This window comes from Papaver somniferum, chromosome 9 (genome assembly GCF_003573695.1).
Source record: "Papaver somniferum cultivar HN1 chromosome 9, ASM357369v1, whole genome shotgun sequence".
Taxonomy (NCBI): domain Eukaryota; kingdom Viridiplantae; phylum Streptophyta; class Magnoliopsida; order Ranunculales; family Papaveraceae; genus Papaver; species Papaver somniferum.
Window position 1 is genome coordinate 26136548 of NC_039366.1, and position 143102 is coordinate 26279649.

Consider the following 143102-nt stretch of genomic DNA (forward strand, 5'->3'; position numbering starts at 1 on the left):
TCTCACGCCTTCGTTTTGGTAGCTGCATAGGGAAGGCCGACATGGTATGGCGCGGCAAGGTGGTTGGCATGTCATTGTCACATGTGTCATGGCATGCCTTGGCGCGGTTTGGCGTGGCCAAAACTAGGATTTTGGGCCAAAGGTTACCATGCGTTGTTTGGCGACCTTGGACGGCTAACATTTGCATCTAGGATTGAAGGGTGGTCGTTGATCGTCGCACGCCTTCGTTTTGGTAGCCGCATAGGGAAGGTCGGCATGGTGGGGCCAAGGAAAATGGCGCAAACGGATTGACATAGTGGGGACAAGGGTTTGGCACAGGCGGCTTGGCATGGTGGGGCCAAGGCAAGGTGCGGTTGGCTTGGCATGGTGGGGCCAAGGCAAAATGCCGCGGAAGGCTTGGCATAGTGGGGCCAAGGGTTTGGCACGGACGGATTGGCATGGTGGGGCCAAGGCAAGGTGCGGTTGGCTTGGCATGGTGAGGCCAAGGGTTTGGCATGCCATTGGCGCATGGTGCGGCTATCATGGTTGGGGCCAAGGCAAAGTGCGGTTGGCTTGGCATGGTGGACGTGGCTGGCATGGTTTGGCATTGGCACAGTGGTGCGACTGGAATGTTTGTCATGCCTTGGCGCGGAGACGTGGATGGCATGGCATGCCATTGGCACGGTGGTGCGGATGGCATGGTTGGCATGCCTTGGCGCCGAGACGTGGCTGGCATGGCATGCCATTGGCACGGTGGTGCGGATGGCATGGTTGGCATGCCTTGGCGCGGAGACGTGGCTGGCATGGCATGCCATTGGCACCGTGGTGCGGCTGGCATGGTTGGCATTCCTTGGCACGGAGACGTGGCTGGCATGGTTTTCCATTGGCACGGTGGTGCGGCTGGCATAGTTAGCATGCCTTGGCGCGAAGACGTGGCTGGCATGGTTTTCCATTGGCACGGTGGCGTGAGAATTAGGGTTTGGTATGTACGAAGATGATGTCGGTCAATACTAAGGGTTCTTCCTGGAACATGACACATGTATAAAAAAAGGTACCCTGGTAATTCTTACGTAGGCATGCTGATTGATTCAATAAATGCGCTAGTGGTCATAGTGACGTCATGTGAAATGTATGGTTTTACGATTTTAACCCTAAGCTAAAAACCACCATCAACAGAAACATATCAATTGTACCAAAATTTTGGTAAGAAAAAGAAAATTATATGCAATAAAATCAAGCCTTTCTTAAAAAGGAAAAACGATTAACTAACAATAAAAATCGTTACCTCGATTTTCGCAGCCACTTCTTCCCGGAAAGATATATCATTTAAGGGAAAGTTCAATAAAAACTCTTCCCCTGTTTGTTGTCATCCTCTCGCAAGAACAAAAGAAAAACAACAAGATCAACCTTTACCAGAGAAAGGTTGAATCGATTTTAACTAATGCGTGCCAATAACAAAAGTTTAAACCCAAAACCCGTATGTTATGCTAAACACAACTTATGTAAACATAAAATGATATTAACATATTGTGACTTTTCACACATGAGTTTTAAGCGTATCACCTTATGATCCTTTGATAAAGCCTAGTTACAAGGGATGTAACTTAATCTCGCTAAATCAAAAAACCACAAAAATCGTAAGGGCTACCACAATATGATATCGAATAATTAGGTTAATAAAAACCAAAACTAACATCTAATAAACCGAAAGCAATATCATAAAATATAATCATTCAAAGCAGGCTATCCAATCAGAAATATCAAATAATGAAACAATGATTATAAAATAAATTTTTATTCATTCATAAATAATTAATAGTATTATTCGAATAGACCTTATAAAAAATATCGAAATAAATCAACAATTTTGGTTAAACTATTCCCTGATTAGAGCTTTGATCATTCTTTCTCAAGGATCATCTTCAATATCCTCAAGTTTCCCGGGATCCTCATCTACAACATCACGACTGATTTCCCGAATACGACAAACAATATCTTGATTATGTTCAAAGGCTAAAGCATTTACCTTTCGATTAGTATTCCGAGCATACTCCTTATTACCAATTCCAAGTTTAATCAGCTTTGTTTGGTTACAGATAACATTTCTTAGTAATGCTACTTGTTCATGATAAGTTTCAACAGTACTGAGGAGGACTTGACGAAGATTCAGAATATAAATCTCAGCATCCACACTGTTTTGGACAAGAAGATTAGCAACTCATGCATGAGATAACACATCTTCATTCTCTTTTCCCTTATCCTCACAACCATATTTCTTGAAGGAATCAACAAGGTTAATAGTTTCATTAGAAACCATTTCACTCAAGGTTTTTAGAATCTTAGCTTGAGATCTGGTTCGAGAATACATCTTTTTAGTTTAAAATTACCAGATAAGATAAGTACATATAGTAATGGATTTCAACATATACCAAACATAGGTATCATCCTTAAATAAATAATTATGATTAGATTCGAAAATAAATTCGCATCTTATGTGTATTCAGATCCAAAATACCTTTTCGGAAAAGAATCATTCTTCAAAATCATGTAGTTAAAAGTGCTTTAGACAAGAAAACTCATCTTGTTTACACAAGTTGTTGTAAGACAACTTTTCTACATATCAAGAGTATACTAATATTCTCAATAGATTGTGCATTTTCTTTATATTGAATAAGAGATATAAACAGGATTCCATATGCCCAGATACTTGTGCTTCCTTACATCAAAATATTGGTCAAGGGTAATGATGCAATTTCCAACATTTTTAAGTGTTGGGGTGAAAAGAATCTTTTTCACCAAGTACCTTTAGAGCAAAAACTTCCTTCTCATCTTTAAAGACATGATCTTGTATCTCTGTATGAGTTCCGAAAGAGGATGATACATCTTCCTTATCATGATTATTGTGAGATTCTATATTTATGATCAACTTTTGACCTCAGGAAGGTAATTCCTTTTTATTTGAACCCTCGTAATCTTGATCAGAAATCTTACAGATAGCATAAATATTTGATTCAAGACTTTCGATATATTTATTCAGGACATTAAAATCTTGTTGAAAATGTCTTTCTAACGATTTACCAAAACATACATCTTGACAAGATTCTGTAAGAATTTCTATTTCAAGAATTTTATTCCTTACTTGTGAATGATCCAGCGATGATGTAAGACTTTCAAACTCTAAAGTATTTTGATTCACTTCTTTACACAAAGGTAATTTTTGTTCCGAATAATCTGTAAGATTATTTTGGAGGCTGAGTGTTTGACGCATTATTTCACAAATTCTTACATTCAGTTTGAAAAGTGGGGGTACAACAACCACACCCAATATTTCGCTTAGCAATCTGTATGGAAAAAATCCAATATACTTTCTAGAGAATCAACTAGACAGTCAGACTCAATCTAGATAAAAAAGTATATCAAAGAGTTTATATCTCAATCTCTTGATTTGATATATACTCAGCAAATAGAAATCTGCGAGTCTTTATCAAATACTAGAGAGATAACTTGGATGGTATCAAAGACCAATATCCAAGTGTCAATCGATTTAAATCAACAACCAAAAGGTCGGATATTCTAATTGATTGAACAACGCACAACCTGTGATATTTCAATTATATAACAAAATATAATGCGGAAAAGAAATAACAAAAACACCAGAATTTTGTTAACCAGGAAACGGCAAATGTAGAAAAAAACCTGGGACCTAGTCCAAATTGAACACACACTGTATTAATCCGCTACAGACACTAGCCTACTCCAAATTAACTTCGGTCTGGACTGTAGTTGAACCCCAATCAGTCTCACACTAATCCAAGGTACAGTTATGCTCCTACGCCTCTGATTCCAGCAGGATGATACGTACTTGATTCCCTTATCTGATCTCCCCCACAACTAAGAGTTGCTACGACCCAAAGTCGAATATTTTAATAAACAAATCTGTATCACACAGAAAAGTCTACGGTAATAGATAAATCCGTCTCCCACGAATATACCTATGAGTTATGTTCCGTCTTTTGATAAATCAAGGTGAACAGGAACCAATTAATAAATCGGTCTTATATTCCCGAAGAAGAGCCTAGTATTAGTGATCACCTCATAATAATCTTAATCGACGCAGCGAAAAAAGATATTATGGAATCACAAACGATGAGACGAACTGTTTGTGATTACTTTTATATCTTGCCTATCGGAGATATAAAATCTCGAGCCAATTATTACAATCGTACTCATAACGATAGAAGATACAAGATCAGATCACACAACTACAAGAAAAGTAGTATCGGTCTGGCTTCACAATCCCAATGAAGTCTTTAAGTCGTTAACCTGGTTTAGAAAAAGAAACCAAAGGTTAAAGGAGAATCGACTCTAGCTATGCAACTAGTATCACACTTAAGGTGTGGGGATTGGGTTTCCCAGTTGATAGAGTTCTCCCTTATATAGTTTTCAAATCAGGGTTTGCAATCAATGTTAGCTTGGTAACAAAGCATTCAATATTCACCGTTAGATGAAAACCTGATTAGATTCAAGCTAATATTTCTCAATCGTTGAATCGAAAACTTAGCTTGTTACACACAAATGAAATGTCCAATTTTGGGTTTACGAACCGTTCCCAAACATTAACATTTGTTGGTTCAACAATAGTTAACCAAATGGTTAGCCATATGATTACTTTCATATTAACCATATTCTTCTTCACCATAACTAGTTCAAACGACTCAAATGAACTAGTTAGAGAGTTGTTCAATTGCTTAGATCTTATGTAACTATACAAGACACAATCGAAGCAAAACCAGTTTGATTCATTCAAATCGGTTCATGAACATTATAGCCACGGTCTGCAAAAACATCCCTCAGTTTAAATAAACATGAGTTCAAGAAAAACCGGTTTTAGATATAACCTTCTCAAGTTCACGGACTGGGTTCGCGGACTTAAGCTCATGGAAGGAGTTCACAAACTCCAACATAAATTCTCGGGTCAAGAACTTCCGCCAGTTCGCGGACTTGGCTCACGCCACTTCCATTTCTCTTGATCAACAAAGTTTGCAAACTTTGGTTCAAGGAATAAGGACTTATACATATATGTGTTTCCACAAAAATGCTTATATTCTACCAATGGTTATGTAATCTAAACTCTCGTGTCAATCATTGAAACAGTCTCAGAGGACGGATATAGACGTTATTCACGGAACATTTTTCGTCAGAGGAATTTTCAAAGTGATTGAAACATAACATGACTTTCGTCACTAGGTAAAGATGAATTCGGCTAAAGCGAAAGATTACCAACACATATTTGGAGAAATAGATAGGCGAGATAAACTCGGATCGAAATAACAAATGTGCATAATGAAAGTCTATATATCAAAACGACTTTTGTCTCACGAGTAGGAGAAAGAATAGATAGACTTTTGAGTGACAGATAAGTTCAAGTCTCCATATACCTTTTAGTCGATGAAGATCCACCAGTTCCTTGAGTAGTCCTTCGTCTTGTATGATGATTCCCATGGAGTTCTTGATCTCAACTACACTTTCTATCCTAGTTCGAGACCTTTAGCTATGTAGGCTAGAAATCAAGACTTATAGTTTTGATCACTAACATTGACAAACATGCTTGAGATAGCAACGCATGCGAGTTCGACCGAGCAATTCTCTAACAATCTCCCCCTTTGTGAATTTTAGTGGCAAAACTATTAATACATATCGAATACAAAAAAAAAAAATTAACTTTTGTAACTCCTATTCCACATGCCTAATCTTTAACATTACTCGAAATCTTCGTCACTTCCAAGTACTCCAATGATCCCAAAGGTTGTAAGTTTAGCATCATCTTTGTTGAAAATTCGTAGCTATAACAATAAGAAAACAATAGTTCTCAATCATTGTTATACAATGTCATAGTATCATTACACGGCGTCAAAGTCCAATTGTATCACAACTTCAACAATAATACTATGGTCATATGTATCACTCCCCCTTAGTCAATACTTCATCTCACATGGAAACCACTCCCCCTTACATAATGATCCGAAAACCATATGTATTTGTAGTGTGAACTACATATTAATTCTCCCCCTTTACGAAAGAACGGGATCCTAATGAAATTTCCGAAAGAGACATTTCTTGACCAAAAGAAATCAAAAATATCAATTTGTTATTTAGATGCAATCATAACGCCGAAGCTAAATGCATTCATCAAGGAGTTTATAAAGATACAAGATAACCCCTATAATATTCCACAACCGCACTCCCCACAAAGATATGACAATTAAGCGCAAGTTCAAAAGAATTCTTCCCCATTAAATGTCATTCCCGAAAGAACAACAAGAGCGACCTTAATTTCGAAAGAAAAGAAGGATTTCTTCGGACATAACAAATCACATACAAGTATGAATTTGAATCCAAAAAGTTCAATTAAATTAACCACAAGAGACCCCATGATTAATTTAATCGACAAATACTCAAACATAAGTGAACTTATGGAGATTTTAAAAAATACAATTAGATTAATCACAAGAGAACCCATAATTAATCTAATTGAAATACACAACCAAACTAATCACAAAAGTAATCAATTTAATTGGTCATGCTCGACATAAGAAAACTTACGGAGCAACAACTAAATAACCAAACAAGATGATTAACTTAGTTGAAAATGCTCGACATAAAGTACCTCACGGATCAACAACATAGCTAATCAAAAATAATCAACTTGGTTGTTTAATGCTCAACATAAGACACTTTACGGAGCCTCACAGTAATACATAAAATATGGATCCGGGAAGATCAATTACTGCAGAATACACAAGGATTCATTCTATTTTCCATCACTATTTGCATAACGACATTCAATAGACATAATCCTCTAAAACAAAAGATTTTAACCTATATTCCATCAATAATTGACAATATGGTATTAACTTTTGTATTTGTCAAAAGTCCATTCATTCTTTTATCAACATATCAATATCGATATACGAAGGACTTTACCTTTGACAAGATATGGGACGATCAAGTTCACAGACGTAAACACACACATCCCATAACAATATTGCAATATATAAAACCATAAAGATTAATACTGTAAAAATCATCTTCCAAACAAATTTAGAATTTAAGCCAATAAATCTAAAAACATGAAGATGAAAACGTTGGACATAGCTATGTGCAATCACAATAGTGGCTATTCCAAACTCTAGTTATTCTTCTAATAAAAACAAGAAAAATAGAAGATTTACTAGACAATAAGTACACAAATTACTCATCTTCTTCCTCATCGGAGACACTCCAAAATGCTTGAATTGTGTTCAATTCTTCCTTGAGCTCAGGAAACTTTGTTGCAACCAAAGACAATTGTTCTTGGACACACTTCACCCTTGAATCGACCTTACACACACCCTTATGAATTTTTTGAAGCAGACTCAAAGTGGTAGGGTCACAATCGTTAAGTGAAGAATCTCTTTGTCTTTTGCACACATTCTCCCTTATGCGTCTGAAGGTACATGGACGAACCGGTTTGGGAACTCCGAGAGAGTTGCCAATCGAATCAAGACCACGACCACGACAAATTTTTCCAATCAAGCAAGGGTAACCTAACATCTTTATGGGTGAAGTCATCGAAGCCATTTGATAAATGATAAAACCACAAATATCGAGACTTTGAAGACCCGTATCAAGGAAATAGACTAACTCCGCAAACTCATGACTCTACCAAGAGTTCTCAATTATGGAGGGACAAATATTGGGGATACCAAGTTTCCCAAATGCCAACAACGGGATACTAAGATCATTAGTAGGAAATCTTCCTTCATTCCAATCTACCTTCTTGCCACAATGCCCAAGAGAGATTTCATCACATGATAGACGTTCTTCACTTGGTCTAGGAAGACGCACGTTTCCCAACGGAATGTTGGTAATCCTTGAAATTAATTCTCTATCAACAAGAAATCTTTCTCTATTTACCATGGATTTGAATTCCATCTTATCAAGATCAACATCATGAATGTTGGTATAGAAAATTCTTTTGAGAGAATCAAAACCTTGACCATGACCATCAAAGATATTTCCAAGCTTGAATTTTTGAAGCAAGCTAAATCCTCTTCATGCCCACTAGATAGATCCAGCTTCTTTTATAGAATAAAACCTTTAGATGAAATCCTTTAAAAAAATCTTGCACAAAAATCATCCACAAACCTAATCCTAAGAGAATTTTGGTCACAAGGAAAATCCATGCTAGAGGTATTTGAGCCTTTGGAGCTTCTTTTTGAGCTCTTGGAATTCATGATGAGATCTAAGAAATTGAAAGGAACAAGAGGAATTTACTTACTTGGAGTGAAACTTGAACACCCTTTCTTTCAATTTCTCCAAGAGGCTTCAATGAAGGAAAACACAAACCCTAGAGGTTCACGTACGCGGACAGGTGATGAAGAAGGAGAGGGTGCGAGAACTTCTTCTTTATAAGACCAAAAATGGGCTTGGACCCGCTTGTGAACCGCAACCCACACAAGGAAAGTGGGGTTTTCCTCTTTCTTTTTTTTTTGACAACAAAGGTTATGCATCCTTTGACAACACACTTTGTGAGAGATGATGGACACAGTAGAAAGCTTTATTTGGTATTCTAACAAAGAATAACAAAACTGTATACTATTCAAACCATTTCTTTCCCCATTCCAAGATATATACAAATGGGGTAGTGCCAAGCTTGTTACCAAGAGACATAATGTGCAGAGGAATTCTCATGCAACATTTCTGGTTGATGTGTATGAACAGTCCCCGTTGTGTAATCAAAATAATGATGATAATCAGGGAAGTCATAGTTTTCTCTCCTTTGTTTAATCTGGTTAGAAGGAAGATTCTTCCGATTCCTAGGTTGTACGGTATTGTTAGGTTTAACATGTACAGAACCCTTTCGGAATGATTCTTAGACTTAACATAATTAAGTTTTTCTTAGAGATTAAAAACACCTTCGAATGCTCTGAATAGATCTTTTTCAATTGATCCATTATGATAATATTCCTCAAAGAGATCAAGAGTTAATCTAGTGAGGGTCCATATCCTTGAGCGTGACGAACGTTTTATCAATCTTTCCTTCTTTTTATTTTTTCCTTTAGATTGATACTTATCATCTAAATCTTCCTTTTTAATGAAGAGAGACTATCATGAGAAACCTTAGGTTTTGACCATAATAATCTTGAAGCAATCTTTAAGGATTTCTGGCGTGTGTTACAGATGCCAAGATAAAGTTTTCCAAAGAAATTTCCCATGGGATAATTTTTAAGGACCGAACAAACACAAACTTGTTAGGTTTAAAGTGTTTGGTTGCTCTGATACCAATTGAAAAAATGGGGGTACAACAACCACACCCAATATTTCGCTTAGAAATCTGTATGGACAAACTCCAATATACTTTCTAGAGAATCAACTAGACAGTCAGACTCAATCTAGATAAAAATTATATCAAAGAGTTTATATCTCAATCTCTCGATTTGATATATACTCAAGCAAATAAAAAATTTCCAATTCTTTATCAAATACTAGAGATATAACTTGGATGGTACCAAAGACCAATATCCAAGTGTCAATCAATTTAAATCAACAACCAAAAGGTCGGATATTTTAATTGATTGAACAATGCGCAACCTGTGATATTTCAATTATATAAGAAAATATAATGCGGAAAAGAAATAACACAGACACCAGAATTTTGTTAACGAGGAAATTGCAAATGCAGAAAAACCCCAGGACCTAGTCCAGATTGAACACACTGTATTAAGCCGCTACAGACACTAGCCTACTCCAAATTAACTTAGGTCTTGACTGTAGTTGAACCCCAATCAATCTCACACTGATCCAAGGTACAATTATGCTCCTATGCCTCTGATCCCAGCAAGATGTTGCGTACTTCATTCCCTTAGCTAATCTCACCCACAACTAAGAGTTGCTACGACCCAAAGTCGAAGACTTTAATAAACAAATGTTTATCACACAGAAAATTTTACGGTAATAGATAAATCCGTCTCCCACGAATATACCTATGAGTTTTGTTCCGTATTTTGATAAATCAAGGTGAACAGGAACCAATCAATAAACCGGTATTGTATTCCTGAAGAACAACCTAGTATTATTGATCACCTCACAATAATCTTAATCGACGCAGCGAAAAAAGATATTGTGGGATCACAAACGATGATACGAAGTGTTTGTGATTACTTTTTTATCTTGCCTATCGGAGATATAAACTCTCGATCCAATTATTACAATCGTACTCGTAACGATAGAAGATGCAAGATCAGATCACACAACTACAAGAAAAGTAGTATCGGTCTGGCTTCACAATCCCAATGAAGTCTTTAAGTCGTTAACCTGGTTTAGAAGAAGAAACCAAAGGTTAAAGGAGAATCGACTCTAGCTATGCAACTAGTATCAAATGTAAGGTGTGGGGATTGGGTTTCCCAGTTGCTAGAGTTCTCCCTTATATAGTTTGCAAATCAGGGTTTGCAATCAATGTTAGCTTGGTAACAAAGCATTCAATATTCACCGTTAGATGAAAACCTGATTAGATTCAAGCTAATATTTCTCAACCGTTTGATCGAAAACTTATCTTGTTACACACAAATGAAATGTCCAATTTTTGGTTTACGAACTGTTCCCAAACATTAACATTTGTTGGTTCAACAATAGTTAACCAAATGGTTAGACATATGATTACTTTCATATCAACCATATTCTTCTTCACCATAACTAGTTCAAACGACTCAAATGAACTAGTTAGAGAGTTGTTCAATTGCCTAGATCTTATGTAACTACACAAGACACAATCGAAGCAAAAACAGTTTGATTCACTCGAATCAGTTCATGAACTTTATAGGAACGGTTTGCAAAAGCATCCCTTAGTTTAAATAAACATGAGTTCAAGAATAACCGGTTTTAGGTATAACCTGCTCAAGTTCGCGGACTGGGTTCGCGGACTTAAGCTCATGGAAGGAGTTCACAAATTCCAGCAGAAATTCTCGGGTCGAGAACTTCCGCCAGTTCACGGACTTGGCTCACGCCACTTCCATTTCTCTTGATCAACAAAGTTCGCAAACTTTCGTTCAAGGAATAAGGACTTATACATATATGTGTTTCCACAACAATGCTTATATCCTACCAATGGTTATGTAATCTAAACTCTCATTTCAATCATTGAAACATTCTCAGAGGACGGATATAGCCGTTATTCACAGACCATTTTTCGTCAGAGGAATTTTCAAAGTGATTGAAACATAACATGACTTTCGTCACTCGGTAAAGATGAATTCGGCTAAAGAGAAAGCTTACCAACACATATTTCGAGAAATAGATAGGCGAGATAAAATCGGCTCGAAATAGCAAATGTGCATAATGAAAGTCTATATATCAAAACGACTTTTGTCTCAAGAGTAGGAGATAGAATAGATAGACTTTTGAGTGACAGATAAGTTCAAGTCTCCACATACCTTCTAGTCGATGAAGATCCACCAGTTCCTTGAATAGTCCTTCGTCTTGTATGATGATTGCCATGGAGTTCTTGAGATCAACTACACTTTTTATCCTAGTACGAGACCTTTAGCTATGTACGCTAGAAATCAAGACTTATAGTTTTGATCACTAACATTGACAAACATGCTTGAGATAGCAACGCATGCGAGTTCGACCGAGCAATGCTCTAACAATCTCCCCCTTTGTCAATTTTAGTGGAAAAACTATTAATACATAAGGAATACAAAAAGTAAATAAATTAACTTTTGTAGCTCCTATTCCACATGCCTAATCTTCAACATTACTCGAAATCTTCGTCATTTCCAAGCACTCCAATGATCCCAAAGGTTGTAAGTTTAGCATCATCGTTGTTGAAAATCCGCAGCTATAACTATAAGAAAACAATAGTTCTCAATCATTGTTATACGGTGTCATAGTATCATTACACAGCGTCAAAGTCCAATTGTATCACAACTTCAACAACAATATTATGGTGATATATATCACTCCCCCTTAGTCAATACTCCATCTCACATGGAAACCACTCCCTCTTACATAATGATCCGAAAACCATATGTATTTGTAGTGTGAACTACATATTAATTCTCCCCCTTTTTGTCAATAAAATTGGCAAAGGTACAAGAATGGGATTCTAATGAAATTTCCGAAAGAGACATTTCTTGACCAAAAGAAAAAAAAATATCAACTTTTTCTTTAGATGAAATCATAAAGCCGAAGACAAATGCATTCACAAAGGAGTTTATAGAGATACAAGATAACCCCTATAATATTCCACAACCGCACTCCCCACAAATATATGACAATTAAGCGCAAGTTCAAAAGAATTCTTCCCCATTAAATGTCATTCCCGAAAGAACAACAAGAGCGACCTTAATTTCGAAAGAAAAGAAGGATTTCTTCGGACATAACAAATCACATACAAGTATGAATTTGAATCCAAAAAGTTCAATTAAATTAACCACAAGAGACCCCATGATTAATTTAATCGACAAATGCTCAAACATATGTGAATTTATGGAGACTTTAAAAAATACAATTAGATTAATCAAAAGAGAACCCTTAATTAATCTAGTTGAAATACACAACCAAACTAATCACAAAAGTAATCAATTTAATTGGTCATGCTCGACATAAGAAAACTTACGGAGCAACAACTAAATAACCAAACAAGATGATTAACTTAGTTGAAAATGCTCGACATAAAGTACCTCACAGAACAACAACATAGCTAATAAAAAATAATCAACTTGGTTGTTTAATGCTCAACATAAGACACTTTACGGAGCCTCACAGTAATACATAAAATATGGATCAGGGAAGATCAATTACTGCAGAATACACAAGGATTCATTCTATTTTCCATCACTATTCGCATAACGACATTCAATAGACATAATCCTTGAAAACAATAGATTTTAACCTATATTCCATCAATAATTGAAAATATAGGCTTAACTTTTGTATTTGTTAAAAGTCCATTCATTCTTTTATCAACATATCAATATCGACATACGAAGGACTTTACTTTTGACAAGATATGGGACGATCAAGTTCACATACGTAAACACACACATCCCATATCAATATTGCAATATATAAAACCATAAAGATTAATACTGCAAAAATTATCTTCCGAACAAATTTAGAATTTACACCAATAAATCTAAAAACATGAAGATGAAAACGTTGGACATAGCTATGTGTCATCACAATAATTGCTATTCCAAACTCTAGTTATTCTTCTAATAAAAACAAGAAAAATAGAAGATTTACTAGACAATAAGAACACAAATTACTCATCTTCTTCCTCATCGGAGACACTCCAAGGTGCTTGAATTGTGTTCAATTCTTCCTTGAACTAGAGAAACTTCGTTGCAACCAAAGATAATTTTTCTTGGACACACAACCTTGAATCGACCTTACACACACCCTTATGAATTTTTTGAAGCATACTCAAAGTGGTAGGGTCACAATCGTCAAGTGAAGCATCTCTTTGTCTTTTGCACACATTCTCCCTTATACGTATGAAGGTACATGGACGGACTGGTTTGGGAACTCCGAGAGAGTTGCCAATCGAATCAAGACCACGATCACGGTAAATTTGTCCAATTAAGAAAGGGTAACCTAACATCTTGATGGGTGAAGTCATCGAAGTCATTTGATAAATGATAAAACCACAAATATCGAGACTTTGAAGACCCGAATCAAGGAAATAGACTAATTCCGCAAACTCATGGCTCCACCAAGAGTTATCAATTATGGAGGGACAAAGATTGGAGATACCAAGTTTCCCAAATCCCAACAAACGGATACTAAGACCATTAGTAGGAAATTTTCCTTGATTCCAAGCTTCCTTCTTGCCACAAAGCCCAAGAGAGATTTCATCACATGATAGACGTTCTTCACTTGGTCTAGGAAGACGCACGTTTCCCAACGGAATGTTGGTAATCCTTGAAACTAATTCTCTATCAACAAGAAATTTTCTCTATTTACCATGGATTTGAATTCCATCTTATCAAGATCAACATCATGAATGTTGGCGTAGAAAATTCTAGTGAGAGAATCAAAACCTTGACAATGACCATCAAAGATATTTTCAAGCTTGAATTTTTTGAAGCAAGCTAAATCCTCTTCATGCCCACTAGATAGATCCAACTTCTTTTATAGAATAAAATCTTTAGATGAAATCCTTTCAAAAATTCTAGCACAAGAATCATCCACAAACCTAATCCTAAGAGAATTTTGGTCACAAGGAAAATCCATGCTAGAGGTATTTGAGCTTTTGGAGCCTCTTTTTGAGCTCTTGGAATTCATCATAAGATCTAAGAAATTGAAAGGAACAAGAGGAATTTACTTACTTGGAGTGAAATTTGGACACCCTTTCGTTCAATTTCTCCAAGAGGCTTCAATGAAGGAAAACACAAAACCCTAGAGGTTCACGTACGCGGACTGGTGATGAAGAAGGAGAGGGTGCGCGGACTTCTTCTTTATAAGACTAAAAATGGGCTTGGACCCGTTTGTGAACCGCGACCCACACAAGGAAAGTGGGGTTTTTTTTTTTTTTTTACAACAAAGGTTATGCATCCTGTGACAACACACTTTGTGAGAGACGATGGATGCAGTAGAAAGCTTTATTTGGTATTCTAACAAAGAATAACAAAACTGTACACTATTAAAACCATTTCTTCCCCCATTCCAAGATATATACAAATGGGGTAGTTCCAAGCTTGTTACCATGAATTCTCATGCAATATTTCTGGTTGATATGTGTGAACAGTCCTTGTTGTGTAACCAAAATAATGATGACAATCAGGGCAGTCATAGCTTTCTCTCCTTTGTTTAATCTGGTTAGAAGGAAGATTCTTCTGATTCTTAGGTTGTACAGTATTGTTAGGTTTAACATGTACAGAATTAAGTTTTTCTAAGAGATTTAACGCCTTCGAATGCTCTGAATAGATCTTTGTCAATTGATCCATTATGATAGTATTCCTCAAAGAGATCAAGAGTTAATCTAGTGAGGGTCCATATCCTTGAGCGTGACGAACGTTTTCTCAATCTTTCCTTCTTTTTATTTTTCTTTCAGATTGATACTTATCATCTAAATCTTCCTTTTTAGATGAAGAGAGACAATCATGAGAAACCATAGGTTTTGACCATAATAATCTTGAAGCAATCTTGAAGGATTTCTGGCGTGCGTTACAGATGTCAAGAGCAAGTTTTCCAAAGAAATTTCCCATGGGATAATTTTTAAGGATCGAACAAACACAAACTTGTTAGGTTTAAAGTGTTTGCCTGCGCTGATACCAATTGAAAAAGTGGGGGTATAACAACCACACCCAATATTTCGCTTAGCATTCTGTATGGAAAAACTCCAATATACTTTCTAGAGAATCAACTAGACAGTCACACTCAATCTAGAAATCTGCGAGTCTTTATCAAATACTAGAGAGATAACTTGGATGGTACCAAAGACCGATATCCAAGTGTCAATCAATTTAAATCAACAACCAAAAGGTCAGATATTCTAATTGATTGAACAACGCACAACCTGTGATATTTCAATTATATAAGAAAATTTAATGTAGAAAAGAAATAACACAGACACCAGAATTTTGTTAACGAGGAAACTGCAAATGTAGAAAAACCCCAGGACCTAGTCCAGATTGAACACACATTGTATTAATCCGCTACAGACACTAGCCTACTCCAAATTAACTTCAGTCTGGACTGTAGTTAGACCCCAATCAATCTCACACTGATCCAAGGTACAATTATGCTCCTATGCCTCCTATGCTGTGTACTTGATTCCCTTAGCTGATCTCACCCACAACTAAGAGTTGCTACGACCTAAAGTCGAAGACTTTAATAAACAAATTTTTATCACACAGAAAGTCTACGGTAATAGATAAATCCGTCTCCCACGAATATACCTATGAGTTTTGTTATGTCTTTTGATAAATCAAGGTGAACAGGAACCAATCAATAAACCGGTCTTATATTCCCGAAGAACAACCTAGTATTATTGATCACCTCACAATAATCTTAATCGACGCAGCGAAAAAAGATATTGTGGAATCACAAACGATGAGACGAAGTGCTTGTGATTACTTTTCTATCTTGCCTATCGGAGATTTAAAATCTCGAGCCAATTATTACAATCATACTCGTGACGATAGAAGATGCAAGATCAGATCACACAACTACAAGAAAAGTAGTATCGGTTTGGCTTCACAATCCCAATGAAGTCTTTAAGTCGTTAACCTGGTTTAGAAGAAGAAACCAAAGGTTAAAGGAGAATCGACTCTAGCTATGCAACTAGTATCACACGTAAGGTGTGGGTATTGGGTTTCCCAGTTGCTAGAGTTCTCCCTTATATAGTTTTCAAATCAGGGTTTGCAATCAATGTTAGCTTGGTAACAAAGCATTCAATATTCACCGTTAGATGAAAACCTGATTAGATTCAAGCTAATATTTCTCAACCGTTGGATCGAAAACTTAGCTTGTTACACACAAATGAAATGTCCAATTTTGGGTTTACGAACCGTTCCCAAACAGTAACATTTGTTGGTTCAACAATAGTTAACCAAATTGTTAGCCATATGATTACTTTCATATCAACCATATTCTTCTTCACCATAACTAGTTCAAACGACTCAAATGAACTAGTTAAAGAGTTGTTCAATTGCCTAGATCTTATGTACCTACACAAGACACAATCGAAGCAAAAACAGTTTGATTCACTCGAATCAGTTCATGAACTTTATAGGCACGGTTTGCAAAAGCATCCCTTAGTTTAAATAAACATGAGTTCAAGAATAACTTGTTTTAGATATAACCTTCTCAAGTTCGCGTACTGGGTTCGCGGACTTAAGCTCATGGAAGGAGTTCACAAATTCCAGCAGAAATTCTCGGGTCGAGAACTTCCGCCAGTTCGCGGACTTGGCTCACGCCACTCCATTTCTCTTGATCAACAAAGTTCGCAAACTTTGGTTCAAAGAATAAGGACTTATACATATATGTGTTTCCACAACAATGCTTATATCCTACCAATGGTTATGTAATCTAAACTCTCATTTCAATCATTGAAACATTCTCAGAGGACGGATATAGCCGTTATTTACTGACCATTTTTCATCAGAGCAATCTTCAAAGTGATTGAAACATAACATGACTTTCGTCACTAGGTAAAGATGAATTCGGATAAAGCGAAATCTTACCAACACATATTTCGAGAAATAGATAGGCGAGATAAACTCGGCTCGAAATAGCAAATGTGCATAATGAAAGTCTATATATCAAAACGACTTTTGTCTCAAGAGTAGGAGATATAATAGATAGAACTTTGAGTGAAAAATAAGTTCAAGTCTCCACATACCTTTTAGTCGATGAAGATCCACCAGTTCCTTGACTAGTCCTTCGTCTTGTATGATGATTTCCATGGAGTTCTTGAGCTCAACTACACTTACTATTCTAGTCCGAGACCTTTAGATATGTAGGCTAGAAATCATGACTTATAGTTTTGATCACTAACATTGACAAACATGCTTGAGATATCAACGCATGCAAGTTCGACCGAGCAATGCTCTAACACAGTTGAACAATAAGTTCTAAGACATCTTCCAAACAATCAATGGATTTTCCTGCTTCTGAAATTTTTTTTGAATTTATTGAAAAACCTTTGCAATCGAGTCATTAGTTTAGATTAGAACATGATGGTGAATTTTATTCTTCCTTACAGTATGAAATAGTAACAGAAGATTTTTCACCAATAATTTGAATCGGATCCAAAACAGATTTTGAATCAGACACTTGTACCTTAACAGCCCGTTCGTTTCAAGGAATTGTATTCCTTGAAATCTAATTCTTAGGGAATGCGTCCAATTCCTTGAACCGAACGGGGCAAATGAACTCTATGTAATTGGGAATTTTAATTCCTAGGAATCCAATTCCCTCCAAAATGATAAATTTCCATTGCATTGGTCCAATGATGCAATGGAATTGAATTCCGGGGTAAAAACAAAGGTAATTGAATTACCTTTACCGAACATAAAGTTTTTGGATTGGAATAAAATTCCTTGGAATCCAATTCCAAGAATTGGATTACCCCATAATTGAATTCCTAGGATTCTAATTCTCCCAACCGAACGGACTGTAAGTTTTAGATGCATTCTTTTCTTATCATAAGAATGATTCTTAGTCAAGTGTTTATTAGTCATATACTTTGTACTTGATTTCAAGAAAGAATTACGAAACCAATTTCCATTGACCCTTTTTGAAAGATTATTCTCAAAATCTTGATGTACGCTAACTGAGTTATTTAGAAGTTTAGTTTTACTTTTCTTATTTTGACTTATGTCTTATAGGTTGGATCGCACCAAACACAGATTGTTAGATCTTTTCGTGTTTGCCTGCCCTGTAACCAATTGAAAAGACGAGGGTACCATGTTAGAGCACTGCTCGGTCGAACTCGCAAGCGTTGTTATCTCAAGCTTGTTTGTCAAGTTTAGTTGCCAAAACTATAATTCATAATTTCTAGTCTACTTATAGCTAAGTCTCGGACTAGGATAGAAAGTGTAGTTGATCTCTAGACTCCACGGCGTTCATCACGCAAAGACGATGAACTACTCAAGGAACTGGTGGATCTTCATCGACAAAAAGGTATCGGAGACTTGAACTTATCTATCACTCAAAAGTCTATCTACTCTATCTCATATCTTGAGACAAAAATCGTATTTCTATATAGGCTTCGATTATACACATTTGCTATTTCGAGTCGAGTTTATCTCGCTTATCTATTTCTCGAAATTTGTGTTGGTAATATTTCACTTTGGACAAGTTCATCTTTACTCGTGTCTGTAGATGGGGAAAACGAGTTGCTGGTTTTTAAGGAATTGAGGAGACGACCATGCGGAGGAAACTCCTTGAACCAAGCGAACTGTCTAACCTCACACAGATGCACTGCAAAAGGGAGTGCTTTGAATTCGAGAGATCAATCTGTAGGACTCCGACCTAAACCAAGACAATGGTCGTTCCAGAGTCAATTAGGTCACAAGAGAGGATGGGTCGATCTGTAGGAGGGAAGATGAGAAATGTGTGAGATCAATGGTGATTGAAATTGTAGGTGTGTTGTGTATTCTGCGTGAAGAAATAAGATAAGTTCTGATTGATTGAATTTGCTCTGTTAAGAGTAATTGTTCAGACGATGAATTTGTGTGCTCTTGTTGTTTGTTCGACGAAAGAGTTTCTTGTTTTACGAAAAATTGTATGTTGTTTCAATCATGATTCAGAGACTTATTTATATTGCTAGAATTGTAAACACCTTGATCCCATGAAGTTTGACAGTTGTTGGAGTCAAAGAGTGGGGAAGTGGAAATCGTGTTAAAACCAGTTGCTCATCGTGCAGATACTTGGTTGATTTTCCATCCACTACTTTGATAAATCCTCCAACTGATTGCACGACTTGCTCACATTCTCATCGTGTGTATGAACACACGTGCCGTAGACCGTCAGACCAAAACCCTAGTTCATATCCCCCCATGTAACACGATTGATGTCTCGTGATTGTGAGTCTGCAAGGAAGACGTACATTTAGTTAGTTAGTTGCTGACTTCATGGGACGATGAGTCCTTGTATTGCTTTAGCTTGAATCTAATCAGGTTCTCATCTAACGGTGAATATTGAATGCTTTGTTACCAAGGTTGCATTGATTGCAAACCCTGATTTGAAGATTATATAAAAGAGAACTCTATCAATTGGGAAACCTAATCCCCACACCTTCTGTGTGATATTAGATGTATAAGCTAGAGTCGATTCCCCTTTAACTTTAGGTTTCTATCGAGACCATGTAGGTTGACGACTTGAAGACTTCATTGGGATTGTGAAGCCAAACCCAACTATTTTCTCCCTAGTTGCGTGATCTGATCTTGTTGTTTTTATCGTGATTGATTACAATCGTAATATTGTCTTGAGATTAATTTCTCCGATAGGCAAGACAGAAAAGTAGTCACAAACATCTTCGTCTCGTCGTTTGTGATTCCACAATATCCTGTTTCGCTAGTCGATTAAGATTATTTAGAGGTGATTGATATTTCTAGGCTGTTCTTCGGGAATATAAGTCCGGTATATCAACTTGGTTTCTGTTCACCATGATTTATCAAAAGACGGAACAAAACTCGTAGGTATTTCTTTGGGAGACATGATTATCTATTACTGTATACTTTTCTATGTGATACATATTTGTTTATTAAAGTCTTCGACTTTGGGTCGTAGCAACTCTTAGTTGTGGGTAAGATCAGCTAAGGGAATCAAGTGTGTAGTATCCTGCTGTGATCAGAGACGTAAGGAGCGCAACTGTACCTTGGATCAATGTGAGATTGATTGGGGTTCAACTACAGTCCAGACCGAAGTTAGTTTGTAGTAGACTAGTGTCTGTAGCGGCTTAATACAATGTGTGTTCAGTCTAGACTAGAACCCGGGATTTTTCTGCATTTGCGGTTTCCTCGTTAACAAAACTTCTGGTGTCTGCGTTATTCCTTTTCCGCATTATATATTGTTATATAATTGAAATATCACAGGTTCTACGTTGGATCGATCAATTGGTAAATACAACCTTTGGTTGTTAATTGAAATTTATTGATCCTTGAACATTGGTCTTTGGTACTGTTCAAGTGATTTCTATTGTATCCAATCATACTCGCAGATTTCTATTTGCTTGAGTTGGGATTGAATCGAGAAATTGAGATATGACTCTTTGATATACTTTTTATTAAGATTGAGTCTGACTGTCTAGTTGATTCCTTAAAAGTATATTGGAGGTAGTCCATACAAATTTTTAAGCGAAATATTGGGTGAGGTTGTTGGACCACCACTTTTTTAATTGGTATCAGAGTTGGCAAACACGTTTTAGACCTCATAAGTTTGTGTATGTAGCAATCTGATTATTATGGACGAGTCTATCTCTAATAACGTATCAGGTCAGAAATTACCAGATGATTTTCAAAACTTGAATTCACCTGAGAGAACTGTCACATCTAAGTCAATATATAAACATTCTTTGAATGTAGAAACTATTGATTGGGAAACACGCCTGGCAAAACAGTTGGGTGAACTTTCTGATGAAGGTGATTCAGATATTAATAGAGACGTTGATGAGGAAGTCTCAGAGCATGTTAAATTTTTGTATTCATTAAAAATGAAGAAGATCACAGCTTCTCATGTCACACCTCTTCTGACTCCTCTCTGTCGAGAAAACAAGAAATTGAATAGGATTTACGGAGGTCTTTATGGTTGAAATCGCTCTTGTGAATCGATCCTCAAAGATACCGAGGAAAACCTGAGTAGAAAGTCACTTGAATGTGAGAGTGTTATCAAAAATACTTCTTGTTAAAAGAGAAACTTGCAGAAATTGAAGCAAGGATTAATTCCCAGCAAGCAGGTTTTGATGATAGAGAAGGCGCGTATCTCGCTCGAGAAAAATGCCTTGAGGCTGATTTAGTTGATGCTCTTGATAAAATCAAGATGTTGGAAGATGACTTGAAAAGTTCAATACTAATTCAAGCAAATTAACCACTATGCTAGGAGCAAGTAAAAATCATCGTGATACACGAGGATTGGGCTATTAAGGGAATAAATGCTCCAAGTATTAGCAAAGAGGTAAAATTTGTCAAGGCTAGTGGATCTTCTCAACAAAAGGTTTCCACTGATGGCAAAAGTGAAATACCTTCACCGGTAGTTAAAGTTCGAAAGTGCAATGTATATCAACCTCCTAAGTCAACACACACGGATCGAGATAAGAACATTCCTTATGTTTTCCACTATTGCAGAAATAAAGGTCACCTGGAAAGGAGATGTCGTTTCCGTATAAGGAATGAGAAACTTCATGATGTTCTTGTTTGGGCATCAAAAGAAGTTATGAAACCAAGATCATATGTTAAGACTAATCCCCTTAACGTTACAGGTTATAATTTTCCAACCTTTAGGAAAAAGAATCAGTGTTGTGATAAACCTAGAGTTGCCTATAAATGTCATACGAATACTTTTCACAATCATAATGGTTATCAAAAGGATAACTTCGTAAAGACGAAGACAAGATCTGATGCTCCCAATTGGAGAAAAACTAACTTGCAAAAGAATAGTCAATCAAATTCTCTTCCGAGAATTCTAGAAGAGAGTAATGGAAATAAGGTTTTGATTGTTCCTAAACGCACTCAGAAGTGGATACCAAAGAAAGTCAATGATGTTTTGAGTGGGAAAAGGAATGATCTCCCAGAAAATTCCATGACTTTGGAAAAGGCATCCATGATGTTGGAACTTAAAAATTTCTTTGGAAAGATGGATTTGGATGTGAAAGGTTCTAAAAGAGATCTCTTTCATGGTAATCCAAAAGTCACTTGTGGTGAGCAAGACATTTCTCACCTCAAAACAACTTGAGTGTGTTGTTAGTGCATCCTCACCAAGGAATGCCATGTTTTGTATACGGTGAGGGAAGCACGAGAATTGGGGAACACAGATTATGTTCGGTAAGGCTGTAGAATTCGATTGGATTCTTCTAAAAAGGTATGTCTATAAACTTGATCAAGATTTGTGTTTTTATTTTGCTTAGAGTACTTATAATGATCCATGTACCTTGCTTATAGTTCATTTCTACCTGATTTGATCTGTGTTTAAGGTTCTTAAATGTTTAGGATTGAAGATAGTAGTTCGGGATGTTTGGATTTCATGTTACACATACCAGGTATGCATACCATCATTTAAAATCAAAATCCATGGGTTTTAATACGCATACCCGTTTGCGTACTTCTCCAGGACACCAAAATTCGCTTGCAAACCCGTATGCATACCGACATGTAGATGTCTTTTTTAGGCAAACTTGTTTTGGCCATAACTTCTTCGTCCGAACTCGGAGTAACCTCATTCTTTTTGCAATCTCTTTATATTTCAATTAAATTTAAAATGGTGATGATAAATTCTAAATTTGGATGAGTTTAGGTTAGTCTTTGTCCCGTATCTTGTTTTGAGTGTTTTGCTCCGTTTCGTCGCACTTGTTCTACTTCTATTGGACTTGGGCACTTGGATTCTTGGAGTAATTCTCTTCTAAGCTCATTTTTATCTTTTACAAGAATGATGTTGGTGAATCACAAAGAAGGAAGTTCAAGAATGGATTTCTATGAGATTCTTGAATGTTCACAATCATCTAATGTGAACTATGATGCATGGTCTTTAATGACTTTGTATGTTCTTTTTTGTTAAGAAAATATTTTTATACGCCTTTGGTAACCACTCTTTGTGTAAATCCGTGCGAAAAAGATTGATTCTACCTTCTAAAGGAAAAGATTGTTTTTGCAGTATTAATCTTTATGGTTTTATATATTGCAAAATGCTATGGGATATGTGTTTTTGCGTCCGTGAACTAGGATTATCCCATACATGGTCAAAAGTTAACTCTATCATATATCGATATGAAAGTATTGATAAAAGATAGAATGAACTTTTGACAAACAAGAGTTAAGCCTATTATGTGATTATGAAAATATTAATGGAAGATAGGATGAGCTTTTGTTTGCAAAGATTAAGTCTATTATATGTCATTGTGCAAATAGTGATGAAGAATAGAATGAATCTTTGTTTATTCCGCAGTATTGATATTCCCTGATCCATATTCTTATGTATATATTGTGCGGCTCCGTAAGTGTTCTTCTGTGAGTATTTCCGATTGAATTAATCATGGGTTCTCTTGTGGTTAATTTAGTTGAGATTTTTGGATACAAATTCATATTCTTATGTGATTTGTTAATGTCCAAAGAAATCCTTCTTTTCTCGTGAACGTAAGGTAGCTCTTGTTGTTCTTTCAGGAATGACATTTTATGGGGGAGAGTTCTTAATTGAGCTTGTGCTTAATTGCCAAATATTTGTGGGGAGTGTGGCTGTAGAATATTATAGGGGTTATCTTGTATCTTTATAAACTCCTTGATGAATGCATTTAGTTTCAACTATATGATTGCATCTAAAAAGTTGATATGTACTTTCTTTTGGTCATGAAGTGTCTCTATGGAAATTTCATTAGGATCCCACTAGTTTTCGTACCTTTTCCAATTTTATTGACAAAAAGGGGGGAAATTAATGTGTAGTTCACACTAGAAATACATATAGTTTTCAGATCATTATGTAAGGGGGAGTGGTTTTGATGGGAGATGAAGTATTGACTAAGGGGGAGTGATACATATCACCATAGTATTGTTGTCAAAGTTGTGACATAATTGAACTTTGATGTTGTGTAATAATACTATGACACTGTATAACAATAATTGAGAGCTTTTGTTTTCTCATTGTTATGGCTACGGATCTTCAACAACGATGATGTTGCATTGTATATCTTTGGAATCATTGGAGTACTTGGAAGTGACGAAGATTTAGAGTAATGTTGAAGAACCAAGGATATCAAACATGTGGATGAGAAGCTGCAAAGTTTATTTATTGTGTATTCCATACGTATGGATAGTTTTGTCACTAAAATTGATAAAGAGGGAGATTGTTAGAGCACTGCTCGGTCGAACTCGCAATCGTTGCTATCTCGAGATTGTTTGTCAAGTTTAGTTTCCAAAACTATAAGTCTTGATTTCTAGTCTACTTATAGCTAAGTCTCGGACTAGGATAGAAAGTGTAGTTGAGATCTAGACTCCACGGCATTCATCATGCAAAGACGAAGAACTACTCAAGGAACTGGTGGATATTCATCGACAAAAAGGTATGTGGAGACTTGAACTTATCTATCACTCAAAAGTCTATCTACTATATCTCATATCTTGACACAAAAGTCGTATTACTATATAGAATTCGATAATACACATTTTCTATTTCGAGCGGAGTTTATCTCACTATCTATTTCTCGAAATATGTGTTGGTAAGCTTTCGCTTTGGCCAAGTTCATCTTTACTCGTGACGAAAGTCATGTTAGTTATTTCAATCTCTTGAAAATCGCTTTGATGAAAAATAGTATGTGAATAACCACTATATAACATCCTCTAAGAATGTTTCAATGATTGAAATGAGAGTTTAGAATATATAACCATGTTTGGATATAAAAATTGTATGTGAACTCATACATGTGTAAGTCCAAAATCCTTGAACCAAAGTATGCGTACCTTTCTTGTTCAGGATGACCGGAGCTAAGTCCGCGTACCCGTACGCGTACTATGGGAAATTCACATCCCGTGAATTTCTGCTGGAGTTTGTGAACTGAAAACAAGCTCAGTCCGGATACTTAGGTATGCGTACCCGTATGCGTACTTAAGTGGGTTATTTTCTAAAAACATTTTAATTCGTGAACTAAGACATTTATAAATTAAGGAATGCAATCTTTGCAAACCGTGGCTATAATGTTCATGAATCGATTCGAGTGAATCAAAACTGTTTTTGCTTCAACTGTGTCTTGTATACTTCTATGAGATCTAAGCAACTGAACAACTCTCTAACTAGTTCATTTGAGTAATTTGAACTAGTTGTGGTGAAGATGAATAAGGTTGATATGAAAGTTCTCATATGGTAACCATTGGTTAACTATTGTTTAACCAACTAGGTGTACACGTTTAGGTACGGTTACTCAAACCTAAATGAAGTTATATTTCATTTGTGTATAACAAGCTAAATTCGATCTAATGGTTGAAAAATATTAGCTTGAATCTAATCAGGTTTTCATCTAACGGTGAATATTGAATGCTTTGTTACCAAGGTAGCATTGATTGCAAACCCTGATTTGAAGACTATATAAAGGAGAACTCTAGCAACTGGGAAACCTAATCCCCGCAAATTCTGTGTGATACTAGATGTATAAGCTAGGGTCGATTCTCCTTTAACTTTAGGTTTCTATCGAGACCCTGTAGGTTAACGACTTGAAGACTTCATTGGGATTGTGAAGCCAGACCCAACTATTTTCTCTCTAGTTGCGTGATTTCATCTTGTTGTTTCTATCGTGATTGAGTATAATCGTAAGATTGGTTTGAGATTAATTTCTCTGATAGGCAACATAGAAAAGTAGTCACAAACATCCTCGTCTCATCGTTTTTGATTCCACAATATGTTGTTTCGCTAGTCGATTAAGATTATTGTGAGGTGATTGATATTTATAGTCTGTTCTTCGGGAATATAAGTCCGGTATATCAGTTGGTTCATGTTCACATTGATTTATCAAAAGACGGAACAAAACTCGTAGGTATTTCTGTAGGAGACAGATTTATCTATTACTATAGACTTTTCTGTGTAATAGAGATTTGTTTATTAAAGTCTTCGACTTTGGGTCGTAGCAACTCTTAGTTGTGGGTGAGATCATCTAAGGGAATCAAGTGCGTAGTATCCTGCTGGGATCATAGATGTAAGGAGCACAACTGTACCTTGGATCAGTGTGATATTGATTGGGGTTAAACTACAGTCCAGACCGAAGTTAGTTTGTAGAAGGCTAGTGTCTGTAGCGGCTTAATAAAGTGTGTGTTCAATCTAGACTAGGTCCCGGGGTTTTTCTGCATTTGCAGTTTCCTCGTTAACAAAACTTCTGGTGTCTGTGTTATTTCTTTTCCACATTATATTTTGTTATATAGTTGAAATATCACAGGTTGTGCGTTGAATCAATCAATTGGTAAATCCAACCTTTGGTTGTTGATTAAAATTGATTGATCCTTGAACATTGGTCTTTGGTACCGTTCAAGTGACTTCTCTTGTATTAAATCAGACTCGCAGATTTCTATTTGCTTGAGTTGGGAATGAATCAAGAAATTGAGATATAACTCTTTGATATACTTTTTATTAAGATTGAGTCTGACTGTCTAGTTGATTCTCTTAAAATTATATTGGAGTTAGTCCATACAGATTGTTAAGTGAAATATTGGGTGAGGTTGTTAGACCCCCACTTTTTCATGGGGTATCTGTAAAATCTGGTTTTTCCATCATATAGAGATTTACCCATGAAAAAGAGGGCGTCTAACAACCACACCCAATATTTCGTTCAGCAATATGTATGGACTAACTCCAATATAATTCCAAGAGAATCAACTAGACGGTCAGACTCAAATAAGAAAAAACATCCATGAGTTATATCTCAATTTCTCAATACAATCTGTAATCAAACAGATAGGAATATGTGAGCCCGATTGATATGAGAAATAACTAGGAAAGTATCAAAAACCAATGTTCAAGTGTCAATCAATTTCAATCAACAACCAAAGGTTGGATTTACCAATTGATTGTGAAAAAGCGGGGGTCTAACAACCACACCCAATATTTCGTTAGGAAATCTGTATGGACTAACTGCAATATAATTCCAAGTGAATCAACTAGACAGACAGACTCAATAAGGGAAAATATATCCAAGAGTTATATCTCTATTTCTCAATGTAATCAACAAATCAAACAGATAGAATGCGTGAGCCTGATTATTATGAGAAACAACTTGAACGGTACCAAAGACCAATGTTCAAGTGTCAATCAATTTCAATAAACAACCAAAGGTTGGATTTACCAGTTGATTGAACTACACACAACCTGTGATATTTCAATTATATAACCAAATATAATGCTGAACAGAAAGAACACAGACACCAGAAATTTTGTTAACGAGGAAACCACAAATGCAGAAAAACCCCGGGACCTAGTCCAGAATAAACACACACTAATTATAAGTTGTTACACCAATTTCCTACTACCTATTCGGACTAGATGTAATTCCTGCTTCAGATGTATTCAAGCACTTGTAGAACTCCTAGCAGAACACCGATTCTCTTTAGGAATTCTTCACGTAAATCTTCTAGCAGAACACAAATTCTCTTTAGAAGTTATTCTCAAAAATCTTCTAGCAGAACACAGTTCTCTTCAGAAATGCTCTCAAAAATCTTCTGGAAGAATGTTAGTTCTCTTCAGAAGACGCAACAACACGTTGATACTTTTCGATCTTTTGTTTTCACAAATACCGGTTTGATTTCCCTTTAGATGTGAATCAAGGTTTTGGAAATCTTGTATTTGTTTTGAGAAAAACAATTACTAGGTAAAAGTAATATCAAAACAAACTTGTAGATTAGGTTTCATTATACTCTTCAGAAATGGAAGAGATACCTAATTATTCTACTACCAGCGGAAAATGCAAAAACAAGTCTGCCAGAAAAAGTCATATTACATCTAAAAAGGACTGCTTTCGGGGGCCAGCTTAGTTTTCCCGAAAAGACTGCTTCTGAGGTTCGGTAATTTTAAAAAATTAAGTCGTCCTTCATCAGTCATCCATAATACTGATGGAGATAGATTTACTTTTATATTAAAAAACATAAAGCTGGTCTGAATATTTTTAGAATAGCTGATTCGTCTGAATCGCACTCTAACTGGTATATCTGACTGGACTTATTTCAGAAAATCTGATTCATTTAAATCTTCTGACTTATTTCTGACTGAACCAACAATTAAAAACTAATTAAATTGAAATTAGAAGCTCATCTCATAAACTAATCAAAACATTCACCATTGAATTCAAATCTGAAATTTGTTGTACAAACTGAATTCACATGTGAATTGAGCTGAGACTTGGGTCAAACCCCAAAAAATTCTACACAATTACTGAATTCACACCATTTTTAAGTTCTTAAAAATTTATGTTCTTACAATTGGTGGAAACCAACCTACACACAATGAAATAAACTAAAACCAGCAAAAAGATGAACTGAGCTGCCCAACTGATCGGAATAGTATACCTGCATCAAAATAAGTATGGGCATTAGAAGTTTAACAACAAGTTCTGACACCATAGCATGAATGGTTCTAAAAAACAAGCAATTCTCTAACAACTGAGTTATGGTTGATCTCCCTCGCATAAATGAAACTCGAGTGATGTGCAAATAATTTCAGACACTAATACATGTACATTCACAGCCAAATATAGCTGGCAATCTCTAGGCTAAGCAAAGAAAAGAAAATTATACCAAACCTGCCAATATAATTGAACATATGCTCAGCAACTAAAACACACATGTGAATTCATGCATATGCTACTAACATCAAGTAAGATCTCCAAATCATTCTACACTTCAAGAGATATGGGGATTAATGACATGTTAGGCAACGTTACAAAATAATGAAAAACATGAGTCAAGAATCCCAAGAACCCCTACAATCATGAGTGGTTTTCATATACAATTATAAGTTGTCACAGATGTTCAGATGATTAAGAAATCAAGTTGGTTTCGGTTCTCTGCATATGTTGTCATAGTTTTCATAACTCCACTGTAATGAACACTAACAAAATGTTTATAGAAGAGACATCAAACCTTATTAGAACGACCAGGTATTTAATAAAACCGGCAACAATCGACTATTAATATTATAACTATTTTTACTCATTGGGAAGTGAAATAGCGTAGTTCATAGCTGACCCCTTGCTATTTTATAGCACCTCTCTGCAAACAGGACAAAATAACTACTCGATGACGTGCACTGACCAGACCAAATAAACCTGATATGACTTGACCTTCACCTCATTCTCCCAGCTTTTAACTTTCATCCCTTGCAAACCCACTTTCATGTACATTTTGGACATAAGAGTACACATCAGTGATCCAAAATAGTTTCTTAAGTACAAAGATACAAGATACTAAGATCATAACTCGAACATGTGAGCCATAATAGTAAACTACATCATCCCTCAGTGATTTTAAAGCAAAGTTTTCATTTCAAGAGAGGATAGATAACTGGAATTTTAGTTTAGAAGCCAAATGAAAATAACTATTCATCTAATAAAGCAGATAATATATTAATCATAGCAAAACTTTGCCCACAAACTGGAATAAGATACTACTCAATATAGCATTTTCCACGCCTCCCATCCATACAGAAATATAATATGGTCGTTCGGTGGGCATACCTTCAGCCGAAGTTAAATCCATCAGAAGGAAGTTGGGGCTGGGTCCCTCCACAATGGAACTCTGTTTGGGCAGCATCACCTGGAGGAGGCATTTCATCTTCCTCCTCCAACCAGTAAGTCTCAAGAATTTTCACCGCCTTCTCATATATCTCAGTGTTGTCGTGACTCTGTAAGTTTTCAATCTTCTCCAATCCCTCTGCCTCATCAATCATATGAGCATACAAGTTCACACCATCAGTGTTTCCAATGGTCTTCTCAACCTCACCAACTTTCAGAATATTCTCGAGACCTTCCAAACAGACAGTAACAATCCTAGCGTCAGGGTATATTAGAAGATCGCACAGTGGTTTGATGCAGCCACGAAGTACCTGTCACATATTAAGATCCAAGATTCAAATAAACTCATCAAGTAAGAACTAAACCAGGGCACAACCTTACTGAACCCAAGAAAAACAGAACGAATACGTACTTGATCTGCTCATGGGATCCCCCAGAAGTTGCATTTGAGATTGCCCAAGCAGCTTCCTTTTTGATATCAAACTCAGCGTTTTGAAGCAGATGAATTAGAGGATCAATAATATCAGCAACTGTCACGGACTATAAAAAATTGAAATGAAAGCATATCCCATTAGTGCAAATGTCAGAAAATGCAAGAGACTTTTGGTGCAAATGGAGTTCAAGGACAGAATGGAGTCCACCTTAAACATATAATATATAATACCTGAATTTGGTTTTTGGTGCAAGCTTCTTTCTTGATACTCTTTTAAAGGTTGTGTCCACAGGTTCATGAGGCAGGGAAGCGCTTGAAGCTCAATGATACACTAGATAGAGGACAAAATAAAACATAAGCCAATATAACAAAAAAGGTTTAATCATCACATTTCATAAGGATAGAGGTTAAACAAAGTCATTGATACCTGGGTCTGACGATCATCTCCAGTGACGATACTGCCAACCGTGTGGAGGGCATGAATGAGTACAGTAGGAGATGGGTGACTGGAAAAGAAAATCTCTCACAAATTACCATACATCTAGCAGTGTCTAAAAACATAATACAGTAAGGTGATACTTACAGCAATAACTCAACCAGTCGGCGGCAGGCACTAATGAGCATAAGACTTCATAGACATTTTAAATAAAACCAGTATGAGTAAGATATTAAATAAAAACAATACTACGAGACACTAACACTGAGACAAAAGGAGAAAGGACAGAGTAAGAATCATGTCAAGAAGCCGATGAAAAAAAAAAACATGATTTGAAATTGTAGGATCATAGGTCATGAATTTTATCAGCGTTTCAACTAGTTTCCAAAATGAGGTGAACCGAATTGAATGCATTACTTTGACATGGAGAAGATATAAGAAGGTCTAACAAAAGCGAGGCATCACAACCCTTCAAGGAAAGCAAGGAAAAAATTAAAACAAAAGACAGTCAGATATATTAATGAAAAGAGGAAAAGTACAATAGTTTAGTACTTTCTATCAGAAGTTAAAACATATACTGCGCTAACTATTATGTTAACCTGAACAAAACAATCGTGGAAATGAAGCCTGAGTTATGAAGCAGCCATTCGAGTTTCTTTTTGGACAGCTTTCACAACAACAGACCTCACAATTTCTTCAGCCTTTGGGCAGGATTGCTCATAAAAGTTGGGGTTAAGATAGAAAGAGTAAACTGGAGAAAATGCAAGACATAAAAATAGTGAAAGAACCATGAGATGACTAATGTTAGTTTGAGCCATTTTTCGACCTTGCTAGAAATTCACTCACTGACTTCTGTATCACTAATACTTCTCAGCTACATAAAGTTCTACTCAGTGACAACTGGAGTATTGTCATCAATTTCTCCCATGTATCGCAAAACCCTAAAACACAGGAAAAACAACTTAACGAACCTTACTATGTATTAAAATGTATATACAGAATGCATAAGATATAGTCGCTACTTATATCATGAGGATTGATGTGTTCATCAGTTAGCAAGTAACAACAGTGAAATTTTGAGATTACATAACCATTCTGCAGGAATTATGCAGTGAAGATAACTGAAAGTGATTCATACAGTAGATGTTTTGAACAGTACACAATCATATAGTGAGCTTTCAAGATTCTCTTTTGAAGTTTCTGTAAATAAACAGTTCATATCTGAAATGCGCATTGCAGCGGCTTCGCCATCCATAATAATAAAATGACAACCTTAATTTCAGTTCTAAAGTTCTGAAACGTGAAGGGTCATTCTAAAGTATGAGTAAGTCATACACAGCTAATCAACGGACTCCGCTTCATGTTATTCACATTGCATCACACCAACTTTTCAACTGTAATGAAAAATAAGCTCTGAGAATGTTGTACCCCTATCAAAACCATGTGCAGGAGAAATTTGCTTACAGCTATTTTATGAAAGATGAATTATACTGCAATTAATGTATCAAGTATACTGTGACAACATCGCTACCCTCACTTTACCCAAAGATGTCCTTGGGTCCAACTACTAATCCTAATCAATAGGTATCAATTCTTTCATCTAATAGTACTACTCTCATACACCATAACATTATTTCAATTGAAGTTGTATAATATGTCCAACCATGACAATAATAGTTCTGATTCCCAGCAGTAATCCAGTCCCCCCAACGATTTTCATACGAGAAAGTGGTAAAAACAATCGAGTTGAAATCCTTACCTTGCCTTTACCAAGCCATGCTCCTGTCTTTGGATCAACGACAACCGAACCAATAACTATCATACCAACCTTAGGCTTCTCGTCAAGACCAATTGGCTCTCCATGCTTGGCTAACCCAAGCTTCACCTGTAGTGCTAGGAGATAACATACTAGATTCCAGCACTGAGAAGAAACCTGTCCTCTGCAGTGGCCGTGGTGTCAACAGCTTCTTCTCACCTAATCAAACATCAAATAGACTACATACTATGTTCAAATTCTTACCAGAAAATCCACATAATTAAGCTACATACATCAATTAGCCACAGAAGTGACAGAACAACACTAACCTGAGAGTGTTGGAAATCGAACCTTCTTCTGTGGAGAATCATCAACAAACAACCTCATTGCAAACAGATCCAAACAACAAACAACCCACACATCTTTCAAATATGTCAAAACTGTATGCAATAAATCTTACCTAAAAAATTAAGAAAACCCATTACTCAAAAGTCTAAACCAACCTTTACAAAAACAAGAGAAATATCAAACGCAGACAAATCAACCGGAGAAAAGCAACAAAGAAAAAAACAATTAACAGAACACTATTAACTTGAGCAATACCATGAGAATCATGAAATTAGTACCAATCTATGATGCAGTTAAATCCTTCTTTGTAATGTTGCAGACGATTACCTCAACCTAAAAGACTCAAAAAACAAACAAAATAAACCATTAGTTAGGGTTAAAGATCAAAATAGAATTATAGTTATGTTCAAAATTAGATTTAGGGGTTTTGTTTCTTACACTACGAGAAGAGATTCTTCTACCCATTTTGATGAGTTCTCTTGTCGGGAAAATTAGAAAAATGAAACACCTTCCTGCAAAAAATGAGAGAGGATGGAGAGAAATTAAAAATCGTTAATAATACTAAAAGTTTAAGTTTATCAAATTTATGAAGCCAGAATTAAATCGATGTTACCCCTGATGATTTCAGAAGAAAAACAACTAGATCTAGAGTTACAAAGTTTCCTTTTGATTTCTGCTGGAACAGGGATTTTGAATTTGAGATAGAGGTTAGGATAAAGCTATGATTTCTAACAGCGAGTTTCAATCTGTGAAATCAGAAATAAGGTTTCGTTGATTTTGAGTATCCGAAATGAATAAACTGTTCTTCAAATTAAACAGGTGATGGTGATGAAAGAAAATATAGGGTCTGGTAATTTTGTTAAAGGGGATCTGTGAGGTGTATCTGAAGAGTGAGAAATAGTTAATCTAATAAAAATTCCGTTTGGGAATATGGGACCATAGAAACAGTTCAACGGACTTAATTAGAATCCACGTGGCACTCTCCAATAATTACTGAACTACCCCCGAATATTAAGTCTCCCTCGGTGCTCTCTTTGTTTTTATCCCCAAAACGTCTACCATTGGAAGCCTAGAATGCCATCGGAAGTCGTTTTTCTAAATCCTAAACAGACTTAAAAAACCTCATTTTCCACTTGTGCAACAAGAACAACTAGAATAAATCTAGAGATATCTTGTTTAAAACTTCTTAAGGATTTTTACGAGATATCTTAATCGAAGTTTTCTTTCTAGTTCCGATTTCGACTAACAAGTGTTGTTATACGATCGAGAACTGAAATCTATAGATGGTCTTATATTATAAGAGAAGACCTTAGAATGGACAAGAGGTGAAAAACCTAGATTACAAGTTGTGCAACAATCACGAAGATAATTATCAACACGGCTTTGCGATCCTCAGGGCAAAGACTTTTATCTCACTCTTGTTCACGAAGAACATAAGACATGGAAAACAACCTTATGAACCTTACACCAATTTTCCAAGGGATGATAAATTGTGATATTCACGAACCCTTTATTTATAGTGAACAGGGTAGCTTGGAAGCTAACAGAGCTATGTTCCTTTTTCAAGACTCTCCTAATTTTGGGAGTCTTTTCTAAGTTACAACTTTTTCCAAAATAATTAAATAAATAATTAATTTAGCAAATACAGTATTTATGTGATAAATCACAATTTATCTTAGGAAGGAATTAAAAGATATCAATAACACTTTAATATGGTAATCAAATATGTTTGGAGTAATAGCTATCTTACTTAGATAAGGAAACATCAATAACATGACTAAAAAAGGCCTCTAGTCACATAATTGGGCTCAAGTCCGTGAACCGTTACAAACAGTTCGTGGATTGTTTCCTACTAACGAACTCTAACAGTTTCAGCAACACTTATAACTATTGCTTTAATAAATCACTCATTCCATCGTTATAACTCGGAATTTAGTGATTCTTGGCTCGTTGAATTCGTAAGCTCATTCACGAGAACCTTTACATGGATAAAGGTTATTTTCTCAAAAGTCGTGGCTTAAATAATCTCGATTATATACACATAAATGTACATTTACCGTCATAGCAATTGTTCCATAGAGTGAGCATTTGTTTCGACAGATTAGAAAGGTAGAATTGAACAAGAATCCAAATGAAATCAGTCACCACATACCTTTGTTGATGAAGTCCTTGTTGATGTCTTCTTGTAGTCTTCAATCTTCATCCTTTAAGGATAGCTTCGATTCTACTTCTTAGACCTAGTCTAATCTGAAACTAACTTTAGTATACTAAATCAAGAATGTGTTTTGGAAATTAAATTTAAAAACTAACTTGACAAACCAACGCTAGTGGGATCAACCGAGCAATGATATAACGGATTGAACTACGCACAACCTGTGATATTTCAATTATATAAAAAATATAATGCAGAAAAGAAATAACACAGACACCATAAGTTTTGTTAACGAGGAAACCGCAAAACAAGAAAAACTCCGGGACCTAGTCCATATTTGAACACCACATTGTATTGAGCCGCTACAGACACTAGCCTACTACAAATTAACTTCGGAGTGGAATGTAGTTGAGCCCTAACCAATCTCACACTGATTAAGGTACAGTCGCGTTCCTTACGCCTCTGAATCCAAGCAGGACTCTACGCACTTGATTCCCTTAGCTGATCTCACCCACAACTAAGAGTTGTTACGACCCAAAGTCGAAGACTTGATAAACAAATCTGTCTCCCACAGAAAAGTCTATTCTGATAGATAAATCTGTCTCCCACAGAAATACCTATGAAGTTTTATTCCGTATTTTGATAAATCAAGGTGAACATGAACCAATTGATATAACGGACTTATATTCCCGAAGAACATCCTAGAAATATCAATCACCTCACAATAACTTAACTATATGGTAGTAGAACAAGTTATTGTGGAATCACAAGAATGAGACGAAGAGCTTTGTGATTACTTTTTATATCTTACCTATCGGAGATAAATCTCGAGCAAATCTTAGTAAAAATAGTACTCAATACGATATAACAAGTAAGATCGGAACATGCAACTACAGAGAAAATAGTTGGGTCTGGCTTCAGAATCATGAAGTCTTCAGGTCGTTAACCTATAATGGTTTTAGGAAAAACCTAGGTTAAAGGAGAATCGACTATAGTCGCAACTAGTATCACACAAGAGGTATGGGTATTAGGTTTCCCAGTTGCCAGAGTTCTCCATTATATAGTCTTCTAATCAGGGTTTTATAGCTTTGAACCAAAGCAATCAATATTCACCGTTAGATAAAAACCTGATTTAAGATTCAAGCTAAGTTTGGCAATATCTCTCCACCGTTAGATGGTCTTAGCTTGTTATACAAAAATGAAATATACCTTCATTTAGATATGGGTAACCATACCTAAACGTGTATATTGAGTTGGCTCAACAATAGTTACCGAGGTTAGCCATATGAACACTTTTGTATTAACCACTTTCATTTTAACATTACTATATCAAACAATAATCAAATGAATCTATTTGAGTTACTCATAGAGTTTTTCAATCATAGAAGTATACAAGACATAATTGAATCAAAATCGGATTGATTCAAAAGAATCAGTTCATGAACATTTTAGCCACGGTTTGCAAAGATTGCATTCCTTAATTTATAAATGTATTTTTTCATGAGTATGAAATCATACTTAACCGATTTTAGAACCTAAACCAACTCAGTTTGCAAACGGATACTCTAACTAGAGTTCCGGACTTAGATCTTTTCTAGCAGTTCGCAAACGGGTATGCATACTGTCGTTCCAGACCGAACTCAGGTGAAACAATTTACAAACGGGTACGCAAACTTGGTTCTCGTACTTTAACAGTTAAAATCGTTCGTATACGGGTATGGATACTTGGTTCCCGAACCTGATCATTCTTACAACAGTTTGCATACGGGTATGCATATTGTGCTATATCCAGACAATGGTTAATTGTTCTAAACTCCTATTTCAATCATAGAAATATCTTTAGAAGACGACAACAGATGTCTCACACAAACTACTAGCTTATAAGTAATTTTCAAGTGATCGAACGATCAATACGAAACATTATGAGTCTACATCAAATGACTGTCTCATACAAGTCATGTAAGATGTTACAAGGAGATTTTCACATGATCATCTTTTGACTCATTATTTAGTTTCCAACAAATGAATTGTGTCCAACAAAACTCGTCAAGTATAATGATGATTGAGTTAAAGCAAAAAGCTTTCCAACACATATTTCGAGAAAGATATAAGCGAGTTAAACTCAACTCGAAATATCAAATATGTATAATGTAAAAGTCTATATAGCTATATGACATAATATCAATAGGAGATAGAATAGAATAGAATTCTGAGTGATAGACGAGTTTAAGTCTCCACATATCTTTTGTTGATGAAGTTCCTCTAAGCTCCCCTTAGTAGATCTTCGTCTTCAATTGATGAACGTCGTGAAGTCTAAAGCTCATTTACACATTCTGTCATAATCCGAGACATAGTTATATATAAGTAGACTAGAAATCAAGACTTATAGTTTTGACACCTAATCTTGACAAATAATCTTGAGAATACAACGCTTGCGAGTTTGACTGAGCAGTGCTCTAACAATCTCCCACATTGTCAATTTTAGTGAGAAAACTATCAATACATATGGATTACAAAATAAATAAACCTTGTAGCTTCTCATCCAAATGCTTGATTTCCTTGGTTCTTCAACATTCCTTGAATTCTTCGTCACTCCAAGTACTCCAGTGATTCTGGACGTGTTCAACTCAGCATCATAGTTGTTGAAGATCCGTAGCTATAACAATATTCAACAAGATTGTTCTCGTAATGTTATACAATGTCATAGTATTTTTACACAGCATCAAAGTTCAATTGTATCACAGCTTTGACAATAATACTATGGTGATATGTCTCACTCCCCCTTAGTCAATACTTCATCTCACAATAAAAACCACTCCCCCTTACATAATGATTCGTAAACCATATGTATTTAGTGTGAACTACAAAATAATTCTCCCCCTTTTTGTCAATATAAATTGGCAAAGGTACAAAAATTAACGGGATTATAATGAAATTCTCATAAAGATTATTCATGACTAAAAGTGAACATATCAACTTGGTTTCGATGATTTCACATAGTCGAAACTTAGTGTATTCATCAAGGAGTTTATAAAGATACATAATAACTCCTACAATATTCCGCATCCGCACTCCCTACAAAGATTTAGCAATTAAGAACGAGTTCAATTAAGAACTCTCCCCCATAAAATGTCTTTCCCGAAAGAACAACAAGAGCGACCTTACTTTTACAAGAAAAGATGGATTTGTTTGGACACTAACAAATCACATGAAGCATGAATTTGTATCCAGTAAACTCGAATAAATTAACCACAAGAGAACCTTAATGATTAATTTAATCGAAGACGCTCAACACAAGAAAACTTATGGAGCCATACAGTACTTTTACATAGAAGTGGATCAGGGAAAGATCAATACTGCGGAATATACAAATGTTCATTCTATCTTTTATCAATATTTGCATAATGACATTATAGACTTAACTTTTGACATATGTGGGACAATCATAGTTCACGGATGTAAGCGCACATATCCCGTAATACTTTTTCAATATATAAAACCAATAAAGATTAATACTTCAAAATCATCTTCCAAACAACTTAGAATTTAACTAAATAAATCTAAAACATTGTAAGATGAAAATTGTTGGTAATAGCTATGTGTAATCACAATATTTGCTATTACAAACCCTAGTTATCCTTCTTAAAACACAAGAATAAATTCTCATAAGAAGTTTCCTAGACAGTAAGATTAAAAACCTAATAGAAAACTTGTAAGAAACAAACTCGTAAAGAGCATACAAGATGATTTTCCCTTAGAAGGTAGAATCAATCTTTTTCGCATGGATTTACACCAAGAATGGCTACCAAAGGCGTATAAAAAAAATTCTTAACAAAGAAGAAGATACAAAGTCATTAACGACCATGCACCGTAGTTCACAAAAGAGGATTGTGAACATTCAAGAATCTCAGAGAAACACGTACTCCTGCCCATTCTTGAACTTCCTTCTTTGTGATTCACCAACAAAGCTCTTAAAAGAGCTGTTAATGATATTAGAAGAGAATTACTCCAAGAATCTAAGTGAACAATTCCAAGAGAAGTGGCACAAGTGCGATGCAAGGAGCAAAACACTCAAAAACAAGAAACATGAAAAAGACCAATCTTAACTCATTCAAATACAGGAATTCATCACCATTTTGAATAGAATTCAAAGAGGAAGAAAATTCAAAAAGAATGACGTCATTCCGAGTTCGGACGAAGAAGTTACGGCCAAAACAAGTTTACCCAATATCAACGTCTACAGGCCAGTTGGCAAACGGGTATGCAAATGGGAGTAACTGAATTTTCAGTTTGCAAACTGGTATGCAAACGAATTTCCCTGGATTTTATTACAAAATTTCAATTTGCAAACTGGTATGCATTCCTGAAGTGTACCAAGAAGGCCAAACATCCCGAACAACTATTGTCAAAGCAAATCAAGTTAGGTAGACATGAACGAAAACACAAGGTACATGAATCATTATAAGTACTTTAAGCAAATAATAAAAAAACAAATCTTTCTCAAGATTAGAGACATACCTTTTTAGAAGAATCCAATCGAATTCTACAATGTTACCAAAACTTCAAAATCATACCCAACATAATGTGTGCGCCCCAATTCTTGTGCTTCCCTCACCGTATACATAACATGGCATTTCTTGGTGAGGATGCACTTTCAACACAATCAAGTTGTGTTATGGTGAACAATGTCTTGCTCACCACAGGTGTTAGAAATCGACTTTTCCGCAACCATGGATTTCTCACAATCTATAGTTTTTGGTTTATTTCGTTTCTTCTTCCACCGATTCTTGTGTTCGACTTTTGAATTATCATTAAAGAAATCACTTTTAGAACCTTTCATATCCAAATTCATTTTCCCCAATAAATTTTAAACTTCCAACATCATGGATTTTGCCTTCTCCATAGTCATGGAATTTTCTGGGAGATCATTCCTTTTGAATCTCAGTGCATCATTGGCATTCTTTGGTACCCACTGCTGAGTGCGTTTAGGAACAACCAGAACCTTTTTCCTATTACTCTCTTCTATATTTCTTGGAAGAGAGTTGGATTAACTATTCTTTTGTAGGTTAGTTTTTCTCCAATTGGGAGCATCAGATCTTATCTTCGTCTTTACAAAGTTATCATTTTGATAACCATTACGATTGTGAAAAGGCTTCGTATGACGTTTATATGAAAATCTAGATTTATTACAGCACTGATTCCTTTGCCTAAAGGTTGGATAGTTACAACCTGGAATGTTAAGGGGATTATCCTTAACATATGATCTTGGTTTCATAACTTCTTGTGATGCCCAAACAAGAACATCACGAAGTTTCTCATTCCTTATATGAAAATGACATCTCCTTTTCATGTGGCCTTTGTTTCCACAATAATGACAAATATAAGGAATATTCTTACCCGGATACGTATGTGCTGGCTTTGGAGGTTGATAAACTTTGCTCTTCCGAACCGTAACTGCCGGTGAAGGTATTTCACTTTTCCCATCCGTAAAAAACTTTTGTTGAGAAGAATCAATAGCCTTGACAAATTTTACCTCTTTGCTAATACTTGGAGCATATATTCCCTTATAGCTGAATCCTCGCGTATCACGATGATTTTTACTTGATCCTAGCATAGTGGTTAATTTGTTTGAACTAGTATTGAACTTTTTCAAGTCCTCTTCTAACATCTTGATTTTATCAAGAGCAACAATTAAATCAACCTCAAGTTACTTCTCTCTCGAGAGAAAAACACTTTCTTTATCTTTGAAACAGCTCTGTTGAGAGTTAATCCTTGATTCAGATTCTGCAAGTTTTTCTTCCAACAAGAAGTATTTTTAATAAGCATTATCACATTCAAGTGACTTTCTACTCAGGTTTTCCTTAGAATCTTTGAGGATCAATTCTCAAGAGCGATTCGAAACATAAAGACCTCCGTAAATCCTTTTCAATTTCCTGTTTTCTAGACAGAGAGGAGTCAGAAGAGGTGTGACATGAGAAGTTGTCATCTTCTTCTTTTCCAATGAATTCAAAACCTTAGCATACTCTGAGACTTCCTCATCAACATCTCTATCAATATCTGAGACACCTTCGTCAAAAGTTCATCCAACTTTTCTTCTGGCGTGTTTCCCAGTTATCTCCATCAAGAGAATGTTTAGATATGGACTTAGATGTGACAGTTCTCTCAGGTGAATCCAAGCTTTGAAAATCATCTGGTAATTTCTGAACTAGTACGTTATTAGAGATAGACTCGTCCATAAAAATCAAATTGCTACAAACACAGACTTATGAGGTCTTAGCGTGTTTTCCTGCTCTGATTCCAATTGAAAAGGAGGGGGTCTAACAACCACACCCAATATTTCGTTCGGCAATCTGTATGGACTAACTCTAATATAATTCCAATACAACCAATTAGACAGTCAAACTCAATCAAGGAAAAACATCCAAGATATCTCAATTTCTCGGTACAATCTTCAATCGAACAAATAGGAATATGTGAGCCCGATTGATATGAGAAATAACTTGAACGGTATCAAAAACCAATGTTCAAGTGTCAATCAATTTCAATCAACAACCAAAGGTTGGATTTACCAATTGATTGAACTATGCACAACCTGTGATATTTCAATTATATAAAAAATATAATGCGAAAAAGAAATAATACAGACACCATAAGTTTTGTTAACGAGGAAACCGCAAATGCAGAAAAACCCCAGGAACTAGTCCAGATTTTAACACCACACTGTATTAAGACGCTACAGATACTGGCCTACTACAAGTTAACTTCGGACTGGAATGTAGTTGAGCCCTAACCAATCTCACACTGATTAAGGTATAGTCGTGTTTCTTACGCCTCTGAATCCCATCAAGACTCTACGCACTTCATTCTCTTAGATGATCTCACCCATAACTAAGAGTTACTATAACCCAAAGTCGAAGACTTGATAAACAAATCTGTCTCCCACAGAAAAGTCTATTCTGATAGATAAATCTGTCTCCCACAGAAATACCTATGAAGTTTTGTTCCGTCTTTTGATAAATCAAGGTGAACAGGAACCAATTGATAATCCGGTCTTATATTCCCGAAGAACAACCTAGAAATATCAATTACCTCACAATAACTTAACTATATGGTAGTAGAACAAGTTATTGTGGTATCACAAAAAATGAGATGAAGAGTTTTGTGATTACTTTTTATATCTTACCTATCGGAGATAAATCTCGAGCAAATCTTAGTGAAATAATACTCAATATGATATAACATTAACATCAGAACATGCAACCACAGAGAAAATAGTTGGGTCTGGCTTCAGAATCATGAAGTCTTCAAGTCGTTAACCTATAATGGTTTTAGGAAAAACCTAGGTTAAAGGAGAATCGACTATAGTCGCAACTAGTATCACACATGAGGTGTTTCCCAGTTGCTAGAGTTCTCCCTTATATAGTCTTCAAATCAGGGTTTGATAGCTTTGAAACAAAGCAATCAATATTCACCTTTAGATGACTGATTTAAGATTCAAGCTAAGTTTGGAAATATCTCTCCACCGTTACATGGTCTTACCTTGTTATACACAAATGAAATATACCTTCATTTAGATATGGGTAACCGTACCTAAACGTGTATATTGAGTTGGCTCAACAATAGTTAACCGATGTTAGCCATATGAACACTTTTGCATTAACCACATTCATCTTAACACTTATAGATCAAATGATAATCAAATTAATCTAATTGTGTTACTCATAGAGTTCTTAAATTGTTAATATTCTCATAGAAGTATACAAGACACAATAGAAGCAAAATCGGATTGATTCAAAAGAATTAGTTAATGAACATTTTAGCCACGGTTTGCAAAGATTGCATTCCTTAATTTATAAATGTATTTGTTCATGAGTATGAAATCATAGTTAACCGATTTTAGAACTTAAACCAACTCAGTTTGGAAATGGGTACACAAACTAGAGTTCCATACTTTGATCTTTTCCGACAGTTTGCAGACCGAACTTAGGTGAAACAGTTTACAAACGGGTAGGAAAACTTGGTTCCCGGACTTTAACAGTTAAAATCGTTCGCATACGGGTTTGCATACTTGGTTCCCGGACCTGAATCATTCTTACAACAGTTTCCATACAGGTATTACATACTGTGTTATATCCAGACAATGGTTAATTGTTCTAAACTCCCATTTCAATCATTGAAACATGTTTAGAAGACGACAATAACTATCTCACACAAACTATTAGCTTATAAGTAATTTTCAATACGAAACATTTCGAGTCTACATCAAATGACTGTCTCACATTAATCATGTAAGATGTTACTAGGCGATTTTCACATGATCATTTTTTGACTCATTATTTAGTTTCCAACAAATAAATTGTGTCCAACAAAACTCGTCAAGTATAATGATGATTGAGTTAAAGCAAAAAGCTTTCCAACACATATTTCGAGAAATATATAAGCGAGTTAAACTCAACTCGAAATATCAAATGTGTATAATGTAAAAGTCCATATAGCTATACGAATTAGTCTCAATAGGAGATAGAATAGAATAAACTTCTGAGTGATAGATGAGTTTAAGTCTCCACATACCTTTTGTTGATAAAGTTCATCCAAGCTCCCCTTAGTAGATCTTCGTCTTCAATCGATGAACGGCGTGAAGTCTAAAGCTCAATTACACATTCTATCCTAATCCGAGACATAGCTATAAGTAGACTAGAAATCAAGACTTTATTGTTTTGACACTGAAACTTGACAAACAATCTTGAGATATATAGCAACGCTTGCGAGTTCGACCGAGCAGTGCTCCAACAACCCACCTCCAATTTGCCACTTGAAATCACTCATTTTGGTTGAGTAAATCATAATCCAGGTTTTCTAAAATCTCCAAAAAAAATAAGGAAAAACTCTTTCTACCCTTTTCCCCCGCAAAACCTAACTCTTAATATGATTTAATATTTTCACTAAATATAAACGAAATTCATTAATCTAATGATTAGCTAATCGAATAATTAACAATAAGTAAATAAGGGTTTTTCAGGCATTCTAAAAAATATTTTGATAAGGAACTTTTAGAATTGCTAACCTGTGATCCAATTCAGTTTTATTATAGCAGCACCTCTAACAGAGTTAACTACCCTTATAATGGGCTGCTATAATTTACCACCTTTTCCTACTAAGCAGACACATAAATATTTGCTAGAACTTTTGGCCCATTTTAAAGATTAAATGATGTCTGTGAGGATTCCACGGGACAAAAAGGTTCCATGGATTCCTTGCTGAGATGTTGCAACTCATGAGTGAAACAAAACTTTTGGTGTGCCCCGTTAGGTTTAATGGTGGAGCCCACCAACTTTTTATCTCACCCGGAAAAACGACGGGATTTTTTTCCGGTACATTTAACATTATTGGTTACTCATGCCCAAGACATTCTTTTTTGATCAGTAACTCATGCCCATGACATTACAGTGCCGTTACGTATACTGTGAGAGTCTCCCGGGGAAATTCCGAAAGACACAGTCCCGGGGCCTCAGCCTGGATAAAATAGGGGTTTCCATTAGAGTTGTATCTCCCGAGATTTTTCACAGGAGATTCTCACGATCAACAAAGAATTATTGAAGATATTATTGGTTTTATGATTCTATCCTGCTTGGAAGATCAGCTTCAGATTCTTAGTTTTACTGCTTTCTTAAAAGATTTCAAACATCATTGTATTTTCCTCAATTATAATGTTTATTAAGAATAGCTTAAATCACAACAATGTACCACTTTTTAACATGCCAGGCACTCAAAAGCAAAACCACACAGACGAAAACAATAACAGAAATAAAAACAAAAATAAAAAACACACTTGACATTCTTCTCTTAATATCCACTATTAATTCTCCTGCAGTTCTTCCTGATCTCGCCATTCGATCCAGTCAATGGTGAGAGGTTTCCCATTTTAACCATGGATTGTGCGAAATGCTCGAAAAATAAGTTGTTGTTCTCAGCATATTGCTTAACTAGATCCATTGACGACTCATCTTTTGTTAAAAGAACTTGATCAGAATTAAAAAGTCCCTTTGAAGCTAAAATGTTCTTGTAGTAATAGTTATCAAATTTGGCAGGAGAAACCAAGTCCATGGAAAACAGGTTATTGTCACCGCCGGATCTTGGACAACGGCTTCGCAATTGATTGGCGTACACTTGTTGAAGAGTGTAATCGGCCTGTCCTTTCCCTGATTGGTTGTACAACCTTTGCCTAAAACTAGTGCACCTAGCGTTTCCAACGGTGTGGCTTCCTGAAAATGATTAAGAAAACCCATTAGATTGTACCAGATGCTGAAGTTTTTCACTTGTAACTATATATTCATTCAAAATTAACACTTAATTCTCACGTCATCGAGAACTCGTTACTCACCAGAAAGTGCAACAAGATCGACAATATTGAGGCCTTGAACCTTGAACTTAGTAAGAATTGTTTGGAACGTATTGTTTGGTTGAGGAATGTTTCTGTTAGAACCACTTAAGCTTGCAGTCTTGGAGTCTCTCCTTCCGAGTGGAACCGCCCAATTTGGACCACCAGCCTGTACAATATACATACAGTTCATCAAATCCTATCATTTCGTCCATCAGCCTTATAGTGGGGTAATATGATGACGCCATGTATGATAGCATTGAGGGTCAAAGTTGTAATGAGTTTTATACCAATACGGTTGAATCTCTTGCTGCTAGAGCTAAGACATCGGCACATGAGACAGTTTGTGGACATGCCTTCTCCAATGCAGATTTAATGTCGTCTATGACTTCGAATCCTCGAGCTGAGTTTCTGTTTGCGTTTGACTGCTTCTCGCTTCTTATGTTTCTACTGTTGTCTAACAAAAGCGAGGCATCACAACCCTTCAAGGAAAGCAAGGAAAAAATTAAAACAAAAGACAGTCAGATATATTAATTAAAAGAGGAAAAGTACAATAGTTTAGTACTTTCTATCAGAAGTTAAAACATATACTGCGCTAACTATTATGTTAACCTGAACAAAACAATCGTGGAAATGAAGCCTGAGCAATGAAGCAGCCATTCGAGTTTCTTTTTGGACAGCTTTCGCAACAACAGACCTCACAATTTCTTCAGCCTTTGGGCAGGATTGCTCATAAAAGTTGGGGTTAAGATAGAAAGAGTAAACTGGAGAAAATGCAAGACATAAAAATAGTGAAAGAACCATGAGATGACTAATGTTAGTTTGAGCCATTTTTCGACCTTGCTAGAAATTCACTCACTGACTTCTGTATCACTACTACTTCTCTAGTTTTTGTTTTCCTTAAACGAAGTATGTGATGAATGAAATTGAGAACGAGGTTTTCAGTATTTATAGAGTGAACAAAGATGCTGGCATGCAAAGTTGATAGGGGAGATATGAATAAAAAAATAAGTAAGGTGGGAGTTGGTTGCAAGTTCTCTCCATTATCAACATATACATATATAGTTATTTGACTAATCAGTCAATCACTACATATGCATCATCTTTAACTAATTAACCCTAAAGGATAAAGTTACTTTCTTCTAGTCTGAACTAGTCTTTACATTAAACTAAAAAAAAAAAACTGAATTAGTCTTAAAGTACTATCCATAATAGTGCTCGGAGAAAAACAGAGAAGAAAAAGAAACACAGGGTGGTATAGTACATCCAATTATTGGTTGTATTATACTGTTTGGTGGCCTGTGTTCTTTTGCATTTTATAACTTTCCCCCCATATTTCAGAAATTAGGACGAAGGAAAGTTTTAAAATTAGGTCTTGGTTATCATACCCAATGACTTAACTGGTATGATAGACATAAAATTAGGTCATTTGGCTCCTTGGACGGAAGTTTTAAAATTAGGTCTGCAAGTTTAATTTATTTAACCTTGCCATTTGGCTCCTTGGACGGAAGCTGTCACCAAATATATGAAGCTCAGAAAACCTGAGTAACAGTTGGAATTGGACCCGAGATATTATAAGCCTTACAAAAGTTAGAACTCTTAAGGGGAAAACAGGAAGCCATAATATGCCTTCGATTTGAGTAACCGATCGCCTCAATAAAAGAGCCTATTAGTTTCTTTAAAGATCCAGAAGTCGATGGATGAAACTTTGAGAATAAAGAGTGTAGTTAGTACATTATTAAGTCAAGCAGCACATGCATACAGACATGTCTTCGGAGCTCAGTTTTAAACAAACCAAAAAAAAATGCGAAAAACTTCATGTTTCAAATCAATGTAAATCCCACAACGGCAAAACTCACAGAGACTTGGTTTTGAATAGTAGTTGGTGGATAAAAGATCAAAAGGAACCGACAATGGTGATATAATAATGTTAACCTGGTAGATGATCAACAAAAAGAGAGATAAGAAATTATCTTCTTTACTCTAACCATGAGTCTTCGTTACTGTCGTCTCCAGAACAGAAATCCAGAACAGAAATTTATCTTTATCCCCTGCATGAAGGACTTTTTAATTCTGTCGCTAGCAAACGAACAAAAGAGGAATTAGTAGGTGATATTTGGACCCTAAGATCAGAAAACGCTAGGAAACCTGCCCCTCTACTTTTTGTCAAACAAAGATTGACTTTCTCACTCTCATTTTTGGTACCATGATATTAACGTCTTTGTTTTTCTATTCAGACGTAGCTTTTTGACCATTGGTTTGGGCGTAGGTATTTTGTGCCCCATGTGGCATCTGCATACTGGAGTTCTATCCTTTGAGAATCATAATCACGCGGTAATTAGGTACATAATGTAGCATGATTCGCTAAATGAAAAGGTAAGTAGGAGCATAAGGACCAAGATAAGAGACTCTTAGCATGATCCTCTGTCTCATCATATACGAGTATATTTGGGAGCGTTATGTTAAAAGACTTGTAACATCTCTCTAGCTCTATGGCTGTGTTTGATATGCGAGAGATGGGGAAAATTTTCATGGAACGTGTATTCCCTGCAATTAATATTCTGGAGGCAACAAAAGAAATTTCATAGAATTCTATGAAGTTAGGTTAATATTTTTTTATAGATGTATCCACAATTTTCTGAGTATATAAAATAAGCCTTGTAGAGAAAGGTAAGAGAGGAGCCAAAAAAAAGATTTACTCGTTTATAAGAATCAATACAAACCAATACACCTGTAAAAAAAAAATGCATATGGGCAGCCGACTAAGTGGAAGCGAGACAACGAAAGAAGAAAGAGAAAAAAACCTAAATGTAGGGATATATAAGGGAAAGGGAGGTATACCAGTAACACACTTCAAGTATGACCATACTAGGAAGTGCAAATCAATATATACACCACAAAGCCACCCTTTCCTCTTCTTCTTCAAATGAAAGACTTTTAATCAATCAAATTGCTCGAATTCATGACGCGTCGAGCGTGACGCACCCACCCCATACTTTCCACCTAGAACAATGGGGTACAAAAATATAATATACGATCAACTGTCAACAAATGGTGAGTTATCCTAGTATCTATATCCTGAAGAACCAGGTGGTGGGGGTGGCAACCGGTTTGGCGTACATCGACTAGCAGAGTTTGATCCGGAGTTTGAGTCACCATTTTGGGCAGGATCGCTGTAGCGCCTGCTGTGACCATTGGAGTTTGATCTCCCAAATGAACCATGGTCTCCATTTGCTGCAGCGTCAAAGGCTGATTTCCAGTCATCTCCTGATGCTGCACCTGTAGTTCTTGGGCTGCTCTCTGTAAGGAATAAAGACCATTTTGACGAATGGGTCAATGACGTTTTAAGGAAATTACAGCATTTATTGGGAAAAGCTACACATTATTTTACAGCAAGTAATAAATGAAATTGTAGAAGAAAAATGTGATACTAATGCAAATGCATTCAAGTTTGCAGAAGGTGTTAATCATGAGCAAACAAAATCTTAATTCTGGTTTCCTCATAGGTCGTAAGCCGTTGAAAGTTTATAATGGCGCACATTTTGTTCACTCGTGTCAAAACAAGGTGAACGGAATTGGGCAAATGAAATAAGTGATTGTTTTACCTGCTCCACTGTTACCATTGGACCAGCTAGAGGCAGCAGAGGCTCGATTGTCATGGATACCTAGCTGGCGTGTGAGTTTTGACAAGAGATGGGACTGTTTCTGATAGCGTTCCCTCTTGCGCTTAACATTCTGATCTTCCATTAGCAGCTCTTCGATCTTTGCATTGCTTTGAGAACTATCAATAGTAAACCAGAAATAAAAGTGGGAATCTTTCTTAGGACAGACGCAGTATAAATGACACTTACAATTAGACAAATCAACAAGTATATAAACCTGATGGAGCTATAAAGCTGAGTTAGCCTGTCTTCTTTCGCTTTTTCAACTTGACAAAGAACAACTGCCTACAAAAAACAAATCAATTTGCCATATCAGAAACTTGAAGGTGTCTTACTAGATGAAGGTGATATCTATTTTCGCCACATCAACGGTGTGCGAGCAAAACCAACGACTCGGAGCTATTCATACATGAGCTGTGATACTTGTGACTAATTTATTTTCAAGTTTGAGCTTCTAGAAAAAAGAACTTGTCACCCGCCTCACTTCATAACTGCATTAGTTTTAATTTCTGAAACAAACGGAGGGGAGCTACAAAAAGGTGTACTTGAAAATGAAACCTTACTTTGGGGACATTTGCAGCTAGACTATTCAAAACTGCTTCCACGTATCCACGTACTTCCTGAGACATCCACCTAAGCTCTTCTTCAGGATCTGCAGGTCTTCTAGCCATTGATTCCTGAAAAACCATGCAATATAGTAACCAACTAGTAGGATACAGAGAATGTTGATAATGATGATTAAACGGCAAATATATTTCATGATAAAGAGATCACAATTAATTTAAGTGAAAACTACAGACAGACCCATTTTACAGATTCTTCCCACTGTGAAATTCATGCTCAAAAAAACACAGGCGCGCACCCATTTTCTACGACAAAATATCTCCCAAACCCATAATTTCAGAAATTATGTTTCAGTCTTTTTTCTTCTTCTTCTCCGATTCGTATCTCCCTACTGTTTTCGTCTCAGTTCTTCATTGGAGCTTCAATTCACGGGTAAATCTCAACATCTTCGTATTTGGGGGTTGAAAGGGGATCTGAGCATCATTTTGAGCTTCTGCAGTTGAACTGAAATGGAGACATCAAGGATTGATTGAAGCAGCAATGACGAGAATGGATCTGTGGTGTTTGGGGGTTGAATTTCAAGCCAAATGCTTCAATTCTCTCAACAACAACGATTGAATTTGGGTGTGATTGCTTGTGGATTGATTGCAGGTGGTACAATTTGGGGTCTGTTGATTGAAGAACTGGTGTTGTTCGATGATTTACTTAGGGTTTCTTCCATTGATTCATGGCTATATACGAGAAGTTTAAGCAACAGATTTTGGGGATTTTTGAAGTTAATTGAAACGGGTTTTACATGGAGTTGTTGGATAAATGAGATGGATCTGTTGGGGTTCAGTGTGGTGCTCGATTGAGAGAGAAATTATGAAGGTAATGGTGGTGTTTGCAGGTCAAATTGGTGTTGATTTCCGTCGAGTGTTCTCTGGATATAGACAGAGTTTGGTGGAGTTTTGGTTATGCCAGAAAACCAGCTGAAATAGATGCCACTGTTGCTGTCAACTGGGGTTTTGCTGTGGCCTGAAATTGGAGGTTTGTATTTGAAAAATCAACAGTACCTAGCAGAAACTAAAATGGGATTCTGGGGAATTCTGGTTTTGAACTGAAATTGGGGGTCTTTGGTTAATTGAATCGATTCCGTGGAGGTGGGTTCTTACCCATTTTTGTTCTTGATTAAACAATGGTTGTCGACTTTTCGGGCAGAATTGCAGACACAAATGGAGAAGACTCGAGCTTCAAAGCCACTGGTGGTTGTGCTAGACAGATCTTTAGACGTTGTGAACACGGGGAGTTGAAAAAGATGGTGTCTGTCCTTTTCTACTACATTGCTGATGGAGACTGGAGTGAGCAACGAAGAGAGACTTCGGCATTTATGTGCTTCAGAGACCAAGTCGAAGATGCAATGAAGCTGTAGCGACTCGATGGGTGATTGCAGGCAGCAGTGGTCTACAGCAACAGCAACAACACAGATTTGCGGAGGATTTTTGGATGTGGATTAAAACTCGGTTCAATTGAGAAGTGGAGGAATGTGATGATATGAGTGCTACAGCAAAATGTCTATGTTGTTAGCTATAGATTGTATGGCTGTCTAAGATGGAAGATGTACTGCAGTTTGGGGTTTCAATTCAGTGAAGTATGTGGCCTACATTCAGGCCAGTGAATCGGCAAGAGCAGCAATTCAAGGTCTATGTTGTTTACAAATTTGTTGCATAACTTGTTATGAAGTCCCGAAAATGGTCGCATAACACGTTATGCAACAACTTTTTTATCACTATTGAAACCAATAAAAACAAAGACTGTATAACTTGTCATGCACCTACTATAATATCTACATAACATGTTATACAGTCGCGAGTTATGCATCCGAAAATATGACTGCATAATGCATTATGCATCGAGAAAATTGTAGCACAATATTTTATGCATCGAGAAAACAGATGCATAACCTGATATGCATCCGTAAATATGGATGCATAATGCATTATGCATCAATTTTTTATATACGCATTAAAACCAACCAAAACAATGGTTACATAACTTGTTATACATGCATAACTTTGTTATGCAGATGCATAATTTGTTATGCAGTCGAGAAAATAGTTGGATAATTCGTTATGCGTCTGCAGAATGTGTTATGCGTCTTTTTTGTTGGCCGCATAATGGCTACATAATGCATTATGCATCGAGAAAATAGATGCATAACCTGGTATGCATCCGTAAATATGGATGCATACTGCATTATGCATCAATTTATTATATGTACGGCTAAAATCAACCAAAACAATGGTTACATAACTTGTTATAGATGCATAACTTTGTTATGCTGATACATAACTTGTTATGCAGTCGAAAAAATGGTTGCATAATTCGTTATGCGTCTGCAGAATGTGTTATGCATCGTTTTTGGTGACTGCATAATGGTTAAGTATCAAGTTTTCAAAAAATTTCCCTAAAATGAGGATCACCTCCGATTTTTTCATTAAAAACAAAAATTTGATATTCTTGTTTGTACTCGTTGCGTAGCTCTTTTAAAAAGATTTCCAATGATATAAAATTTGTAAAATTCTACGGCGCGGATTTTTAGATATGTTATGTCCAAGTTGCGCTGCCAATTATACCCCTGAAAAAGATAGTATGCATAACGAGTTATGCCTGAAAAGATAGTATGGATAACCAGTTATGTATTGATTCATATAATAATTTTATATAATTATGGGTGTCACGATATACAAAATTAATTGTGGGCCTGAAAACGAGAATATTATTTTTTTAGGTCTCCCCCTAATTTCCCCTTAATTTAACGGGTAGGAAAACCTCAAGCCCAAAAACCTAAAAATAAAGCAAAACTAATAAAATAGTTCTATCTCTACGACAAATACTGATTGTTGTTTTTGTTGCCGAACTCTGTATATAATCTCAATAGACTGAAACTCACCAATGAACCATCTGAAAGACTTTGTCGCATAGGAACGCCAGCTTCAGAAATACCCTTGACTCCTTTAGAAGTAGCGTTTCTTATCTTGTTCATCCATTCAATCTTATCTGCCATACTCTCGGCCTTCAATACAACAGCACTATGAGCTGCAAGATTAAGGTACTTAGAGCGTCCACAGTGGTGCGAGTATAACCAAAGACCAAAGACTAAAAAAAAAGACCAAATTTGGGTTTAGTCCGTCATGTGGCGTAGTGGGAAAAGAGTATATTTGGTCGTGCGTTGATAAACATTACGCCTGGGATCAGGCGTTGGTAAAGATAACGCCCGCATGGGGCGTTGGTAAAGATAACGCGCGAGTGGGGCGTTGGTATTGTTCTACGCTTCACAAACAAAAAAAAAAAAAAAAATGGGGCGTTAAGTATATCAACGCCCCATGTAAGTTTTGAAAAAAGAAAAAAATGGGGCGTTAAGTATATCAACGCCCCATGTAAGTTTTGAAAATTTGCGAAAGTGGGGCGTAAAGTATATCAACGCCCGTTTCATGCGTACATTATATCAACGCCCCATCGGGCGTACATTATATCAACGCCCCGTTTCAGGCGTACATTATATCAACGCCCCGTTTCATGCGTACATTATATCAACGCCCGATGAATGGCAGAGATTATATCAACGCCCGATGTGTAGCGGAGATTATATCAACGCCCGACTATATTTGGATTTGGTCCTGATCGCAGACCAAATTTGGTCTGGATTTTACTCTTTGATCAAATTTTGATCGATGGTCCGTCCCACTACGCCAGCCCACTCGACTGAAAATTTGGGTTTAGTCGTCCATTGCAGTTGCTCTTAGGTGAACAACATATCCTTTCACTCTAGAAACAAACAATACAAGATAAAAATAGAAAGGAAACCTGCTCTCAAGGAGTAGTAAAAGTTATTTACCTTTAAGAACTGTCTTGTATGGAACCATGCTAGTTATTTTAAATAATAAATTTGATCCTTTGCTCGAGTCATTTGACTTTTTATCCTTGGAGCTTTTAGATGGTGCCTCCTCTTCTTCTGAAAGCTCTTCAACATTACATTCCTGCAGCATTGAACAGTTTAAAGGGATAGTCACCCCAAATAAATGTCTTATTCCATATAATCTACAACAACAACAAAAGAACTGACATGGAGATATCAATTTCAATACCTCCAAAGTAATAACCCCACGAAAATGCCTTTCCTCTTGCTTTTTGGTGTATCCAAGCTGTTAATCAAGGCAATGCAGATAAAATCAACTGCAAATACAACTAATGGCACCTATAGAACTAGCGACAATCTAAGTAATAATACTGCTAATCTAAACATATGAACTGGTCCGATAATCAAAACACCAACCTTTCCATTTTTCTCATTTAACACAAACCACCGCCTGCTCCAGCCATTAGTCTTTCCACTTTTCTTTAATAAAAAGCCTGTCAAAAGCAGATCTTTAGTATTAGAGGTTGAAAAGTCAATGGCAACAAGAAAATGAATGCCGTGATTTTTTTACATTTTTACTGAAAGTCCTACTGCAGCACTTGGAGATAATAGATGCATAAGAAACTGCCCTCTACTAGTTACTAGTAAAGCCAAGTAATATTTCCTCATTCGGAAAAATCAGCAAAATAATGTCCAACATTGCTTCCACTCAGGTTTTGTACAAACCTGCTGTTATCTCCCCATCAGGTCCAGCAGTCTTCAGAGCAGATGAACCCTCTGGTGCATCTTTCTCCGGCTGACCAGATTTATCTTTCATCGATTTCAGGCTACCCCGAGTTGGTGGGGGGACTCCTGTTTGAGTGTTCGTTGCCTAAAGAGGAGGACATGAAAAAAAATAATAAGTAAAATAATCATGCAAGGTATTTACAATCCATAACATTGTATATATCAGATTGAAGCTTCTGGAAGAACAAAGGTAAAAGGATATTTTGGTTGTATTAAGTGCAGATAATTGAACAATAGAAAATCCCATACTCTGTTCAGTAGCGACTGTTCTGCATCTTGCCCTTTTTTCGATGATTTGTTTTTTACCTCTTCCTCTCTGCGCTGTCGGTCCATCCTAATAAGATCAAACATCAAAGAAGAAAAACAGAGTGAGTCTATCAAAAGAAAGTAATTATTTAATCTATTCCGCATCAACACCACAAGCTACGAGAACTTACTCAAGCACTTTTATATACTAAAAAATGTTTTACGTATTTATCAAAATTAAGACACCATAGGTCAAACAATCCATAATCTATGTGGAAAGAAGTCGATATGCAATATATGTTCGTGAGAAAAAGAAGCAATCCTATTCTGAGCATACCTTCTTTGAACCAAACGGATGAAGTGTTGAGGAGGCACAAAAGCACGTTCCATATCAACTAGAGCAACCACCATTTTTTAGCTTCATTCTTAAAATTCTCTAAAGCAGTACTTGCAATGGCCATAACCTGGTATGAAGGTCCAATTACTTTTAGCATGATACAAACTTTAGCAAACTCCATAAAACACAAGAAACACTGACCAAAGGCCCTTAAATATACAAAGGCATAACTACCTCTCTCTTAAAAGGAGGATATCTTCCATGTCCTGGTGTAGAATTTGCAGCAGCAGTAACTATATCTACCAATACACGATGCACCTGTTCCATAAGTTACCAAGAAGTTAGAGAGAGGGAGGGAGAGAGAGAGAGAGAGAGAGAGAGAGAAGGGTCTATTACAAACAAATATAGATTAGCAAATAAGAAGAATAACGCCACTCTGACATATTACCTCATCTACACAAAGACGTGATGGTTCTTTAGCTAGTTCGAGCACAATTTTTAACAAGGATCTCAACCCTTTCTCTGGAGATATAAGATATGGTTGATAACCATCAGCTTCCAGAACAATCTGTGGCAGGAATTGTAAGATGAAACGGAGAAAAGTGAAAAGAGATCAAGAATTTAATGTAAAGTCAAAACTACAGGTTAAACGATACCCTTTTGACATTGTTGAGGTCAAAATGTCTGTCCAAGGGTAGTTGCTTGATCCTATTAGGGAAGTTTCCTTCAAAACTGGCAACAACTTTCCAACCGCCGCCCTACAAAAGAGACATAATATTGTGAACAACAATTATGGTAGATCAGAACTCATGATGCTTCTTAAAAACATTTCACTTAGTAGATATTCAACATCCCAAAGTAATGCTAACCCTTCCAGTAGACATACAGGAAACTCAATCGCCAATTGTCAACCTAACAAAGTGACATACCACTCCAAAAACTGAATCCAATTCCATTAACTAAATCTTTAGTGCTACATTAAAGGTAAAAAGATTTACGACTATATGGTGTCTTGCAAGGCAATTCAAAATAACCGACACATCATTTCCCTGGTCCATCTAAAGGTTTATCCATCATTTTATACCCTACAGTGAGGCGTACTCAAACCATGTGAAGCACAGGATGCACAGAAGAAATCCTATGATCCTAATATGAGGAGGCCTAGTGGTTAAACTATATTTAGAGTAATGAGTGGAGCAGTGATCAATTGCGGCATGTGACCTAATAGGTGCATTGCCAGCTGCAAAAACTTCACTCCTACAGTGAGACGTACTCAAATCATGTGAAGTTCAAGATGCACTAGTGGTTAAGCTATATTTGGAGTAATGAGTGGCGCAGTGATCAATTGTCGCATGTGACCTAATAGATACATCATACACGTCAGCTGCAAAGACTACACTCCTTAAAAAAAAGGATGCATAAGCCTTTGGCAGATATCCTAGATTCCGTCCTAAAAGTACATAGTAAGCATGCAGGTTGTTTCTATCTAGCTTAAAAATGAAATATATTAATAAACAAAAAAGTATACACTAAAAACTGATTGATCAATGAGTATTTATTATACTTTCTTTACGCGCACTCAAATTTGATCAATTTTAACCGCTAGAGTCTGCCGTCTGTGCAGTGGGTACTAAGTGATCACGTGAGGATTATTTGTGTTCTCTTAAGAGATTTAGCTAGGAGGATTAAGTCTAATGTCTGGGAAAGAAGCAGGAACCTTCTCCGAACATGTTCTGCTACATGATTAGATAAAAGTACAAACCAACCATGTGGAGGACCATCAAATCATCCTGACTCGTTATACAAAAACAGAAAGATGACAAAATACTGAATACACAAAATTAGTGAACCCTGTATAAAGCATCCGAGTTTAATTATATTAATTTGTATGTACATATATGAATGGAAGTATGTGAAGTGGAACTGTGGAAGGGTAACTCACCTCACCAGTAGCAATATGTTGAAGAAATCTGTCCTCAAATTCACGGCAAAGCTCCAAAGCAATTGCCCTTGTACCTTCAGGACTATCAACCATTTGTTCTCCGAGCCTCACTAGCTCATCCTCAACTACTTGAGACTTACTTTGGAGACTGCGAGTTGTATGACCAAAAAAAAGAAGTATCAGAAATACTGTGAAAGAACATACCAATTAACAAATGCACAAACAAGTTCAAAATTTTCAAAACCACTGCATCATCACATCCGGATCAACAAAGGAATCAACATTTACTTAAAATTTGAAACATCAACATGCATTCATAATTTACTGGTATAGTATGTTGTGCTAATGAAACAATCATTGGACTGCAGACAAGGCTAGCAGTGATGACCTGAGACAATTTTCAGCTGAGTTACCCCCATCAACTAATGGCAGAGTCAGTCCATATCATGAGCCACCAAAATGTATATATACATTAAAAACAAATTAAAAACAAAGTAGATGACTTATTTCTTTGAAGAGGAACTGAACCTTAATCGCAGAAAGGAGAAAAAACCCTAAAAAAAGGGAAGAAGAAAGACAATCGAAGAAGAGCTCCAGTTGAAGGTGAATAAAGCAGGAATCCATTGTAGTTTATCTTACAACTACTCGCTAGACAATTTCTTTCACAAAACCACGTTAAAATCATGCCATTCCTGTGACAAGCCAACTAAATACTAAAACATGCTATTGGTAGAATTCGAGTTCAAAAGATACACTAATGAGCAGCAGAAATCATTAAGCTTTCATCTAAAGCTTGAAGAGTTATCAGCCTCAACTAGGTAGGTCGAGAAGCTCAGACATTTCAATAGATTAATGAGGAAGCAGCAAATTTGTTCTTTGAAGACCAAGGATTGCAAACAGTGGGGACAAAAATACATAAGATATGTTACATATAAATAACTCTTCTACCATATGTTAAAGCACATGGATTCTTATCAGTTATCACATAACAAGTTAACTTGATTGAACATAGAATGTACCCAGAGAGGAGGTTCGGAAGCCTGATTTTCATGCGGTTGCGGATCTGCCAAGCAAGAGTTTCTACCAGAGCAACTCTGCCAAGTTTGCTTTGAGGTGCACCGGTAAGTATAGATTTAAGGCTTTCACTCTCGGCTCGCCAAGCTGTTTCAATAGAGTTCTCTGAGCCAACAGATCCTGATTGGGCAGATGCAATAGATACAGATTGCCCAATCAAAGCCACCCAAGGAATGTCAGATGTATTTCTCGGTCCCTGGTTATTTAGCAGAGCCTGAACTGCAGCTAGGACCTTCGGGTCTGAAGATGCTTGATCTATTTTACTAATGACGCCGACAGTTCTGGTACCTGAAATGAACCGAAATGGCCAGCTAATTTAATCAACAAAAATTCGTAGAAAACACAACTCCACCTCTAAAAATATTAAAAAACCACTTTCCAATTTTTAATTTCTAATATCAAGGAAGAAGGTCAAAAGACATACCATCTGAATCAAATTCTTTTATCAATCTCAGAGCTTTGGATGAGGAAATTTCTGGGGCCTGGGAAGCTGGAATTACAACTAGCAATATTGCATCATTATGCCCAGCGTAATCACTGACCCGAAACAGTGTACTGTGTCCTGTAAGCAGAAGATTTACTTTGGTAATTCTCATACGGAAATTTGCAAGAGCAGCAGAATCCAATGAGAAAATGTAAAACACTGGCACGATAACAATTGTAAACTATAATAGTAGAAGCAATTGTAAGAACACTAGTAGTACTACTACTAACACGTAGTATTTAATGAGATACAAAATAACAGAATGAGTAGCTACGCACCAATGCATCGTCCATCATCCGTTGATCCAGTCCAGGTAAATCAACCAATTTTAAAGGAGGGGCTGATGACAAGATTGAGTTAGTAAAAATCCAGACAAGGTTATTTGAACAAGCAAGTAATCACTACTGTAGACACTTCGCTGATAAGGAAGCATTTTAAATCCTTGTACAAAAATCAAAAATAATATAACTGAAAATAAAGATTCTGCAAGTCTGCAACTACATTAGACTTTGAAGAGAGATGAAGAACCTAACATGTACTAGTACGAATTTTCAAATATATTTCATCAACACGTCCCTTGCTGGCAGCACTCTTGCTCAGCCTATCCTGCAAAGAATGCCGGAGTGCACCTATACGCGCACAAGAAAAACGTATCAGGTTTGCGTGCAACAATTGTAAGGCACAGTCAATTCAGTCTTTCAAAAATTCAGATATAACAAGTTTATTCTTACTTAAAACTTAGTGATCTATTCTCACAAGACCCTCTAAACAAGAAACCTGAATGTTAACAAAAAAAAAACTGTGAACTTGTGCAGCATACTCACTTGCAGAAACCTGTTGAGATTTATTGTCAATCTGTAAAACAATTGATTTGGTGCTAAGTGAACCATCCCTTTGTAGATCAATGCTGATAGGGGCGCGAGTTGCGCCATTTTCACCCGTTGGCTGAAAGAAGATGCATTGTCAAGGAGGCATCATACACAAATAAAATAAATCACTTCTAACATTCCATGTTATATCATGGCTGAACATGAACATTGAGTTTAACACAACTTACCAAAACTGGATGCCCGATTAAACTATTCAATACTGCTGATTTACCCGCACCCTGACATGATGTACCAAAAAAGGAAAATAGATCATGAGTTGCAGAAAGATTACATTTACATCATAATAAATATAAATAATGATAGAATACGAGTACCGGTTGAGCAAAAGGGTAGAAGATGATGACGTATTGACGTGATATAGTTGGACTCACCTCCATCTCGTACTCATGTTCAGTTCCTCCTGGTCCCATGCAACTCAACCAAAATAAGGGTACGACGTCTTTGGTTCCGAGTGAAACCAGGTCACCGTGTTTAGGAAAAAAAAAAGAACTCCGTCAGGTGAACGTCTCCCGGTTGTTAAAGAAGAAAAGAGTGAAGACACGTCCAATTCACCTGAGGCCTCAAAACCTTTTCGTAAACACAAAATTGGTTAAAAAGATCAAAATCAACAGTTCCTGAGTGAAAAAGACATGCATCCAGTTTCATCCTCACTATTTTTTAAGTTTAGATCAGGATGAATCTAGTTTCATTCTTACCATCTTTTTGGTGTCCATTTCACCCATACTAATTTTTACTCGTCCATTTGAACCATGTTTTAAGAATATTTGGACAATTAACCCATTTTCGATTTCATAAATTATCATGGAGAGCCGGCAAGGAAAGAGTGTCTGAAGTAACCAAGTTGTTTAAGCCTCATACTCGATTTCCTTTCTTTGCAATATGTATGCGAGATACCTATATCTAACTTACCCATATGTGGTGAGAGATCTTGACCTAAAAAATTAACTCTTTTACATTATTATTACTATATATTATTTTGTCTGGAAAAGGAATTTATATGCTAAGCTAACAATTATTCCTAAGCATAAGTATCACACAATTATTCCCAAGTTTTAGGATATCTACAATGCACATCATAGATAGAGTTCCAGGTTCGTTATAGTAGTAAGAACAAATTTACAATACAAGATGGGGTTTTTTAATTCCCATTTAACACTAGTAAGATCTGGAGTGTCGATGGATGATTATTGATTTTTCATGGGTTGTAGTAATGAGGTTCAAACTCTCGGACTTGTGAAGATTAAATTTAAAGATTTGATAAAATTATATATACAAAAATATTAACAATGGGTGCGAGAGGTAACCAAGACACTAGATTCCACTATTATGCAAAATTGAATGATAAATATTTCAAAACTCTATTCAATTCTTAAGTCCTCTTTTATCTTTAATTCACTATCAATCATACAGATTCTCAAACATTATTTGTAAACCTTAAGCATAGATTATCAAGAGATTAAACCAAGCATAACCTATCAAACTGAGTAACAAATAATTAAGACAATCATTCAAATAATTTAAAACTCTGCAAAAGCAGCGATTAGGTGAATTATATAATTAAATGAAATAGTTACCCATTTATGTTGCGTGAATAGCTTCCTCCATTGCCTTGGTTACGAGGGAATTAGCTCATCATAGTAAAAATGCTCTCAAAATAATTTATTATGGTTCAAAAATGGTTTACAAATGATGAGAATATGAGAAATACAGTAAAACCAGAGACCTTACGACCCTCAGTGACAAAATAAGACTGCCGCCGCTGTGTCGCAAACGCTGTGGAAAATAAGACTGCCTGATGTACGACCCACAGGTGTGAGTCGTTATTACTGTAGAGAAACGACTGCTGTTGCAGGTCCGTTCTTCGTGTTCTTGGTGTTCTTCATCATCAGCAGCAGCAACAACAGAGTTTCATCAACTCTTGATTTCTGCTTCTCTGGACCTCCTCTCGACCCCAAACTCTCGACAACCTTCTATGCTAACCCAAGAGTTATATTTATACACCTTTGGACCAAGAATAACTTCTCATTAATCCAAAAATTCTTCCCATTACTCGGCAGTGAATGAAAATATTCCCGCTATCTTTTTTCTTTAATTCTCTGATTTGTTACGGATTGTTCCCTGTTTTATCTCTTCTCACGCGTCATCCTTGAGCTGTAGGGATTGTTTCCAGCCAATAGAATCAACCCATGCACGTCTCTTCCATCCAAGAATTCCAAGAATAGAATATTTTTCCTATTTTAGAATATCTTCCCTGATTTGATTACCACCGGTTATCTAACCAATTTTGACCGAATCCAACACCCATACCAGCTCTATCTAGGCCCTAGGAACAAACCCATTTAATTTGGGCCATTGAATCTCACTGGAACACCTTCAAATCCTCAACCCTAGTCACGGCAGTTCAAGAACAATTTTTCCCGCCAATTTTTGGTTTTTGAATTTGGGAAGAAGATGTCCTCCCCCTAACTAGAACTGGGGTGCGAATAGCAGCTGCCTTGGGGGTGACCTGGGGGTGCCCCTTAGTAATTAGGTTACCCCTTATCCAAAAGCGAGAGTCCGAATAACACTTGTCCTCTGGCGGTGCCAAAATCAACTTTTCGAGCCGAATTTTCCAAAAATGTTTATTTCCTAAAAATACATAAAAACACAATATTAGTACAAAAATAGAGTTCCAGCAATACGGACATTGAGGACAAATTAGACACAAAAATGTGTCTATAAAATACCCCCAAACTTATTATTTGCTAGTCCTCGAGAAAATCTAATCTAGAAAATAAAATGACTACACTTAGCACGTGCAGCAAGCCGTTAAAGCACTAGGTGGCCCTAGTGGCGGAGTGTTGTCTCCGGAGGGTTTACCAGAGGTGTACCCACAAAACCTTTATACTCCAGACCCTAGCTATCTACAACGAACCTTGGAAGGCACTAAAGAATCTCCTTGGTTGGCATACTTATTGACTACAAGAGGAAGTACCCTGATGCGAAATTCCAATTGATGTACACGAGTTTGCACTCAAGCATACTAAAATTCATATATAAGTGACAGAGCTCTACTCAGATAGTTGCACTATGGACATCATATTCGGAGTCAAATTAATCACATGGAAAGATTAAGAGATGGATATAGAAAAACATAGATGGTTTTTATGTTTACTAAGTGAACAGCGTTTCCCATATCTGTCTGAAGGCCACTACCAGAATGAACCTATCCTAATGGAATGAGATATCGGTCTGACTAATATCAACACAACTGGCATATACAAGGGAACCAGTGGTTAATAACTTAAATCTAGATCAACAAACTGGCAAATACAAGGGAACCAGCAGTTGACTACACAGAACAATAACTATTTTTTTTTTAACTTAACGACATCAATATATCTTTTTGATCCAAGTGCATACTTCTTGTCAGCAGATTACACGATAGTTCCCACGGGTCCTGCATTCCACGCTTGGTTAGGCGACGGAAACAGAGAGAACACACGCATATTGCTATCCAAGTGTTAATACTTATTCCGATTGGTCTAACTGGTCCGATCTCTTTTTTTTTTTTAGTAACTCAGTCACTCTAATTCACCCTAGCAGTGGTAACAACTTGAATCGAGTGCCCCACCTAATCACTTAGAGAAACATAGTTTAAAATGAAAAAATAAAATGAAAAAAAAAAGAAATGAAAAGGACTCAACGAGATATGGTGCAACTATCATGTTATTTCTAACACCTGAGCTATGTGCTTTTATGAATAGACTCTATAGGTGTTTCCATCTAATCAGATTGGTTCCTCAACTCCTACAACCAAGATGTTCCCATCCACTTAGATTGGTTAGTGCAAACCTTAATAGGCATAAATTTCTAGGCTCTGGAGTTTACTAATTGCAATTAAAAAGTTTCTCCCATACCCCCAAACTTAAATCTAACATTGTCCTCAATGTTCTAAAGATGAAACTAAAAGCATGAATAAGGAGAAACGGTTACCATTTGAAGCGAAAGATATTACCGTGTTGCATGAGCATGGGATACCTCCCAAGAAGTGCTAAGTTTAAAGTCTTCAGCCAGACGTAGGAAAGGTTTAGTCAACTCGAACCGTATAACAGTAGCCAGAATAACTGTGGGTCTTTAAAACCAAAAAGAGCTGACAAAAGGAAACTGCAGTGAACCAACGAAATGAACAACACTAGCATGCCCTTACCTAGTTTCCTGATAAATATTGCTAATTGTGGTTCAGTTTCAGGTTCTATGAAAGGGTCTACATAGAATATTTTCATTGGATGCGTTTATTCATAGGTTGGATACAAATTATTAGGTCCTAGAGTCTGGAAAAACTCAAATATGATCTTACAAGCGCACAATAATAACCTAAATAACTGAGGATCCTCTAAGTCAATAAGATTTGACTTACATAGTTGACCACAGTGAGAGTAGTGGTCATTCTTAGGAAAATGTGTCGATTCTATTAACCTAAAGTACTTAGGCTTAGTATCAGAACTTAATATTCGACTCATTTGAAACGTTCCCACAGTTGGAAGAAAACTATTTGGTGGGAAAAAAAAGTCAATCTGGGTATCATAGCCTGGGCAAACCACATCAACCAGAGGATGGGTTTCTAATAACTGAACTCCTTCATGGACATCATTAGGCTCAGGAAAACGAGTATGAAGGTAATCTTGTAAAATGGTCGAGGCACAGATATCAAGTCCTAAGTGTGGGGATTTTCTGAGAGTTAAAGGTAAGGCACTAGGGGAGTGATAATCACCCCCAAACTTAGAGTTTTCAGTGTCTCTAGATAGACCTCTAATTATTTCTTGAATTTCCGTATATTCAGAGTCCTTAAAATATTCAAGAGATTCTTCTAAGTTATTATCAGGTAGTGCATCTTTACTCATCTCTACGGGTCTATCTTCTTCTTCCAAGACTATTGTTTCTAAGTCGCTAGACTCTAAAACAGTATTTTCGAAATGAACCCGTTCCTCTAAACCACTACCGGCTTCGTAATCAAAAGGAAAATCTACATCGTCTAAAACGGTGGTATCCCTAATCAAATCCTCGTCCTTTTGAATAGGTGAATAATCATAAAAATTATTTGGATTTGAACTAGAAATAATATAATCACTATACAGCTCAATTGGATTACTAGACTCCTGATCACTATGCGTACATATTTCAGATTCTTCATTACTGCTATCCTCATCATCATAGTACGAAGATGATTGAACCTTATCTAAATAAGTAGTGTCTTTTATTCTAACCTCGTCCTCTAAATTAGGCAAATATTCACTATTTACATCAAGGGTAAATTGGAAACATTATTTTGGAATGTAAGATTATTTCGAGCAAGTCTTTCGTTCGTCTCAGCCATCATCTTGAGGGATTCCTATATAGAAAGTTCACTCATTATTGTAGTTCTTTCGTCTAGAATTACACTATTCATCTCAGCTAACTTCCACGTCGACTCAGCTAACTCCCTGAGGGACTCTTCTAAAGGAGGAATAGGAACAGAGGGATCATAAAAAGGACTACTTTTCAATAGTTTGATTGTATCCTCTAGAGACGAAGAACTAGTACTATAATCTTCTTGCTCGTAAGACTGATACATGTGTGGATAGTAATTGGGCTCACCAGGGTATGACCCATATCCTTCCAAAGGATGGCGTTCCCAACCATTATTCCCAACATGGTCATAAAAAGGATGATGTCCATATTCAAATTCAGTTCGACAATCATTGTATTGGCTTCTATAATACCAGTTCGACATTCTTAATTGCAAGGGAATTCTACACAATCACAAACAAGGCTGACTCGACCAAATCAAACCTATAAAATCTAGCAAACAACAAGCATGATGGCTCCACTTAGATTGTTTCTAGACTTGCTTCTATCTCTCGAAGGGGAATTCGTTACAATTTAAGCAAACCCCTCTGGAATCAATCCGAGTCAAAGTAAGTTGAATTGAGGCGAGGGAAGCTCAGTGGAGCTTTGATACCCAAGGCCTCACCGCTATCACAAGGCGGCGCAGTCACGCATTCAACTCACAGAAACCATTATGAATTTCAAGGTGTGCTTAAGAAAGTAACCAATATCCTTCGAAATTTTTTCCGAATAAGTGTGTTACCCTATCGGTCTCGTTAGGTTTCGTTTTCCTAAGGCGGGCAAGAAGGGAGCGGTGATGAAATCCGAACCCTTATCTTGTATTGGCCAGGCCTTGCCCTTTACTAGGAATTTAAAAACAGTCTGGTTCGTCCTCAAACAATTATCACCTTAAGGAAGACAGTAACCCGCTTGCAGGAGATTCGCGGGTGTTTCGATTGGACTTACCTCCCGTACCAGACGGGCGATGAACCGTTGTCGTCGACTCGGGCCACGACTCCTATGCCGTGTACGAACCCGAGGGCCCGAGACGATATAGTAATCGTCGTCCTTCCCTGCACACAGTTTATATAGATTTTTTTTTTTAATAATAATACCCTTCCGTAGGGTTAAAAAAAAAAAGAATAAAGTCCAATTGTCCAGAATAAAGTCCAAATAAAAAGTCCAAAAATTATGAAAAATAAAGCCTATTCACAAATTCTAAAAAAAATAAATAAATAAAAGCTATATACAAAAAAAAATAATAAAAAAAAAAATTAAATCCTAAAATAAAAAATTATGTCTTTTTTTTCTTCTCTTTTAGCTTTTAGCTTTAATCTTTTTGTTCCCAAGTCCTTAGTATTCCACTTCGAACCTGTAAATCATAGACACAAAAAGAAACGTAAAAAGGAACAAATAATAGTAAAAAAAATAAACCTAAAAATTCTACCTAAGCACAAATCCGCGTCGGCGGCGCCAAAATGATTATTGATTTTTCATGGGTTGTAGTAATGAGGTTCAAACTCTCGGACTTGTGAAGATTAAATTTAAAGATTTGATAAAATTATATATACAAAAATATTAACAATGGGTGCGAGAGGTAACCAAGACACTAGATTCAACTATTATGCAAAATTGAATGATAAATATTTCAAAACTATGTTCAATTCTTAAGACCTCTTTTATCTTTAATTCACTATCAATCATACAGATTCTCAAACATTATTTGTAAACCTTAAGCATAGATTATCAAGAGATTAAACCAAGCATAACCTATCAAACTGAATAACAAATAATTAAGACAATCATTCAAATAATTTAAAACTCTGCAAAAGCAGCGATTAGGTGAATTATATAATTAAATGAAATAGTTACCCATTTATGTTGCGTGAATAGCTTCCTCCATTGCCTTGGTTAGGGAATTAGCTCATCATAGTAAAAATGCTCTCAAAATAATTTATTATGGCTCAAAAATGGTTTACAAATGATGAGAATATGAGAAATACAATAAAACCAGAGACCTACGACCCTCAGTGACAAAATAAGACTGCCGCCGCTGTGTCGCAAACGCTGTGGAAAATAAGACTGCCTGATTTACGACCCACAGGTGTGAGTCGTTATTATTGTAGAGAAACGACTGTTGTTGCAGGTCCGTTCTTCGTGTTCTTGATGTTCTTCATCAGCAGCAGCACCAGCAACAGAGTTTCATCAACTCTTGATTTCTGCTTCTCTGGACCTCCTCTCGACAACCTTCTATGCTAACCCAAGAGTTATATTTATACACCTTTGGACCAAGAATAACTTCTCATTAATCCAAAAATTCTTTCCATTACTCGGCGGTGAATGAAAATATTCTCGATATCTTTTTTCTTTAATTCTCTGATTTGTTACGGATTGTTCCCTGTTTTATCTCTTCTCACGCGTCATCCTTGAGCCGTAGGGATTGTTTCCAGCCAATAGAATCAACCCATGCACGTCTCTTCCATCCAAGAATTCCAAGAATAGAATATTTTTCCTATTTTAGAATATCTTCCCTGATTTGATTACCACCGGTTATCTAACCAATTTTGACCGAATCCAACACCCATACCAGCTCTATCTAGGCCCTAGGAACAAACCCATTTAATTTGGGCCATTGAATCTCACTGGAACACCTTCAAATCCTCAACCCTAGTCACGGCAGTTCAAGAACAATTTTTCCCGCCAATTTTTGGTTTTTGAATTTGGGAAGAAGACGTCCTCCCCCCTAACCAGAACTGGGGTGCGAATAGCAGCTGCCTTGGGGTGACCTTGGGGTGCCCCTTAGTAATTAGGTTACCCCTTATCCAAAAGCGAGAGTCCGAATAACACTTGTCCTCCTGGGGTGCCAAAATCAACTTTTCGAGCCGAATTTTCCAAAAATGTTTATTTCCTAAAAATACATAAAAACACAATATTAGTACAAAAATAGAGTTCCAATAATACGGACATTGAGGACAAATTAGACACAAAAATGTGTCTATCAATGGCATTGATAGTTGCTCCACTAGCTCCCCAAGAACTGGAAGTATCTAGATATAACTCTGTTGCACCAGAAGAACTTTGGGTCTTGCCATCTGTTTATGTGGTGTACCTGTAAATGAATTTTTTCCTACTTGTGCAGCATATTCCCTACAACTTCGTCAATAAACATTTAAGGAAGACCATAAAGAATGTAACGGTTCGAAACTCAGAGGACAAAGTGTGGACGCTTGGATATTGGAACGGAGGTTCTTCAGCAAAGCTATGTTCCGGTTGGACTTCTCTTAGACGAGATTTAGGTCTGATAGAAGGTGATGTTTGTGTTTTTGAGCTGCTTAAAGAAAAAGATACTGTAGTTGCAGGAAAACATACAACCACACCCCAATATAACTATACCATAATTCAAGTAATCATAATGAATCTTTTATTAATTTTCAAAGATTATAATTGGATATATTGATTTTACAATGATCTTACAATGACTTTACTTGCTCTCCAAATAAACTTTCTCTCTCCTAGTTTCTTATCTAACACTCACTAAAAGATCTCTCCCTTCGCGATGACTTCCTTCCTATATATAGTGATTCTTCATAGTGGATGACAGCTAAGAGATCCACTATTTTCGGAATCACTGTGCGATGCATTCGCTCATTTACAATCACACATTCTCGCACAGAATATACCTCGCATAGAACATCATATTTTACTCGTGATTTCGCTGACATCATCCAATACGTCACTTCATTTTTGACATGTGCGATATTCCTCGCTTACGTCAGATAATCCTTACTTCGCATTCTTATTGATATGTGCGACATTCCACTCCTACATTTTGCCTCTTCTCATTTCGCTTACATTATGGAGTGAGCGATATGAGAAATTTCCATCCTATAATATCGTATGTGTATATCTTTTCATATTCTACCTTGCCGACATTTCTCCGGAATTCCAGTTCATTTATTCACACGCGTCGATTCTTCTCCTTTTTACCGGCTCAAACTGTTTATAACCAGTCATCTCTTCTACCTATTTATTGACTTATTTTTAAGAAGAATAAAATTTTCTTCTCTTCTTCACTAAAATTTCTCTTTCTTCCGTTGTTTGCTTCATTCTTGCTGCTACTGTTCTTCTGCTTCTACCTCTATTGTTCTTCTGCTACTGTTGCCATGGATAAAACTGCAAAGTTTGTTTTCCTCTTTCAAGATTTATCCTTTTATTCTTCTGATAATCATGATTCTTGATTGTAACTGTTATCTTTTTAATTAAGCCAATTTTCATACTATTCCAGGAAAAATTCGTCTTTAAGTGCCCTGAGGATAACTATTCCAAACCCTAATTCTTCCTCAGATGATATAAATAAAGAATCTCATAAGAGGAAAACTTCGCACAACAAAGAAGTAAAAAATATTTAATTTTAACTAAACAATATTGTTACCTCTATTTCTTATCTACTTTGTTTTCGCAGGTTTCTGATTGTGAGATAGGTGGGGTCAAGAAACCAAAGGTTAAGAAAGCTCGCAAGCCCACAGTAATGAAATCAAATCTTTCTATTCTTGACTTTGATGTTGCAGACGTCACCCCTTTAGCAACAATTCTAACTTCTGATATTAATGCCTCTATCACCCCAATTCAAACTTCAGATGCGAATATGTTTGTCACCTTTGAAGAAATTTTTCCTGGTGAAAAAGAAACTGCTGATGATCAAGGGACAAAAGATACTCTTATTACTGCCTCTGCGAATTCATCGGATTAGAATCAGACTTCTTCTTCATTCATCCATACTAATCCTCAACTAAATTCTGTTAATGTATCCTCCCCTACAGATTTTACTATTCCTTCTCCTCCTATATCCATCCCTTCTTCTTCGTTTTCTTCTTTGTTATTAAATTCCCTTTCTCTTAGCAAAAAAGCTTTGGATAGCGTGAATTTTGCTTCCCAAACTGTATCCCACATCATCAACTCTGCTCAATCCTCTACTAATGACCCTTGCAAACTTCGCATTTGTTCTGCTTTAAGTAAACTTTTGTGCGAATTTCCCTCTGATAGCACTACAAGAGATGAGATTTATTCTCACATTGATCCAAGCTTCCATACTGCTCTAGATATCTTGGTAAGTGTCTTTTTTTATGTTTTCACTTAACTTTAATATCTTAACCCCTTATCCTTGTCTTCTTTCTTCTTTAGGATTCTCATCGACGAATGATTCTTGCCGAAGGACGTTTTAAATCTAGCTGCTCTGAACTGGAACTTTCGTAAAAAAATGCTTTCTTGGAGAATGAATTCAATAGGTTGAAAATGGAACTTCAAGAGGTCCAGAAATTGAGGGGAGAACTTCAAGTTGCAAATCTTGAGGCTGAAAACCTTCACCGAAACCAAGAACTTAGAGGTGACTTTTTCTCCTTTGCTTACTGTACCCTATGATATATTTCTTCGCTTACCAACATTCCTTAAATTTCTTCATGCATTTATTAAGATTTAAACCAGAGGCGAGTTTTGGAGAGATATACTTTTCAATATATTGTTGAGGATACTCAAGCGAATTACGAGAAGTTGCAGACTCAGTTAAACCAGCTAATAATCAACATTCATATTCATTTGATCAGATTAATAATCTAACCCATGAAAATAACCATCACATTCAAGAAATTGAAGTATTAAATAGTCAAATATCCCATTTTTCTAAATTGTCACGTAACGCCGATATAATGTATGAAACATTGTCAGGAGAAAATCATACCTTTTCTAGGGAGAACTCATTCTTTTTTAAGCAAAGAAGCAATGTTTTCGCACCAATATTCAATTCTTCAGAAAATAAACGAAGACCAAGCGCGAGTACTTCGTTCACTTGAAGTACAGCATGAGACATCACTTAAGGAATTAAAGACTCGGAATGAAAAATCATTCAAAGTAAAATAAATTTGATCGTGAAGAAGAATCAGCTTCAAGAACAATATAATCAATTAAAGCAATCTCGTGATGCTCTTAAGAAAAAGAATAAGTCTCTCTCTGCTGATGCAAAGAAGATTCGCTCCCGTCTTAATGGTTCAGTTGGTGATGATTTTGATAAAGCTATGGAAAGTATGAAGAATAACACCCTTCTCCTTTCTAAATTCTGCGAAGGTAGTCAGCTAGAGTTGACTGCCTTGTTATTGTCTAACTATTTCCTTGAATTTCATTAATGCGAGCTTTATTTCCCATTTTTGATAGTTTTATTATTCTTCTCAGATTCTGAAAAGTCTCATCAAGCTACCACTGCTCAGTTGAGATCTGATTTATCCAAAGTTCGCAAAGAGCGTTTGAACCTAGAAGTATCTCATGCGAACCTTGAACTTTTTCTTTCTGTTTCTCGAGACAGAGCGCGAAGAAGACTCGCACATCAACAATCTTTTTTAGAGATCAATGCTATAAACCTTGAAAGGGGAGTTATTCGCAAGGCTCATGCTAGTGCTCAATCTGTAGTTAATGGAATTCTTTTAAGCAACTCTCTTCCTGCGGAAAAGATTCCTCCTCTTAATGTAGGCGAAGATGAAGAGTACCCTGAACCGGATAGTGATTATGAATTTGTGAGAGATGATGAGAAGGATCAAGAGGATGAAGAGGATCAAATTGAGAAGGACAAGTTTGTTGATAAGACTAATGCCGAAATAGAGAATCATGGATCCAATATTGATGCTGAAAAGTCTTTGGTCGAACAAGGTGCAGCTGCTGAACATGTTTAATTTTATTTTCACCCTGTATTTCCCTTATCTGTTTTGATACATTTTGAACTTGTTTGTTACAAGGAAGATAATATTGTATTATTTCAATTCCCATACTTGCCTCTTATTAGATTTCTTGTATAAAACAAGTGTGCGATATGATAAATTTTGAATTTCCTACCAACCAATCATTAGTTTTTATATATATTCTTTCTTATGAGGTCTTATCTTGCCTTCATATGTAAAGGTCTTATCTTGCCTTATTTCTGTGCGATGAGATCGTAGGCGGTCTTTACACTGTAGGGTATTAACCCATTGATCTGATCTTATCTTTTTCTTGTATTTTTTCCTCTTCAGGTTTTATCGCATAAATATGATAAGTCTTAATACTCTCTTGAGTAAAAAGTCTTATGACATTTACGTCTTTTGACACAATTCATCTCCTTAATGGAGGGTGTCGTCCTTATCTTCTCCCTGATTTCCCCTTCAAGGAAGCTTACCTCTATCGGGTTAAGGTTATGGATCTTCCCATCCAGTTGATTTCGCAGTCTCACGTCCCACTACCGATGAGGTTTATGGTTGCGAGACCGCACCCTAAGTGGGGTATCTTCGGACCGAGTGCATCATAGTCAGGACTTGTCAACAGTGTCAAGGTACACTCCAAACTCCCCGGGCACTCTTGACTCAACCGTGTACCTCGGCGCCCTGATCGAGTTTCTGCACTCCTTGGGAGAGACTTTCTCACCTTAGTCTCTCAATCTAAGATTATTATCTTAGACTGAAAATTTAAGGTACCTCTCCCGGATGGGAATTTTCGTTTGTTCTCACCCCAAATCTCCATGACTCAAGTTCCAGGGTCGGTATAGATTTCCCTTGAGTCATGCTTTTTAGGTTCTCCGACTATGACGTGCGATATGTCTTACTTTTTTGCCTCTTACATGTATGCGAACTAGGTTGCACGCCACATCCAGATTCCTAGCCAATCTGATTAAAATCACTTCTGGTGCCTTTTATTAAGGTCTTATTTTGAGGTCTTACATTTGCCTTTTTATTAAAAAATAATTTCTTAAATATGGGCGAACTTTTCAAATTCATTTATTGAATCAAATACTATATCTATTTTCGAGGATGAGGATTCATATGCTTAACTTCGCACATGTGTTAACTTGTGCGATAAAATTCGCAAACTCCTATGGATAATATTTCTTCAAATATTTTCTATTCCAAGGGCGATCTAATCTGCGACCCATATCTCGCCCTTCTGGATCCATTAACTCATAAGCTCCATTCCCAACTATCCATTTTATTATATAGGGTTGATCCCATTTCTTTTTCAATTTTCCATCTCCCCCTCTTTGGTAAATTGGGATTTCTCGCAACACCAATTCTCCTGGATGGAATTCTCTTATCTTAACTCGTTTATTGTATTCTCGAGCTATTTTTTGTTGATAATTTTCCATATGTTGCAAAGAGACTTCTCTTGCTTCCTCTAGTCATCAAGTTTTGTTAGAATTAGATCTGCACTTAGATTCTTCTCCCAAACTTCTTTCTTTGTTGTTGGAATGATAACTTCTGTTGGTAATACTGCCTCTACCCCATATGTTAAACAGAAAGGTGACATTCATGTTGCTTCTCTCCTTGTTGTCCTGTAAGCCCATACTACATTATGCACTTGTTCGCACCATCCTTTGTTGTGCCCTTCTAATTTCTTCTTCAAGTTGTCTGCTATCGTTTTATTTGTTGCTTCTACTTGTCCATTACTTTGTGGATATAAAGGAGTAGATTTGTCGCTTTGAATTTTGAATGCATTAAGTAACATTTCTATATTCTCACCCTCGAACTTCTTTCCATTATCAGATACTAACTGTGCAGGAATACCAAATCTCAATATAATATTTTCAAAGATGAATGTGAATATGTCCTTATCACGAATGTGCTGAACTGCTTTTACTTCTGCCCATTTTGTAAAATAGTCTGTTGCGACAATTAAATATCTCTTTTGTCCCGTTCCTGGTATGAATGGTCCAACAATGTCAATCCCCCATTTAAAGGGCCGCACATTTATTGATGAATTTAGCATCGCTCCTGGTGCATGTATCTTTTTTCCATGACGTTCACATTCTTCACATCTTCTTGAGACTTGTTTCGCATCCTCATGCATGTATGGCCAATAATACCCTTGTACCTTTGCTATGTATGCGAGTGATCTTCCTCCGCTATGATTACCAGCATCTCCGTAATGTAATGCCTTTAAAATTTCTATCCCTTCTTTTCGCGTAAGATATCTGAGGGAATGTCCAAGGAATGATCTTTTGTAAAGAATGCCCTCCCTGAATTCATAATTCGTCACACGACTTTTTAATTTGTGTGCCTCCAACCTTTTTCTTGGTACTTGTCCCTTCTCTAGGTATAAATCGATTTCAGTTCTCCAATCTTTTTCTTCGCTCACACTTTCGTCTTCCATATTTTCTATTGTCATCACATCTGTTTGAGTTGTTTCTCCTTTATCTATAGATGGTAAAAAGAGTGTTTGTATTTTTATGTCCCTTGCAACTGGATCTATTAACATGGAAGGTATAAAGGCCAATGCATCTGCGAGTCTATTGTCCTTTCTGCCTATGTGTCTTCATCTTATTTTTGGAATTCCGTTGCTAAATCCATAACCAACTGTTTGTATTTTTGTAAAGATGGTTCATTTGTACTATATGTACCTTCTATTTGGCGAATTACTAGCTGTGAACAACTAGTTATTCGTGCATCTTCTATCTTCATTTCAATTGCTAGCTTTAGTGCATGTACAACTGCCTCGTATTCAGTCTCATTATTTGTGGATGCGAAATCTAATCTGAATGAGTAAGCCATTATCGCTCCTGTTGGTGAAATGAATACAATACCAATACCATTCCCTTCTCCATTGGATGACCCATCAACTATTTCCCATCAGTTTGAATTCCGATCAGTTAATAAGTCTTTAGGATTTCCGTGGTCTTCATCCACATCCATCATTTCTTCTACATATTCATCTTCTTCTAATGAAAACTCTGCGAGGAACTCTGCGATAACCTGAGACTTTGGTGAAGATAAAATCTCATAACCAATTTCATAATTTCCTAATTGTGTGTTCCACATTTCAAATCTCCGTGATCTTTTTGAGTTCTTCATTGTTGGTTCAATTGGTACCCTTGTTAATAGCTTAATCTTATGAGCTTGAAAGTAAATGCGAAGTTTGAATGATGCATACACCAGTGCGAGAATTAGCTTTCAACTTTTGAATAATTTTCCTCTGTTGAGTTATATGTTTTACTTATGTAATATATTGGTTTTTCTATCCCTTAATCCGAGCGTAACAATACTGCACTTAATGCATGCGATGTTGATGTTAAATAGAGTAGCAATTATTCTCCCGCCTTGGCCTTTTGCATGATAGATAAATTCACCAAATAATTTTTTTATGCTCTGCAATGCTTTATCACATTCTTCCGTCCATTCAAATTTGGTCCCCTTCTTTAATATGTTAAAAATGTGTTTACACTTATCCGAAGATCTAGAGATAAACCTTCCCAACGAGGCTATCAATCCATTTAGCTTTTGAACATCTTTCACTGTTGCAGGGGGCGGCATATCTCTAACTGCTTGTATTTTTTCTGGATTGACATAGACTTCTAATGTTTTATGTATCCACTTTTCGAATACTTTTTCCACCATTATTTTATATGTAGCACCCGCATTTTTCAATCCAAATGGTATTTTCGTATAACAGTATAAACCTCTTGGTGCGAAGAAAGCAGTATGTTCTTGATCTTCTTTATCTAAAGGAATTTGATTATAACCTTTATACCCATCCAACATTGAGACTCTATCATTTCCTGATGCCGATTCTACCATTTGAGGGATATCTGGTAAAGTAAAACTATCCTTCGGACACGCTTTATTTAAATCAGTGAAATCTATGCAGATCCGTATCCCTTTGTTCTTTTTTGGTACTACCACCATATTTGCTATACATTCTGGATATTTCTCCTCCCTTATAATCCCTGCATCCAGCATCTTTTGCAACTCCGCTTCTATTTGTGGATGATAATCAATTGCAATATTCCTTATTCTTTGCTTAAATGGTTTTACATTCTTTTTAATGCTCAATTTATGACATGCAACAGACGGATCTATTCCTGGTATTTCCTCCATACTCCATGCGAAGATATCAACAAATTCTCGCAACATATTTACCATTTTTTCTTCTTCTTGTTTATCCATTTTAGTTCCTATTTTTAACATTTTCGGTTCTTCTTCTGATCCAACATTTATTTCTTTCGTTGGTTCTACTACGGTAAAATTTGCTTTCGGGTTCTCCCATTGGTGTTGGTTCTTTAATCTTATTAATTTGTTCACCCTCCTTCGCTGGTGCTTCACTTGGTATTCCTTTTCCCTCTTTCGCTCTAATCGTGTATATCCGAAACTCGTCCTCCTTTTTTAGTTCTTTTGCTTTTCTCCAGCGATCCTTTCGCTTCTTTGCTTTCCCTTCATAATTTCTTACATCTATCTGATTGCAAATCTTCGCACGCGTTACATCTCCTTTGATTTCACCTATACCACTTGGGATTGGAAACCTGATGCACTGATGTAGTGTTGATGCTACAACTTTTATCGTGTGTACCCATGGTCTTCCCAATAACATGTTGTATGGTGATTTTATATCAATCACACACAGTGTTATCTTTGTTACTACTTCTCCCAGTAATATTCGCATCACAATTTCTCCTTTTGGTTTTGTGATTTCTTTATTAAATCCATGAACATTGTAAGTTGGATGTGTCATTTCTACATCTTCATATCCCATTGTTTTGAATGTGCGATAAAATAAGACATCAACTCCACTTCCTGTATCTATCAGTGTTCTATCAACCGCCCATGTTTCTGATTTCTTCTTCATTACAACGTTTTCTCCTTGCTCGGCTGTGACTGTAATTACCAACGGATCTGTCCTCTTTAAATTTTCTTCTGGAATTTCGTCTGCTGCAAATGTAATCTCCACCTTTTCCCATTCTTTTAATGGAGATTCTTTTTCCACCGTTTCCACCTTTCTTCCTTCATAATTTCGTTTGTGGATTCTACCTGTTATTCTTTCTTGAAAATCCGCATCAGGGATTGATGTTTTTGTTATAGAATTACATTGTATTTATCTACCTCTTCCTTGTATTGTTACAATTCTTGCTTTCTCCATAGATTCTTTATTATTCTTCCGTACCTTCCCCAAAAGTTTTCAGATCTATCTTCAATTTCCAGATCTTACTTTTTCCAAGATTCTTATGAATTTACTACCAGGATTTATCACCCAAAGCTGTTTCTGGCGCCAAAAATGTAGTTGCAGGAAAACCTACAACCACACCCCAATATAACTATACCACAATTCAAGTAATCATAATGAATCTTTTATTAATTTTCAAATATTATAATTGGATATATTGATTTTACAATTATCTTCCAATGACTTTACTTGCTCTCCAAATAAACTTTCTCTCTCCTAGTTTCTTATCTAACATTCACTAAAAGATCTCTCCCTTCGCGATGACTTCCTTCCTATGTATAGTGATTCCTCATAGTGGATGACAGCTAAGAGATCCACTATTTTCGGAATCACTGTGTGATACATTCGCTCATTTACGATCACTCATTCTGGCACAGAACATACCTCGCATAGAACATCATATTTTACTCGTGATTTCACTGACATCATCCAATACGTCACTTCATTTTTGACATGTGCGATAGTCCTCGCTTACGTCAGATAATCCTTACTTCGCGTTCTTATTTATATGTGCGATATTCCACTCCTACGGATACAGAAATGAGAGTTTCTGTTTTCAGGAAGATTGACAATGTGCTCACTAGGATATGATCGGGGTACAAAAAGGTGTCATGCTTATGTTTTAGTTTATTCTATGGAAGTATTAATGTATGGTAGTTTCAATTGCCGTCATGATTTAGCTATTAATCCCAACACTGTATTGTATCTTCAGCTGAAAGTTTTTAACTTCCAGTAACTTGTGCAGGCGTTATGCCTATTGCTGCTTGGATCTATTTGCTATGTTAGATTCGGCTTCATGTTTCTGTGTTTTAATAGCTCTTTGTTTCTGCTTTTCACCCAAATTCAACAAAGGTTCACATACAACACCAACCCATAAGTAAGTTGAGAATATCACCTCCAGTAAATTTTACTTGGTTAACATGAATGTCATTATAACTACAGATTAAAACAAGCATGATAGGAAATCATGTGAAGCAATAATTAATTGGTACAAAGGATTTTTTGGATTCTTTTGCATAAACATAAGTTTGTAATTTGCTTTCAACAGTATTATTATTTAGTTTTAATAGTATAAAATCATCAAAAAAATTTACGGAAAAATGCCTAAAAATTCGGCCGGCCTACGACTGCCATTTTGTGGGGAGATATTACCTTTCACCATTTATATTTTTCCCTCCAACCCAAAAGACCTGGCTCCGTCACCGACGACTGTCGACATAATATGTTTTCTTTATTATTCACTAGTCAAACCACATTGCAATGCACATATATGAATTTTACTCTTTTTAACAATAAAATTGATACAATGATATTTTTTCGTAAAATAAAATTTAATATTCTTATTTATACTCATTATATTAGGTAACTCAAAAACCTTTCCGAATATATTAATTTTACTAAAATCCGATGTGTATTTTGAAAAATATTGAATTTTAAAAAAACGGATATATTCTTAAAACAATGACATTTCTTTAATATGACGTTATTCTTACTGGTGCTCGGATTTATATGCTACAATTGGTTCGACATGATGTATGTGCGTTATGAGTGTATTTGGGAAACAATATTAAATCTAATTGATTAGAAAAAAAATAATGCACCCAACTTTCCATGGATGCAAATAGGGATACCACACACCAGTTTATTGGGGAGGTTACCAAATTGCATATAGAACAAGGCACTATCATATTGAGAAAATTTTCGAGGAGGGCAAATTTTGATGGGGGCATGGGGGACTAATAAGAAGCTGACATTTGTCCTTTTGATTTTAACGGTTTCTACCAAATTTAAGTTCTAATTTTCAAGACCGAAAGTACCCTTCTGATTTTCTACCAAATTTAAGTTCTTATAATCTTATTAACTGCTTAAATCCTATTCATTCTCCTATATTAATGGCACAAATATGTAAAAAAAACGATAAAAAGGAAAAATGTTAAATCGTAGGTAAAATCACGGAACACTTTGAAAACAGAATAAGCAACCCAAGTTCTTTCCTGAGTTAATAGTTTTCACTTTGAATGTAACGTAGTGTTTTCTCTTTACAATTGAAAGTAATGCAATACTTTTATTTGATTCTGAATTTTGTAATTTTATCTTTCTCAAGTGTTGCAGTTCTATCTGGTTGACTGCAAGAACATTTAACTGATACAATAGGATTTTTTGTTCGTACGACAATTTAATATGGACTAATCCATTCATCAGCGGGAACATATCAATGAATTTAACGATTGTAAGAAACCATCAATTCACGAGTGCACCATTATTGAACAGTTTCACTCATTACAGAATCGAATAAGCTAAGTTGTTATATTAATCTTCAAAGTTTAATTATTAGTAGAGTTTTAGTCAATAGCTTAACTCTGGCACTGGACGAACCGTAAATAACAAAGCAACAAAGAGTTTAGGTTATAAAAGTTAATAAAGATATTTTTAATAAGAGAAAAAGATTTTCAATATTTTTATGTGAGATTATTTTTTTCTTCCCTTATAATCGGTTTGTGTTGACAGTAATTTAGGTTAGTTGTTACTTTTGGAAAGCTAATAATATTTGTTTTGATACGTAGAAGGGTAATTTCGGTGTTTAAAATCAGAAGTTAAATTTGGTAGAAAACTGTCGAAAACAGAAGGACAAATGTCAGCTTCTAGTTGGTCCCCCATACCCCCATCTAAATTTTCCCCCATCAAAAAATTTCTTTATCATGTTTGTCTTATATTTGATTTGATACCCTTACCGGTAACCCTTAGGCTTTATATCTTCGACATCTTTGTTTACTTACACCTGCATCAAACCAGTGGATCTACCAAAAAGTTGTTCAATTTTTCTAATAATTTTCTTTTTCCAACTTTACTCTCTTTCCGGAGGCCAAAAATTGAAAATCCAATTTCCGTCCATGTTTCTCGAACCCTAAGAAAAAAATTATGTAAAAGATTAAAAAGGTTTCGTGAAGTGTTTCCATACTCTACCTATAAACATCAAATTAGACATTGTAATTCGGGTACCACCTGATACAGTTTTTGATTGAAATTTATTATTCTCAAATTGGAGAAGGGTTGTTTCTCATTATCCATCATTCCGTCAGATGCACTTATAGGATGATATCCCTTGATACATACTATAAGCTGGCTCAGGTCATATTTTTCTAGTTTCACTTTGAAATTCAACAAAGTAATTTTTGTGTGACTCTAAATAATGTTTGTATTAGTGAGTAGTATATCGAGACTTCATTTATTATGTCTTCGTATCATCTATCCAATTATATGGGGGGTATTTTTTACTTACTTTTTTAAGTTATTTATTTTAGCGACTTATTTTGTTGATGCATGAGAGTCGAGTAAGTAAATGAAAGTTAGAATGGTATTTACAAGGGAAAGTGAGAGCTTACCCATTAGTCGAGCCTTCGAGGAATGTACTTACATATTTCCTCTTAATATTATTTCATAGTGAATTCTAACGCTGCAGTCACACATGTTGTATAGTTGTTGTACTTCTATAGAAAATGATAGCTTGAACGCTAAACTGCACTATAAATTGTCGTCACTTGTCAATAACATTTACAAGAGCAATAAAATCGATTAGGAAAGTTCTTTGTGATGACTTAATGAACCTTATAGACTTTTCTGCATAACCCTTTCATTCTTTCATTAACTACAAGCAACCAAATTATTTTTCATCAATATGATTCTTTTCCATCTTTATGGGAAGGATCAATAAGAAAGCTACAACCTATTATTTGGATTTAGAACAAATTTCGGAGTAAGCAAGGACTTTGACTGCTGCATCTGAATATCGTTTATCTCCGCTTCGTTTGTTTTTGTTTTGATTTTGAATGAAATGATGGTAATATCCAACCTCAATCCGTATGTTTTTGTTTTTATCTAGATTGAATCTGACTGTCTAGTTGATTCTCTAGCAAAGTATTTCGGAGTTAGTCCATACAGATTGCTAAGCGAAATATTGGGTGGTGGTGTTAGACCTCCGCTTTTTCAATTGGTATCAGAGCGGGAAAACACGGTAAACCTAATAAGTTTGTGTTTGTTCGTTCCATATAAATTGCCTTATAGGAAATTTCTTTGGAAAACTTGCTCCTGGCATCTGTAACGCACGCCAAAATTCCTTAAAGATTGTTTAAAGATTGTTATGGTTAAAACCTATGGGTTCTCATGATAATCTTACTTCATCTAAAAGGGGAGATTTAGATGTTAAGAAGCAATCTGAAGAAAAAAATAAAAGGAAAGAAAAATTGGGAAAACGTTCAATACACTCAAGGATTTGGAACCTCACTATATTAACTCTTGATCTCTATGAGGAATATTATCATGATGGATCAATTGATAAAGATTTGTTTAAAGTGTTCGAAGGCGTTTTTAAATTCTTAGAAAAACTTAATTTTGTTAAGTCTAAGAATCTTTCCAGAAAGGGTGCTGGTCGTGTTAAAACTGTTAATACTGAATAACCCAGGTATCGGAAATATCCTTCTTCTAGCCCGAACCAACGAAGGATAGAAAGCTCCAGCTACCCTGAAAATCATCATTACTTTGATTATACTATAGGGACTATTCACACCTATAAACCAGATGTGTCGCATGAGAATTCCTCTGTGCATTATGCCTCTTGGTAACAAGACTGGCTTTTCCCCATTTGTACATATCTTGATGTGGGGAAAGAAATGGCTTGAGTTGTGTATAGTTGTGCTGTTGTTTGGTTAACTTTCTATTACCTCTGTTTTCTTCCACTTTTTGTTGGTTTTTCACCACTTATGTGGAAAGGGCTAAGATTCCTCCTTAAGTCTTGTGGATCACGGTTCGTGTACAGCCCAAGCCCATGAATGAGGGATATATATATATGTTGGTGGTCCGCGAACCTTCTCCTTTCTCATCTTCCGTCCGCGTACGTGAACTAGGGGGTTTGTGCTTCTCCACCATTAAAGCTTCTTTGAAGAAATCAAAGGGAAGGGTGTTTGAGGTTCTCTTCAAGTAAGTAATCTCCTTTTGAGTATCTCTTTATGATGATTTCTAGAATCATGAAAAGGAGTTCTAAAAGCTCAAAATCCTCTAGCTTGGATCCACCTTGTGATCAAAATTCTCTTAGAATTAGGTTTGTGAATGATTCTTGTGCTAGAACTTTTGATAGGATTGCTTCCAAAGGTTTTATTCTAGAAAAGAAATTGGAAACCTTTACTGGATATGAAGAGGATTTAGCTTGCTTCAAAAAGTTCAATCTTGGGAATATCTTTAATGGCCTTGGTGAAGGTTTTGATTCTCTAACAAGGATTTTCTATGCCAACATTCATGATGTTGTTTTTAAGAAGATGGAATTCAAATCCATGATAAATAAAGAAAGGTTTTTTGTTAATAGAGAGTTAATTTCAAGGGTCACCAAAATACCGTTGGGAAACGTACGGTTACCTAGACCAAGTGATGAATGTCCTTCATATGATGATATATCTATTGGACTTTGTGGAAAGAAGGTTGTTTGGAGTCAAGGAAAGTTTCCTACTAATGATCTTAGTATTGCTTTAATGGCGTTTGGAAAACTCGGTATCTCTAACCTTTGTCCCTCCACAATTGAGAATTCTTAGTGTATTTATGAGTTTGCGGAATTGGTCGTCTTCCTTGCATCCGACAATACAGATCTTAATATTTGTGGCTTTATCATCTTTCAAATGATGACGATAAATTCTCACATCAAGATGTTAGGCTATCCTTGTTTGATTAGCCAAATTTTCCGTGATCGTGGACTTGATCTTATTGGAAATTCTCTTGGGGTTCCCAAACTTGTTCGTGCATGTATTTTTCGGCGTATAAGGGAAAATGTTCGCGAGCGACAAAGAGGTACTTCTCTTGATGTTGAAGACCCTACCACCTTGAGGCTTATTCAAAAAGTTTACAAGGGTATGCGCAAGGTAAATGCAAGAGTAAAGTGCTTAAAAGATCAAGTGTCGTTAATTGGAACCAAGTGTCCCGAGCTCAAGGAAGAGTTGGATTCAATTCAAGCTACTTGGAAATTGTCCGATGATGAATGTGGTTAGTAATGCATCTTCTTATTTTCCTAGTATGTCTTCTTTTTGGATTAGTTGGAAGAATAACTAGTGCTTTGAATAGCGACGATTGTGACTACACACATAGCTATTTTTGTTTTCATCTTCTTATGTTATTTTTTAGGTTTATTGGTATTAAATTCTAAAAATATTTGGAGGATGATGTTTATTGCAGTATTTTAATGGTTTGTGATATTGAAATATTTTTATGGGATATGTATTGTTTACGTCCGTGAACTTGAAGGTCCCATATTGCAGTCAAAAGTAAAGTCGTTCATGAATCGGTATTCGTATTGATGAAAGGACGAATGGACTTTTGACATATACAAAAATTATGCCTATGCAATCATGTATTTGATGGAAAATAGGATAAAATCTTTTGTTCAACAAGGATAAAGTCTATTATGTCATTATGATGGAAAATAGAATAGATCCTTGTATGTTATCCACGGTATTGATCTTCATTGATCCATTTTATTATGTTTTACCGTGAAGGCTCCATTGTGTGTCTTATGTTGAGCACCTTACAACTAAGTCGATTTACCTTGGCTTTGTTGGTTGTTCCATAAGATGCTATATGTCGAGCATTAGGAACTAAATTAATCAACTAGTTTGGTTATTTAGTTAGTACTCCATAAGTCTTCTTTCTTATGTTGAGTACATGTACGATTAAGGTTGTCATATTCTATGATGAACTTAGTCGGGGTTCCATAAGTTCTCTTATGTTGAGACCAAAATAATTAAATTGATTACTTCGGTGATTAGTTTGGTTGTTTGTATTCCAATTAGATTAATTATAGGTTCTCTTGTAATTAATCTAGTTGAGTTTTCATATATTCCACAAGTTCTTGTGTTGAGTACATGAAAGGATACACTATCATGTTCTTTGGTTAATGTAGTCATATATTCCGTAAGGTTTTCCTTATGTTGAGTATTTAAACGGTTAAGTTAGTCATCTCCATATGATTGACTTAGTCGTAGCTCCGTGAGTTTACTTATGTTGAGCACTTTCAATTAAATTGATCACTTTTGTGGTTTGATTTAGTTGCATATTCCAATTGAATTAATCATGGGTTTACTTGTGGTTAATTTGATTGAGCTTTGGATATAGAAAATCATTCCTATGGTTTTTGGTGTCCAATAAAAAAATCCTTCTTTTCTTTCGAAATTAAGGTCGCTCTTGTTGTTCTCTCGGGAATGACATCTAATGGGGGAGAGTTCTTTTGAACTTGTGCTTAATGGTAATACCTTGCGGGGAGTGCGGCTGTGGAATTTTATAGGGGTTATCTTGTATCTTAAAACTCCTTGATGAATGTTGTTAGCTTCGTCTATTAGCTTGCATCTAAATTAAGTTGGTATGTATTTTTCTTTTGGTCATGAAATGTCTCTTGTGGAAATTTCATCATGATCACATTCTTGTACCTTTGCCAATTTTATTGACAAAAAGGGGGAGAAATATTGTAGTTCACACTACAAATACATATGGTTTTCGGATCATTATGCAAGGGGGAGTGGTTTCCATGATCGATATGGAGTATTGACTAAGGGGGAGTGATACATATCACCGTAGTATTATTGTTAAAGTCGTGATACAATTGGACTTTGATGTTATATAATAATACTATGACACTGTATAATAATGATCGAGAATCTCGATTTCTCTCATTGTTATATCTACGGATCTTAAACAACGATGGTGCTAAACTTACAACCTTTGGGATCATTGGAGTACTTGGAAGGACGAAAATTTCAAGGAACGTTGAAGACTACACTATGGAATAGGAGCCACTAAAGTTTATCCTTTTTGTATTCCATATGTATTAATCGTTTTGTCACTAAAATTGACAAAAGGGGATTTTTAGAGCATAGCTCGGTCAACCTCGCATGCGTTTCTATCTCAAGCATGTTTGTCAATGTTAGTGATCAAAACTATAAGTCTTGATTTCTAGCCTACATAGCTAAGTCACGGACTAGGAGTGTAGTTGAGCTCAAGGACTTCATGGCGATTCATCATACAACGACGAAGATCTATACAAGGAACCGTGGAACTTCATCAACAAAAAGGTATGTGGAGACTTGAACTTATCTAGTATGTGGAGACTTGAACTTATCTATCACTCAAAAGTCTATTTCTTCTATCTCCTACTTCTTATGAGACAAAAGTCGTATGCTATATAGACTATATCATACACATTTGACATTTCTAGCTGAGCATTCATTGCTTATCTTTTATCTCGAAATCGTGTGTTGGTAAAGCGTTTCGCTTTGATCAAGTTTATCTTCACCTAGTGACGAAAGTCATGAAAAGTTTCAATCACTTTGAGAATTGCTCTGACGTGAATTGGTCTGTGAATAACGGATACATAGCGTCCTCTGAGAATGTCTCAATGATTGAAATGAGAGTTTAGATTACATAACCATGTATTCCTTGAACCGAAGTTTTCGAACGTTGTTGATCAAGAGAAATCGGGAGGATTGTGGAATCGGCTAGCCAAGTCCGCGAACCTAGTCCGCAGACTCAGTCCGCGAACTGACGGAAGTTCTCGACCGAGAATTTATGCTGGATTTTCCAAAACTCGTTTGTGTGCTAACTCCGCGAACTCAGTCCGTGAACCCAGTCCGCGAACTGGCGGAAGTTCTCTTTTCAAAAATTTCTGCTGAGTTTGGAAAACTCAACCGATTAACTTAAGTCTGCGAACTTGTTTGTGAACTTAATAGGTTATGATCTAAAGATGTGCTCTGAACATGAAACTGAAATTACTAAGGAATGTTTTATGCAAACCGTGGCTATACAGTTCATGAGCCGATTCACTCGAATCGAATCATCTTTGTTTCAATTGTGTCTTGTGTAGTTACATAAGATCTCATAGCAATTGAACAACTCTTTAACTAGTTCATTTGAGTCAATTGAACTAGTTATGGTGCAGAAGAACAAGGTTAATATGAAATGCTCATATGGTTGACCTTTTTGGGTTACTATGTTGAACCAACATACACGTACACATTTGGGCATGGTTTTCACGAACCCAGTAAACGTTTACCAAAATGTGTGTGACAAGCTAGGTTTTTCGATCTAACGATTGAGAAATATTAGCTTGAATCTAAATCGTTTTCATCTAACGGTGAATAAGGATTGCTTTGTAACTAAGGAAAAACCCTGATTTGAAGGCTATAAAAAGGAGACATCTAGCATTGTGCAAAACTAATCCCCACACGTCAGTGTGCTACTAGTGCGCCCGCTAGAGTCGATTCTCCTTTAACCTTTGGCTTTCTTCTCTAAAACCAGGCTAACGACTTAAAGACTTCATTGGGATTGTGAAGCCATACCGATACTACTTTATCGTAGTTGTGTGATCTGATCTTGCATTTTCTATCGTACGAGTACAATCGATTGATTGGCTTGAGATCGTGAGATTTCTCCTATAGGCAAGATAAAGAAGTCACAAACATCTTCGTCTCATTGTTTGTGATTCCTCGACAATCCGCTTGTGTAGTCAAGAAGGATTGTAGAGAGGTGATTGATTAATCTAGGCTGTTCTTCGGGAATATAAGACCGGATTATCAATTGGTTCCTGTTCACCTTGATTTTATATCAAAAGACGGAACAAAACCTAGGGTTTATCTGTGGGAGACAAATTTATCCTTTGATAGACTTTTCTGTTCGAGACAGATCTGTTTATTATCAAGTCTGTGATTTTGGGTTGCAGCAACTCTTGGTTGTGGGTGAGATCAGCTAAGGGAATCAAGTGCGCAGTATCCTGCTGGGATCAGAGGCGTAGGAGTACAACTGTACCTTGGATCGGTGGGAGACTGATTGGGGTTCAACTATAGTCCAGTCCGAAGTTAGTTTGCAGTAGGCTAGTGTCTGTAGCGGCTTAATACAATGTGTATTCAATCTGGACTAGGTCCCGGGGTTTTTCTGCATTTGCGGTTTCCTCGTTAACAAAATTTCTGGTGTATGTGTTATTTCTTTTCCGCATTATATTTTATATAATTGAAATAATACAGGTTGTGCGTTCGTGATCATCAATTGGAAATCCAACCTTTGGTTGTTGATTGATATTGATTGATCCTTAGACATTGGTCTTTGGTACCGTCCAAGTATTCCTTGTATTTGATAAAGACTCGCTATTGTTTTTACCTTGAGTAAAAATCAAATCAAGGGAGAGATATTAACTCCTTGAGATACTTTTATCTAGATTGAGTCTGACTGTCTAGTTGATTCTTTAGCAAAGTATTTCAGAGTTAGTCCATACAGATTGCTAAGAGAAATATTGGGTGGTGTTGTTAGACCCCGCTCTTTCAAATATCATATCATAATAAACGTAAAGGAATATAAAAGGGAGCAGTAATCAGCAGTCACAAAACTGTACAAAAATATGTATGGAAAACTACATATTTTAGGCACATACAACAAAGCAGAAAGGGGCATATTCGGCAGAATTAAAAGGAAATAGGGGTAAAAAATTAAATCAAGATTTTAAAACTAACTTGAATGATGGTATTGCCTAGATATTTAGCAGCTGCATCCACAGAATTTGCAGCAAGAGTTTGGTCTTGTTCTATAGCTGGAGAATTGCTATCAATAAAGCACAAGGCAGCAGAATTTGAACTTTCACCCCTTTGAAGAATTCCACTTGTAACAGCAATATAATAGTCTAAAGCATTTATCTCTTGAAGCATCATCATTCTCTTTTGTTACTTCCTCAGCTAGAATAACTAAAACATCATTGATATCTTGATGTAAATTATCCAAATCCATCTGCTCATCCACCAAATAATCATCTCTTCTTCTTTTAACTCCTCCTTCTCCCTCAGAATTTCCATGCATGTATAGTAAACTTGAGTTTCTACTGGAGAGTTTGGGGGGTCATTTTCTCCAGTAACAATAGCAAAGTTACTATTTCCATTAACACCAGAAGTTAACAGCTGATTTTCATTCAGAATAGCTTCCCCAACTCCATTCCCTTGAACAACCATATCCTCATTAGCAACAACTGGTGGAGCATTTTCTTGATTAATATTCATGTCTTCCACTTAATTGACTCTTTCTTCATTGAAAGGATGAACACCTTGAAGATTAAGGACCGGTTCATTCATCCAGGCTATATTTGCGGCAATTCCAAAATAAAGCTGACTATAATTAAGGACATAACATGTTCTGCATGTAGCTGATGGAAAACCCAGATAAAATTTTACAAATTTTACAACTTCACCATCTTCAAGAGTTAACTTAACATTCCTGCATAAAGGGAGATTCACATCCACTCTCACTCTAGCTAGATTTCACCACACCAGTTCTATCCATGTTGAAGATATTAATCACCTCACCAGCTTGAGATGCCACCATATAAGAAATGTTATATCCCTCAATATAAATTCTATGTAGAAAATCTCAAATTGAAAGATAACTTGATGCACATTCATATGACACTCCCATGGCATAAGCAACATAAGATAACCTTGAATAGAATGAGGTTTTCCTCTCAACATTATCTGATAAAATTCCATGTTCTGAATTCGAAAAATGAAAACATTTCTTCTGTTTGTGTTGATGATGACTACATTGTGATCTGCCCCCCAAATAGCTCTCAATGCATAATTCAAGGCCCTCTAGTGATCAGAATATCTTCTCTACATATGCATCCAATCAAAGTAAATGATTTCACAAATTTTCCTTTGCCTTTAATAGAAACATGCTTAGTAGTCTTTTGAGTAACATAACTTTTTTTAGCCAACTAATCAGAAAAATTGAACTACTAGCAGCCATAATGACAGAATGTAGGTTGAGACAATAATAGTTTCAGAGAATTCCTGAGTTAATGATGTTTTGTATCTCTTTATGTGTACTATTAGTATTCAAGGGGAACTCTGTATACTTGTAAGAAGCATGCTCAGGATATTGAGAAAGATGCCAAGTGTAAATTATGCAGAGATTTTGATTAAACTTGTGGTTAAGTATATTACTGAACTTTGACCGGTCTTGGCAATAATCTGTGTTCAGAGTAATGATTATTACTTGGGCGATAAGAATTATAACCTGATTAAATTTTTGATTCATCCTTGAGAAATGGTAGCTTGTTTGAACGAAAAAAATCAATAAACGAGACTAATGAAATCTTATATCAAATCTGCTCCTTACTGTTGAAGACCAAACCATGCCACCGCCGTCGAAGAAAAGAGCTAAAAACCCTAGCACTTACCAATCAGGAGATGGAGGCGAGAAGGGATAAATCTTGAGAAAAGAAAATCAGAGAAAATATATTGGAATTAGTAATTAAATGATCATATAATACTTAAAAGAAAAAAAAAACAAGAAAGAAAAGGGAGAAATAGGATTATCAGATGGGAAGAAACCGAAGGGACGGTTTCACTCTTGAAAATATTTGAAAAATATCTCAGAGGAGTAAATCGAGAAATTTAACATTGATTAGAGAGAAACACTAAACAATTAGGGGACTAGAAGATGAAATAAACGAATCAAATAAAAAATTCAGATAGCAGATAATGGAGGTAATCATTAGATCTAGTCCATGGATTAAAGCAAAAAGAAACAACAGTATCAAAACGAAAGATTTATTAGTATGAAATTCGAAAATTAAGAGAGAAAAATCAAATTTGCATCAGGAAAGAGGAAAGATTGAATAACGAGTTAAAAACGATTCAGTCGCCGAGTCGCAGAGCACCGAATTGGCCCGCCATGGATAAAGGATTATTGATTTTACCACATAGTAACTATTTTGTCACTAGCTTAAATTAAATTTACAATTGGATTCATAAAAAACACTTCAAGCCCAAATTCACCAAAAACCTTCGAGCCCAAATTCACGAAAAGTTCTCACATACCAACCCACAGAAAAGATGATTACAAGTTACAACCTCCATTAAAGTCATACTTTATCAACCTTGGTACACGGTGGCATGGGTTAGTAGAGGGGCGACATTCTAATAAGACAAAAAAGGTTATTACATGATCATTCAAGGTGTCCCTTATCAAAAAGATTGGAAATGACAAATTAACCCTCATAATTGATAACTTAATTTAGTGATGATAATCAAGTTTAATGTTTATGATTAAATTCACTTATATTAACTCAAATCAAAACAAAATCAGATTTTAGAGTTTAAAAAAAATGGAGATGGTAGAGAAGTTTTAACCCAAAGTGAAGGTCAATCTCAATCAATCGAAGAAATTAACCAACAAAGTGAAAACCCAATACCTGAAATGACCAGGTATACTTCTAAATTAGTCCCAACTAGCTTTTTGTTGCTCAAATACGTAAAAAAAAATCAATTTCTTACATTTTCAGAGCTAATTACGGTTGGCATTTCGCTCGTAACCAACCGTAATTCATAGTCACGGTTCGTAAAAGATGAACTACCAACCGTAACTGGTTAAATTTGGGGAAAAACCCAATTGTAAAACCAGTTACGGTTGGTAACTAAATGCTCGATACCAACCATAACTCAGTTACGGTTGGTAACCAAATGCTCGATACCAACCGTAACTGAGTTATGGTTGGTAAATAAAAATGGTTACCAACCGTAAATGAAGAAAATTTTCAGATATAAGAACATACGGTTGGTAATTGAACTATTACCAACCGTAACAACATCAAATTCTCCAGTTACGGTTCGTAATAGAGTTAAAATCAACCGTAGCTCACATAAACTCAGAAATTTCAATTTTCACCTAAAACCCTAAATTATGATAGAAATTAAACTTAAATCGAACAAAATAAACTAAACCTTAACTGGATTTTTCATAATATACCTCATATAAGTCATTACACTGATTAATTTTCGAATCGCTGATTAATCGAAGACGATGAAATTTCCAGTTTTAATGGAGGTTACAATTGATGGAGGAGAAGAGAAGATGAAGAAGAAGATGTAAAAAAAAACTGATTTGATTTTTTCTGATTCATTAAGTTTTAAAAAAATGATTTGATTTTGATCGACTTAAGGTGAAAAGGGTAATCTAGTCAATTTACATCCCCTTTAAGACATCCCCTAACCAACTAAAGGGACATTATTATCACAGTGCCGTCCCTCTACTAAATCATGCCGCCCCTATACCAAGGTTGTACTTTATGGGCACGAACGTCTCATCGACAACAACCCCAGTTGCCGCCGGCAGCAATAAAAAAAATGGTCACTGTACGATACCAATGAGAATTTAACAATACACAAAAGCAAACAACTACAGGATAAAACAAGTATGAGAGGAAATCATTAATCATGTGAATCATTAATTGTGAAAATGGAATTTTCTTGGATCAAGTAATGAGTGGTTTGAAAGGATCGGCATCTTTTCATTTTGTTTTCTTATGAGTTTGGAATGAATTAAGGTAGTGTTGTGGCACACTCCTGGCAGCAACACACTTCAATAATTCATCAAACTTTTTCCCCCCTTAGCTCTCTTCCTTCTTCGTATTGAACAACAATGGATAAGATCCAACACAAGTATGTTGATGCAAGAGGTCTTAAGCTTCACATAGCTGAAATTGGAACAGGTGATCAAGTGGTGTTTTTCTTACATGGATTTCCTGAAATTTGGTATTCATGGAGATACCAAATGATTGCAGTAGCAAACGCAGGATATCGAGCAATTGCGCCTGATGTTCGAGGCTATGGGTTATCAGAAATTCCACAAGAACCTGAAAAATCTACCTTCCTTGAACTTGTCAATGATCTGGCCGCTATCTTTGATTCCTTGGCCATCTCGAAGGTTGGTATATTTGTAGTGCGTTTTTGAAATTCTGAATCCTGTCAGGCTGGCTTCTTGATTAACTTTCTTTTGATTTTTATGGAACAGGCTTTTGTAATTGGGAAAGATTTTGGAGCTCTGACAGCTTATCAGTTTGCAATTTTACATCCAGAGAAAGTGACCGGACTTGTTACATGTGGAATTCCTTATATGCCTCCGGGTGGTATTGATCAATTACTCAGTCTGGTTCCTGAAGGTTTCTACATTTCGAGGTGGAAGGTAAATTTACATTTTTAATTATCGCTGGCAAACACATAAGAGATGACAATTTACCAGCAAATAATTAAGGAAGCAAGCAACCAAGCAATGATATTGGTGATTTGTGTGTGAATGTAGGAGCCTGCCGGAAGGGCTGAAGCAGATTTTGGACGTCTTGAAGTAAAGAATGTAGTACGAAACATTTACGTGCTCTTCTCTAAGAGTGAATTACCTATAGCAGATGAAGATAAAGAAATCATGGACTTGGTAGATGAGTCTCATCCTCTCCCATCCTGGTTCACTGAAGATGATCTCTCAGCTTATGCTGCTCTATATGAGAAATCCGGTTTTCGTACTGCGCTGCAAGTTCCATACAGGTAAAAAGAGGACTAGTGCAGAGTTAAAATAAGTTTTTCGTAGAGATCTTGATAAATGTAGAATCATCTTATGCTCATATGCCTATGTTGTGTTAACTTTTTAAAGTCATGTGTAGGTCACTCGCAGAAGGCTTTCCCATAAGCAATCCGATTATAAAAACTCCAGCGCTATTGATCATGGGCGGGAAAGACTACGTTCTGAAACTTCCTGGAATGGAAGAGTATATAACAAGCGGCGGAGTGAAGGAACATGTGCCTGATCTTGAGATCAAGTTTTTACCACAAGGAAGTCATTTCGTTCAGGAGCAAGACCCAGACGAGGTGAACGAGCTCATCATCACCTTCCTTAAAAAATGCGTATGATCTGGATCCCGTCTAGTGTTGTAATAGGTGAAGTCTCAATCTTCAAGAGCTTCTGCAAATGTGCATTCACTAGTATAGTGCGCCTCGTTTTTTAGTTAATATGTGAGATAATAACTCCAAGTCATTATATCGAATGCAAGTGACTTGGTTTGATTTTAATGGTTTATGCATCTAGGAAGGTATAAGTATTTGCTTCCTGAGTTGTTTACATTCAACTGGAAAGGCAAAGCTGGAACAAGTTTACCAAAACATAGATACATATTTTTGAAAAAGCTAAGCCGGCTGCGGGGACAATTAGGCTCATCAACAATGGTAAGACACAAATGATAATCCTACCTATCAACAGAATACTGCAGAACCATCTTTTTGCAAATTTTACTTGAAATTGTTACTCGCCTATGTTCTGAAGATAAAGGCTCCACGAAATCTTAAACATCTGAATCTTCTTGGATTTTGCTTTAATTGATTGTAATATGCATCATTGGTTATGTATTGCTCTACAGGAACTTCCGTTCCTACGCCTTCCCTGCCTAACCGGTGGCATAAACATTCCAGTAACAGTGAAACCAGCTATAACTCCGACTCCAGATGTTGGCCCAAATATTGTCGCACTGCTTTCTTCCTCCTCATTGCCCGAGGGGGGACTTTCCCAAGGTTCAGTTTTAGAAGTAGGATGAACATTACACCCCAAGTCTTGGAGATCTCGGTTTCCTTCGAAATTTGAACAAGGGAAAGTCGAGAACTGTCCTTCTGAAGGTACCTTCCCAACCAAGTTGTTGTATGCTACGCTAAACCGCGATAAAAAAAACTCAGAGAGGTCAGTGAAGAAGGTATGATCCCCGATAGATTATTATGGGACAAATCCAATACCTCTAAGCTTGTCATACCTGACAGTTCACGTGGAATAGGTCCTTCAAGATGATTTGACTGTAATTCCAACACATGGAGTTTCTTCAGGTTCCCAAACTCTGGCAATACTTCTCCGCTGAGCAAGTTGTAGCTCAGGCGCAGAGTTGGTGGAAAACTTAAAATTCGGTTGTACTGCATTCCCCTCCGTTTCATGAAAAGCGGAGCAGCAAGGGGATTTTCAAATGATATATTGCGATCGATGAGGCTCGGCATTTGGGTCAAGCCTATTGGGATCTCTCCAGAAAGAAAATTCCTTGACAAGTCTAAGTAAAATAGAGATTCTAGTTGGCTGAACCAGTCTGGAATAGTACCAACTAAGCGGTTCCAAGATAAATCTAAAAGTTGCAATTTGGTGCTGCTGCTCAGCAAAATACGGAATCGAACCTGTGAGCCTGCAGTTTGGAATTATGAGAGCCTGCAGACTTTTGAACTCAAAATTTGCGTCTGGGGTCTCCTCACCATGGAAGTTCACCGAAAGAATTAGTGTGGTAAGGTTTTTGCAATGTTGAAGAGCCTCGAGAGTAGCCGATAAATCACGAAGAGTAGAATTGGAGAAGGAGAGGAAAGAGAGAGCATGTAGATTCTTAAAGCTACCAGGAACTGAAGAGTTAAGGTAGTTCCGAGCAAGATTTAAAAATCTTAATTCTCGACAAGAAGATAGAGTATCGGGAATTGGCCCGCGAAACTGATTCGAACCGAGATCAAGGAACCTTAAATGAACCATATTTGTCCAGTTAAGATTTAACGATCCTTCAAAAGAATTGTTCCGAAGATTCAAGAACTGAATTGTTTGGGAATTAACAATGAATTTGGCAGAAAACCAGATAGGAAGTTTGAATGAGCATCAAAATACTCCAGCTTTCGCAGGCTCGCAAATACATTTGGGAGGGTGTGTGAGAAACTATTCTGGGATATATCTAACTTTACAAGGTTAGAGAGATTAGTGACTCCAATCAGTGGCCCGGAGAGACTATTGCCCTGAATATGTAATGTGTTTAACTGTTTTAGCATCCATAAATCATCTGGTAGATTTCCTGAAAGATTATTGGAATCAAGGGAAAGATGTTGCAATGAAGTACAATTTCCAAACCCAGATGGAAATTCTCCAGTAAAGTAGTTTACCGAGAGTTTTAGTACTCTCATACGGGTTGAGTTTGCACAGATAGTGGTACCAAGCGTACCCTTAAGAAAATTTTGAGACATCAAAATATGTTATCGCCGGTAGATTAATATCAACTGTTATCGAACCACTAAAATGATTATCACTTAAATCTAAAACTTCAAGGTTTCGCAAACTGAACAATTTAACTGGCAGCATACCTGTGAAGGAATTGTGCGAGAGATTCAAATACCGTAGTTGGTTAAATCCAGCAAATGCATCGGACAGATTCCCGCTTAAGGATCTGTCTCCAACTCCAGACCCACAACCTTTTTATCCCAAACACTAGAACCATTTAATCCCAACTTGATAGAAGACTCACATAGAACGCCAATCCAATTACAGCAATCTGAATTCTTACCCCATGAATTAATACGAGACTCCAGACCTTTTGCGAAATCTTTCAAAGCTCTCAGGTCTTCAGAATTGCAGTTCAAGTTTTGAGAATTCAAGACCTGCACATGAACATAAATGACCAAAAAGGCAAACAACTTCCAATAGTCTACAACAATACTCATATCAAAATCAATCAAGAAATGCCAAAAACTAAGTCGAGCACAGTTTCGTTATTCAATCTCTGTTATTTTCCATCTCTTTGATTCACAAGATGGAAATTTCACCCCAAGGGCCTGAAATCTAACTAATTCCATTGACTACACTATTTTCATAATGATGCAGTTTACAAGAAAGTCTTTGCCTTCTCTCTTGATTTTCCACCTTCCTGACTTTTTTTTCTCGTCTCACTGTCTATTTTTCAAGAAATCCATCAGTCCGTAACTCTGTATTGCGTTCACTATGTTCGACTTTGAAAGCCCTCAGGCCTCAGCCACTGGTTTCTCCTCTTTATCTTTATATTTTGGAGTTTTTCTTGTGGAATTTCCTGCACTAATGACACCGTATATGGGTCTGCAGAGGTGCAGCTCCACTGCAAGTCTCAGTAATAACACACTGTGAGTATCGCGTCACAAGATCACTTCACTTTTCTTTTCTGCAGCCAAGTCTATGTTACAGTAAAGTGGAGATACAAACATAAAATAAGTTATTTTATTACACAATTAAGGTTGTGCAAGCCAATATGTTATCTAAGACATTACCTATTCATGCATCACAATCTATTTACATTACCTATTCAAGATCATCTGCTTTGTATTGCAAGCTTAACCTCTGGGATCAGCATTCCAGACATGAAGAAAATCAATACAGTGACACTAAAACCTGTTGCTATTCCAACTGCAAATGGAATCCCGGAAATTGTCATCTTACTTTCTTTTGGGTCATCGCCTGAAGTAGAAGTTGCCTTTGGAGAAGTTGGAAGAGGATTACAACCGGGAGCTTGGAGATCAAGGTTACCCTCAAAACTCGAACAAGGGAAAGTCAAAAATTGACCGCCTGAAGGGATTTTTCCAACCAAGTTGTTGTATGCTACATTAAACTGTGATAAAAAGCTTAGGGATGTCAGTGAAAAAGGTATGCTTCCGGATAGGTTATTGTGAGACAGATCCAACACCTCCAAGCTTGTCATGCCACATAATTCAGGAGGAATAGATCCTTGGAGATGATTTGACTTCAGTAACAACAAATGGAGTTTCTTCAAGTTCACAAATTCTGGCCATACTTGTCCAATGAGCATGTTATAGCTCAAGTCCAAAGTTGGTGGAAAACTCCAAAACTGTGTGTATTGCAATTCGGCTAACCCTTGAGTGCGTCCAATGACAAATGGAAAATTGATGGTGTCATCCAATAAAACGTCGCGATAAATGAGGCTTTGCAGTCTGGTTAAGCTTTTTGGGATTTCTCCAGATAGAGAATTGTTTGACATATCTATGTAAAAGAGAAATTTAAGACGGCTTAACCAGTTTGGAATGAACCCACTGAAGTGGTTCCTAGAAATATCCAAGACCTGCAATTTGGCACAGCTTCTTAACCATTTTGGAATCAAACCTGTCAGACCACAATCTGGAACAACCAGAACCTTCAAGCTTTGAAACTGGAGATTTGCATTTGCGAGCATGTCTTCACCACGGAAATTTGAGGCAAGAATCAGGATTGTTAGGTTCCTACATTGTTGTAAAATTTCAAGGGTGGACGAAATATTATAAAGGTTGGTATTAGTGAGTGCTAGGAAGAAAAGGGAATGTAGGTTCCTGAATGTATCAGGGAGTTGAGAGTTAAGGTAGTTCTGACGCAGTCCTAAATTTCTTAGTTCTCGGCAGTAAGAGAGACTATCAGGAATTGGACCATGAAATTTGTTGTAGCCAAGATGAAGAGATCTAAGATTAACCATGTTTGTCCAATCAAGATTGATCGAACCACTGAGAGAATTATTGCGAAGATTTAGATAGTATAGCAATGGAGATGTCAGCAATGAAGCTGGCAAAGGACCTGACAAGTTGTTTGAATGAGCTGAAAAATACTCTAGTTTTGCTAAGCTAGTAAAAATATCCGGGAGTGTCTGGGAGAACTCATTTTGCGATAAATCAAACTGGACAAGGTTCGACAAGTTACCTACTCCATTCAATGACCCCGAGAGACTATTGTCCTGAATATATAATTGGTTTAACTTCTTTAGCCTCCATAAATCACTTGGTAGAGTTCCTGAAAGATAATTGGAATTAATGGAGAGATGTTGTAAGGATGTGCAGTTCCCGAAACCAAGGGGGAAATTTCCACTAAACAAGTTCAATGAGAGATTAAGAACTTCAATGTGGGTTGAGTTTGTGCAGAAGCCTGTGTCAAGGGCACCTTCAAGTAAATTATTAGAGACATCGAGAAATCTAATACTAGAAATTAGCCAAGATTTTACCATGATTGGACCACTGAACCCATTGTTACTCAAATCCAAGACCTCGAGGTTATGCATGAAGAATAGTTCAACTGGAAACATACCTTTGAGGAAATTGTCAGAGAAATTTAAGTATCTAAGGTGTTTAAAACGAACCACTGACACAGGCAAATTCCCTTTCAATTGTCTGCTTCCAAGATCCAAACCAACAACCCTTGTTACCCAAACACTAGAACCGTCTAAACCAATGCTAGAAAACAACTCGCAAATGACGCCAACCCAACTGCAACAATCATAATCCTTTCGCCAGCCAGTAATCCCCGACTCCAAACCTTTTGCGATTTCATCCAGTGCTCTAAAGTCATCTGAATTGCAGGTCTCATTCATAGAATATGACACCTGAGCATGAACAAGAAAAACAAATATAAAAGTAAATGATTTCGAAAAATCTCTAATGCCCATATGTTAGAAAAATGAGTTAACGCACAGGAGATAGATCATGAAAGCAACAGCGACGTTGTAGAAAACTCCAGTGATCAAAACCCAACTCAGGAAGTATAGACATCTTAAATAAGTGGAATAGAGGCATAGAACATGGAACCACCTCTGTCTTTTAATTATAACTAACTACACATTCATGGGACCACACTTGGCATAGTCGTGGTATCCTCTTCTTGCTGATGAAACAAGCTGTCAACTTCAGGTCAGGACGGGAGTCGAGTACAATTGGATGTTTCCTGGATCAGGTTGACATGAATGGACCAAACACCCACAAGTTGGCACCAACAAATGAATAGAAAAACTTACAACAAATTTGACTTGCAACATGTTTCTATTTAAACTGAAATATACTAAAGAATATGCCAAAATTGCTTAATCTCATGATCGGAGATTCATTTGAAGATGAGAGCAACTGACTAAGAGCACCAAATTGATCATTTGCCTAGATAAAGATTCTTGCTATTCGATAAAGTGTGAAGTCACAAGCAAAGCGACCGATACAGATTTGTATCCGAATACTAGAACAAAACAAATTGTTATGCCAAAATAGGATATAGAACTTTGAATTAGTGCATGTCTTAATAAGGATTATCCATTCAAGTTCAACAACAAACAAAATTACGGCACATTCACTGTGGTTAAAGGATAATTTCTAACATTCCACCAAAGATTGGATATTATTTGTACTCCGGTGATCAAAATCAAAACCCAAAATGGATTCCAAGTACAGAACATAGAAACCACTGCCTTCTAGATATAAAATACTAACTACACATTGACCTGAAATTTATAGGACCACACTTGACATGGTATCCTCTTCTTGGCCATAGGATCCGTTTCCCGTTCCTCCAGACACTATTTGAACTTCGTTTCCATCTGTGCATCACAAATGAGTTAGAAAACTGAAAAGAAAAGAAAAGAAAAGAAAAAATCAAATTCAAGAATAATATGTAATGAGAAAACCTAGATTCATGGCATTAAGAGCACGATCAAGAGTGACGGTAGCATTTGGTTTTACTAGATCTTCTTCTTGCCAACCATGGGGGGTGCAAATGAAGAATTTTGTTTAAGGATAATTGATGGAAACGGCAGTGAGGAAATGGGTTTGATTTTGTTTGAAAATGTTCGCGTCATGGTTTGAGCTTCGTTTGTCATTCAAGTTCTAGACTACAGAGAGGATAGTATTAGTCGGTAATCCGGGTAGTTTCTGTTTTTTAGTAGGGTGTTTGCCTGCTTGGATACAACTTAAACGTCAAAAGGTCAAAAGTTAAGTCGGGAACCAAATTTTGAAAACAGTCTTGGTAGACCCACCTACGAATTTCCACCGTGAATGCACCGACGGAGATTGCATGGACCCAGGACAGCGTTCGGTGCACTGAAATAGGGATGGAATAGAAGTGGGCCTCACCCATCCTCTCACATGCTAAGAATTTGCAAATTCTTCGATGAGTAAATCATTTTCGTTTTGAGAATAGCTTCTAGAAAGTAAAATAAAAATCCTTTGGTTCAAAAAGTTGGAAAATCTGAGGACTACTTTTTTTAGCTTGCAAAAGTCATTCTGAATTTTGTATTTTTCGACTTTGTTAAATCAAAAAGCTACTTTTTACTTCATATCCAAACACTTCTAAACACTATACTAGGGATGTCCGTCATTCGGTTTGGTTTGGTTTTCAGCCAAATCCAAAGACCAAACCAATGTCTCTTATAAGAAACCAAACCATACCATGCTCGATTTAGAATACTAGAAATAAGAACCGTTCCCCCTCCGGGTTTTCGGTTTTTTTTTAATAGACTTTTATTTTTAACTCGTAAATCAAAATTATAAAGCAATTCATCGTATACAAAATAAATAAAGCAAATCATACTCTGATCATATCAAATAAATAATGTTTCATTATAAAAACTAAAAAGGAACTACAATCCTCATAACTCTTCTCTCTTGTCAATTAAATAAATAATGTTTCATTGAACTGTATATATACTATATTATGATGGAAAGCTCGCTACACATTATTATGGTTTTTGTCGGGTTTTTTTTCTAACTCTCGATTTTTTGGGGGGGTTTTGGTTCTTTTGTGACATCAAACCAAAACCAACCACTAGAATCGGTTTTGGGTTTTTGGATTTTTCGGTCTCTGATTTTCTGGGTTTTTTTTTTGTCGGTTTGGACTAGTTCGGTTCGGGTAGAAAACCGAACCATGGGGACTTCTATAGTATACCAAATTTCTTGGTCTCATATTCGAGATTAAAATTCACTCGAAGGTGTGGACCAATCCACTATTTGAACACCAAAATAATCATTTATCTAGAAAAGAAAGAGTTTTGCAATTCATTAAACGATGAAGTCGAAGCAAGGTGAGGGATGAGTGCATAAATACTACTACTAATGTAGAACCAGAACAAAGCAAATTGCTAATACCCAAATAACAAACACAATTACTGACACTAGCTGCGGTTAAAAATTGAAATAAATAAGCCCATCTAGCTCAGTTGGTAGAGCGCGAGGCTCTTAACCTTGTGGTCGTGGGTTCGAACCCCACGGTGGGAGTGTGTTTTTGAATGAAGCACAAAGAGGGAAATAAGAGATAATATTGGGAACCCACTAACTTGAATTCACAAAGAGGGCAACAATAAGAGTGGTAAGACAACAATTCCACATTTTGTTTCTCACATAGTAATAATAGTATATATTTTATTAGCCTTATCTCCTTTGAAGTATATAGCCTTGGCTGATAGACCCGAGTAATCTCCAGGAATTTCATCGTGATGGGGATAGATCATTGCATTTGTTGATCTTAAACGCGGAATTCCTAGTAAGGGAGAGTCATCAACTCGCGTTGACTACGTTCCTGCTATTTGTACACACCGCTCGTCGCTCCAACCAATTGAATGATCCGGTAAAGTGTTCCGATTGCGGCAGCGCAGGCGGTTCGTCGCCGGTGATGTCGCGAGGAATCCACTGAACCTTATCATTTATAGGAAGGAGAAGTCATAACAAGGTTTCCGTAGGTGAACCTGCGGAAGGATCATTATCGAAACCTTCCCAGCATAACGACCCATGAACACGTGAATCCAAGTTAATTGGTGATGCAAGTGAGGAGAGATCCACCTTGCTCCATCCCTCGGTCGGGGAGTTTGTTAACACCCTCTCTTTGTGTCAAAAAACGAACCCAATGAGCGGTAAGAGCCAAGGAAAAAAAATGGATACTAGCGTCCCTCTTCTCTTTTTCCTGTCTCGGTGGGAGAAATACATCGGTAGGTGTCGCGAAATCCAATCTTCGAACAACTCTCGGCAACGGATATCTCGGTTGTCGCATCGATGAAGAACGTAGTGAAATGCGATACTTGGTGTGAATTGCAGAATCCCGTGAACCATCGAGTTTTGAACGCAAGTTGAGACCCAAGCCTTTTGGACGAGGGAATGCTTTCCTGAAATTCACGCACCGAGTCGTCCCCTCCAACTCATGTCCTTGTATCTTCTAGCGACATTGATATCGGGCAGTGGACTTTAAATTCCGTCCAAGGCTTAATACTGGCGAGAGACAGATCACAAACAAGTATCGCAACGGAAAGATGAAAAGGACTTTAAAAAAGAGTCAAAGAGTGCTTGAAATTGTCGGGAGGGAAGCTGATGGGGGCCGGCGACATGTCCCGATCACATGTGGAACGATGATGAGTCGGTCCACCGATCGACCTTGGATGTGGACTGATGCGGATTAAGGAAACGTCCCAATCCCGGGATGTACCATTCCATTGGAGACGTCGTCGTCTCGTTCGTAGTGGGCAACACACGCCTCATGGCGTTCCTTTGGCAACATCGCGCTCCCGGCAACGGCCTGTGGGTTCTTCATGCAGCCCGTATTGAAATACATACCATGGAGTCTGACATGTGTGCTAGTCCACGAGCGAGTAAAACCCGTAAGGCACAAGGAATCTGACTGGAGGGATCTCCTTGTGGGTTCCACCGCCGACCGACCTAGATCTTCTGTGAAGGGTTCGAGTGAGAGCATACCTGTCGGGACCCGAAATATGGCGAACTATGTCTGAGCGGGGGGAAGCCAGAGGAAACTCTGGTGGTAGCTCGCAGTGCTACTGACGTGCAAATCGTTCGTCTGACTTGGGTATAAGGATGAAAGACTAATCGAAATGTCTAGTAGATGGTCCCATCCGAAGTTTCCCTCAAGATAGCTGGAGCCCGCGGGCGAGTTCTATCGGGTAAAGCCAATGTTTAGAGGCATTAGAGGCGCAACACCATCAACCTATTCTCAAACTTTAAATAGGTAGGACGGCGCGGCTGCTCGATTGAGCCAATCCACGAAATCGAGAGCTCCAAGTGAGACAGTTTTGGTAAGCAGAATTTGTGATGCGGGATGAACCGGAAGCCGGGTTACGGTGCCAAACTGCGCGCTAACCTAGAACCCACAAAGGGTATTGGTCGGTTAAGACAGCAGGATTGTGGTCATGGAAGTCGAAATCTGCTAAGGAGTGTGTAACAACTCACTTGTCGAATCAACTAGCCCCGAAAATGGATGGTGTTGAAGCGTGCGACCCACACCCAGCCGTCGGGGAAATCATTAGGCCCCGATGAGTAGAAATGAGCGTCAGTGACTGCGAAACCAAGGCCGAGTGGATCCTCCGTCGGTGAAGATCTTGGTGGTAGAAAATATTCAAATGAGAACCTTGAAGGCCGGAGAGGGGAAAGGTTCCATGTGAACAGCACTTGCACATGGGTTAGTTGATCCTAAGAGACGGGGGAAGCCCGTCAGAGAGCATGCAACACGCGAACTTTGAAAGGGAATCAGGTTAATATTTGTAAAGGCGGTACAATAGATGCGTTTGATCAGTGGTTAGTTGTAGGTGGATGGATTTACAAGCCCACGGGCATGGTAGGGTTACTTTACCGGCCATCTACTCATATCTGTTACTCCCTTCGTCCTAAATTATTAGTCCGCTTTGACTAAGTCAAGATATTAAGGAGACCGGAGGAGTGTACAATACTACCCCTATTAAATGATATATTATTACTAAAATTAAAAGGAGTATATGGAGTAGTAAGAAAAATAAATTGGTAATATTTATAAAAAATATTTAAATAGAAGATAAAAATTAAAATCTTTATGGATTGATTTAGTAGATTTGTTTCCTATTGAGGAAAATATATATCATTTAATATTTAGATTGGTGATATTTAAAATAATTTTATAATTGTAAAAGTTTGAAGGATATATTTGAGAGTTTGACTAAAAAATATGACTATAAACAAAAGCTGGACTGTATTTTAGGACAGACGAAAATAGAATAGAGGACAGAAATTTTAGGACAGAGGGAGTAGTATTATGCGTCCATCTTAGCCTCAACCGTTTCTTCTTTGAATATTCATTCTCCCTATTCTCATAACTTGCATTGACTGGTCTTGCATGCTTCCAGAATCTTCCTCATGGGTTATGGAATTGGCTAACCAAAAGGTGCAAAGGATTGGCCCAAAAACAATTAGGTGTTCAAACGCCAAGCCCAAGGGTTATTGCAAAGTGCCAAGCCCAATAAGGGAAGTTTGCTTTAGACCACAGAGGGGCGTACAAATTCGCAATCCAAATGGGCATGGGCTGAAAAATCCGTGAGTCAATGGCTCAACTAGGCTAGCTCAGAGACCTGGCTCGATTCAACCAGGTGGGGCACAAATAACCCTTGGTGTACAAGAGTGGGGCGTAGACAACCTGGGGAATACGCAAACTGAGTGCACCGAGATGCACGGAATCGGGGCCACGATATAATCTCACGACACAGACACTGAATCACTGTCGTTTATTGGACGGAATGGCCGCCGGTAACGGTCGCCGGCGACCTGCTGATGTTGCCGGAGAAGATGACGTCGACGAAGCAGATGACGTTGCCAGCCGGAGAAGACGACTGTCGCTGGCGACCTGCTGCTGCATCGGCGACGGAGAGGATGACTTTCAGATGACGTCATGCTAACGTCATCGACGGGATATGCTGACGACGTTAAGTTGATGCTGACGGGCGTTGTAACGGTGACGAAATATGCCTAGAATATTCTAACTACGTCACTGTTTCCGTCTGTTGACATTGTGATGATGTCATTATAACGTCACGCTGGCTGACGTCACATAGTATGTTGTACACGTCATCATCATTGCTGCCGTGGCATATAGCATGCTAACGTGAAAACTTTTGCTTGGTCTACATTGCTGACGTGTCAGCTTTTGGTTGGTCGTCACTGCTGATGTGGCACCTCGTTGCTGATGTGACAGCTTTTGGTTGGTCAGCATTGATGACGTGGCAGTGGTGAAGGGGCTCCTTGCTTGCTTGATTTGGACCTATGCACATGGGCTTCTGTGTAAGGTATATGTATGGCCTAGTTAGCCATACTTGGCTAACTAGATGAGCATATTCGGCTCAATGACCCATACTTAACTAAGAACGATTTTTTGGGGACCATGGTTTTTTTGGGGGACCATGGTTTTATTTTGGGTAAAGGCATTAGAAGTAATTCTAGGCCACCCTATATCTAGTTATTTATTTAATACCTAATCTACCCTCTTAATTAATTTTAGGTTATGATTAGTAAATGATTTAGTTAAAAACAATTAGTGAGATTAAATTAAAAGATGGGTTTATTATTAGTTGAGTAGAATTATTCAGAGAGTAGAGTTAGAGAAGATGAAGGAGAAAAACATGGAAAACAAAAAAAAATTCCAATTCACTAAGTTTGAGTATTCAAATGATGAAAACTCATCTGATTCTTCATCTCCATCCTCTCCTAGAATATTTGTTAATCTTCAAAATGATCTGGATTTGAACTGGATTTTGAAAAGTTCGGTTACTTTATATGAAGAACAAGTAACCGAACTCATTTGAAGCTGTAGTTCGGTTGCCCCGTGAGATGAACAAGTAACCGAACTCATCTGAAAGTGTAGTTCGGTTACTTGTTCCAAACACGCAGGTTACCGAACTCTCTAATAATTTCTAGGAGTTACAGCGTTATGTTCGGTTGGTTCTCAACTAACCGAACTTTGGTGTACAAAGTGCGGTTGGTTCGCAAACTGCATGCACTTTTGATCTAACCGAACTTTACGTAATATAAGAGTGTATAAGTTTACAAATTTCGGTTCTTTCGCAAACTTGAACCTAACAGCTAACCAACCGAACTCTGAGTTCGGTTTCTGTGATAAAATTGTGAAGTTACCGAACTTAACAAACAAAAAAAATGTGAAGTTCCAACATCTATTGGCTAAGTTCGGTTACTTTGTAGTTTTAAAATTTTTTGAGAACAAACCGAACTCTATTGGTTAAGTTCGGTTATTTTGGAACTCAACATAGTGGCCACAACAACACAGTTCGGTTAGACTGGATTTGTTTTTTTTCGGTTCTAAGGGTGGAGTTCGGTTACTTTGTAATTTTAAATTTTTTTGTGAAACAACCGAACAGAGAGTTCGGTGACTTAGTTTTAAATCCAATAGAACCGAACTATTCTTCGTGTTCTTCATTTTCAAGAAGTTCGGTTAGTAAACTAGGGTTTTTTGGAAAATCGACCTAACCGAACATGGCTCTGTAACTCCTATTAAAACTCTATTTTGATGATTTCTATTCGATTGAAGCAATCAAAATCAAATTAAAGCGAAGGGTTTGTTGGAAAATACCTCCGGAGTGGTTCCATGGCAGAATCAGGTTGCAGCTGGCGTCTTTTATACTCGATAAAATTATTAGGGGCCATCAATTTATACCCATTCAAAGACTCTAGTTAAGGGGTACCCTATATGATATTGAAGTTACATAAATTCCCTTCTGGTAAAATTGTATAAAAACCAAATCAAAAAAATTCTACTCATTTCAACTCTTCTTCTTCCAGTTTCATATATCTTCCGATTGTGGAAGAAAAAAAACTTTCCCTCGTTCTTGTGTTCAACCTAAACATCGCCGCGAATCGTAAAATCAAAACATCGTCGATTCGTTTATAAAACAATGGATAAGGGAAATGAAACCCACAGACCTAGAACCAAAAACGTTGCTCGGGGTATCGATCTAAAGATTGGGATTTTAGCAAGAAATAAAGAAATTGTTGCTGCAAATGAAGAAGAACGCGAAGAAGAAGTATCCGTTGATGTAGTCGGAGGTGGCGATTACGATAGTCAAACACTTCGTCAACTTCAAATGGCCCCAATTAGGTAAGAATCTATCATTTTTGGGGTTTATTTCGCTTTAATTCGACGAATCGAGAAAAAAAATTTCTAGGGTTTTCGGTTATTTATCCAGATTCGGGCGATATTCATGCTTATTTACTTCCGAATGTAGTCGTGTTCTTCATTTCTCAAGAACATCGACAGTATTCGGGAGAAATATTTTATGGTTATCGGCCGAATATTGTTGGCCATATCTTCCTGGATACAAACTGGTAATAATCGGTAGTTTAATGAATTTTTTGGCTCCCGAATATATTTAAGTAGACACACAGTATTCGGAAGTACACTCACTACCGAATATATATATATATATTGAAAAAATCTCAAAATTTCTAATATAGGAAAAATCCCATTTTGGGGCCAGTATTTATTCGGAAGACAATATAATGTTTTATACCTTCGATTGTGTAGGATAAAATTTTAGAGTTTCCGAACTCCAGTTGATGAATATTCGGTTGTAAACATGTTTAAATATATTCCGATTGTTTTTCATTCGGGAAAAATATGTGTCTTCTTACTTCCGAATTTGTTCATTCGGGTTATAGTTGTGTACTTTGTCTTCCGATTGTGTAGGATGAAAAATTTAGAGCTTCTGAACTCCAATTGATGCATATTCGGTTGTAAATATGTTTAGTTATCTTTCGATTGTTTTGTATTCGGGAACAGTATGTGTCTTCTTACGTCCGAATGTGTACATTCGGGTTATATTTCCATACTTTTTATCCGATTGTATAGTTTGTAAATATTGTTCCTTTCTTTGTTGTTTAGACAAAGTCGAGAAAGGATGAAGAAAGTGACAGCTAGTGCTAGGAGGGAAAGGAGTGCCAAAGATAATTCAAGTGCTCAACAAAACTTACAAGAACAAAGAAGTCAACAAGGAGTGAACCAAGTGCTGAACAAAGTGTAGAACAACAAGGCAGTGAACAAGGGGTGCAACCAAGTGTTGAACAAGCCGCTCAACAAAGTGCAGAACCAACTGCTCCACAGGTTACACCCCACCATGAAATTGAACCGGTTGATCCAGTGCCAAGAGTAGAAGAAGAAGGACAACCAAGTGGTACCCAAAAATCCAAAAAAGGAAAAGATGGTGTAAAGAAGGATATTGCTAAGAAAGCATCACATCTTGTCCCTCAGGACGAAAAGAGCAGCAGTTGATTCGCATGAGGGATATTTTGGACCAATTGAAGGCCTCGGACGTATGCTTTGATCCATACAAGGAAGATCGAGCCAGTGGGCATATAAATGTTCAGTCGGACTTGTCCCTTTATTTTGGACCATTGTGGCCCCCCACAGGATATGTGATGTATAACCCCTCTAGGGTGATGCGACAACACGGGTATATACAACATCAACCTGTGGAGGAAATGGAGGATTACTACAAATTGGAGTTGGAGTTGTGCTCTTCTAGTGGTGACAATCTCACGATTGTTCACACAGGCCCACCTACTGTTCTTGATAACTGGATAAGAGGAATGACTTCATTATCAACACTGGTAGACGAACCACCCGAGGTGATGAAAATTATCCAGGCTATATGAGTTGGTATAACAACGTATCACATCCTTTGGTTATCCGTGAAATCAAATCCACCACTACTGCGGCGGGTTCAAGTTATAATTGTATCATCAAAGACAAACCAGCTTGTTATGATAGACTGGTTCGTGTTCTTATATTTTTGTTTATTTTATATTGTTCCTATAAATCTTAGGTAATTACCGTTTGATGTTATGTCATTACGTATAAAAAACAGGTGAATAGGTTCAAGCGTGTTTTCAAAATGTTAACTGCATGCCTGAAGAGCGGAGATCCCATGCCAGCTGAGAAGATCAAAGAGGCTAGAGACCTAGTTGATAATATGGATAACGAAGATTATGCTGCCCAGTTTGGGGAGAAAGTCACGAAGAGGCATCCGCCCAAGGTGGCAGTATCAAAGACGGGTAAAAGAACTCGAGCTTCATCGAGCGCTGAAGGTGCTCCAACTGAAGGTGCTCAAACCCGTGGTCGTGCAGGACTGGGAGGTAGTCACGGTCGTAAAGTTAAGAAGAGCAGATAAATGACAATGATTTTTGTTGTACATTCGGGACTTTACAAGGGCCAATATAGAAGGTTAGACAACCCATATTCGGAAGTATGGGTAACTGAGTTGACTTCCGATTATTGCAAGTTCAAAATTTGAAAAGTATCAGTTTTTCCCAAATTCTGATTTTTGGGCCATCGTACATTCGGGACTTTACAAAAAAAAATTATCCTCCGAATATTACAAGTTCAAAACAAACCATGCCATGGCTCTAGGTGGTTCCAAGGGCCAATATAGAAGGTTAGACAACCCATATTCCGAAGTTTGGGTAACTGAGTTGACTTCTGATTATTGCAAGTTCAAAATTTGAAAAGTATCAGTTTTTCCCAAATTCTGATTTTTGGGCCATCGTACATTCGGGACTTTACAAAAAAAAATTATCCTCCGAATATTACAAGTTCAAAACAAACCATGCCATGGCTTTAGGTAGTTACAAGGGCCAATATAGAAGGTTAGACAACCCATATTCGGAATTTTGGGTAACTGAGTTGGCTTCCGATTATTGCAAGTTCAAAATTTGAAAAGTATCAGTTTTTCCCAAATTCTGACTTTTGGGCCATCGTACATTCGGGACTTTACAAAAAAAATTTATCCTCTGAATTTTACAAGTTCAAAACAAACCATGCCATGGCTCTAGGTGGTTCCAAGGGCCAATATAGAAGGTTAGACAACCCATATTCAGAAGTTTGGGTAACTGAGTTGACTTCCGATTATGGCAAGTTCAAAATTTTAAAAGTATCAGTTTTTCTCAAATTCTGATTTTTGGGCCATCGTACATTCGAGACTTTACAAAAAAAAATTATCCTCCGAATATTACAAGTTCAAAACAAACCATGCCATGGCTCTAGGTGGTTCCAAGGGCCAATATAGAAGGTTAGGCAACCCATATTCTGAAGTTTAGGTAACTGAGTTGACTTCCGATTATTGCAAGTTCAAAATTTGAGAAGTATCAGTTTTTCCCAAATTCTAATTTTTGGGCCATCGTACATTCGAGACTTTACAAAAAAAAATTATCCTCCGAATAATATAGTCGTGTTTAGAAATACCAACCTAATCAGTAGATAAAAATTTAAGTTCGCTACCAAATGTTCGTTTCGGAGGAAATACGTGTATCGTTAGCAACCAATTGTAGTGCATCATTGATACGAAACCTCAACGGCCATATTTTCAGAAACCTCAACGGCCATATTTTCAAAAATTAGAGTCGTTGGAACTCTAATCTATATAAGGAGGGTAACCCCTCTCAGTTATTATTGAGTAAAAAATCAGAATGAAAAACCTTTTCAATGGCAAGTCCATCATCAATCGACAACATACTTCGAAGATGCAAGCAAACAACTACATCAATTGCAGCAATGGAAGAAGAAATACAAAAAAGGAACAAACAACCCAAAAAAATTAAACCATCGTTAGTGGCAACGAAGGAGGAGGAAGAGGAAATCAAGGCTAAGAAGCGAGGTCAAGAACAATTCCATCAAAGAGAAATATTAAAACAAGTTGAGGAAGAGACCAAATGGATAAAAAATTATTACATTGTGAAAGATCTATCCAAAGAAAAGCAGGACGATCATATGTTTTGGATTAACGTTTCATTGGGTCCTTTTGTTGGTAAGTACAAGAAGCCACGCCACAATTATGAACCATATCATGTTTCTTCAAGGGTGCACCATGTTATAAATTGTGCATCGAGTACAACCGTATTCTTGCTAGGCACAGAGACGACAGGTTTGTGGCACAAGATGCTTATTCCAAGTGGAGAGGAGAGTCGTTTCTACATTTCGAAGCCGCGTTGATTGTTGCATCTCGGACTGGGAAAAAAGAATAACATGTGATGTTTGAGTGCTGTAAATTCAAATTTTTAATATTAATCGGCGGTTTGATAAAATATGGAATTCCCGAATATGATTAATCGGATTGAAGTGTTATAATACTGTTGTTGATATTACATAGTTTCAAAAAAAAATTATAGTCGTGCCTCGAAATACCCACCAAATATTCAGAATCAAAACGTGTATCATTACCAACCGATTATAATATTCAGAATAAAAACGTGTATCATTACCAACCGATTATAATATTCGGAATCAAAACGTGTATCAAAGAGCCCGATTCCTGCATTCGGGAGACAATATTGTATTTTTTGCTACCGATTAAATCATATATCTTCACAAAAAAGTTTCCAAAAAACTTGTACAAATTACATGTTCAAAAAAAAAACGATCAAACATCGTCATCATCCGAGGGGATCAATTCGAGTAACTCAGCGGGAAAGTTGTTGTCCATAACGCGATCCCAATCAACCATGTTGGACTCATATTGTTTCGCCCAATCCTTGCAATGGTTCACCGGGAAGTAATCGTGCCACTTACTCAACGGAGGTAACGGACAATCTTTCTTTACTCTTAAACCGATAAAATGCATTTCATTCACAAATGCCATTATGATTCTTCTATCTTTAACCGACTCGTCGCAAGCCGTTCTTGTGGGTGCAAACGTCATGCTAAGTCCATACATAGGAAGAAAAAAGAAATGTACCACGCAATTCAAAACGTCCACTAGGAGATATCCAAATTTAGGCATTGTCATCCAATACTTGGATCCGATTGTCTTCAATCCCTTTCGGCACTTCACACGCGCAACTAAGTATTTGAACTCTTGTTCTTTGTCGTATCTATTTCCTCGCCTCATCATCTCTAGATAAAAACCCTTGTACTTCACTAGTTGTACCGCCATCTTATTTCTTAAATATTGGCATTGGGTGACATCTTCGATATCCGCCTCTCTAAAGTAACACATTTGTTCCGTAGCAACGTGAAACCCACAATTTCCATCCCCATCAACCTCGTCGGTCGACAAAACAAATGGAATGATAAGTGGAGGGAGTTGTTCCAAATACTCTTTGTATATTGTATATGTGGATCGATTTGGTCTTCCATTAAGATCTCTAGGGCAACGAAGAGTACCTTTGTCCTCTTTTATAGTAAGAATTTCCATTGGTTGGGCTTGTTGCGAGGCGTTCATTTGCTGAACAACTTCTTCGACAACATTGGGTTGACTTACTTGAGAAGGCTCTGTAGAGATCTTTGGCCTTACTTGTCGGGTGGTTGGTCCACTTCGATCATTTCTTGGAAGACAACTTTTTTTTTAGGTTCCGGCTCATCTTCAAATTCGGCTTCCGAACGCTCGTGCCTAGACAATATTCTTTTATTAGACAAATACTCCTTCAACTCTTTTCTTTGGATGGTCCTCGACACTTTGGTGTTCGGCCTACCGGTGTTCTTTTGCTTAATAGGTTCATCAACCTCCCTTAAACAAGGGTGAAGGGCTTCCTCCAAATTATGCATCAATATTTGCTTTTTGGTGCCGTTTGATGTAGCGTAACGCTCGGCTATTCGTGCACACAATTCCGACTCCAAGAAAGACGGACCATCAACTACCGGGGTGTTCGGAGTGAAATTTAATTGCTTCCAAAATGGATGAATATCATTGATGTCAATCACTTCAATATACCTACCCAACTTATGACGACACGGGAGTCCAATACCTATCATATCCTTGCAAACACAAACCGTATTCTCGTCATCATAAGTTTTATATAACTTCAATTGTTTCATCATGAGATTTATTGCCCATCTTGAAACTTTATGAACAACTCCCCTTAGAAGCAATTTTTCCTTAATATGTTCCATCAGGAATTGGTGTACAGTAAATTGCATACATTTTCTAATCTTTACGAGATCACGATTGGTGAATTCATGGATTGCTTCTTGTATCGACACAACTCCATTTTGACTACCAATTAGTATTTTATTTAGTCGACCATGAGACCCCTCCGCAATGCTTGTCGCCTCGTTCTTGAAATTACGATATTCCATGCAAACACAAACCTCTCATTAATCGTTAACCATTGTTTTTTACAATACTCAACCGGTTTTGGGTAGTCCGTGCCGTATTCATCCTCAAATTTCTTCAAGTTACATTCGTAAATTTCCTCAGTCATTGACCAAACGATTTTTTCCCATGCTTTCATGAACATTTTCCAAATAATTCCATCCTCCTTCCACTTTTCTTCAAATAACCTATCCTCTTCCTTACGTTCTTCCACGGTTAATTTACTAATGCGCTCATCCTCTTCCTTTGACCTCTTGGTACCCTTCCTTGGTCTTTTAGCTTGGAAATGATGATGGAAATTGGTTTTGAGATTGCATTGAATGTGCCACGTACATTGCCAGTTTTGGGCTTCCGGAAACACTATCAATATTGCATGCATTAAGGCTTGATCGTTATCCGTTACAATAACCCTTGGAAAATTATCATCGTTATAAATAGACCTCAACGTCTCCAACATCCAAATGAAACTCACATTGTTCTCATGATCCATTAAACCCCATGCAATCGTAAACGTGTTTTTGTCCGAAGTATGGCAAGCAATGTTCAACAACGGCATGTTATACTTGTTTGTCTTATAAGTAGCATTTATCAACAAAATTTGATGAAAGCATTGAGCCAATTGGATCATTTCGGGATGTGCCAAGAAAATACGAACCACTATACCATCCTTTTCTTCCCTTCTCAAGGTGTAGCCGTGTAACTCCGCTAACCACTCCGATTGTTGCATGACCGTTCTACCATCCCATTCAGTCCTTTTGATCGTAGCTAGGGCCGACTTAATTGTAGACAAAGAAGACAAGTTGTCGGGGTCGTCCTCCTTTATTTTACTTAAGATCGCACTCGCTTTTTGGATCCGCATAGACCTCACCGTCTGCATTTGATGTGGTTTTAACTTGGCAACCATTACATGTCCAATTAAATCCAACGGATCATCATGGTTGTGACAATCGTTATCAACTTTATACATTTTATACTCTTTACCTTTAATACCATCGGGCTTATAGAAGACAATCTTAAATGGGCATCCTATCTTCTTGGTATTGCTTCGGTATTTCCTATTCGTCTTTTGTACGTACTTACTATTCTTTCCCTCGTGAATATTTCGCGTCCCACCTCGCTCACAAATCATTTCAAATCGAGTGTCACTAACATGATTATTTTGAACTACCACGCACATGTTATCTTTTTCCTTGTTCATAAGTCATTCCTTTGCCTCCTTCTTACTTCCAAATGTCTAAACGTGCATAAAACAAAATAAATCTAATAAGCATAACCATTTAACATATAAATTTTGAAAAAAAAAAAAGTAGTAATGAGTATACCAAATCGTTTGCATAGTATAGGGAAGTGTCGGGCCTCAAATAGAAATCATCAACAAACTCTTCAACAGCCTGCATATGAAAGCAACAAATTATTATACAATAATCGGAGGTTATTAAATAAGTCAAACTGCCGAATATACTATATTTGGAATCCTATCGGTTACTCAAAACACCCGATTTATGCAAATGAATGTACACAGTTTACTGAGTGCAAAAACTGATATAATCGGAATCTAAAATATATAGTAAAACATCCGAATATAAATAACCTGGAGATAACTTTAATCGATAAACATCCGATTTTCAAGTTTTCGGAAATTTTATTTTGAGGCCACTGTTATATTCGGCAGTCAAATAATGTTAAACTATTACCGATTGTAAAGGATAAGAATACTGAGTTTTGAAATTTTTTGAGGAATTCGTTTTTGGGGCCATTTGGAGGTAAATAACTCTAAATAACTACCGAATGTAGATTTTTTTGGAAAACCAGTTTGGGGTTTTTTCTCATATTCGGCAGTAAACTACTATCTTGGAACTACCGAATATACATATTTGGTACTCAGTGTGTTATATTCGTAAGTTTATTCGAGAAATTATCTACCGAATCTGGGTAGTTCACGGCATTCAATGCATGCAATAATCGGTTTTTCTTGTTTACAAAAGCACACAAACGCATGCAAATCGAGTATTTGAGTTTCTTAACACAATACCTGTGTTTTTACATGCATCGTTAGCTTCAATATCAGGTGATTCTCCATTTTCTTCCATGAAAGGGTCGTCTAGGTTTTCCTCTCCACAAAAGTTTGGATCATTCAACATATAACCCAAATCGTCTTCGCCATGATTCTCACCTTCTTCTTCATATCCATCCATTTTTGTAGTGATAAAATGGGTTTTCCCTTTTTTCCTTCACCTTCTTCTCTATAACTCTAACAACTCAAAAATGAAAAAGAAATGGAAAAAATGAAACAGAAATCATTCTAATACTGCACCGACTACAATCGGAAGTCTGGGTAAAAATGTTATCATATCCTCCGAATATATAAGGGTAATTTTGCCATTTACGAATTACGCGAGATAAGGGCTGGCTACATTTTCCCTTTGGGTGATCTTTTTTGTTTTATTGTTGGCCCCTAAATCCTTTTGAGTGGCCCCTAAAAACGCGAGGTTTTCTAGGTCTTCTTAATTTTTTGGTCGCGGATGAACAAAATGAGACATTCAAGAGTCTCTCAAGCCATTCAACGTACCCGAGAGACGACTGTCCTGGATATATAATCGTCTTAACTTCTTTAGCCTCCATAGAAATCACTTGGTAGATTCCCTGAAACATAATTGGAGCGATCGGGAGATTCATTTGATGGTTGAGCAATTGACTATTTGATCACCAACCCAAATTGATCATTTTACTAGAAAAGAGTTTTGAAATTCATCAAAGGATGAAGTCACAGGCAAGGAGGATGAAAATTTGTACACAAAAAGAACATGGCAAATGTTGTCAGTACCAAAAAACAAAATGAATCATGTTGAATGTTGTTAAAATGAAGATCAACAAGCCCGTCTAGCTCAGTTGGTAGAGCGCAAGGCTCTTAACCTTGTGGTCGTGGGTTCGAGCCCCACGGTGGGCTTTTTTTTTTTTTTTTTTTTATAACAGCAATCTGTACCTTGTTGGAAACTTTTGTCTATTACTTGGTAGGTTCAATTCTTGTTATGGTTAAATTTTTCCTAACAAAAAGAAGATAATCTCGAACATTCCACCAAACAATATGTTGCAATTACAGTTTATGGCACTTTGTGGGTGCTTGAAATGATCTCATGATTAAACTTAAGAATCTCCTAGCCTTGCTAGCCCACTAATTCGCATTCACATTTTGTCTTTCATTTGTGTCATTGTCCTTCTAAACTGGCCACTATTACGGTGTCCACTTGCATATTTTCCTTTCTTTTGTATATGGGGCGGTTCCAAAATAACTCTACTTGAGAAATATCGCCAATTAAAATTGTGCATCAAATGTTTCATCACCTTTTCACATTTGTGGATGTCAATCAATGGTGATATCTTCTCTCTCGGAATAAATTTTCACAAGTGACTTACGGTGGTTGAATCATCTCCATCATCAAGGCATTTATCATAACGCCCAATGAGGCTTTAATCCAAAACACTTTGATAGAATTTGCGCTATGCAAATAACTTGCATCATTTGGAAAGAGCGAGCGCAATAAGAGTGGTAAGTAAGACATAGACATCCACAATTCCGCATTTTGTTTTCACGCCTAGTAATAGCAGTTTCTCAATCATATCGCCTTTGAAGTTTTGACACAAACGGATATAGTTTGGGAAATATGGTGATGGAGATACAGTAGATGCATTTAATCAGTTGTTAGTTGTAAGTGGATGGGTTAACAAGCCCACGCGCATGGTAGGGTTACTTTACCGGCCATCCACTCATAATATATCAGGCGCCCGCCTCAACCCTTTTTTCTTCTTTAAATACTCTCATTCTCCCCGTTCTCATTTCTCAAACTAAAAGCTAACGAGTTTCGTTCTTTCTTTCAGTCGTTGTTCATTAATGGCGACTAGTAACTTCTCGCCAGCTGCTACTAGATTCATAACTCTGCTTTTCTCGTTGGTCCTACTTTTACATGCCGGAGAAAGTGATATTCGGCTGAATTACTATTCGGAAAGTTGCCCAAGAGCTGAAGAAATCGTCAAGGAACAGGTTACCAAGTTGTACCATATACATGGTAATACCGCGGTCTCATGGGTCAGAAATTTGTTCCACGATTGCATGGTCAAGGTAACTAAATTAATTGCCAAACTTTCTCATATTTCAGTTTTTCATTTATGTTTGATCGATCGCCCGTTAATGAGAAACTTCTATTGCAGTCGTGTGACGCGTCTCTTCTATTAGAGAACACGAAAGGTCTTGAATCGGAGAAGATGTCTCCGAGGAGCTTCGGAATGAGGAATTTTAAATATGTTAACACGATCAAACAAGCTGTGGAGAAGGAGTGCGCTGAGACTGTTTCTTGTGCTGATGTTATTGCTCTTTCCGCACGAGATGGTGCTGTTATGGTAATTACTAACTAGGCTACCTTTTGGTCCGGAATATCATGCGCAATCGATGCTTAAAGGTATATCTATAATTGGTCATTAAGTTAGACGTAATGGATTTCTGATTAGCTCATAACTACGTTTACAGTTGGGAGCTCCGCATATCGCCATGAAAACGGGGCGAAAAGACAGTACGGAAAGCTATGCAGGAGTCGTGGAGAACTTCATCCCTAACCATAATGACTCTATGTCCTTTGTACTTTCTCAGTTTCAGGCGATCGGTATTGACGCCGAAGGAGTTGTTGCCTTGTTGGGTATGTCCAAAAATAGCATACAAGTTGAATTGCAAGTATAATTTAGGATTACTTTCGCATATTAATTTTTTTTTTTCTTTTTTCGTTTTCTGTTGATCCAGGAGCTCATTCAGTTGGCAGAGTACATTGTACAAATCTTGTGCATAGACTCTACCCCGAAGTCGATCCTACTTTGGACCCTGATTACGCGATTTATCTTAAAAACCGATGCCCGTCACCTTATCCAGACCCACAAGCTGTTGAATATTCAAGAAATGACCGTAAAACACCTATGATCCTTGATAATATGTACTATAAAAACATATTGGAGCACAAGGGACTCTTGATAGTTGATCAACAATTGGTTTCTGATCCAAACACATCTCCTTTCGTAGAGAAGATGGCTTCCGATATGGGTTACTTTCATGACCAGTTCTCCAGAGCACTTCTTTTGTTATCTGAAAATAATCCACTTTCCGACGATCAAGGGGAGGTACGAAAAGATTGTCGCTATGTAAATTAAATACTCTATATCCAAATGGAAGCAGAAGAACTTAACAATTTGGATACCAAAATACGTACGTGTTCACAATAAACAATGATAATCAAAGTTGATGAGTACAGTTTCATTTCCTTGGATCCTTTGTGTGTTTCAAAGTTAAAAGACCTGCACACAAAAACAACAACACATCACCATTGACCATTGAAAAATATCAAGAGTGATCCTGTAATGTGGACACTCTGGGTGTGATTGCCCATCATTAATTGGCCATCCAAATTGGAACGGTACGATTTTTGTACACACTAAGTGTGGTATTTTTTTTATTATTTTTCCTAATAATTTCTCGAAGGAGGTTTGCAACAACTTTAAGCTCTTGTAGAATAGGTGTTGTTTAGATAGTTTAGAGGGTGCCGAATATGATAGTTTTGAGTCATTTATGTGCCAGTTCAGGTCCATGGTTCATACTTGGACTCAAAAGTCCAGTTGAAGTTTGGGCCCATAATACCAACTGTGACATGATTAATTCAGCAATTACCGACTTATCCGCTTACCAGTGTTTATAGACTTATTACGCGCTCAATTCCACGGCTTGTAGCGATAGAAATTAACCCTGTTTTAGGGCATACGCAAAAAAAAATATTAGCGACTTCTAAATGAGAGAAGAAACGCGAGAGGAGACATGAAGTGGAAAACGTTGGAAAATTGGGCTAAAAACAGAGGATGAAGAAAACAAAAAACGAAAAGAATGTTGTATCACTGGATCTTCAAGGCCTTGCGATTCTTTTCAGCAATTATTTCGACCATTCCCATATAATTGGTGAGTATAATCGGTCAGCGAAATATTGCTTTCAGGATACAATGAAGCCCTAACAACGTAATTGGATTCAAGAGTTGTACTTCCCTTGACCCAACCAAGAACACACAGTATTTAGATTCTGATGATGCTTAGAGAGAAAAGAAATCATGTTGTAGATATGTTTTTTTTTTAATGTGTGAATGAAAACAAACCATCACTACTTATAGGGAGCTCATGCCTATTGGAGATGTCTCTTCACTCCAAAAGACACATAAGGTGTCTATTGGGAATGGTTGTGTCTTTTATGAACCATCACATCCATTAGAGGTTTCTCTTCATCCCAACTAACATTCATTATCTTTATTCAACATAGGACACTCCCCCGTCGTAGCGGCAAACCAAAAACGAAAACTGTTTTATTTTCTATGTTATTGAAAATATCCAACAATCTCCCCCTATTTTCAAAAACCAAAAAATAGAAAATAAAGTAAAAAAACTTACAAAACAGAGTGGCTGCATCACTCAAGTGACTGCCTACCTACCCGAGTGGGAACAAACCAACGTAGTTCAAGCTCAATTGGAAAATAAGCATCATCGTTGAAATCAATACATAAATGATAGGTATCTTTTGGATTTGAACCTTCACTTAGTGTAAGAAATTCAAAGCCTTATCGGGGTTCAGTGGTAAAACCAGTCTTGAACCAAGTATCCCATGTGATAAAACTGGAATCTCCGCACATACTGATTTCAGGGATTTGTGTGTTCTGTAGCCAGCACATTAATGGCCCTGTGTTTATCCTGAATTCATGAATCACTCAGAGAGCGGTCTTTTTCTCTTAGGAAACGACCTGATTTCCATACTCATATAGGTAAGTCTCGAAGGTGTTTCTGCGAGACACCTTGTGATATAAGTTAGACTTATTAAGGATTTTCATCCATCCTTTTTTCTTGCAGAATTACTGCAGTAAACAGAAATGAGAAGGTTTTACTTAGTGCACCATAATCACATCCATAACTTATTGGTACCACATTGAACATGTTTATCTTTTTCAAAACATAGGTTGGGTTTCTGCTATGGGCGATCAACCTTCCTTCACAGACCTTAGCCCCATTTCTGTATGCTTCATTGAAAACATTCCTTTGGGAGACTCTTCATAAATAGGTCTGCCAAGTTTTTCTCCGTTTCAATGGCTAACTGCAATTACTCCTTTCTTGAGTAGTTGACTTACCGTTCAATGTACAAGACTTGTATGTCTTGACTTTTCATTATAAGTCTTTGTTAGAGACGTTATAGATCATATCCTGATTCACAATTAATCAAGACCGCTTAAGATGACTTCTTTCAAAATGGGATCTCTACAAGTTAGGTTCTAAGTCATTCTTCATCATTAATCGCATCTACTCATGCAATCAACTTTGACAACATTATTAAAAATGTTCGTATTTGATTTTACAAAATTAATTGTAACTTCTCTAATGATCCTAATTAACATTTACGGTTAATTCACAAGAAGTCATTACAGACTTGCATACGCTAGAGGCATACAAAATTTGTAGGCAATTTACTTTCTATTTCAACAAGTATATCATCATAAGTAACTCCTCTACTCATGTCCAATCCTCTACAAATTTATACCCAATTACATACACAATGTCTATATAACATTTTACACTATGTAATGCAAATGTTCACAATCTATGCATCGGTAATATTGTAACATCTCCTCGTTGGATATTTGGTCGGCCTCCCAATTTTCCAATACGTTGCATATTAGCCGGTATTCCACCCCTTTCGATGTCATTTAAGACATGCCCATTTCCAATATTTGGAACCTATAATTCCTTTTGCAAGAATTATGCTCATGTCATGCAATGTTATCTTAACAATTATGACGGTTTCATACTTTTAAAATTTTAAAATTTATAATTCCAGCGCAAGAATTATAACTGTAGCATAAAAATTTTGCCTGAACAATCATTGGTGATTTCTATTGGTTCTCTAATCATAGAGCATTCATGACAATACTCCTCTATTGTCACGCGACCAAATGAGGCATATTTGCATATCACTTGTTTGATCAGTATCAAACATGCACAACAGTAATTTCTAAAGAACTCTTCAAATCCAATCTCTTGGACTTGGCATGAAATTCTCAATCATTTTTCAATCACCAGAAATAACTAAGCATAAAAAATATGCTTATACAAGATGTTCATTGTGCAATGTTTTACGGTACGTAGTCCACCCACATATATTCCAGTAAAGCTACTGGAAATGTAAATCCAAAACAAAATTTTGGAACCAAGTATCCAACTCACACTACAAAAAAGAAGACTTCTAGGGACGGCCAGTTTTGAAAAAACCGTCCCTAAAGAAGGATATTTGGGACGGTGATGGCCTGTCCGTCCCTAATAGTCATAAAATATTTAAATCAAGGCTAAAATATGGCCGTCCCAAAAAAAAAAACATGGCCAAATAGTATTAGTGACGGTGGAACAGGGGACGGTACATAAACCGTCCCTAATACCTCTTGGGACGGTTTTTTGTCCTTTTGGGACGTTTTTTGGCCGTCCCAAGAGGCCTTCTGTTTTGTAGTTTCAACACAAGTCCTGATCATAAAACATCTTCAAATCCGATAGAATATATACGGATTTGGCTCTCATTTGGCCACTAATGGAAGTTGTCTACTGGTGACATCCTATCCTTGAAATGATAGGAACCCCTCTCTGGCTTAACTGTGTTTTGCCGGTACATTTTGATTACATTCCAAAATATGTAAACGCTCTCACAAAAAGAATGTGATAATCCGTCAGCTATAATGCGAAATATACTTTTGCATTAACGGCTGGAAAACAAAATGTAGTTTCACGTATTGCAAACCATCGGTATTTAGAGAGATGGCCAGTTCAGTCTGTGTATGGTGGATTCTTTATGTCCTCCTGTCTTTACTACATTGGTTGAGAAATCTCAACCAGATCACCCGAGAGGGTATCATGACATAAACTTCACGGATCCATGTTCACACTTATAATTCCTATAAGAAGGAAGTCCTTAAATCCGGTATACTAATACAGTTACAAACTCCGGATTTGGATCTCGGCCACTAATGGTGGTTACAGAATACACTAGTGCTAGAGTATTCTTCATTCCATTTTACTAACCAGTCACCACATGATTGCAAACTCAAGCCATGAGATCAATCAATATCAATAGTGGCCTATTTCAAGTTATTACGAATAATGTAAAAATTAATCTGTACTAACCTTTTTCTTTGTGCGCCGTCCACCCTTAAAACAATTCTATGGGAAGATATTCACATGGCTGAACCAGAAGCACATCAATCATCAATTCTCCAAACTATTGATAGGGTTCACGATGACAGTACTTGGAGTTCGCATCCTCTGGTATCACAAGTACCACGCTACAACAAATGTGTATGATGAGTTTGTTCACAGTTGATCTATTAATGTATCACTGCATAGATCCCCCACAATTTCGTTACTCCAAATATATGCATCTCAAACTTGCATTATATTTCACACCATCCTAGCATGTACTGGATAATGAAGTTCGTAACCCTTTGCAGATGTTTACGGTCTAATTTACTTTAATAGTTCACGACACTATCAAGCATAAATTGCAACAACAATTGCTCACAGTAAGCACCAACTTTGCCAATCTTAGTATTAGTTTGTAGACCGTAAATACAGGAAAATCACGAAATCAAAGAAGCAACGATTTCAATGAGGACAACAGTCGTTCAGGCCTAATATAAAACAAGGTGTCCGCACACAAAGTTACTGTTGGGTAAATTCAAACATGAAATTTGCAAGCACTATGCAGCTTATCAATTTCATATCCAACAGTATCTCATGGTTATGGATGTAAGCATAGACATATCAATCATGAATCATAGAAAATTGGGCATCATGAAACATCTAAAACCATAAAACACAAACAATTGGAAAAGACAAACTTATCTGCGGGGTTTAGCCTTAACGGTGAACGCCTTGAAAAATTCCGCTTTCCAGAATCGGTCTGAAACCAGTATTTCATGGAAACTGATATAGCGATGGCCTGATGATGGTAACAGTTGCGAGTTCCATCATGCGTTCGTTACCAGGAATACCCGATTTGCAAGAAACAATTTATCACTTTGCAAATCAACAGCGAAACCCCGAATCATCTTCTCGGGAAACTTATGCTAAGGCCCAAAAAAATTATTATTCTTATTGGTAGGCCCAAAATTATTTTCAGCTAGTGGATGCCTGAACCAAGATATGGTTGCACAATGTGTTATGCGTCTATTGTTGTGACTACATAATGTGTCATGCATCATTTTGTTTTATTAGAATGTTATTTTTTAGGCATATACATCATTTTAGTGGTTGCATAACCTAACTAGTGGATGCGTAAACCAAAATATGGTTGTATAATTTGTTATACATCCTTTGTGGTGTCTGCATAATGTGTTATGCATCCTTTATGGTGGCTGCATAATGTTAATATATCCAGTTTTCGAAATTTCTCCCTAAAATGATAACCACCTCCGATTTTTTCGTAAAAAAATCAAATTTGATATTGTTGTTTGTACTCGTTTTGTAAAGTTTTTTAAAAGCTTTCCAACGAGATAAAATTTGTAAAATTCCAAGGCACGGTTTTTTAGATGTGATATATTCAAGTTTGCATACCAATCATACCCCTGAAAAAATAGGACGCATAACTCGTCATGCAGACTCTTCACTGAGCAGATTGGAAATCCAACCATATCTTGGTTCATGCATCCACTAATTTGATTATGTACCACTAATCGGAGGTGGTTATCATTTTGTGAATTCCTTTCGTTTGTTACACTTCCCAGCCTCATTTAACCACAATATCACTCAATTTCATTAAAATCTCAAGAAAACCTTAATTTCGAATTGACCAAATAAACCAATTTTTGTGATACTTCAACGGAAATGCTTACAAATTGAATCTTAATAGATGTCAACTTGTTTATTTTGCCTGAAATCGAAAGTCGTTCCAGATTGGAAAGAATATGAATCGATCTCGATGGATTTGTTAACTGGAACGTGATTTGGGTTTCCTTCTCTCTTTCACTGCTTCTGAAACTAAAAAGGGTAGTTTAGACTTAAAGAAGAACAAAAACCAGAATTTTAGAAATTATGGGTTTCCGAGTGTTATACCTATAATATATGGGTGCGCCCACCAAGTTTTCCGACGGTGGGTTTAAGAGTGTAAAAAATTGGAAAAATGGGTCTGGTGGTAGTTTTCACCTTCAAAATTCGGCAACATATGATCAGGTTGCTGGTCTCTACATAAAGCCCAATTTCCGGAAATACGATAAAAGCCAAAGTTGACAAATTGTCCACGCCTCTATCGTATTCAGAGTATTTCAGAAGAAGGGTGTAACTCTCTATTATATTTCTTGAAGACTCTTCCCGGAAGCCGTCCTTAAAAAACTCACATGAAGTTTCATCCTCTTCTATCGAAGATAATTGCTGAAAACTGTTGGAAAATTGGGTTAAAAACAGAGGATGAAGAAAACAGAGAACGAAAAGAATGTTGTATCACTGGAGCTTCAAGGCCTTGCGATTCTTTTCAGCAATTATTTCGACCATTCCCAAATAATTGGCGAGTACAACCGGTCAGCGAAATATTGCTTTCAGGATACAATGAAGCCCTAACAACGTAATTGGATTCAAGAGTTGTACTTCCCTTGACCCAACCAAGAACACACAGTATTTAGATTCTGATGATGCTTAGAGAGAAAAGAAATCATGTTTTAGATATTTTTTTTTATGTGTGAATGAAAACAAAACATCACTACCTATAGGGAGCTCATGCCTATTGGAGATGCCTCTTCACTTCCAAAAGACACATAAGGTGTCTATTAGGAATGGTTGTGTCTTTTATGAACCATCACACCCATTAGAGGTGTCTTTTCATCCCCAACTAACATTCATTGTGTTTATTCAACACATGACACTCCCCCGTCGTAGCGGCAAACCAAAAACGAAAACCGTTTTATTTTCTATGTTACTGAAAATATCCAACAGAAAATTTATAAGTCAGAACAGGAAATCGAGGATGCTATGTAAGTCTCTTCTTGTTCTTCAGAATTAGTCTTTTATCTTTTTGTTTTATTTTATTCGATTATTTATCAGTAATTTTTTGGGGTATTTGTAAGGTTTAATGTTATTATAGGGTTCTTGTTCATTAGTTGTTTGTTCATAATCAATTTCCTTCATTCTTCATAATTTTCCTTCTAGGACAGCACAGATCGACCAAACGATGGTTCCTTTTGTTGCAGCCTTTGAAAAAAGATTAAAAGAGTCACGAGAGGAACTTGTGGAACTGAGATAAGTCTCTTGTTATTCTTCAGAATAAGTCTTGTCTTTTGTAACTAAGTTTAATTTTATTGATTATTTATCATTAATCGGTTGGGGTAATTTGAGGGATAAGTTGACAAATCTTTCGTAGGAACACTGGAAACAATTTAGAAATGTACAGAGTATTATTTATAATTATGTGTCTATTCTGAATACATTTCCTCCCGATTTTTATGAAATCTGGGGCGACCTATCTGTCAATTTGAACATACTAAAGGTATGTACGTTGTTATATTTTCATTCTAGACACTAGTTTCACATGATATGATGCTGAGGAGGTGGTGTAAGTTTTGTTTACGTGGTTTGTGTGTATCTTACTTTTAGGAACTGCAAGCTAAATTGGAATGTGATTATGCCAAGGCCGAAAAAAATTACTACAACCTGGAGTACGCACTCGCTGATTATGCCAATGTGATTTTACCCGGCCCCTATTCATTACTTTGTTTTTGTTGCTGTTGTAAGTTTGTTTGTTTTTTTTGATTTGCTTAATCTTGGTAATTTGGGCTTGCAACAGATGCTTCATGAGATTGACCTTGCCTTAAAGAATCCTCGTACCTTCACTCCAGATAAGATTCATTGTTTACAGCAGCTACTGGTGGATGTGGATGAGTGTTGTTATTAGGAGGGGAATAATGGATATGAGGAGGGAAGGATTATGGGGAGGGAGTAAGAATTTGGTGGAGGGAAGAACCACGTCAAATCTAAATGAAATGTCATAACTATCCCTTAAACTTAACCTATCAAACCTGACCGTCATGCTTTGCCTCAATCGACGGAAGCATTACTGTTTTCCTGAATTTCTTAAACGCCGATTCAAAAATTGATATCATTAGTCTTTTGCTATTTTTCTTAAACGCTAATTCAAAATTGATATTAATTGAAGGTGTGGAGGAGTCTTCAAATTGATAACGCAGCGAGTGAACTGTTTTGTTTCGCTAGTTGCAAGAAAAGAGTTGTATTTAGGTACGTCTAGTAGCATCTTCTCTTGTTGATTTTCTTGCGTATCTATAACTTCCAACTTGTCTCTATTTAAGTGTTTTCTTTGTTCCGTGAGCTTTTGTTCACCTTCGGTTGTAATTGCCTTCACACGGATTGTGTGCTTTTTATTATATTTCCTATTGACGGATCAAAAAAAAGATTGTTTCTTCCTTCCATGGGCTAGCAACGGTAGTAGATCATTAAGCAGTTGTATTCAATTAAAGAAAACTAAATAGAGATCTGACTATTTGATGGCAATGATTTAGGCAAGCATGGTGAATATTTATTAACGGCATCAGGAGAAGATTGAGTAAATTATTTTTTTCTCAAAAGCTAGGTAGAGATTTGGATATTGATTTATTTGTGAGTTTTATTGACAATCGTTATTTAACAAATTAGAGAACATATATTAGTAGAGAACATCATCCATGTAGGCTAAATCATCAGGAACTGAGTCTTGTTTTGTCTTAAACTAGGCTGATCGATCATGCCTTTGAGATGTTTTTCATGTTTTGGTTTTCTATTCCGAGAGAAAGGAGAAGAAGAAGAAAGGTATGATTGGTATTTATAAAATACATATATACTTGAATAGTGTTTTTCTTTGACCATTGGATTGACCAAATTTTGATGGAATTCTTTCCCTCCTCGTATCCAATTTTTCCCTCCTACTAACAGTACTCATGTGGATCGAAAAGATTTGTTGGAGTTCGTCGACCTAAAGAAAAGAGTATTATTGATGAAGCAAGCTAAAAATAATGGCGAAGAGGTTCAGTTTCTGGAACAAACAATGAACATCGACCCAATCGATTTTGCAGGGATGGACTCAAATATCTATCCAGAATAGGGCTAGAATATCAGTAGTTGTCATGGCGGCCGAAGACCGCGGCAAATTTTCTACAACGAGTTACATAAATAATGGCTAAATGAAATTTACTTGTAAAGTATTAGCTAAATAGGCAAATATGACAGTAAAAACCGCAAATTTTAATTACGAAGAGTGATTGGAGAAAGAAATTTATGGATTATAAAAGAAAAATGAGAAAGTAAATGGATGTGACAAATAAAATTCTATGTTTTGAATAAGATCTTGGGCCATAAAATTATTTGTGTACAACTACAAGGACTAATCAGAAATAAAGACGGGCTAATTACTAATTTTTGGAAACAAAGGTGGGCTAATTACTAAGTTTTGAAAAATTACCCATACAAAAATTTTAACTAGCTAAAAATAGGGACGGGGTATAGCCCGGGTTAGCCACTTGCTAGGCCCGTCCCAGCGATTTTGACAACCCAAAGCTCGTTATAGACCAGTTCAAGGTATCCATCATATTTGATTCGCAATTTATTGGGATGATTTCTAATCTTCCTTAACCTTTTTGCTCATCACAGGTGTATCAGGAAAAAGTAAATGAAGCCCAAAGTGAGACGGATGAGAATATAACAGTTTACGTTTATGCCCTGCCAGTTTGTAAACATGTTAAACATATCTTGTTAGAGTAAGGGCTATGGAGTGAGGGTTTTCATTCAATATGAATGAGTTTCACTGGATTCGATCAAATTAGGTGCTGCTATGGAGTGAGAACACGCACTCATTCATCAAAAATCACCCACACACTCATTGAAACGAATGAGTAGTTGAAAGTCTTCACTAAGCGGCAGAAGTTCAGCCGTTTGGGAAAAAAGATCTTGAGCGGCTAAAGATTTGCCTCCCAAGCATTTTTTTAGTTTTTTATTTACTTAAAATTCTAAAAAACGGGTCCCACATGAATTTTATTAATAAAAAACTTTAAATATACCCAAAAGGCCAGAACGGCTAAAGATATGCCGCCTGGGTAATATTTTTCTTCTTGAGCGGCTAATGATTAGCCTCTTAACCTATTTTCTACTCATTACATAGTGCAAAAACCACTCTTGCACTCAGTCTCTGGATTTAGCAGTGAATGAGTGCAAAACACACTCATTCCATAACCCTCGCTCTTAAGACTTGAGCATATATGTTTATTGAAACCTGTTGATGACATCAAGGTAAATTTTCATCTCGGAATGGCAACACAGAATTTAAGGAGGTGAACTCTGCTGTCTTGTTTATTCTTTAATAGGCTTCGGATATTGTTTTTTCTTTTTCTTTGACTCTTCTTACTATTCTCAGCATGATTATAGTATATATCAATATGAAATGAAAGCTAAATATATTCCTGCATCTGCAGCTTCAAGCAGTTTTGACGCATCTTGCAATGTCAGACTGAAGCACCAAACTCAATTTGTAGGGTCAAAGATTTATCATGGCAACAAAGCTACCATTTCGATGGCGAAATGATTATCGCGTATATCAAGTTCAGTGCTGCTATAATTTGCTTTAGACAGACAGTGTATCAGATTAATTATCTCTCTTTTTCTTTTTTCTTTGGAGCTAAATGCTTTTTGAAAATGTAATAGTTTGGCGGGTAGGCTTGCGAAATTTCTGCTTAGATATAGTCATATCTCTTAGTTCAATTCATATGAGTCTTAAATATGATCATTTATTTATAAGCAGTTTTTATCATTTGCGCTTTCTTTGCTAGTTTCTCCCTTTTGTCCTGTGATTGTGCTTGCTAGTTTGGAGTTTCTTTGCTTGTTTTGTGGAACCAAAAATTCCTCAAATTTTTAGCTCTTCCTTCCACTAGGCTCGATGATGAGAGTAGTTTTTCCTTTCTTGCCATTGCAGAATGCCACTTCCTTATTTTCCTCATTTGTCTTAAGTTGTTCTTTGTTCTTCGGAGTCGATCCAGCTGAGACCCTCCCTTGAACCTTTGCCAGATGGATTCGTCTTGTTGGTCTGGTATGCTTTTTGAAGTTTTTGAATCCCGGGGGTGGTTCAACAAAGGATATTGGGTCTACTAGTTTGAGAGCAGAGTGAGGATTTGTCTCAAAATTAACAACCTCAGGCGGTCCATGAATTAAGCGGAAACTTCTTGATTTCCTTCCTCTCTTTCTAAACTCCCTTCCATTATCATCTCCTGTTCGTTGTATCTTCTGTGCCGTAGATTTCTCTTCCCCTTCAATGAACTGCCTCTTGGAATGAACATTTTCAGTTTCTATTAGTGTCTCATGAGTTAGGATTCCTAATTTGAAACTTGGAGTTGTACTTTCCTTTGCTGCATCTTCTACAAATTCAGCTAGACTTGCAAACAGTTTATCCTGATAAGAATTGCTAGATTCTCCTCTCTGAAGTTGTTGAGTTTCAGTGGGCAGGTATGAATTGAACTAAGGAATGATATGCAGATTCCTACAATGACTCAGCCCAAGTACAGGAGAAAGAGAAGAACAAATCCTACTTTCGGTTCTAGAATAATGCTAATATCGATTCCAGCTCTTAGTTACTTATCATTCCCTTCCCATAATTTGTCCCCTCCAGCTCAGAGAGGACACAAGCAAGGTTACTACTCTCGCTGCATTAGAAAGGATCGGAAAAGACAGAAATATTTGAGAAGATGAAGAAAAAGAGCCGTTGGAAGGGAGAAGAGAGAGGAGAGAGGGCAGAGCTAAGTTATGAGTAGGTCATGTGTGCTATGAATGTTGTTTTGAAAAATGTATTGTTGACTAGTTGAACGATTTTCTGAAGACAAAAAAGAAAAGGAAACAATGTAGATTCTGCCACTAGCATACTTCCTAATCCTAGCGTTTTTAGGGGTCATCCCAAAGAATTTAGGGGCCATCAATTTATACCCAGCCAAAGACTTTAGTTAAGGGGTACCCTATATGATATTGAAGTTACATAAATGTCCTTATGGTAAAACTGTATGAAAACCAAATCAAAAACAATTCTACTCATTTCAACTCTTCTTCTTCCAGTTTCCTATTATCTTTCGATTGTGGAAGAAAAAAAAAATTCCGCTCCAAAGTCAAATGGCCCCAATTAGGTAAGAATCTATCATTTTTGGGGTTTATTTCGCTTTAATTCGGCGAATCGAGAAAAAATAATTCTAGGGTTTTCGGTTATTTATCCAGATTCGGGCGATATTCATGCTCCTTTACTTCCGAATGTAGTCGTGTTCTTCATTTCTCAAGAACATCGACAGTTTTCGGGAGAAATATTTGATGGTTATCGGCCGAATATTGTTGGTCATATCTTCCTGGATACAAACTGGTAATAATCGGTAGTTTAATGAATTTTTTGTCTCCCGAATATATTTAAGTAGACACACAGTATTCGGAAGTACACTCACTACCGAATATATATATATATATATATATATTGAAAAATCTCAAAATTTCTGATATAGGAAAAATCCCATTTTGGGGCCAGTATTTATTCGGAAGACAATATAATGTTATATACTTCCGATTATTTCAATTTCAAAATTTGAAAAGTATAAGTTTTTCCCAAATTCTGATTTTTGGGCCATCGTACATTCGGGACTTTACAAAACAATTATCCTCCGAATATAGCAAGTTCAAAACAAACCACGCCTTGGCTCTATGTGGTTCCAAGGGCCAATATAGAATGTTAGACAGCCTATATTCGGAAGTTTGGGTAACTAATTATACTTACGATTATTTCAATTTCAAAATTTGAAAAGTATAAGTTTTTCCCAAATTCTGATTTTTGGGCCATCGTACATTCGGGACTTTACAAAACAATTATCCTCCGAATATAGCAAGTTCAAAACAAACCACGCCTTGGCTCTAGGTGGTTCCAAGGGCCAATATAGAATGTTAGACAGCCCATATTCGGAAGTTTGGGTAACTAATTATCCTTCCGATTATGTTAATTTCAAAATTTGAAAAGTATAAGTTTTCCCAAATTCTGATTTTTGGGCCATCGTACATTCGGGACTTTACAAAACAATTATCCTCCGAATATAGCAAGTTCAAAACAAACCACGCCTTGGCTCTAGGTGGTTCCAAGGGCCAATATAGAATGTTAGACAGCCCATATTCGGAAGTTTGGGTAACTAATTATCCTTCCGATTATGTTAATTTCAAAATTTGAAAAGTATAAGTTTCTCCCAAATTCTGATTTTTGGGCCATCGTACATTCGGGACTTTACAAAACAATTATCCTCCGAATATAGCAAGTTCAAAACAAACCACGCCTTGGCTCTAGGTGGTTCCAAGGGCCAATATAGAATGTTAGACAGCCCATATTCGGAAGTTTGGGTAACTAATTATACTTCCGATTATTTCAATTTCAAAATTTGAAAAGTATAAGTTTTTCCCAAATTATGATTTTTGGCCATCGTACATTCGGAACTTTACAAAACAATTATCCTCCGAATATAGCAAGTTCAAAACAAACCACGCCTTGGCTCTAGGTGGTTCCAAGGGCCAATATAGAATGTTAGACAGCCCATATTTTTCGGAAGTTTGGGTAACTAATTATACTTCCGATTATTTCAATTTCAAAATTTGAAAAGTATAAGTTTTTCCCAAATTCTGATTTTTGGGCCATCGTACATTCGGAACTTTACAAAACAATTATCCTCCGAATATAGCAAGTTCAAAACAAACCACGTCTTGGCTCTAGGTGGTTCCAAGGGCCAATATAGAATGTTAGACAGCCCATATTCGGAAGTTTGGGTAACTAATTATACTTCCGATTATCTCAATTTCAAAATTTGAAAAGTATAAGTTTTTCCGAAATTCTGATTTTTGGGCCATCGTACATTCGGAACTTTACAAAACAATTATCCTCCGAATATAGCAAGTTCAAAACAAACCACGCCTTGGCTCTAGGTGGTTCCAAGGGCCAATATAGAATGTTAGACAACCCATATTCGGAAGTTTGGGTAACTAATTATACTTCCGATTATTTCAATTTCAAAATTTGAAAAGTATAAGTTTTTCCCAAATTCTGATTTTTGGGCCATCGTACATTCGGAACTTTACAAAACAATTATCCTCCGAATAATATAGTCGTGTTTAGAAATACCAACTTAATCGGTAGATAAGAATTTAAGTTTTCCACCGAATGTCTTATTCGGAGGTAATACGTGTATCGTTAACAACCGATTGTAGTGCACAAATGATACGAAACCTCAACGGCCATATTTTCAGAAACCTCAACGGCCATATTTTCAAAAATTAGATCCGTTGGAACTCTAATCTATATAAGGAGGGTAACCCCTCTCAGTTATTATTGAGTAACAAATCTGAATGAAAAACCTTTTCAATGGCAAGTCCATCATTAATCGACAACATACTTCGAAGATGCAAGCGAACAACTACATCAATTGCAGCAAGGGAAGAAGAAATACAAAAAAGGAACAAACAACCCAAAAAAATTAAACCATCGTTAGTGGCAACGGAGGAGGGGGGAGAGGAAATCAAGGCTAAGAAGCGAGGTCAAGAACAATTCCATCATAGAGAAAGATTAAAACAAGTTGAGGAAGAGACCGAATGGATAAAAAATTATTACATTGTGAAAGACGGACCATCAACTACCGGGGTGTTCGGAGTGAAATTTAATTGCTTCAAAAATGGGTGAATATCATCGATGTCAATCACTTCAACATACCTACCCAACTTATGACGACATGGGAGTCCAATACCTATCATATCCTTGCAAACACAAATCGTATTCTCGTCATCATAAGTTTTATATAACTTCAATTGTTTCATCATGCGATTTATTGCCCATCTTGAAACTTTATGAACAACTCCCCTTAGAAGCAATTTTTCCTTTATATGTTCCATCGGGAATTGGTGTACACTAAATTGCATACATTTCCTAATCTTTACGAGATCACGATTGGTGAATTCATGGATTGCTTCTTGGATCGACACAACTCCATTTTGATTACCAATTAGTATTTTCTTTAGTCGACCATGAGACCCCTCCGCAATGCTTGTCGCCTCGTTCTTAAAGTTACGATATTCATATGTCCATGCAAACACAAACCTCTCCTTAATCGTTAACCATTGTGTTTTACAATACTCAACCGGTTTTGGGTAGTCCGTGCTGTATTCATCCTCAAATTTCTTCAAGTTACATTCGTAAATTTCCTCGGTCATCGACCAAACGATTTTGTCCCATGCTTTCATGAACATTTTCCAAATTATTCCATCCTCCTTCCACTTTTCTTCAAATAGCCTATCCTCTTCCTTACGTTCTTCCAAGGTTAATTTACTAATGCGCTCATCCTCTTCCTTTGACCTCTTGGTACCCTTCCTTGGTCTTTTAGCTTGGAAATGATGATGGCAATTGGTTTTGAGATTGCATTGAATGTGCCACGTACATTGCAAGTTTTGGGCTTCCGGAAACACTACCGCTATTGCATGCATTAAGGCTTGATCGTTATCCGTTACAATAACCCTTGGAAAATTATCACCGTTATAAATGGACCTCAACGTCTCCAACATCCAAATGAAACTGACATTGTTCTCATGATCCATTAAACCCCATGCAATCGTAAACGTGTTTTTGTCGGAAGTATGGCAAGCAATGTTCAACAACGGCATGTTATACTTTTTTGTCTTATAAGTAGCATCTATCAACAAAATTTGATGAAAGCATTGAGCCAATTGGATCATTTCGGGATGTGCCAAGAAAATACGAACCATTATACCATCCTTTTCTTCCCTTCTCAAGGTGTATCCGTGTAACTCCGCTAACCACTCCGATTGTTGCATGACCGTTCTACCATCCCAATCAGTCATTTTGATCGTATCTAGGGCCGACTTAATTGTAGACAAAGAAGACAAGTTGTCGGGATCGTCCGCCTTTATTTTACTTAAGATTGCACTCGCTTTTTGGATCCGCATAGACCTCACCGTCTGCATTTGATGTGGTTTTAACTTGGCAACCATTACATGTCCAATTAAATCCAACAGATCATCATGGTTGTGACAACCGTTATCAACTTTATACATTTTATACTCTTTACCTTTAATACCATCGGGCTTATAGAAGACAATCTTAAATGGGCATCCTATCTTCTTGGTATTGCTTCGGTATTTCCTATTCGTCTTCCGTATGAACTTACTATTCTTTCCCTCGTGACTCTTTCGCGTCCCACCTCGCTCACAAATCATTTCAAATCGAGTGTCACTAACATGATTATTTTGAACTACCACGCACATGTTATCTTTTGCCTTGTTCATAAGCCATTCCTTTGCCTCCTTCTTACTTCCAAATGTCTAAACGTGCATAAAACAAAACAAACCTAATAAGCATAACCATTTAACATATAAATTTTGAAAAAAGGAAAAAAGTAGTAATGAGTATACCAAATCGATTGCATAGTATAGGGAAGTGTCGGGCCTCAAATCGAAGTCATCAACAAACTCTTCAACGGCCTGCATATGAAAGCAACAAATTATTATACAATAATCGGAGGTTATTAAATAAGTCAAACTTCCGAATATTCTATATTCGGAATCCTATCGGTTACCCAAAACACCCGATCTATGCAAATGAATGTACACAGTTTACTCAGTGAAAAAAATGATATATTCGGAGGTAATTAAATAAGTCAAACTTCCGAATACTTTATATTCGGAATCCTATCGGTTACCCAAAACACCCGATTTATGCAAATGAATGTACACAGTTTACTGAGTGCAAAAAATGATATAATCGGAAGCTAAAATATATAGTAAAACAGCCGAATATAAATAACCGGGAGATAACTTTAATCGATAAACATCCGATTTTCAAGTTTTCGGAAATTTTATTTTGAGGCCACTGTTATATTCGGCAGTCAAATAATGTTAAACTATTACCGATTTTAAAGGATAAGAATACTGAGTTTTGAAATTTTCTGAGGAATTCGTTTTTGGGGCCATTCGGAGGTAAATAACTCTACATAATTACCGAATGTAGATATTTTTGGAAAACCAGTTTGGGGTTTTTCTCATATTCGGCAGTAAACTAGTATCTTGTAACTACCGAATATACATATTTGGTACTCAGTGTGTTATATTCGTAAGTTTAATCTAGAAATTATCTACCGAATCTGGGTAGTTCATGGCATTCAATGCATGCAATAATCGGTTTTTCTTGTTTACAAAAGCACACAAACGCATGCAAATCGAGTATTTGAGTTTCTTAACACAATACATGTGTTTTACATGCATCGTTAGCTTCAATATCATGCGATTCTCCATTTTCTTACATGAAAGGGTCGTCTATGTTTTCCTCTCCACAAAAGTTTGGATCATTCAACATATACCCCAAATCGTCTTCTCTAAACGGTCGTGAACCCTCAACATTTTGTTCTTCGTCATGATTCTCACCTTCTTCTTCGTATCCATCCATTTTTGTAGTGATAAAATGGGTTTTCTCTTTTTTTTCCTTCACCTTCTTCTCTATAACTCTAACAACTCAAAAATTAAAAAGAAATGGAAAAAATGAAACACAAATCATTCTAATACTGCACCGACTACAATCGGAAGTATGGGAACGATTTTGGCTTCCGATTGCATTCGGAGGGTAACAATGTTATCATATCCTCCGAATATATAAGGGTAATTTCGCCATTACGAATTACGCGAGATAAGGGATGGCTACATTTTCCCTTTGGGTGACCTTTTTTGTTTTATTGTTGGCCCCTAAATCCTTTTGAGTGGCCCCTAAAAACGCCAGGTTCCTAATACCGTCGTCTTTTCTGCAGCCCATCAATTATTTGCTTTTCGTTTCTGTTCATGCAGCATCAGCTGGTAATGTTTCTTGCCAACAATTTTTTTCCTCGCGTTTTTAGGGGCCACCCGAAAGGATTTAGGGGCCATCAATTTATACCCAGCCAAAGACTCTAGTTAAGGGGTACTCTATATGATATTGAAGTTACATAAATGCCTTTCTGGTAAAACTGTATAAAAACCAAATAAAAAAAAATTCTACTCATTTCAACTCTTCTTCTTCCAGTTTCATATTATCTTCCGATTGTGGAAGAAAAAAAAAACTTTCCCTCGTTCTTTTGTTCAACCGAAACATCGCCGCGAATCGTAAAATCAAAACATCGTCGATTCGTTTATAAAACAATGGATAAGGGAAATGAAACCCACAGACCTAGAACCAAAAACGTTGCTCGGGGTATCGATCCAAAGATTGGGGTTTTAGCAAGAAATAAAGAAATTTTTGCTCCAAAAAAAGAAGAACGCGAAGAAGAAGTACCCGTCGATGTAGTCGGTGGTTGCGATTCTGATAGTCAAACACTTCGTCAACTTCAAATGGCCCCAATTAGGTAAGAATCTATCATTTTTGGGGTTTATTTCGCTTTAATTCGACGAATCGAGAAAAAAAAATTCTAGGGTTTTCGGTTATTTATCCAGATTCGGGCGACATTCATGTTTATTTACTTCCGAATGTAGTCGTGTTCTTCATTTCTCAAGAACATCGACAGTATTCGGGAGAAATATTTGATGGTTATCGACCGAATATTGTTGGAGATATCTTCCTGGATACAAACTGGTAATAATCGGTAGTTTAATGAATTTTTTGGCTCCCGAATATATTTAAGTAGACACACAGTATTCGGAAGTACACTCACTACCGAATATATATATATATATTGAAAAAATCTCAAAATTTCTGATATAGGAAAAATCCCATTTTGGGGCCAGTATTTATTCGGAAGACAATATAATGTTTTATACCTCCGATTGTGTAGGATAAAATTTTAGAGTTTCTGAACTCCAGTTTATGAATATTCGGTTGTAAACATGTTTAGTTATATTCCGATTGTTTTTCATTCGGGAAAAATATGTGTCTTCTTACTTCCGAATTTGTTTATTCGGGTTATAGTTTTGTACTTTTTCTTCGATTGTGTAGGATGAAAAATTTAGAGCTTCTGAACTCCAATTAATGCATATTCGGTTGTAAATATGTTTAGTTAGCTTTCGATTGTTTTGTATTCGAGAATAGTATGTGTCTTTTTACGTCCGAATGTGTACATTCGGGTTATATTTCTATACTTTTTCTTCCGATTGTATAGTTTGTAAATATTGTTCCTTTCTTTGTTGTTTAGAAAAAGTCGAGAAAGGAGGAAGAAAGTGATAGCTAGTGCTAGGAGGGAAAGGAGTGCCAAAGATAATTCAAGTGCTCAACAAAGCTTACAAGAACAAAGCAGTCAACAAGGAGTGCAACCAAGTGCTGAACAAAGTGTAGAACAACAAGGCAGTGAACAAGGGGTACAACCAAGTGTTGAACAAGCCGCTCAACAAAGTGCAGAACCAACTGCTCCACAAGTTACACCCCACCATGAAATTGAACCAGTTGATCCAGTGCCAAGAATAGAAGAAGAAGGACAACCAAGTGGTACCCAAAAAGCCAAAAAAGGAAAAGATGGTGTAAAGAAGGATATTTCTAAGAAAGCATCACATCTTGTCCCTCAGCACTTGAAGAAGAAGGGTATTACAGCAGGCACAATCCTTGGGCTACCGGCGGATGGAGGAAAATTGCTATTTGGATACAAAGACTCATGGGCCAGAGAAATATACGAAACCGAGGTAATAAAATTACTATTTTTTATTAATGTATTGTCTATGTGTTATATCGTAATATTTGTATTAAGGATTTTTTTATGTACTTTAATAGGATCATCAAGATGCGGTCCATCTACTCAAACCTACCGCCGCACCAATAAAAATGCTTGCGTGGCCTTTATCCGGTGAATGTGAAAGGTTCAAGTCAATTGTTGCCAACTCGGGGTTAGCTAATGCCGCCGAGAATTCATTGTTGGAACATGATCGTGTGGCCGTATCGGCGTTCGTGGAGAGAATGTATCCTGAGACCGATACTTTCCATATGTCGTTTGGGGAGATGACGATTACTCCGGATGATGTTGTGCAGATTCTTAACCTTCCCGACCAAGGCACAGCTGTGAAGTTTAACTACACAAAGCAGTTAAGTTGGGCACAACTTTATGCTCTAACTAAAAAGTGCTTAGGTTGGGATGAATAGACAACAACAGCAGAGTTCGGAAGTTTGGGTAACTAAGTTTACTTCCGATAATTGCAAGTTCAAAAAGTATCAGTTTTTCCCAAATTATGATTTTTGGGCCATCGTACATTCGAGACTTTACAAAAAAAAATTATCCTCCGAATAATATAGTCGTGTTTAGAAATACCAACCTAATCGGTAGATAAAAATTTAAGTTCGCTACTGAATGTCCTATTCGGAGGGAATACGTGTATCGTTAGCAACCGATTGTAGTGCATCATTGATACCAAACCTCAACGGCCATATTTTCAAAAATTAGAGCAGTTGGAACTCTAGTCTATATAAGGAGGGTAACCCCTCTCAGTTATTATTGAGTAAAAATCAGAATGAAAAACCTTTTCAATGGCGAGTCCATCATCAATCGACAACATACTTCGAAGATGCAAGCGAACAACTACATCAATTGCAGCAATGGAAGAAGAAATACAAAAAAGGAACAAACAACCAAAAAAATTAAACCATCGTTAGTGGAAACGAAGGAGGAGGAAGAGGAAATCAAGGCTAAGAAGCTAGGTCAAGAACAATTCCATCATAGAGAAAGATTAAAACAGCAGGACGATCGTATATTTTGGATTAACGTTTCATTGGGTCCTTTTGTTGGTAAGTACAAGAAGCCACGCCACAATTATGAACCATCCCATGTTTCTTCAAGGGTGCACCATGTTATAAAATTGTTCACCGAGTACAACCATATTCTTGCTAGGAACAGAGACGACAGGTTTGCGGCACAAGATGCTTATTCCAAGTGGAGAGGAGAGTCGTTTCTACATTTCGAAGACGCGTTGATTGTTGCATCTCGGACTGGGAAAAAAGAATAACATGTGATGTTTGAGTGTTGTAAATTCAAATTTTTAATATTAATCGGCGGTTTTAATTCGAAACGATCAAACATCGTCATCATCCGAGGGGATCAATTCGAGTAACTCAGCGGGAAAGTTGTTTTCCATAACGCGATCACAATCAACCATGTTGGACTCATATTGTTTCACCCAATCCTTGCAATGGTTCATCGGGAAGTAATCGTGCCACTTACTCAAAGGAGGTAACGGACAATCTTTCTTTACTCTTAAACCGATAAAATGCATTTCATTCACAAATGCCATTACGATTCTTCTATCTTTAACCGACTCGTCGCAAGTCGTTCTTGTGGGTGCAAACGTCATGCTAAGTCCATACATAGGAGGAACAAAGAAATGTACCACGCAATTCAAAACGTCCGCTAGGAGATATCCAAATTTATGCATTGTCATCCAATACTTGGATCTGATTGTCTTCAATCCCTTTCGGCACTTCACACGCGCAACTAAGTCTTTGAACTCTTGTTCTTTGTCGTATCTATCTCCTCACCTCATCATCTCCATATAAAAACCCTTGTCCTTCACTAGTTGTACCGCCATCTTAATTCTTAAATATTGGCATTGGGTGACATCTTCGATATCCGCCTCTCTAAAGTAACCCATTTGTTCCGTAGCAACGTGAAACCCACAATTTCCATCCACATCAACCTCGTCGGTCGACAAAACAAACGGAATGATAAGTGGAGGGAGTTGTTCCAAATACTCTTTGTATATTATATATGTGGATCGATTTGGTCTTCCATTAAGATCTCTAGGGCAACGAAGAGTACCTTTGTCCTCTTTTATAGTAAGAATTTCCATTGGTTGGGTTTGTCGCGAGGCGTTCATTTGATCAACAACTTCTTCGACAACATTGGGTTGACTTACTTGAGAAGGTTCTGTAGAGATCTTTGGCCTTACTTGTCGGGTGGTTGGTCCACTTCGATCATTTCTTGGACGACCTCTCTTCTTAGGTTCCGGCTTATCTTCAAATTCGGCTTCCGAACGCTCGTGCCTAGACAATATTCTTTTATTAGGAAAATACTCATGCAACTCTTTTCTTTGGATGGTCCTCGACACTTCGGTGTTCGGCCTACCGGTGTTCTTTTGCTTAATAGGTTCATCAACCTCCCTTAAACAAGGGTGAAGGGCTTCCTCCAAATTATGCATCAATATTTTCTTTTTGGTGCCGTTTGATGTAGCGTAACGCTCGGCTATTTGTGCACACAATTCCGACTCCAAGAAAGACGGACCATCAACTACCGGGGTGTTCGGAGTGAAATTTAATTGCTTCCAAAATGGATGAATATCATTGATGTCAATCACTTCAACATACCTACCCAACTTATGACGACAGGGGAGTCCAATACCTATCATATCCTTGCAAACACAAACCGTATTCTCGTCATCATAAGTTTTATATAACTTCAATTGTTTCATCATGCGATTTATTGCCCATCTTGAAACTTTATGAACAACTCCCCTTAAAAGCAATTTTTCCTTAATATGTTCCATCGGGAATTGGTGTACACTAAATTGCATACATTTCCTAATCTTTACGAGATCACGATTGGTGAATTCATGGATTGATTCTTGGATCGACACAACTCCATTTTGATTACCAATTAGTATTTTATTTAGTCGACCATGAGACCCTTCCGCAATGCTTGTCGCCTCGTTCTTGAAATTACGATATTCATATGTCCATGCAAACACAAACCTCTCCTTAATCGTTAACCATTATTTTTTACAATACTCAACCGGTTTTGGGTAGTCCGTGCCGTATTCATCCTCAAATTTCTTCAAGTTACATTCGTAAATTTCCTCGGTCATCAACCAAACGATTTTGTCCCATGCTTTCATGAACATTTTCCAAATAATTCCATCCTCCTTCCACTTTTCTTCAAATAACCTATCCTCTTCCTTACGTTCTTCCACGGTTAATTTACTAATGCGCTCATCCTCTTCCTTTGACCTCTTGGTACCCTTCCTTGGTCTTTTAGCTTGGAAATGATGATGGCAATTGGTTTTGAGATTGCATTGAATGTGCCACGTACATTGCAAGTTTTGGGCTTCCGGAAACACTACCGCTATTGCATGCATTAAGGCTTGATCGTTATCCGTTACAATAACCCTTGGAAAATTATCACCGTTATAAATGGACCTCAACGTCTCTAACATCCAAATGAAACTCACATTGTTCTCATGATCCATTAAACCCCATGCAATCGTAAACGTGTTTTTGTCTGAAGTATGGCAAGCAATGTTCAACAACGGAATGTTATACTTGTTTGTCTTATAAGTAGCATTTATCAACAAAATTTGATGAAAGCATGGAGCCAATTGGATCATTTCGGGATGTTCCAAGAAAATACGAACCACTATACCATCCTTTTCTTCCCTTCTCAAGGTGTAGCCGTGTAACTCCGCTAACCACTCCGATTGTTGCATGACCGTTCTACCATCCCTTTCAGTCCTTTTGATCGTAGCTAGGTCCGACTTAATTGTAGACAAAGAAGACAAGTTGTCGGGGTAGTCCTCCTTTATTTTACTTAAGATCGCACTCGCTTATTGGATCCGCATAGACCTCACCGTCTGCATTTGATGTGGTTTTAACTTGGCAACCATTACATGTCCAATTAAATCCAATGGATCATCATGGTTGTGAAAACCGTTATCAACTTTATACATTTTATACTCTTTACCTTTAATACCATCGGGCTTATAGAAGACAATCTTAAATGGGCATCCTATCTTCTTGGTATTGCTTCGGTATTTCCTATTCGTCTTCCGTACGTACTTACTATTCTTTCCCTCGTGACTCTTTCGAGTCCCACCTCTCTCACAAATCATTTCAAATCGAGTGTCACTAACATGATTATTTTGAACTACCATGCACATGTTATCTTTTGCCTTGTTCATAAGCCATTCCTTTGCCTCCTTCTTACTTCCAAATGTCTAAACGTGCATAAAACAAAATAAATCTAATAAGCATAACCATTTAACATATAAATTTTTAAAAAAAAAAGAAAAGTAGTAATGAGTATACCAAATCGTTTGCATAGTATAGGGAAGTGTCGGGCCTCAAATAGAAATCATTAACAAACTCTTCAACGGCCTGCATATGAAAGGCACAAATTATTATACAATAATTGGAGGTTATTAAATAAGTCAAACTGTCGAATATACTATATTCGGAATCCTATCGGTTACCCAAAACACCCGATTTATGCAAATGAATGTACACAGTTTACTGAGTGCAAAAACTGATATAATCGGAATCTAAAATATATAGTAAAACAACCGAATATAAATAATCGGGAGATAACTTCAATAGATAAACATCCAATTTTCAAGTTTTCGGAAATTTTATTTTGAGGCCACTGTTATATTCGGCAGTCAAATAATGTCAAACTATTACCGATTGTAAAGGATAAGAATACTGAGTTTTGAAATTTTTTGAGGAATTCGTTTTTGGGGCCATTCGGAGGTAAATAACTCTACATAATAGATTTTTTTGGAAAACCAGTTTGGGGTTTTTTCTCATATTCGGAAGTAAACTACTATCTTGGAACTACCGAATATACATATTTGGTACTCAGTGTGTTATATTCGTAAGTTTATTCGAGAAATTATCTACCGAATCTGGGTAGTTCATGGCATTCAATGCATGCAATAATCGGTTTTTCTTGTTTACAAAAGCACACAAACGCATGAAAATCGAGTATTTGAGTTTCTTCACACAATACCTGTGTTTTACATGCATCGTTAGCTTCAATATCAGGCGATTCTCCATTTTCTTCCATGAAAGGATCGTCTAGGTTTTCCTCTCCACAAAAGTTTGGATCATTCAACATATACCCCAAATCGTCTTCGCCATGATTCTCACCTTCTTCTTCATATCCATCCATTTTTGTAGTGATAAAATGGGTTTTCCCTTTTTTCCTTCACCTTCTTCTCTATAACTCTAACAACTCAAAAATGAAAAAGAAATGGAAAAAATGAAACAGAAATCATTCTAATACTGCACCGACTACAATCGGAAGTCTGGGTAAATATTTGTCTTCCGATTGAAATCGGAGGATAAAAATGTTATCATATCCTCCGAATATATAAGGGTAATTTTGCCATTACGAATTACGCGAGATAAGGGCTGGCTACATTTTCCCTTTGGGTGACCTTTTTTGTTTTATTGTTGGCCCCTAAATCCTTTTGAGTGGCCCCTAAAAACGCGAGGATTTTTTTCTATAAGTTTTTGCTTGTATAGAATTATATTCATCATTTGTAAATGAAAAATGACTAATCCTGTAAATTTTTGGAATCCAGTTATATACTTTTGATTTGTATATTGTGATTACTAGAAATCCAGCAACACACCCAAATAGAAAGTAAATAAGATCTAAGACATGATGAACTCAAGAACTTAAGTTTTATTTATTAATAGTGGGCGAGATACAAGTTACACTCATGAAATATTAGGAAACCTAATTCTCTCTCTAAACCTAAGTCTTATCCTCTCCCCTCCCAAAGATCTCTCTTTACATTGTTCAAGGGTCTCTATTTATAGGTCTTAGCAACCCTAATGGCATACAACTCACATTGTCTCGCCGAAGTTGCTTTATGCTTTGCCTAGAGCATTTTCCATAAATCTTCTTAATAAATTATAAACTGCGGGATCTTAAACAACCCAACCATGTGGGACTAATAATCTCAACACGCCCCCTTACGTGTAGCCTCGGCGGGTCTTACAAACACGTGGACAATTAAATCGGGTGACGCGAAATAAAGGTGCGGTCAACTAACTCGACACAAATAGCCTTCTTTGATATCATATTAAAGTCTGCGGGCATCCAACTCAAAACCAATTGGCAATGAGTGGAGAGGCCCTAATAGATTATAAACTGCAGGATCTTAAATAACCCAACCAAGTTCACATATTTTACACATTTTAAATCTCTTCACTCTCAAATCATCTACAAAAATGCCTCCAAGAGTTCGTGGTGTTAGATACACTCAACAAGAGGATTTATCTATTTGTATAGCCTTTGTTTTTCACGCACAACATGTTGTCGAT

General features: G+C 36.8%; 5 protein-coding genes, 1 long non-coding RNA gene, 2 other non-coding genes and 2 pseudogenes across 24 annotated transcripts; 4 read left to right on the plus strand and 6 right to left on the minus strand.

The window, feature by feature from the left end:
• Nucleotides 1–28463: 28463 nt before the first annotated feature.
• LOC113309948 lies at nucleotides 28464–33794 on the minus strand. 16 transcript variants are annotated; one of them, XR_003340824.1, is made up of 12 exons: nucleotides 33525–33794; nucleotides 33350–33423; nucleotides 33167–33244; nucleotides 32893–33023; nucleotides 31407–32782; nucleotides 31225–31276; nucleotides 30955–30999; nucleotides 30799–30877; nucleotides 30603–30702; nucleotides 30351–30478; nucleotides 29882–30249; nucleotides 28464–28715 (listed from the first exon to the last, which is right to left on the minus strand). It is a non-coding gene; the product is annotated as an uncharacterized LOC113309948 (long non-coding RNA). The 16 variants fall into 16 exon arrangements; XR_003340814.1 differs by having other exon boundaries at nucleotides 30955–31748; nucleotides 32567–32782; XR_003340813.1 differs by having other exon boundaries at nucleotides 30955–32201; nucleotides 32567–32782.
• A 10944-nt stretch (nucleotides 33795–44738) lies between these two features.
• On the minus strand, nucleotides 44739–46357 carry LOC113309947 (peroxidase 72-like). Its single transcript, XM_026558464.1, has 4 exons — nucleotides 46054–46357; nucleotides 45732–45923; nucleotides 45445–45610; nucleotides 44739–45325 (listed from the first exon to the last, which is right to left on the minus strand). The coding sequence occupies exons 1-4, from the start codon at nucleotides 46270–46272 to the stop codon at nucleotides 44907–44909; spliced, it is 996 nt and encodes a 331-aa protein (XP_026414249.1). The 5' UTR covers nucleotides 46273–46357; the 3' UTR covers nucleotides 44739–44906.
• Nucleotides 46358–48286: 1929 nt separating this feature from the next.
• LOC113311622 lies at nucleotides 48287–59701 on the minus strand (annotated as a pseudogene).
• Nucleotides 59702–75620: 15919 nt separating this feature from the next.
• Nucleotides 75621–76295, minus strand: LOC113311623. The gene has a single exon (XM_026560437.1). It carries the CDS (start codon nucleotides 76293–76295, stop codon nucleotides 75621–75623), a length of 675 nt encoding a protein of 224 aa, XP_026416222.1.
• Nucleotides 76296–91030: 14735 nt separating this feature from the next.
• Nucleotides 91031–92678, plus strand: LOC113310527 (AB hydrolase superfamily protein YfhM-like). The gene is made up of 4 exons (XM_026559227.1): nucleotides 91031–91439; nucleotides 91527–91697; nucleotides 91815–92053; nucleotides 92170–92678. Exons 1-4 carry the CDS (start codon nucleotides 91155–91157, stop codon nucleotides 92414–92416), a joined length of 942 nt encoding a protein of 313 aa, XP_026415012.1. The 5' UTR covers nucleotides 91031–91154; the 3' UTR covers nucleotides 92417–92678.
• A 216-nt stretch (nucleotides 92679–92894) lies between these two features.
• LOC113311625 lies at nucleotides 92895–95272 on the minus strand (annotated as a pseudogene).
• A 118-nt stretch (nucleotides 95273–95390) lies between these two features.
• LOC113310526 (phytosulfokine receptor 1-like) lies at nucleotides 95391–98891 on the minus strand. Of its 2 annotated transcripts, XM_026559226.1 has the most exons (3): nucleotides 98731–98891; nucleotides 98548–98643; nucleotides 95391–97665 (listed from the first exon to the last, which is right to left on the minus strand). In XM_026559226.1, the coding sequence occupies exons 2-3, from the start codon at nucleotides 98593–98595 to the stop codon at nucleotides 95620–95622; spliced, it is 2094 nt and encodes a 697-aa protein (XP_026415011.1). In that variant the 5' UTR covers nucleotides 98596–98643; nucleotides 98731–98891; the 3' UTR covers nucleotides 95391–95619. The 2 variants fall into 2 exon arrangements, with proteins under 2 accessions (XP_026415011.1, XP_026415010.1); XM_026559225.1 differs by having other exon boundaries at nucleotides 95391–98643.
• A 1351-nt stretch (nucleotides 98892–100242) lies between these two features.
• On the plus strand, nucleotides 100243–100315 carry TRNAK-CUU. The gene has a single exon. It is a non-coding gene; the product is annotated as a tRNA-Lys (tRNA).
• Nucleotides 100316–114807: 14492 nt separating this feature from the next.
• TRNAK-CUU lies at nucleotides 114808–114880 on the plus strand. The gene has a single exon. It is a non-coding gene; the product is annotated as a tRNA-Lys (tRNA).
• Nucleotides 114881–115742: 862 nt separating this feature from the next.
• LOC113310769 (peroxidase 21-like) lies at nucleotides 115743–117239 on the plus strand. Its single transcript, XM_026559546.1, has 4 exons — nucleotides 115743–116050; nucleotides 116140–116328; nucleotides 116456–116621; nucleotides 116723–117239. Exons 1-4 carry the CDS (start codon nucleotides 115823–115825, stop codon nucleotides 117121–117123), a joined length of 984 nt encoding a protein of 327 aa, XP_026415331.1. The 5' UTR covers nucleotides 115743–115822; the 3' UTR covers nucleotides 117124–117239.
• The last annotated feature ends 25863 nt before the right edge of the window (nucleotides 117240–143102 follow it).

Coding starts and splice junctions, on each gene's coding strand:
- LOC113311623 (XM_026560437.1), bottom strand. CDS start 76,295: ATGAAGAAGAAATCAGAAACATGGGCGGTTGATAGAACACTGATAGAT.
- LOC113310527 (XM_026559227.1), top strand. CDS start 91,155: ATGGATAAGATCCAACACAAGTATGTTGATGCAAGAGGTCTTAAGCTT. Junction 91,698..91,814: donor TCTACATTTCGAGGTGGAAG/GTAAATTTACAT, acceptor GTGTGAATGTAG/GAGCCTGCCGGAAGGGCTGA. Junction 92,054..92,169: donor GCGCTGCAAGTTCCATACAG/GTAAAAAGAGGA, acceptor AGTCATGTGTAG/GTCACTCGCAGAAGGCTTTC.
- LOC113310526 (XM_026559225.1), bottom strand. CDS start 97,728: ATGGGCATTAGAGATTTTTCGAAATCATTTACTTTTATATTTGTTTTT.
- LOC113309947 (XM_026558464.1), bottom strand. CDS start 46,272: ATGGCTCAAACTAACATTAGTCATCTCATGGTTCTTTCACTATTTTTA. Junction 45,924..46,053: donor TCCACGATTGTTTTGTTCAG/GTTAACATAATA, acceptor CTTTCCTTGAAG/GGTTGTGATGCCTCGCTTTT. Junction 45,326..45,444: donor CGATCTTGTTGCACTTTCTG/GTGAGTAACGAG, acceptor AATCATTTTCAG/GAAGCCACACCGTTGGAAAC.
- LOC113310769 (XM_026559546.1), top strand. CDS start 115,823: ATGGCGACTAGTAACTTCTCGCCAGCTGCTACTAGATTCATAACTCTG. Junction 116,329..116,455: donor CACGAGATGGTGCTGTTATG/GTAATTACTAAC, acceptor CTACGTTTACAG/TTGGGAGCTCCGCATATCGC. Junction 116,622..116,722: donor AGGAGTTGTTGCCTTGTTGG/GTATGTCCAAAA, acceptor CTGTTGATCCAG/GAGCTCATTCAGTTGGCAGA.